The following is a 117,286-nucleotide window of genomic DNA, read 5'->3' as shown; positions in this document are numbered from 1 at the left end:
GTGTTTGAGAATTTAGTTTTTCTAATTAAAGAATTAATTTGTTAATCTAAAGACACCTGATTTGATTTGCCTCATTCGGGGGTTAATAGATGGTTCAATTTGGCTGTGGTTTTCTTTAATTTGGAAAGTTTAAAGTGATATGTTAGGTGATCTGTGGAGGGATGCGACTGAATTGACAGTGCATTTCTCCCACCACAATCAGAATCATATACTTTGATTGGGGGCTTTGTCTTGAGTGGTCAGTTGTAACAACTGGCTATTAAACAGCTGTATAAACAGACAGGCTTAAGTGCTGCAAGCAAGATAAACACAGAGCACTGTCAAACACCTGCTCCTCCCAATCCAGCAGCTAGTCCAAATAACAGAGAGTTTCTGAAAGGGGAAACAGCACAGAGTCACAGAATAAGTCTTAAAGCAAGTTTTAAAGAAAAAGTACAGCAGAAAGATGGGTACCAAATCTCCCAGCATGAACTGAAAGGCCATGGATATCCTATCCGAGTTCCAACTTTTCAAACAAAGAATGCAGTTATTGTTCACAAACCAAGTGATTGCAGAACCAGAAAAACAGGCTGTAAAAATCCTAAAAGCAGTCAGAAATGAGGGGTTCCACAGAATCAATACCTCTGGATTATCTGAAGAGGACCAGGAAGATCCCACAAAGACATGGAAAGTGCTTGAAGATCAGTTCCAATTAAGAGTGAATTTTGGAATTCATCGCCTGGAATTAATGTCCTACAGGGAACAGCCACAGGAATCTAGAAATCAGTTCATAAGTAGATACCATAGGAAGGACAACGAATGCAATTTTTCAGAAACTGAACTGTCAGTGTGACTAATGGAGCTGGTGACTTTATCAACACTCATTGAAGGGTCTCAGAAAGACCTCTTGGGGAAAAAGAAAGGTCACAGCATTGATGCAGTGCTCGAAGATGGCAGGAAATACAAAGACATTGTAGCTGGACAACAACATCTGCAAGCACCAGGTACAGCCAACAGTATCGGCACGATAACCAGGTTGAAAAAAGCAAACAAGCTGTGTGGTAAGTGTGGTTTGTCCCACTAACCGGGAAGTTGTCCTGCATTTCAAGATCTGTGCAAGGTGTACACAGAAGGCTAGGCCCACCTATGCAAGAAAAATGGCTCCAAAGACGCAGCCAGAAGTCACAGTAGAACACAAACAAACAGACGACAAGCACAGCAACAGGGCAACAGAGGCAAGGAAAGTGCCAGAAACCTGCATAAACGCAAGCCGATACACAAAGTACACAATGGAACAGATCTGAGACAAGACTTGGAGAGAAGCAATTCTCAGTCAAATGATGAACAAACATTCCACATTGTGAACCTGACACATCACATTGATGAAGTCAAACAACAGGAAGCTTTCACCACTATTAACATCATGTGCCCAAAGAAAGTTGGCAAACACACACTCAGGGTTAAGATTGACACTGGAGCTAGTGCAAATATCCTACCAGTCCAAATCCTCAAGGATATGTACCGGAGTCGTTGGAAATCAATGATACAAGCGACAAATGCAAAGTTATCTGCAAACAATGGGTCACCCATCCCATGCAATGGCACACTAACAACACAATGCAGGTATGGCAAGTCGGCATGGAAACCACAAATATTCTGCCTGGTAGACACACGTGGACCAGCAGTGGCAGGACTACCAGCATGTAAGGACCTCACCATCATTACTATCCACGAGGTCACCAAGGTACCAATTACAGCAGAAGAGACCGATGGTATCAGCATTGAGTCACAGTTCCTCCAGGATCTCAGTGGTTCTGGCTTGTAAAATATCAGCACCTTCTCAGAGACGCCACACCAAGGTTCTGTAAATAGTTTGTTCTGTACTGTATATTATACTTTAGCTGTAATAAAATTGCTTGAGGTCTTCAACCAACATGTCTCCATGCATCTCATTTATGTTGCATCAGACAACATTAAGAACACATTACACAATCCTGTGAGTTTCAGGGCAAGCCAGAAACACAAGCAACTTGGGGGTCACACAAGCAATCTGAGGTAATGGGCAATGTGGGGTAACGCAAGCAACATGCTTGACTTCCAGCTCCTTCTCCTCAAAATGACGATAGCCCCATTAGAGAAAGCTAATGGGAATTTGAAGTTAACTATTTAGCGGTGGGGTGGTTTCTGCACAAATCCAGCACAGCAATTTCCTGCTGCTCTGATGGTGACTGGTAACAGTTTGACCAGAAGAATTTACAAAGCTGTACTCCAGAATACCAGGTGGTGAAGGATAGAACTGGATCCAATCATTCCACACTTTTATTAGCATTTATTTGCAGAGATACACATTACAAGAATGCAACCCCTAAACCAACAGCCACAGTTTCAGTCTGTTCCTATTTATAGGAGCACGAGTGAATCCCTCGCTACTACCCGCATACAATGAAACACAATTAATATACAATTAGCAAAAATATACAATGAACATTACTCACACTGTGCGAGTAGTTTTTCCCCTCTCCCTGCTAGGGAGAGGGATGTGCACTGCCTAGTGTAGTGAAGGATTGAACCCCACTGAATATACACACTACCACAGTATGGACAGGTTATAGAGGCTTCCTTTTGGGTCACTATATGCAATCATCAGGAGATGTATGCAATTAATCAGGACTGGAGGTGAGTTGGTCCATTGGAGTTCAGCTTTCCCCTTTTCCAAGGAAATTTGTCTCTTTTTACAAATAATGTGTGGTGCTGGTGACAACAAAATGCTTCAGCAAAATCACTGACCTATTTAAAATCAACACTGCAAGGTTTCATACCATTGAGATGGTTGCCTAGGTAATCAAGCTGTACTGTGGGGTGGAAAAGATGATTGTGGATGGATGGCCATGTGTTGGGGGCTTGAGATGTCACTGAAACAGGAAATGCTTTTCTACAATGAAAATAGAACGGAACCATGGTGCAACGACCTTGAAAAGGGCTTATTATCCTTCCTGAAAAATAATAAATCTGCGACAACAGACAGATGTGTTCTTATCAGAGTCTCAGTAGATTCACGACTGAAGCAGCAACTTTACTCTGGCAATGCTTGCCCTGCTGAGATCTCCTTTCATACCTTTCTGTGATTTTTCTGGCTGTCAGGTGAATTGAGAATTCTTAAAATGGCAAGTATGCTTTGTGTCTTAGCAGTGCTGTTGGTGATACTGCTTTGTCATGCTACCTCTCACCCCTGCTTCTCTCTGGAAATGGATTTACCCAGCTGATGACCGGCTGGGAGGGAGGCAACAGGCTGCACATTACAATCTGAATTTAGCAGCTTGTACTGCTGCCCTTGTCATAGCATCTCCCTCAATTTTGGCAATAGGAGGGAGGACCAAAGGGTACAACTTGGCGCGCCAGGGACCTTTTTAATCAGCAAAGAATTTTTTCAGTCATTTTGCTTTTCCCCAGGGAAGACTGACTCGCTTCAAGCTTTGAAACATCACGGAATTTATTTTGTTTTAAAATTTGAAGTTGCATTTGGGAACAAAAAGGATGTGCTTGCTGTTTTTTGCAAAGCTGGAAGCTTCCAGCACAGAAAGGCATTTGGGTTGACAAAGCGAAGGACACAGAGAGATATTCTGGTACCCAGCCTGTGCACAATGCTATAGCAGCTACTAGCAGAGGCACAGAGAGAGAGAGAGAGCTGGTCGTGCTAAACGGTAAGCACTGAGGAACTATAAAATGAATGTTACACTCTGCGGCTTTTTGTCATTCTTTTCTTTGCAAGACAACTGCCCTTCCTGTTCAGAAGGTGCATATTCCTCTGTTTCTTAACATGTCGGAGGGCGATTCCTGTGACAGCAGGGACTGTCAAAAGGGGAATGAGATTAGATTCAGTATGTAAGGGAGGAAAAAAAAAGTCATCCTTCAATAGCCAGATAAATGAACCGAATTGTAAAGTTATTCATGTCTTTCTCCAGCATATGTACATTTTGGTGTTCAGGCTGGCTATTACCTCTCATTGTTACACTGCTGTCTATTTCTGTTCAGTAATATTTCACACCAGCATGCAGTTTTGTGAATGAAATATAGAATGTCCTGGGGGTTGCACCCTCCACCAACACTTGACTATATAGAACAGTGATAATAGAAATTAATTTTGGAAGTATTTAGATTTAATTGAAAATGAAACATTTTTCAAATTGTATTTTGATGAGAGCTTCTGGAGCTTCAAGGTGAGATTATGCACAGTTTTGTGACAAGACCAAAACTGTGTAAAATATTCAGAACATTTGAGATTGAGGCTCAAGCACAATAGCATGAGTCAAATATTTTCCTTTTGGAAGCTTGTTTTGTTTTTATAGACAGCATTCATTCTGCGTATCATCACTGCTGACGATTTTGTCGATTTTTATTGTAAGTTCTTTTCCGTTTGGGGGTGGGGGGGGGGTGGGGGGTGGTCACAGGCCTGCTTCTCATCAAAGTCCTGTGATTTGTGATCGAAAGTACAAGCCCTTTGGGTGAGAATAAGACTGGGATGCTCCCACAGCCAAATAGCCGATGACACTTTAGGCTGATACAGGAAGAAAGCGAGGCACTGGGAGGGTACTGGCCACTCTGGGCCCACACATCTTGAGGAGAGGTTTACATGGAGTGCGTGCAACATGACCCCGCAGTGAATCATCCTGCCAGGGACAGCTGCTCAGACATTTCTCCCGAAGGAACGGGGAAAGATTTGGAGGGGGCAGGTGTCACTGATATTTTCCACATGCCTCCCATTCAGGGGCTATGGACTGGCACTGGGAAAGGCCAGGACCCAATGCTTGACCTTTGACGTTTTGCTGCGGACCCTACTTCTGCAGGGAGGATTGAGGAAATAAAGAGAAAGTAGCATTTTAGAGAGCAGCTTTCACTAGCCCAGCACATCCCATAACATCTCAGAAGTACAGACACTGTTAATTTGTAGCAAACATAACAAATTTGTGCATTGCAAATGAGTTGAATGACCAGATGATCGTTTTGGTGGTGTTAGTTGAGGGATAAATCTTGACAAGAAGAACTCCTCTGTTTCTTCTCTGAAATAGTACTGTGGGATCTTTTTGACCCATAGCAGACAGGATCCCGGGTTTAACATCTTATTCAGTTTAACACATCTACCTCAGCCTGGATTATGGGCTGGAACCCACCACTGTCTGCTCAAAGCTAAGCATGCCCCTACCACTGAGGCAAGCTGACACACAATGAAAGCAGGTTTTAAGTGACCAATTGAGATAAAGCGATGCTTCAGAGAAAACATTTCAACCTTGATATGAAGACCTTAAAAAAAACTGAGATGAGGAGAAATTTTCTTTGCTCAGAGGGTTGTGAATCTTTGGAGTTCTCTACCTCAGAGGGTTGTGGATGCTCCAGCGTTAAGTATATTTAAGGCTGGGATAGACAAGTTTTTGGTCTGTCAGGGAATCAAGGGATATGGGAAGTGGATGGGAACGTGGAACTAAGGCAGAAGATCAACCATGATCGTATTGAATGGCAGGGAAGACTGGAGGAGATGAATGGTTTACTCCTGCTCCTATTCCTTACGTTCTTATTTGCTGTTGATATCAAGAACCCAGAATGTTCAAAAAGCTTGTTTTAGCAAAGCTCAGATTTTGTACTTTATGTAATACAAACTCCTAGTTATAAGGTCGATATGGGAGGAAATGACAAGGCTGTAATCTAATTGAGACTTTCAGATGGTTTGTATACGGAATAGGAGTGTTTACAGGGATCTATTGTAATCGAGGGCTCAGGACGACTCGCTGGGCTGTCATTGTAAGAGCTTTATCAATGAGCATTCTGCTGTTGGAGCTGTGATACTCTGTTTGCATTGAGTACGTCACAGCTCTGTTTCCATCAACTCTTAAAACTGATGCGAACTGTCTAGCAACTGATGCCAACCACAAACCTATCACCAGCTTCCTAACCTCCTAACATAGTGCCATTTGTAAACTTTACTATGTATGTCCTGTACCCATTTATTCACCACACTTGCCATGACAATATCAGGAATTGTAAGCTTATTCATTCCCTAGGCTTGGACAGATAGTTTAATGGCACCAAAATACAGCTCCAACAGCTCTGCTGCACTTTATGTTTGAGCTTGATGCTCATGGATGAGCACAGTGTTGGGGAATGGATTTGTCTTTATGCATTCAGTGTTGGCGTCAGTTTTTCCCATGATGGGGATATCACTGGTTAGATGTAATTTCATGCTGATTCTGTGCTGTTTCAGGTTAGCTTCTCTGAGAGTTCTCGCGCTGTTCAGTGTTGGCATATTCTTTCGCAAAACTAATGATATTTGTGGCTTTACTGTGGGCATTTACCAAATGAAAGCTGAATGATGGTTACTTACTGTTACAGCCTCTTTATCCACCAGGAACTCAATTCAAACACATGGCATAAAAAAGCACTGGAGAGAGCAGGCTTTCCATCCCATCATAGCCCGATCACAGAGGCAAAGGGCAGCTTTTGACCTCACTGCATTACTCAGCCACTTTACTGCGCACTTTTGCAAACACAACACATTACTGCAGATGGCTGACACTGCGCTGGACTTTTAATTCTATCTGTTGAGCATTGAGTAGCAACACATAATGTAGAGAGGACCGACACTGTGATTTACAGTTGTTGATGATATTTGTTTTATTTTAGGTGTCAGCCGTGGCTATGTTGATAGCACCCTTACTCCTGGGTCAGAAGATTGTGGGTTTAAGTCCCACTCTGGGACCTGAGTACTAAAATCCAGGCTGACGCTCTAGTGCAGTACTGAGGGAGTGTTGCACTGTCATGGGTGCCGTTTTTCGGATGAGATGTTAAACTGAGGCCCCATCTGTCCGCTCACGTGGACGTTAGAAGATCCTATATTCACAGGAGAGCGACCCCAGTTCCTGGCCGATAATTTTCCCTCAACTAACATCACAAAATACAGATTATCTGATCATTATCATGGTGCAGTTTGTGGGATCTTGCTGTACACAAATTGGCTGCCTACATTACAAAAGTGATTACACTTCAAAAGAACTTCACTGGCTGTAAGGCGCTTTGAGACATTCAGTGGTTGTGAAAGGCGCTATTGAAATGCAAGATTTAGTTTTCGTCATTTTTCAAAGTTTTGAAAGTGCTTCATCAGTTTACTGCTGGACGTTTAAGATTGTCATCTGAATCAGGGTTTCAGAGGTGCTTTCAATTATTCCATTACACAAAAGGTAAAATGAAGTAATACTGAACATACCAAAAACTCAGACACAGAAGGCAGCATCATCCCTGATCAGGCAGTTTCAGTAATCTTCGACACACTGGGTGAATGTCTCCCCAGGAGCGGTGGCCCAACCCCAGCTGGAAGGAGAGATGTCCACCCGACTGGAGGCATCAATGAAATTAGATCAATAATGACAGAATCATCGAATAATACACTAAAAAAGGAGGCCATTCAGCCCATCATGCCTGAGCCAGCTCTTTGAAAGATCTACCCAATTCGTTCCACTCTCTTGCTCTTTTCCCATTCCCCTGAAAAATTTTCCTGTTCAAGTATTTATCCAATTCCCTTTGAGGCAGCGCATTCCAGATCACAACAACTCTCTGTGTAAAAAAATTCTCCTCTTTTCCCCAGCTTCCTTTGCCAATCATCTTAAATCCGTGTCCTCTGGTTACTGTCCCTTCTACCACTGGAAACAGATTCCTCTTATTTACTCTATGAAAACCTTTCATGACTTGGAACGTCTATCAAATCTCCTGTTAACCTTCCCTGCTGTAAGGACAACAATCCAGCTTTTCTAGTCTCTCTACATAACTGCAATCCCTTATCCCTGATACCTTGCTTGTAAATCTCCTCAACACCCTCTCCAAGGCCTTGACATTCTTCCTGAAGTGTGATGCCTAGAATGGGAACATAATTCTCTTGCTGAAGCCTAACCAGTGATTTAGAAAGGTTTAGCATAACTCCCTTGCTTTTGTAATCTATGCCTCTATTAATAAATCCAAGGACCCCGTCTGCCTGTTTAACAGCCTTTTCATCTTGTCCTGCCACCTTCAAAAGATTTGTACACATAGATCCCAAGATCTCTTTATTCCTGTATCCTCTTTAAAATTGTACCATGTCATTCATACTGCCAATTCTCATACTTCCTAACAAAATGTAGCACTTCACACTTCTCTGCGTTAAATTTCATCTGCCGTGTGTCTGCCTATTTCACCAGTATGTCAATATCCTGCTGAAGTCTGTTACTATCCTCCTCATTGCTTACTACATTTACATGTTTCATGTCAGCTGCAAACTTTGAAATGATGCCCTATTTATCCAAGTCCACGTCATTAATATATATCAAAAAGAGCAGTTAACTACCTTTATGGAACTGAGACCTGCTGAGCAGATTTTTCTGTACAGCCTTTCTGAATCAGACCAGCACTTAGTGTAACTGATGGAATCTCAATTTGTGTCAAAGGATCTTTAATCTGTTTGACCAAAGTTATCACATTTCCTACAACAGATCTTCTTTAAGCAGCTTCTGCTGACGGAGTGTTACCTGCTGATTCAAGCACGCAGTGAAGTTAACTTTATAAACCTCAGCCTCTTACAGAACCAGCTACTCAGTGACTGTCCAACGGTTTAAATGCTGTTATTTTTGTGTTATTGCTAAATTAGAATGTATAAATTAGACAAACAACAGTTACCAAGAACGCCCAAACTTTCTACAGTGGAATTTCAAGAAATGTTAATCAGTTTGAGGTCGAGACTCAATGTCACAATGTTCATTATAAAATTTTAATGAAAGACAATGACACAAATTCAGCAGCCACCTCATTCATTTACTCAACCGAATGAGATCATCTACATTTGCAAATTGCGTCATTCATAATGTCAAGAATTAAATAAATTCCTTATATGTGGTTGCTTATATTGATTTTTGATACTGTTCCTAATACAATCTTAGTATAGCTCAGTATTAGTAAGAGGCTGCATGTATCTACAGCATGAGATTGTGTGTACACAGCAAGAGGCTGTGTGTATCTATAGTTAGAGGCTGTGTGTATCTGCATCAAGAGATGGTGTATATACAGTAACAGTCATGTGTATAAAGCAAGAGGCTGTGCATATACAGCATCAGACATTGTGTATATAGCAAGAGTCTGTGTGTATACAGCAAGACACTTTGTGTTTTTAGCAAGAGGTGTGTGTGTATACAGCAATAGACTTTATGTAAATACAGCAAGAGACTGTGCATAGAGCAAGAGACTGTGTGCATACAGCAAGATGAGTGTATCTACAGCAAATTTCTCTGTTTATAGCAAGAGACTATGTTTATTTACAGCAAGAGTCTGTATCTACACAAAGAGACTATGTGTATCTATATCAAGATGTGTGTGTATACCACAAGAGGCTGTATGGATACAGCATGAAACTGTGTGAATCTACAGCAGAAGAATGTGTGTATACTGGAAGCAAGAGGCTGTATGTGTACCGCAAGAGGATGCGAATCTACAGAAAGTGAGTGCCTGGATACAGCAAAAGGCTGTACATTAACAACAAGAGACTGTGTGCATTCAGCATGAGACAGTGTGTGCCTACAGCAAGAAGACGTGTATTTACGGCAAGTGTTTATAGCAAGAGACTGTGTATACAGCAAAAGTCTGTCTGTATTTACAGCAAGAGGCTGTCTGTATACATCAAAAGACTGTCTGTCTATAGCAGGCTGCTGTGTTCATCTACAGCAAAAGGCTGTGTGTATGCAACAAGAGACTGTGTACACACCAAGAGACTGTGTGTATCTAAAGCAAGAGGCTGTGTGTATCTCCAGTAAGAGGCTGTGTGTACACAGCAAGAGACTGTGTATTTACAGAAAGAGACTGTGTGTATACAGCAAGAGACTGTGTATTTACAGCAAGAGACTGTGTATTTACAGCAAGAGACTGTGTGTATACACCTAGAGGCTGTGTGTATCTAAAGCAAGAGGATGTGTGTATCTACAGTAAGAGACTGTGTATCTGCACCAAGAGACTGTGTGTCTACACCAAGAGACTGTGTGTATACACCTAGAGGCTGTGAGAATAGAACAAAGAACAAAGAACAGTACAGCACAGGAACAGGCCATTCGGCCCTCCAAACCTGCGCCGATCTTGATGACGGCCTAAAGTAAAACCTTCTGCACTTCCGGAGACCGTATCCCTCTATTCCCATCCTATTCGTGTATTTGTCAAAATGCCTCTTAAACGTCGCTATCGTACCTGCTTCCACCACCTCCCCCGGCAGCAAGTTCCAGGCACTCACCACCCTCTGTGTAAAGAACTTGCCTCGCACATCCCCTCTAAACTTTGCCCCTCTCACCTTAAACCTATGTCTCCTAGTAACTGATTCTTGCACCCTGGGAAAAAGCTTCTGACTATCCACTCTGTCCATGCTGCTCATAACTTTGTCAACCTCTATCATGTCGCCCCTCCACCTCCGTCGTTCCAGTGAAAACAATCCGAGTTTATCCAACCTCTCCTCATAGCTAATGCCCTCCAGACCAGGCAACATCCTGATAAACCTCTTCTGTACCCTCTCCAAAGCCTCCACGTCCTTCTGGTAGTGTGGCGATCAGAATTGCACGCAATATTCTAAGTGTGGCCTAACTAAAGTTCTGTACAGCTGCAGCATGACTTGCCAATTTTTATACTCTATGCCCTGACCGATGAAGGCAAGCATGCCGTATGCCTTCTTGACTACCTTATCCACCTGCGTTGCCACTTTCAGTGACCTGTGGACCTGTACGCCCAGATCTCTCTGCCTGTCAATACTCCTAAGGGTTCTGCCATTTACTGTATACTTCCCACCTGTATTAGACTTTCCAAAATGCATTACCTCACATTTGTCCGGATTAAACTCCATCTGCCATTTCTCCGCCCAAGTCTCCAACCGATCTATATCCTGCTGTATCCTCTGACAATCCTCATCACTATCCGCAACTCTACCAACCTTTGTGTTGTCTGCAAACTTACAAATCAGACCAGCTCCATTTTCCTCCAAATCATTTATATATACTTCAAACAGCAAAGGTCTCAGCACTGATCCCTGCGGAACACCACTAGTCACATCCCTCCATTCAGAAAAGCACCCTTCCACTGCTACCCTCTGTCTTCTATGACCGAGCCAGTTCTGTATCCATCTTGCCAGCTCACCTCTGATCCCGTGTGACTTCACCTTTTGTACCAGTCTGCCATGAGGGAACTTGTCAAAGGCTTTACTGAAGTCCATATAGATAACATCCACTGCCCTTCCTTCATCAATCATCTTTGTCACTTCCTCAAATAACTCAATCAAATTAGTAAGACACGACCTCCCCTTCACAAAACCATGCTGCCTCTCGCTAATAAGTCCATTTGTTTCCAAATGGGAGTAAATCCTGTCCCGGAGAATCCTCTCTAATAATTTCCCTACCACTGACGTAAGGCTCACCGGCCTATTATTTCCTGGATTATCCTTGCTACCCTTCTTAAACAAAGGAACAACATTGGCTATTCTCTAGTCCTCTGGGACCTCACCTGTAGCCAATGAGGATGCAAAGATTTCTGTCAAGGCCCAAGCAATTTCTTCCCTTGCCTCCCTCAGTATTCTGAGGTAGATCCCATCAGGCCCTGGGGATTTATCTACTTTAATGCTTTGCAAGACACCCAACACCACCTCATTTTTGAGAATGAGATGACTGAGACTATCTACACTCCCTTCCCTAGGCTCATCATCCACCAAGTCATTCTCTTTGGTGAATACTGATGCAAAGTACTCATTTAGTACCTCGCCCATTTCCTCTGGCTCCACACATAGATTCCCTTCTCTGTCCTTGAGTGGGCCAACCCTTTCCCAAGTTACCCTCTTGCTCTTTATATATGTATAAAAAGCCTTGGGATTTTCCTTAATCCTGTTTGCCAATAACTTTTCATGACCCCTTTTAGCCCTCCTGACTCCTTGCTTAAGTTCCTTCCTACTGTCTTTTATCTTCCTCAAGGGATTCGTCTGTTCCTAGCTTTCCAGCCCTTACGAATGCTTCCTTTTTCTTTTTAACTAGGCTCACAATATCCCACGTTATCCAAGGTTCCCGAAACTTGCCAAACTTATCCTTCTTCCTCATAAGAATGTGCTGGTCCTGGATTCTACTCAACTGACGTTTGAAAGACTCCCACATGTCAGATGTTGATTTACCCTCAAACAGCCGCCTCCAATCTAATTCTTCAGTTTCTGCCTAATATTGTTATAATTAGCCTTCCCCCAATTTAGCACCTTCACCCGAGGACTACTCTTATCCTTATCCAAAAGTACCTTAAAACTTTCAGAATTATGGTCACTGTTCCCGAAATGCTAAATCCTGCTAAATCGAAAGCAAGAGGCTGTTTGTGGGTAGCAGTAGATTGTGTGTCGACAGCAAGAGACTGTGTGTCTACAGCAAGAGGTTCTGTGGCAGCTACAGCAAGAAGATGTGTGTCTCTACAGCAAGAGACTGTGTGTATCTACATCAAGAGGCTGTGTGTATACAGCAAGAAGCTGTGTGATTACACCTAGAGACTGTGTGCATCTACAGCTGGAGACTGCGTGTATACTGGAAGAGGCTATCTGTACACAGCAAGAGACTGTGCATATACGCCAAGAGGCTGTGTGTATTTATATCAAGAGACTGTGCTTCCCCAGCAAGTGGCTGTGAGCATACAGCAAGAGACTGTGTGCACCTTCAGTAAGATGTGTGTATTTACAGCAAGAGGATGTATGTCTCTATAACAATAAGCTCTGTGTTTATAGCAAGAGACTGTGTGTAAACAGCAAGAGGCTGTCTGTATTCACCTAGAGACTGTGTCTATCTATATCAAGAGATGTTGTGTATAAAGCAAGAGTCAATGTGTATACAGCAAGAGGCTCTATGTATACAGCAAAGGGCTGTCTGTATCTGCAGCAAGAGACTGTGTGTATACCTGGAGTGGCTGTTTTATTCTACAGCAAAAGACTGTGTGTAAACAGCAAGAGACTGTATGTATCTACATCAAGGGACTGTGTGTATACAGCAAGAGAATATGTGTATACACCGAGAGGCTGCGTGAATCTATATCAAGAGTCTGCGTATACAGCAAGAGGCTCTGTGTATACAGCGAAAGGCTGTGTATCTACAGCAGTGGACTGTATGAGTACAGCAAGAGGCTGTGTGTATGTAGCCAGAGGCTGTGTGTATATTACAATAGATTGTATGTATCTGCAGCAGGAGACTGTGTGTATACTGCAAGGGGCTGTGTATATACTGCAATAGATTGTATGTATCTACAGCAGGAGACTGTGTGTATACAGCAAGAGGCTGTGTGTATACAGTGAGAGACAGTGTGTATACAGCGAGAGGCTGTGTGCTTACAGTGAGAGTCTGTGTGTCTCTACAGTGAGAGGCTGTGTGTATATAGTGAGAGACAGTGTGTATACAGCGAGATACAGTGTGTATACAGCGAGAGTCTGCATATCTCTACAGCGAGAGGCTGTGTGTATACAGTGAGAGCCTGTGTGTCTCAACAGTGAGAGGCTGTGTGTATACAATGAGAGTCTGCATGTCTCTACAGCAAAAAGTGTATACAGAGAGACAGTGTGTATACGAGAGTCTGCATGTCTCGACAGCGAGAGGCTGTGTGTATACAGTGAGAGTCTGTGTGTCTCTACAGTGAGAGGCTGTGTGTATACAGTGAGAGACAGTGTGTATACAACAAGAATCCGCATGTCTCTACAGCGAGAGGCTGTGTGTATACAGCGAGAGTCTGTGTGTCTCTACAGCGAGAGGCTGTGTGTATACAGTCAGAGACAGTGTGTATACAGCGTGAGTCTGTGTGTCTCTACAGTGAGAGGCTGTGTGTATACAGTGAGAGACAGTGTGTATACAGCGAGAGTCTGCATGTCTCTGCAGTGAGAGGCTGTGTGTATACAGCGAGAGTCTGTGTGTCTCTAGAGCGAGAGGCTGTGTGTATACAGTGAGAGACTGTGTATACAGCGAGAGACAGTGTGTATACAGCGAGAGTCTGTGTGTCTCTAGAGCGAGAGGCTGTGTGTATACAGTGAGAGACTGTGTATACAGCGAGAGTCTGTGTGTCTCTACAGCGAGAGGTTGTGTGTATACAGTGAGAGACAGTGTGTATACAGTGAGAGTCTGTGTGTCTCTAGAGCGAGAGGCTGTGTGTATACAGTGAGAGACTGTGTATACAGCAAGAGTCTGTGTGTCTCTACAGCGAGAATCTGTGTGTATACTGCAAGAAACGGTTTATACAGGAAGAGGTTGTGTGTACACAGCAAGGTACTGTGTGTATCTACAGCAAGAGGCTGTTTGCATACAGCAAGAGGCTATTTGTATGCAGCAGGAGGTTCTGTGTACTACAACAAGAGAATGCGTGCATACAGCAAGACACTATGTGTATACAGCAAGAGGCTAAGTATATATAGAGCAAGAGACTATATGTATCTACTGAAAAGACAGTTTGTGTGTGTGTGTATTTATACAGCAAGAGGCTGTGGATATACAGCAAGAGACTGTTTGTGTACAGCAGGAGGAGGCACGGGGCGGTGGAGACTGTGAGGTAGAGCAGGATGGGGAGTGGAGGGGCACGGGAGGGGGAGGGAGACTGGCTTCATCAGTGCCCCAAATGCTGATGTGGGTGTGAATGCTTCCTCTGACATGGGTTCATTGCTGCAAATACTCAGCAGGTCAAGAAGCATCTGTGGAGAGAGAAGTAGAGTTAACGTTTCAGGTCAGTGACTTTTCATCAGTTCTGACTTAAAACGTTAACTCTGCTTCTCTCTCCATGATGCTGCCAGACCTGCTGAATATTTCCAGCACTTTCTGTTTTTATTTCAGATTTCCAGCATCTGCAGTGTTTTGCTTTTATTATTATGGGTGCATTGCTCTTTTATTAAATGGAGAAATGTTTGATTGCTTGACACTAACATTCTCCATTTTCAATAATTCACTCACATTTCTGAGTTAATATTTCCACACTCGGCTGGTGGACATTTGTAAAAACCCTTGTGCATTACTGTCTTGTCAAGTTATATGTATTTGAGGGCTTGGCCTTGTGGCTTGTCCTTGAAACACTTTCTCAAGTGTCCTTTATGCACACTGCTCCACATTTGACATGTAAGGAAGGCCCATTTATTTTGCAGTTATTCTTCACAAACTCTGAGAGTGGTTAGAGTATGGAACTGACTACCACAGGCTGTGGTTAAGGCAAATGGCATGGATGCACATAAGGGGAAGCTAGTTAAGTACACAAGGGAGAAAGGAAAAGACTATGTCGATAGGGCAAACTGAAGATGGGTCGGGGGTGGGGGGGGGGGAGGTCCTGCGGAGCATTAAAACATGCACGGTGTTAGGCCTAATGACCTGTTTCTCTGCTGTACCATCTATGCCATACCATATAACATGTTAAGTTAACATTAAGTTAACATGGTGGTGCAGTGGTTAGCACCGCAGCCTCACAGCTCCAGTGTCCTGGGTTCGATTCTGGGTACTGTCTGTGTGGAATTTGCAAGTTCTCCCTGTGTCTGCGTGGGTTTCCGCCGGGTGCTCCGGTTTCCTCCCACAGCCAAAGACTTGCAGGTTGATAGGTAAATTGGTCATTGAAATTGCCTCTAGTGTAGGTAGGGGAATTGAGGGAAGGTGGTAGAAATATGGGATTAATGTAGGATTAGTATAAATGGGTGGTTGATGGTCGGCACAGAGTTGGTGGGCCAAAGGGCCTGTTTCAGTGGTGTATTTCTAAATTTAAAAAAACATTAAATGCAGTACTTGTTTGCAATTCTGTGACTTCTATCTGTTGAGAGTGTCCATCAGCATCTCCATCTAGTATAAGGGTTTGAAAGGGTTAATGTCTGGGACAATGTAACACCTTCCGCTGTGATGATGTTAGGGAATGACATGAAAGAGAGACTTGGAGAGGAGAAGCAGCATGGCTTCAGTGGTGCTAGACATACTTCTGTAAAGCTGTGTATAGTTCTTTAATATGTTATTGTTAAAACTTACCAAAGACTAGTAATCTCTCCTAGCGAGACTGATCAAACACACAACACTACGGAGAGACAAGATCCAATCCAATCAGAGGTCCTGACCGTCCAAACGCACCAACATCAGCAAACGCTCACTGTTGATTCTAACAGGAGGCTTTGTGAATCAGGCAGACACAGGCACCATCCACATCCGTCCCTTACAGCAAGCAGACTGATATCATCCAACAACAACTTACATTCATATAATGCCTTTAATGTAAGTTCCAAGGAGCATTACAAAGCAAAATTAGACCATGAGGTAAGTAAAGCAAAATTAGGGCAGGTGACCAAAGAGGTAGGTTTTAAAGAAGCATCTTAAAGGGGTAGAGAGGCAGAGAGGTGTAGAGAGGGAATTCCAGAGCTTAGGGCCCAGGCAGCTGAAGGTACAGCTGCCAATGGTGGAGCAATTAAAATTGGGGACACTCGAGATGCCAAAATTTGAGGAGGGGCGAGATCGTGGAGGGAATGTGAGGTTGGAGGAGGTTACAGAGCGAGGGAGGGGGGTGAGGCCAGAGAGGGATTTGAAAGCAAGGATGAGAAATGTAAAAATCAAGGCGCTGCCAGCCAAAGTTGGTCAGCAAGCACAGGAGTGATGAGTGGACAGGACTTGGTGTGAGTTTAGACACAGGCAGAGATCTCCAATCATTGAGCTCTTTGAAAGAGCTCTCTAATTAGCCCTGAATATCTCCTTATGTGACTTCGTGTCAATTTATTTTTGGTAAAACTCTTGTGAAGCACCTTGGGACATTTTACTCTGTTAAAGGCACTATATAAATGCAATTTGTTGCTGTTGTGATTCCTTTACCCACTGAACTTGGCTCCGAATAGAGCAATGACTTTGGAGGCACTCCTGAATGGGGCTGAGGATGGGTCCCACACGCTCTCTCGCTCCTTCAGGCACTTTACATTTGCAATAGTGGTGAAGGTCTGAATTCCTGAGGTCACAAGCAGCTGAATTAAAAATCATCCGGCCTCGGCAGGCAGGCACGCTTGGATGAAAGCGAGACGGTGTGCTGTGAGTTGTGAAGTGTGTGGGGTTTGCGGGCTGCACAGCTGCCCTGTTGCCAGAGGTTTTGACTGCTGTCGCTTTCTGCTGCTTGTGAAGTGTGCAGGGTTTTATCCACTGCAGCCAGCTGGATAAAGTATTTGAGGAGCAAGCAGACATTTTCTAGTGATTGCTGCTCCCTTGGGAAGCAGCTGCTTGCCAGCGAGATACATGTGCAGATGCAGACCTGTGAGACCGCAGTTGCCATGGTGATGGGAGCAGCAGGCCCAGGGTGGAGGCAGGCTTGTTTTTCTCAGATAAGGCCTCCAACTCGGGTGGGGATTCACCACACGAGTCACCAACAGAAATAATTATCTTAGAAACCTTTTTCTGTGAAGTGGCGTCTGTAACACACGCATCTCCTCAGTGGCAGTTGTCAACGCATCCCATTGGAGCTCTGAGCCTGGAATTAAGAGGTAATAATTTGTGCCACTGTGGAAAGTGAATAATAAATCAACAGAAGAAAACTGCTATAAACTGTAAGTATATGTAAGATGTTTATTTCTGGTTTATTTATAGGGTATAAAACTATTTAAAAGGGCAAGATTACCTCACTGCCATAGCCAGATTACCTCTTGAGCCAGAGGCCTAATTGAGTGGGCCTCAGAATGGTCATAGAATTATACAGCACAGAAGGCAGCCATTAGGCCCATCGTGCTTGTGCTGTTTTTTTGAAAGAATTATCCAATCAGTCCCTTTCCCCTCTTCTTTTTCCATAGCCCTACAAATGTTTCCCTCTCAAGTATTTATTGACTGTGGCCATAAAACCAAAGGGGATATAGTGAACAACTTTTTCTCCTGTGCACTTTCTGGACTGATGTTCCTGACTTTGATATCTTTTTCTTTGAAAAAGGTTTTTTCTTTTAGATCTTGTGATATTATGCTCCGTTTGCAAGCTGGGTGTGGAGCACAAGTTCAGTGGCACGACTGCAGGCACAGGCAATTCATCTGGGAAGGCCCTCACACAGAAAAGCAACATGCGATTATGCCCAGTCCCCTTCTGCTCAGCAGACGCCTAATATCTACTCAGGACTGACTGCCCCTCGTCGTAAAGCAACCCATTTGCAACTCACGTTAAGAAAGATATTGGTGCTCTCTGATCTGACCCACTGAATGTTGGACTCTCAACATCCTGCACTGTTGCCCAACTGCCATAAAAACACAGCGGGGTCACTGATGTCATTCAGAAAAGGGAATCAGTCACCCCTGACCCAATCCGAGCTTACATGTGACTCCAGTCCCTCACTGCCCAATTAACTCTTAATTCCCTGTAAAGCATGACCTAGCAAATCACCCAGTTGTGAAAGAACCCTATAAAATTACATCCCACCTTGTCACGGTAACTGTGGAAAGAATGGCCTAATTCAGTGCCGTAACATTCGATAATTTTAATCAGGAATGGGTAATAAATGAAACCTTTCCTGTGTCACCCGCAACCTGAGAGCAAATAACAAATCCCAGTTGTGAATGAGCTCCAACATTCCCGTTTCCATTTCGGGGAATTTTCTTCTTGAGGGTAGCTGAAGCAATGGGTAGTAAGATCTGTTTGGGAGCCCTTATTGCTGTCTCTGTAAGAGCTGCACTCTTAGACTGCAATAGGAGATGGGAGGAATAGCAACTCTTCATTTTCAGTCATTCGTGGACTAAACTGTGAAGGAGTTACTCGAAAGCCAACAAATTTGGAAGTAACGCCTCTCTCCAATTAACCAAAATATTTGCATTTATAAAGCTCCCTTTAACGTACCAAAACTTGACAAAAGAGCAATAGTGATCATGAGCAGCGATGGAAAGAGTTAGGATTGGTGACTGAAGTATGGTCAAAGATGCAAGGCTTGAAGAGGGACTAGAAGTGAGGGGCAGCAAGAGGGAGGGGTTTAGGGGAGAGTGTTCCAGAGTGTGGGGCCAAGTTTGCTGAGGTCTTGCCAGCCAGGAGAGAGCAAAGTGAGGCGAGGGTGGACAGGAGGCCAGAGTTAGGAGAGAGAGCACATAAGACAGGATAGGCTTGCAGGAGGGTTAGTATTGATGGAGCGCTGCACTGTCAGAGAGTCATTGTGAGGGAGCACTATACTGATGGAGGGTCAGTACTGAGGGTATGCTGCATTGTCAGAGAGTCATTGTGAGGGAGCACTATACTGATGGAGGGTCAGTACTGAGGGAGTGCTGCATTGTCAGAGAGTCATTGTGAGGGAGCACTATACTGATGGAGGGTCAGTACTGAGGGTAAGCTGCATTGTCAGAGAGTCATTGTGAGGGAGCACTATACTGATGGAGGGTCAGTACTGAGGGAGTGCTGCATTGTCAGAGAGTCATTGTGAGGGAGCACTATACTGATGGAGGGTCAGTACTGAGGGAGTGCTGCACTGTCAGAGAGTCATTGTGAGGGAGCACTATACTGATGGAGGGTCAGTACTGAGGGAGTGCTGCATTGTCAGAGAGTCATTGTGAGGGAGCACTATACTGATGGAGGGTCAGTACTGAGGGAGTGCTGCATTGTCAGAGAGTCATTGTGAGGGAGCACTATACCGATGGAGGGTCAGTACTGAGGGAGTGCTGCATTGTCAGAGAGTCATTGTGAGGGAGCACTGTACTGATGGAGGGTCAGTACTGAGGGAGTGCTGCATTGTCAGAGAGTCATTGTGAGGGAGCACTATACTGATGGAGGGTCAGTACTGAGGGAGTGCTGCACTGTCAGAGAGTCATTGTGAGGGAGCACTATACTGATGGAGGGTCAGTACTGAGGGAGTGCTGCATTGTCAGAGAGTCATTGTGAGGGAGCACTATACTGATGGAGGGTCAGTACTGAGGGAGTGCTGCATTGTCAGAGAGTCATTGTGAGGGAGCACTATACTGATGGAGGGTCAGTACTGAGGGAGTGCTGCATTGTCAGAGAGTCATTGTGAGGGAGCACTATACTGATGGAGGGTCAGTACTGAGGGAGTGCTGCATTGTCAGAGAGTCATTGTGAGGGAGCACTATACTGATGGAGGGTTAGTACTGAGGGAGTGCTGCATTGTCAGAGAGTCATTGTGAGGGAGCACTATACTGATGGAGGGTCAGTACTGAGGGAATGCTGCATTGTCAGAGAGTCATTGTGAGGGAGCACTATACTGATGGAGGGTTAGTACTGAGGGAGTGCTGCATTGTCAGAGAGTCATTGTGAGGGAGCACTATACTGATGGAGGGTCAGTACTGAGGGAGTGCTGCACTGTCAGAGAGTCATTGTGAGGGAGCACTTTACTGATGGAGGGTCAGTACTGAGGGAGTGCTGCATTGTCAGAGAGTCATTGTGAGGGAGCACTATACTGATGGAGGGTCAGTACTGGGGGAGTGCTGCATTGTCAGAGAGTCATTGTGAGGGAGCACTATACTGATGGAGGGTCAGTACTGAGGGAGTGCTGCACTGTCAGAGAGTCATTGTGAGGGAGCACTATACTGATGGAGGGTCAGTACTGAGGGAGTGCTGCATTGTCAGAGAGTCATTGTGAGGGAGCACTTTACTGATGGAGGGTCAGTACTGGGGGAGTGCTGCATTGTCAGAGAGTCACTGTGAGGGAGCACTATACCGATGGAGGGTCAGTACTGAGGGAGTGCTGCACTGTCAGAGAGTCATTGTGAGGGAGCACTATCCTGATGGAGGGTCAGTACTGAGGGAGTGCTGCATTGTCAGAGAGTCATTGTGAGGGAGCACTATACTGATGGAGGGTCAGTACTGGGGGAGTGCTGCATTGTCAGAGAGTCATTGTGAGGGAGCACTATACTGATGGAGGGTCAGTACTGGGGGAGTGCTGCATTGTCAGAGAGTCATTGTGAGGGAGCACTATACTGATGGAGGGTCAGTACTGAGGGAGTGCTGCATTGTCAGAGAGTCATTGTGAGGGAGCACTATACTGATGGAGGGTCAGTACTGGTGGAGTGCTGCATTGTCAGAGTGTCATTGTGAGGGAGCACTAGACTGATGGAGGGTCAGTACTGAGGGAATGCTGCATTGTCAGAGAGTCATTGTGAGGGAGCACTATACTGATGGAGGGTCAGTACTGAGGGAGTGCTGCATTGTCAGAGAGTCATTGTGAGGGAGCACTATACTGATGGAGGGTCAGTACTGGTGGAGTGCTGCATTGTCAGAGTGTCATTGTGAGGGAGCACTAGACTGATGGAGGGTCAGTACTGAGGGAATGCTGCACTGTCAGAGAGTCATTGTGAGGGAGCACTATACTGATGGAGGGTCAGTACTGAGGGAGTGCTGCACTGTCAGAGAGTCATTGTGAGGGAGCACTATACTGATGGAGGGTCAGTACTGGTGGAGTGCTGCATTGTCAGAGTGTCATTGTGAGGGAGCACTAGACTGATGGAGGGTCAGTACTGAGGGAGTGCTGCATTGTCAGAGAGTCATTGTGAGGGAGCACTAGACTGATGGAGGGTCAGTACTGAGGGAATGCTGCACTGTCAGAGAGTCATTGTGAGGGAGCACTATACTGATGGAGGGTCAGTACTGAGGGAGTGCTGCACTGTCAGAGAGTCATTGTGAGGGAGCACTATACTGATGGAGGGTCAGTACTGAGGGAGTGCTGAATTGTCAGAGAGTCATTGTGAGGGAGCACCAGACTGATGGAGGGTCAGTACTGAGGGAGTGCTGCATTGTCAGAGAGTCATTGTGAGGGAGCACTATACTGATGGAGGGTCAGTACTGAGGGAGTGCTGCATTGTCAGAGAGTCATTGTGAGGGAGCACTAGACTGATGGAGGGTCAGTACTGAGGGAGTGCTGCATTGTCAGAGAGTCATTGTGAGGGAGCACTATACTGATGGAGGGTCAGTACTCAGGGAGTGCTGCATTGTCAGAGAGTCATTGTGAGGGAGCACTATACTGATGGAGGGTCAGTACTGAGGGAGTGCTGCATTGTCAGAGAGTCATTGTGAGGGAGCACTATACTGATGGAGGGTCAGTACTGAGGGAGTGCTGCACTGTCAGAGAGTCATTGTGAGGGAGCACTATACTGATGGAGGGTCAGTACTGAGGGAGTGCTGCACTGTCAGAGAGTCATTGTGAGGGAGCACTATACTGATGGAGGGTCAGTACTGAGGGAGTGCTGCACTGTCAGAGAGTCATTGTGAGGGAGCACTATACCGATGGAGGGTTAGTACTGAGGGAGTGCTGCACTGTCAGAGAGTCATTGTGAGGGAGCACTATACTGATGGAGGGTCAGTACTGAGGGAGTGCTGCACTGTCAGAGAGTCATTGTGAGGGAGCACTATACCGATGGAGGGTCAGTACTGGGGGAGTGCTGCATTGTCAGAGAGTCATTGTGAGGGAGCACTAGACTGATGGAGGGTCAGTACTGAGGGAGTGCTGCATTGTCAGAGAGTCATTGTGAGGGAGCACTATACTGATGGAGGGTCAGTACTGAGGGAGTGCTGCATTGTCAGAGAGTCATTGTGAGGGAGCACTATACTGATGGAGGGTCAGTACTGAGGGAGTGCTGCATTGTCAGAGAGTCATTGTGAGGGAGCACTATACCGATGGAGGGTCAGTACTGAGGGAGTGCTGCATTGTCAGAGAGTCATTGTGAGGGAGCACTTTACTGATGGAGGGTCAGTACTGAGGGAGTGCTGCATTGTCAGAGAGTCATTGTGAGGGAGCACTTTACTGATGGAGGGTCAGTACTGAGGGAGTGCTGCATTGTCAGAGAGTCATTGTGAGGGAGCACTATACTGATGGAGGGTCAGTACTGAGGGAGTGCTGCATTGTCAGAGAGTCATTGTGAGGGAGCACTTTACTGATGGAGGGTCAGTACTGAGGGAGTGCTGCATTGTCAGAGAGTCATTGTGAGGGAGCACTTTACTGATGGAGGGTCAGTACTGAGGGAGTGCTGCATTGTCAGAGAGTCATTGTGAGGGAGCACTATACTGATGGAGGGTCAGTACTGGGGGAGTGCTGCATTGTCAGAGAGTCATTGTGAGGGAGCACTATACTGATGGAGGGTCAGTACTGGGGGAGTGCTGCATTGTCAGAGAGTCATTGTGAGGGAGCACTAGACTGATGGAGGGTCAGTACTGAGGGAGTGCTGCATTGTCAGAGAGTCATTGTGAGGGAGCACTATACCGATGGAGGGTCAGTACTGAGGGAGTGCTGCATTGTCAGAGAGTCATTGTGAGGGAGCACTATACTGATGGAGGGTCAGTACTGAGGGAGTGCTGCACTGTCAGAGAGTCATTGTGAGGGAGCACTTTACTGATGGAGGGTCAGTACTGAGGGAGTGCTGCACTGTCAGAGAGTCATTGTGAGGGAGCACTTTACTGATGGAGGGTCAGTACTGAGGGAGTGCTGCACTGTCAGAGAGTCATTGTGAGGGAGCACTATACTGATGGAGGGTCAGTACTGAGGGAGTGCTGCATTGTCAGAGAGTCATTGTGAGGGAGCACTTTACTGATGGAGGGTCAGTACTGAGGGAGTGCTGCATTGTCAGAGAGTCATTGTGAGGGAGCACTTTACTGATGGAGGGTCAGTACTGAGGGAGTGCTGCATTGTCAGAGAGTCATTGTGAGGGAGCACTATACTGATGGAGGGTCAGTACTGGGGGAGTGCTGCATTGTCAGAGAGTCATTGTGAGGGAGCACTATACTGATGGAGGGTCAGTACTGGGGGAGTGCTGCATTGTCAGAGAGTCATTGTGAGGGAGCACTAGACTGATGGAGGGTCAGTACTGAGGGAGTGCTGCATTGTCAGAGAGTCATTGTGAGGGAGCACTATACTGATGGAGGGTCAGTACTGAGGGAGTGCTGCACTGTCAGAGAGTCATTGTGAGGGAGCACTATACTGATGGAGGGTCAGTACTGAGGGAGTGCTGCATTGTCAGAGAGTCATTGTGAGGGAGCACTTTACTGATGGAGGGTCAGTACTGAGGGAGTGCTGCATTGTCAGAGAGTCATTGTGAGGGAGCACTATACTGATGGAGGGTCAGTACTGAGGGAGTGCTGCATTGTCAGAGAGTCATTGTGAGGGAGCACTATACTGATGGAGGGTCAGTACTGAGGGAGTGCTGCACTGTCAGAGAGTCATTGTGAGGGAGCACTATACTGATGGAGGGTCAGTACTGAGGGAGTGCTGCATTGTCAGAGAGTCATTGTGAGGGAGCACTTTACTGATGGAGGGTCAGTACTGAGGGAGTGCTGCATTGTCAGAGAGTCATTGTGAGGGAGCACTATACTGATGGAGGGTCAGTACTGAGGGAGTGCTGCATTGTCAGAGAGTCATTGTGAGGGAGCACTATACTGATGGAGGGTCAGTACTGAGGGAGTGCTGCATTGTCAGAGAGTCATTGTGAGGGAGCACTATACCGATGGAGGGTCAGTACTGAGGGAGTGCTGCATTGTCAGAGAGTCATTGTGAGGGAGCACTTTACTGATGGAGGGTCAGTACTGGGGGAGTGCTGCATTGTCAGAGAGTCATTGTGAGGGAGCACTATACTGATGGAGGGTCAGTACTGAGGGAGTGCTGCATTGTCAGAGAGTCATTGTGAGGGAGCACTATACTGATGGAGGGTCAGTACTGAGGGAGTGCTGCATTGTCAGAGAGTCATTGTGAGGGAGCACTTTACTGATGGAGGGTCAGTACTGAGGGAGTGCTGCATTGTCAGAGAGTCATTGTGAGGGAGCACTTTACTGATGGAGGGTCAGTACTGAGGGAGTGCTGCATTGTCAGAGAGTCATTGTGAGGGAGCACTTTACTGATGGAGGGTCAGTACTGAGGGAGTGCTGCATTGTCAGAGAGTCATTGTGAGGGAGCACTTTACTGATGGAGGGTCAGTACTGAGGGAGTGCTGCATTGTCAGAGAGTCATTGTGAGGGAGCACTTTACCGATGGAGGGTCAGTACTGAGGGAGTGCTGCATTGTCAGAGAGTCATTGTGAGGGAGCACTATACTGATGGAGGGTCAGTACTGAGGGAGTGCTGCATTGTCAGAGAGTCATTGTGAGGGAGCACTATACTGATGGAGGGTCAGTACTGAGGGAGTGCTGCATTGTCAGAGAGTCATTGTGAGGGAGCACTTTACTGATGGAGGGTCAGTACTGAGGGAGTGCTGCATTGTCAGAGAGTCATTGTGAGGGAGCACTATACTGATGGAGGGTCAGTACTGAGGGAGTGCTGCATTGTCAGAGAGTCATTGTGAGGGAGCACTATACTGATGGAGGGTCAGTACTGAGGGAGTGCTGCATTGTCAGAGAGTCATTGTGAGGGAGCACTATACTGATGGAGGGTCAGTACTGAGGGAGTGCTGCATTGTCAGAGAGTCATTGTGAGGGAGCACTATACTGATGGAGGGTCAGTACTGAGGGAGTGCTGCATTGTCAGAGAGTCATTGTGAGGGAGCACTATACTGATGGAGGGTCAGTACTGAGGGAGTGCTGCATTGTCAGAGAGTCATTGTGAGGGAGCACTATACTGATGGAGGGTCAGTACTGAGGGAGTGCTGCACTGTCAGAGAGTCATTGTGAGGGAGCACTTTACTGATGGAGGGTCAGTAGTGAGGGAGTGCTGCATTGTCAGAGAGTCATTGTGAGGGAGCACTATACTGATGGAGGGTCAGTACTGGGGGAGTGCTGCACTGTCAGAGAGTCATTGTGAGGGAGCACTATACTGATGGAGGGTCAGTACTGGGGGAGTGCTGCACTGTCAGAGAGTCATTGTGAGGGAGCACTTTACTGATGGAGGGTCAGTAGTGAGGGAGTGCTGCATTGTCAGAGAGTCATTGTGAGGGAGCACTATACTGATGGATGGTCAGTACTGAGGGAGTGCTGCATTGTCAGAGAGTCATTGTGAGGGAGCACTATACTGATGGAGGGTCAGTACTGGGGGAGTGCTGCACTGTCAGAGAGTCATTGTGAGGGAGCACTATACCGATGGAGGGTCAGTACTGAGGGAGTGCTGCACTGTCAGAGAGTCATTGTGAGGGAGCACTATACCGATGGAGGGTCAGTACTGAGGGAGTGCTGCATTGTCAGAGAGTCATTGTGAGGGAGCACTGTACTGATGGAGGGTCAGTAATGAGGGAGTGCTGCATTGTCAGAGAGTCATTGTGAGGGAGCACTATACTGATGGAGGGTCAGTACTGAGGGAGTGCTGCATTGTCAGAGAGTCATTGTGAGGGAGCACTATACTGATGGAGGGTCAGTACTGAGGGAGTGCTGCATTGTCAGAGAGTCATTGTGAGGGAGCACTATACTGATGGAGGGTCAGTACTGAGGGAGTGCTGCACTGTCAGAGAGTCATTGTGAGGGAGCACTATACTGATGGAGGGTCAGTACTGAGGGAGTGCTGCACTGTCAGAGAGTCACTGTGAGGGAGCACTAGACTGATGGAGGGTCAGTACTGAGGGAGTGCTGCATTGTCAGAGAGTCATTGTGAGGGAGCACTATACTGATGGAGGGTCAGTACTGAGGGAGTGCTGCATTGTCAGAGAGTCATTGTGAGGGAGCACTGTACTGATGGAGGGTCAGTACTGAGGGAGTGCTGCATTGTCAGAGAGTCATTGTGAGGGAGCACTTTACCGATGGAGGGTCAGTACTGAGGGAGTGCTGCATTGTCAGAGAGTCATTGTGAGGGAGCACTATACTGATGGAGGGTCAGTACTGAGGGAGTGCTGCATTGTCAGAGAGTCATTGTGAGGGAGCACTTTACTGATGGAGGGTCAGTACTGAGGGAGTGCTGCATTGTCAGAGAGTCATTGTGAGGGAGCACTGTACTGATGGAGGGTCAGTACTGAGGGAGTGCTGCATTGTCAGAGAGTCATTGTGAGGGAGCACTTTACCGATGGAGGGTCAGTACTGAGGGAGTGCTGCATTGTCAGAGAGTCATTGTGAGGGAGCACTATACTGATGGAGGGTCAGTACTGAGGGAGTGCTGCATTGTCAGAGAGTCATTGTGAGGGAGCACTTTACTGATGGAGGGTCAGTACTGAGGGAGTGCTGCACTGTCAGAGAGTCATTGTGAGGGAGCACTATACTGATGGAGGGTCAGTACTGAGGGAGTGCTGCACTGTCAGAGAGTCATTGTGAGGGAGCACTATACTGATGGAGGGTCAGTACTGAGGGAGTGCTGCATTGTCAGAGAGTCATTGTGAGGGAGCACTATACTGATGGAGGGTCAGTACTGAGGGAGTGCTGCACTGTCAGAGAGTCATTGTGAGGGAGCACTATACTGATGGAGGGTCAGTACTGAGGGAGTGCTGCATTGTCAGAGAGTCATTGTGAGGGAGCACTATACCGATGGAGGGTCAGTACTGAGGGAGTGCTGCATTGTCAGAGAGTCATTGTGAGGGAGCACGATACTGATGGAGGGTCAGTACTGAGGGAGTGCTGCATTGTCAGAGAGTCATTGTGAGGGAGCACTATACTGATGGAGGGTCAGTACTGGGGGAGTGCTGCATTGTCAGAGAGTCATTGTGAGGGAGCACTATACTGATGGAGGGTCAGTACTGAGGGAGTGCTGCATTGTCAGAGAGTCATTGTGAGGGAGCACTATACTGATGGAGGGTCAGTACTGGGGGAGTGCTGCATTGTCAGAGAGTCATTGTGAGGGAGCACTTTACTGATGGAGGGTCAGTACTGAGGGAGTGCTGCATTGTCAGAGAGTCATTGTGAGGGAGCACTATACTGATGGAGGGTCAGTACTGAGGGAGTGCTGCATTGTCAGAGAGTCATTGTGAGGGAGCACTATACTGATGGAGGGTCAGTACTGAGGGAGTGCTGCATTGTCAGAGAGTCATTGTGAGGGAGCACTATACTGATGGAGGGTCAGTACTGAGGGAGTGCTGCATTGTCAGAGAGTCATTGTGAGGGAGCACGAGACCGATGGAGGGTCAGTACTGAGGGAGTGCTGCATTGTCAGAGAGTCATTGTGAGGGAGCACTGTACTGATGGAGGGTCAGTACTGAGGGAGTGCTGCATTGTCAGAGAGTCATTGTGAGGGAGCACTATACCGATGGAGGGTCAGTACTGAGGGAGTGCTGCATTGTCAGAGAGTCATTGTGAGGGAGCACTATACCGATGGAGGGTCAGTACTGAGGGAGTGCTGCATTGTCAGAGAGTCATTGTGAGGGAGCACTATACTGATGGAGGGTCAGTATTGAGGGAGTGCTGCACTGTCAGAGAGTCATTGTGAGGGAGCACTATACTGATGGAGGGTCAGTACTGGGGGAGTGCTGCACTGTCAGAGAGTCATTGTGAGGGAGCACTTTACTGATGGAGGGTCAGTACTGAGGGAGTGCTGCATTGTCAGAGAGTCATTGTGAGGGAGCACTATACCGATGGAGGGTCAGTACTGAGGGAGTGCTGCACTGTCAGAGAGTCATTGTGAGGGAGCACTATACTGATGGAGGGTCAGTACTGAGGGAGTGCTGCACTGTCAGAGAGTCATTGTGAGGGAGCACTATACTGATGGAGGGTCAGTACTGAGGGAGTGCTGCATTGTCAGAGAGTCATTGTGAGGGAGCACTATACTGATGGAGGGTCAGTACTGGGGGAGTGCTGCACTGTCAGAGAGTCATTGTGAGGGAGCACTATACTGATGGAGGGTCAGTACTGAGGGAGTGCTGCATTGTCAGAGAGTCATTGTGAGGGAGCACTATACTGATGGAGGGTCAGTACTGAGGGAGTGCTGCATTGTCAGAGAGTCATTGTGAGGGAGCACTATACTGATGGAGGGTCAGTACTGAGGGAGTGCTGCACTGTCAGAGAGTCATTGTGAGGGAGCACGAGACCGATGGAGGGTCAGTACTGAGGGAGTGCTGCATTGTCAGAGAGTCATTGTGAGGGAGCACTGTACTGATGGAGGGTCAGTACTGAGGGAGTGCTGCACTGTCAGAGAGTCATTGTGAGGGAGCACTAGACTGATGGAGGGTCAGTACTGAGGGAGTGCTGCATTGTCAGAGAGTCATTGTGAGGGAGCACTATACTGATGGAGGGTCAGTACTGAGGGTATGCTGCATTGTCAGAGAGTCATTGTGAGGGAGCACTATACTGATGGAGGGTCAGTACTGAGGGAGTGCTGCACTGTCAGAGAGTCACTGTGAGGGAGCACTAGACTGATGGAGGGTCAGTACTGAGGGAGTGCTGCATTGTCAGAGAGTCATTGTGAGGGAGCACTATACTGATGGAGGGTCAGTACTGAGGGAGTGCTGCATTGTCAGAGAGTCATTGTGAGGGAGCACTATACTGATGGAGGGTCAGTAATGAGGGAGTGCTGCATTGTCAGAGAGTCATTGTGAGGGAGCACTATACTGATGGAGGGTCAGTACTGAGGGAGTGCTGCATTGTCAGAGAGTCATTGTGAGGGAGCACTATACTGATGGAGGGTCAGTACTGAGGGAGTGCTGCATTGTCAGAGAGTCATTGTGAGGGAGCACTATACTGATGGAGGGTCAGTACTGAGGGAGTGCTGCATTGTCAGAGAGTCATTGTGAGGGAGCACTTTACTGATGGAGGGTCAGTACTGAGGGAGTGCTGCATTGTCAGAGAGTCATTGTGAGGGAGCACTATACTGATGGAGGGTCAGTAATGAGGGAGTGCTGCATTGTCAGAGAGTCATTGTGAGGGAGCACTATACTGATGGAGGGTCAGTACTGAGGGAGTGCTGCATTGTCAGAGAGTCATTGTGAGGGAGCACTACACTGATGGAGGGTCAGTACTGAGGGAGTGCTGCATTGTCAGAGAGTCATTGTGAGGGAGCACTATACTGATGGAGGGTCAGTACTGAGGGAGTGCTGCATTGTCAGAGAGTCATTGTGAGGGAGCACTTTACTGATGGAGGGTCAGTACTCAGGGAGTGCTGCACTGTCAGAGAGTCATTGTGAGGGAGCACTTTACTGATGGAGGGTCAGTACTGAGGGAGTGCTGCATTGTCAGAGAGTCATTGTGAGGGAGCACTATACTGATGGAGGGTCAGTACTGAGGGAGTGCTGCATTGTCAGAGAGTCATTGTGAGGGAGCACTTTACTGATGGAGGGTCAGTACTGAGGGAGTGCTGCATTGTCAGAGAGTCATTGTGAGGGAGCACTATACTGATGGAGGGTCAGTACTGAGGGAGTGCTGCATTGTCAGAGAGTCATTGTGAGGGAGCACTTTACCGATGGAGGGTCAGTACTGAGGGAGTGCTGCAGTGTCAGAGAGTCATTGTGAGGGAGCACTATACTGATGGAGGGTCAGTACTGAGGGAGTGCTGCACTGTCAGAGAGTCATTGTGAGGGAGCACTATACTGATGGAGGGTCAGTACTGAGGGAGTGCTGCACTGTCAGAGAGTCATTGTGAGGGAGCACTATACCGATGGAGGGTCAGTACTGAGGGAGTGCTGCATTGTCAGAGAGTCATTGTGAGGGAGCACTATACCGATGGAGGGTAAGTACTGAGGGAGTGCTGCATTGTCAGAGAGTCATTGTGAGGGAGCACTATACTGATGGAGGGTCCGTACTGAGGGAGTGCTGCACTGTCAGAGAGTCATTGTGAGGGAGCACTATACCGATGGAGGGTCAGTACTGAGGGAGTGCTGCACTGTCAGAGAGTCATTGTGAGGGAGCACTTTACTGATGGAGGGTCAGTACTGAGGGAGTGCTGCATTGTCAGAGAGACATTGTGAGGGAGCACTATACTGATGGAGGGTCAGTCCTGAGGGAGTGCTGCACTGTCAGAGAGTCACTGTGAGGGAGCACTAGACTGATGGAGGGTCAGTACTGAGGGAGTGCTGCATTGTCAGAGAGTCATTGTGAGGGAGCACTATACTGATGGAGGGTCAGTACTGAGGGAGTGCTGCACTGTCAGAGAGTCATTGTGAGGGAGCACTATACTGATGGAGGGTCAGTACTGGGGGAGTGCTGCATTGTCAGAGTGTCATTGTGAGGGAGCACTATACCGATGGAGGGTCAGTACTGACGGAGTGCTGCATTGTCAGAGAGTCATTGTGAGGGAGCACGATACTGATGGAGGGTCAGTACTGAGGGAGTGCTGCATTGTCAGAGAGTCATTGTGAGGGAGCACTTTACTGATGGAGGGTCAGAACTGAGGGAGTGCTGCATTGTCAGAGTGTCATTGTGAGGGAGCACGAGACCGATGGAGGGTCAGTACTGAGGGAGTGCTGCATTGTCAGAGAGTCATTGTGAGGGAGCACTGTACAGATGGAGGGTCAGTACTGAGGGAGTGCTGCATTGTCAGAGAGTCATTGTGAGGGAGCACTATACCGATGGAGGGTCAGTACTGAGGGAGTGCTGCATTGTCAGAGAGTCATTGTGAGGGAGCACTATACTGATGGATGGTCAGTACTGAGGGAGTGCTGCATTGTCAGAGAGTCATTGTGAGGGAGCACTATACTGATGGAGGGTCAGTATTGAGGGAGTGCTGCACTGTCAGAGAGTCATTGTGAGGGAGCACTATACTGATGGAGGGTCCGTACTGAGGGAGTGCTGCACTGTCAGAGAGTCATTGTGAGGGAGCACTATACCGATGGAGGGTCAGTACTGAGGGAGTGCTGCACTGTCAGAGAGTCATTGTGAGGGAGCACTTTACTGATGGAGGGTCAGTACTGAGGGAGTGCTGCATTGTCAGAGAGACATTGTGAGGGAGCACTATACTGATGGAGGGTCAGTCCTGAGGGAGTGCTGCACTGTCAGAGAGTCACTGTGAGGGAGCACTAGACTGATGGAGGGTCAGTACTGAGGGAGTGCTGCATTGTCAGAGAGTCATTGTGAGGGAGCACTATACTGATGGAGGGTCAGTACTGAGGGAGTGCTGCACTGTCAGAGAGTCATTGTGAGGGAGCACTAGACTGATGGAGGGTCAGTACTGAGGGAGTGCTGCATTGTCAGAGAGTCATTGTGAGGGAGCACTATACTGATGGAGGGTCAGTCCTGAGGGAGTGCTGCACTGTCAGAGAGTCACTGTGAGGGAGCACTAGACTGATGGAGGGTCAGTACTGAGGGAGTGCTGCATTGTCAGAGAGTCATTGTGAGGGAGCACTATACTGATGGAGGGTCAGTACTGGGGGAGTGCTGCATTGTCAGAGTGTCATTGTGAGGGAGCACTATACCGATGGAGGGTCAGTACTGACGGAGTGCTGCATTGTCAGAGAGTCATTGTGAGGGAGCACGATACTGATGGAGGGTCAGTACTGAGGGAGTGCTGCATTGTCAGAGAGTCATTGTGAGGGAGCACTTTACTGATGGAGGGTCAGAACTGAGGGAGTGCTGCATTGTCAGAGTGTCATTGTGAGGGAGCACGAGACCGATGGAGGGTCAGTACTGAGGGAGTGCTGCATTGTCAGAGAGTCATTGTGAGGGAGCACTGTACAGATGGAGGGTCAGTACTGAGGGAGTGCTGCATTGTCAGAGAGTCATTGTGAGGGAGCACTATACCGATGGAGGGTCAGTACTGAGGGAGTGCTGCATTGTCAGAGAGTCATTGTGAGGGAGCACTATACTGATGGAGGGTCAGTATTGAGGGAGTGCTGCACTGTCAGAGAGTCATTGTGAGGGAGCACTATACCGATGGATGGTCAGTACTGAGGGAGTGCTGCATTGTCAGAGAGTCATTGTGAGGGAGCACTATACTGATGGAGGGTCAGTATTGAGGGAGTGCTGCACTGTCAGAGAGTCATTGTGAGGGAGCACTATACCGATGGAGGGTCAGTACTGAGGGAGTGCTGCATTGTCAGAGAGTCATTGTGAGGGAGCACTATACTGATGGAGGGTCAGTACTGAGGGAGTGCTGCATTGTCAGAGAGTTATTGTGAGGGAGCACTATACTGATGGAGGGTCAGTACTGAGGGAGTGCTGCACTGTCAGAGAGTCATTGTGAGGGAGCACTATACTGATGGAGGGTCAGTACTGGGGGAGTGCTGAATTGTCAGAGAGTCATTGTGAGGGAGCACTATACTGATGGAGGGTCAGTACTGAGGGAGTGCTGCAGTGTCAGAGAGTCATTGTGAGGGAGCACTATACTGATGGAGGGTCAGTACTGAGGGAGTGCTGCACTGTCAGAGAGTCATTGTGAGGGAGCACTATACTGATGGAGGGTCAGTACTGGGGGAGTGCTGAATTGTCAGAGAGTCATTGTGAGGGAGCACTATACTGATGGAGGGTCAGTACTGAGGGAGTGCTGCACTGTCAGAGAGTCATTGTGAGGGAGCACTATACTGATGGAGGGTCAGTACTGAGGGAGTGCTGCATTGTCAGAGAGTCATTGTGAGGGAGCACTATACTGATGGAGGGTCAGTACTGGGGGAGTGCTGCACTGTCAGAGAGTCATTGTGAGGGAGCACTATACCGATGGAGGGTCAGTACTGAGGGAGTGCTGCACTGTCAGAGAGTCATTGTGAGGGAGCACTTTACTGATGGAGGGTCAGTACTGAGGGAGTGCTGCATTGTCAGAGAGTCATTGTGAGGGAGCACTATACTGATGGAGGGTCAGTACTGAGGGAGTGCTGCATTGTCAGAGAGTCATTGTGAGGGAGCACTATACTGATGGAGGGTCAGTACTGGGGGAGTGCTGCATTGTCAGAGAGTCATTGTGAGGGAGCACGATACTGATGGAGGGTCCGTACTGAGGGAGTGCTGCACTGTCAGAGAGTCATTGTGAGGGAGCACTGTACTGATGGAGGGTCAGTACTGAGGGAGTGCTGCATTGTCAGAGAGTCATTGTGAGGGAGCACTATACTGATGGAGGGTCAGTACTGAGGGAGTGCTGCACTGTCAGAGAGTCATTGTGAGGGAGCACTATACTGATGGAGGGTCAGTACTGAGGGAGTGCTGCATTGTCAGAGAGTCATTGTGAGGGAGCACTATACTGATGGAGGGACCGTACTGAGGGAGTGCTGCACTGTCAGAGAGTCATTGTGAGGGAGCACTGTACTGATGGAGGGTCAGTACTGAGGGAGTGCTGCATTGTCAGAGAGTCATTGTGAGGGAGCACTATACTGATGGAGGGTCAGTACTGAGGGAGTGCTGCATTGTCAGAGAGTCATTGTGAGGGAGCACTATACTGATGGAGGGTCAGTACTGAGGGAGTGCTGCACTGTCAGAGAGTCACTGTGAGGGAGCACTAGACTGATGGAGGGTCAGTACTGAGGGAGTGCTGCATTGTCAGAGAGTCATTGTGAGGGAGCACTATACTGATGGAGGGTCAGTACTGAGGGAGTGCTGCACTGTCAGAGAGTCATTGTGAGGGAGCACTATACTGATGGAGGGTCAGTACTGGGGGAGTGCTGCATTGTCAGAGTGTCATTGTGAGGGAGCACTATACCGATGGAGGGTCAGTACTGAGGGAGTGCTGCATTGTCAGAGAGTCATTGTGAGGGAGCACGATACTGATGGAGGGTTAGTACTGAGGGAGTGCTGCATTGTCAGAGAGTCATTGTGAGGGAGCACGAGACCGATGGAGGGTCAGTACTGAGGGAGCGCTGCATTGTCAGAGAGTCATTGTGAGGGAGCACTGTACTGATGGAGGGTCAGTACTGAGGGAGTGCTGCATTGTCAGAGAGTCATTGTGAGGGAGCACTATACCGATGGAGGGTCAGTACTGAGGGAGTGCTGCATTGTCAGAGAGTCATTGTGAGGGAGCACTATACCGATGGAGGGTCAGTACTGAGGGAGTGCTGCATTGTCAGAGAGTCATTGTGAGGGAGCACTATACTGATGGATGGTCAGTACTGAGGGAGTGCTGCATTGTCAGAGAGTCATTGTGAGGGAGCACTATACTGATGGAGGGTCAGTATTGAGGGAGTGCTGCACTGTCAGAGAGTCATTGTGAGGGAGCACTATACTGATGGAGGGTCAGTACTGGGGGAGTGCTGCATTGTCAGAGAGTCATTGTGAGGGAGCACTATACTGATGGAGGGTCAGTACTGGGGGAGTGCTGCATTGTCAGAGAGTCATTGTGAGGGAGCACTATACTGATGGAGGGTCAGTATTGAGGGAGTGCTGCACTGTCAGAGAGTCATTGTGAGGGAGCACTATACTGATGGAGGGTCAGTACTGGGGGAGTGCTGCATTGTCAGAGAGTCATTGTGAGGGAGCACTATACTGATGGAGGGTCAGTACTGGGGGAGTGCTGCACTGTCAGAGAGTCATTGTGAGGGAGCACTTTACTGATGGAGGGTCAGTACTGAGGGAGTGCTGCACTGTCAGAGAGTCATTGTGAGGGAGCACTATACTGATGGAGGGTCAGTACTGAGGGAGTGCTGCATTGTCAGAGAGTCACTGTGAGGGAGCACTAGACTGATGGAGGGTCAGTACTGAGGGAGTGCTGCATTGTCAGAGAGTCATTGTGAGGGAGCACTATACTGATGGAGGGTCAGTACTGAGGGAGTGCTGCATTGTCAGAGAGTTATTGTGAGGGAGCACTATACTGATGGACGGTCAGTACTGAGGGAGTGCTGCATTGTCAGAGAGTTATTGTGAGGGAGCACTTTACTGATGGAGGGTCAGTACTGAGGGAGTGCTGCACTGTCAGAGAGTCATTGTGAGGGAGCACTATACTGATGGAGGGTCAGTACTGAGGGAGTGCTGCATTGTCAGAGAGTCATTGTGAGGGAGCACTATACTGATGGAGGGTCAGTACTGAGGGAGTGCTGCATTGTCAGAGAGTTATTGTGAGGGAGCACTATACTGATGGAGGGTCAGTACTCAGGGAGTGCTGCATTGTCAGAGAGTCATTGTGAGGGAGCACTATACTGATGGAGGGTCAGTACTGAGGGAGTGCTGCACTGTCAGAGAGTCATTGTGAGGGAGCACTATACTGATGGAGGGTCAGTACTGGGGGAGTGCTGCACTGTCAGAGAGTCATTGTGAGGGAGCACTATACTGATGGAGGGTCAGTACTGGGGGAGTGCTGCACTGTCAGAGAGTCATTGTGAGGGAGCACTTTACTGATGGAGGGTCAGTAGTGAGGGAGTGCTGCACTGTAAGAGAGTCATTGTGAGGGAGCACTATACTGATGGAGGGTCAGTACTGAGGGAGTGCTGCATTGTCAGAGAGTTATTGTGAGGGAGCACTATACTGATGGAGGGTCAGTACTGAGGGAGTGCTGCACTGTCAGAGAGTCATTGTGAGGGAGCACTATACTGATGGAGGGTCAGTACTGGGGGAGTGCTGAATTGTCAGAGAGTCATTGTGAGGGAGCACTATACTGATGGAGGGTCAGTACTGAGGGAGTGCTGCAGTGTCAGAGAGTCATTGTGAGGGAGCACTATACTGATGGAGGGTCAGTACTGAGGGAGTGCTGCATTGTCAGAGAGTCATTGTGAGGGAGCACTATACTGATGGAGCGTCAGTACTGAGGGAGTGCTGCACTGTCAGAGAGTCATTGTGAGGGAGCACTATACTGATGGAGGGTCAGTACTGGGGGAGTGCTGAATTGTCAGAGAGTCATTGTGAGGGAGCACTATACTGATGGAGGGTCAGTACTGAGGGAGTGCTGCACTGTCAGAGAGTCATTGTGAGGGAGCACTATACTGATGGAGGGTCAGTACTGAGGGAGTGCTGCATTGTCAGAGAGTCATTGTGAGGGAGCACTATACTGATGGAGGGTCAGTACTGGGGGAGTGCTGCACTGTCAGAGAGTCATTGTGAGGGAGCACTATACCGATGGAGGGTCAGTACTGAGGGAGTGCTGCACTGTCAGAGAGTCATTGTGAGGGAGCACTTTACTGATGGAGGGTCAGTACTGAGGGAGTGCTGCATTGTCAGAGAGTCATTGTGAGGGAGCACGATACTGATGGAGGGTCCGTACTGAGGGAGTGCTGCACTGTCAGAGAGTCATTGTGAGGGAGCACTGTACTGATGGAGGGTCAGTACTGAGGGAGTGCTGCATTGTCAGAGAGTCATTGTGAGGGAGCACTATACTGATGGAGGGTCAGTACTGAGGGAGTGCTGCACTGTCAGAGAGTCATTGTGAGGGAGCACTATACTGATGGAGGGTCAGTACTGAGGGAGTGCTGCATTGTCAGAGAGTCATTGTGAGGGAGCACTATACTGATGGAGGGACCGTACTGAGGGAGTGCTGCACTGTCAGAGAGTCATTGTGAGGGAGCACTGTACTGATGGAGGGTCAGTACTGAGGGAGTGCTGCATTGTCAGAGAGTCATTGTGAGGGAGCACTATACTGATGGAGGGTCAGTACTGAGGGAGTGCTGCATTGTCAGAGAGTCATTGTGAGGGAGCACTATACTGATGGAGGGTCAGTACTGAGGGAGTGCTGCACTGTCAGAGAGTCACTGTGAGGCAGCACTAGACTGATGGAGGGTCAGTACTGAGGGAGTGCTGCATTGTCAGAGAGTCATTGTGAGGGAGCACTATACTGATGGAGGGTCAGTACTGAGGGAGTGCTGCACTGTCAGAGAGTCATTGTGAGGGAGCACTATACTGATGGAGGGTCAGTACTGGGGGAGTGCTGCATTGTCAGAGTGTCATTGTGAGGGAGCACTATACCGATGGAGGGTCAGTACTGAGGGAGTGCTGCATTGTCAGAGAGTCATTGTGAGGGATCACGATACTGATGGAGGGTTAGTACTGAGGGAGTGCTGCATTGTCAGAGAGTCATTGTGAGGGAGCACGAGACCGATGGAGGGTCAGTACTGAGGGAGCGCTGCATTGTCAGAGAGTCATTGTGAGGGAGCACTGTACTGATGGAGGGTCAGTACTGAGGGAGTGCTGCATTGTCAGAGAGTCATTGTGAGGGAGCACTATACCGATGGAGGGTCAGTACTGAGGGAGTGCTGCATTGTCAGAGAGTCATTGTGAGGGAGCACTATACTGATGGAGGGTCAGTACTGAGGGAGTGCTGCATTGTCAGAGAGTCATTGTGAGGGAGCACTATACTGATGGATGGTCAGTACTGAGGGAGTGCTGCATTGTCAGAGAGTCATTGTGAGGGAGCACTATACTGATGGAGGGTCAGTACTGGGGGAGTGCTGCACTGTCAGAGAGTCATTGTGAGGGAGCACTTTACTGATGGAGGGTCAGTACTGAGGGAGTGCTGCACTGTCAGAGAGTCATTGTGAGGGAGCACTATACTGATGGAGGGTCAGTACTGAGGGAGTGCTGCATTGTCAGAGAGTCACTGTGAGGGAGCACTAGACTGATGGAGGGTCAGTACTGAGGGAGTGCTGCATTGTCAGAGAGTCATTGTGAGGGAGCACTATACTGATGGAGGGTCAGTACTGAGGAAGTGCTGCATTGTCAGAGAGTTATTGTGAGGGAGCACTTTACTGATGGAGGGTCAGTACTGAGGGAGTGCTGCATTGTCAGAGAGTCATTGTGAGGGAGCACTATACTGATGGACGGTCAGTACTGAGGGAGTGCTGCATTGTCAGAGAGTTATTGTGAGGGAGCACTTTACTGATGGAGGGTCAGTACTGAGGGAGTGCTGCACTGTCAGAGAGTCATTGTGAGGGAGCACTATACTGATGGAGGGTCAGTACTGAGGGAGTGCTGCATTGTCAGATAGTCATTGTGAGGGAGCACTATACTGATGGAGGGTCAGTACTGAGGGAGTGCTGCATTGTCAGAGAGTCATTGTGAGGGAGCACTATACTGATGGAGGGTCAGTACTGAGGGAGTGCTGCACTGTCAGAGAGTCATTGTGAGGGAGCACTATACCGATGGAGGGTCAGTACTGAGGGAGTGCTGCATTGTCAGAGAGTCATTGTGAGGGAGCACTTTACTGATGGAGGGTCAGTACTGAGGGAGTGCTGCATTGTCAGAGAGTCATTGTGAGGGAGCACTATACTGATGGAGGGTCAGTACTGAGGGAGTGCTGCACTGTCAGAGAGTCATTGTGAGGGAGCACTATACTGATGGAGGGTCAGTACTGAGGGAGTGCTGCACTGTCAGAGAGTCATTGTGAGGGAGCACTATACCGATGGAGGGTCAGTACTGAGGGAGTGCTGCACTGTCAGAGAGTCATTGTGAGGGAGCACTTTACCGATGGAGGGTCAGTACTGAGGGAGTGCTGCATTGTCAGAGAGTCATTGTGAGGGAGCACTATACCGATGGAGGGTCAGTACTGAGGGAGTGCTGCACTGTCAGAGAGTCATTGTGAGGGAGCACTTTACTGATGGAGGGTCAGTACTGAGGGAGTGCTGCATTGTCAGAGAGTCATTGTGAGGGAGCACTATACTGATGGAGGATCAGTACTGAGGGAGTGCTGCACTGTCAGAGAGTCATTGTGAGGGAGCACTATACCGATGGAGGGTCAGTACTCAGGGAGTGCTGCACTGTCAGAGAGTCATTGTGAGGGAGCACTATACTGATGGAGGGTCAGTACTGAGGGAGTGCTGCATTGTCAGAGAGTCATTGTGAGGGAGCACTATACTGATGGAGGGTCAGTACTGAGGGAGTGCTGCATTGTCAGAGAGTCATTGTGAGGGAGCACTATACTGATGGAGGGTCAGTACTGAGGGAGTGCTGCACTGTCAGAGAGTCATTGTGAGGGAGCACTAGACTGATGGAGGGTCAGTACTGAGGGAGTGCTGCATTGTCAGAGAGTCATTGTGAGGGAGCACTATACTGATGGAGGGTCAGTACTGAGGGAGTGCTGCATTGTCAGAGAGTCATTGTGAGGGAGCACTATACTGATGGAGGGTCAGTACTGAGGGAGTGCTGCATTGTCAGAGAGTCATTGTGAGGGAGCACTATACTGATGGAGGGTCAGTACTGAGGGAGTGCTGCATTGTCAGAGAGTCATTGTGAGGGAGCACTATACTGATGGAGGGTCAGTACTGAGGGAGTGCTGCACTGTCAGAGAGTCATTGTGAGGGAGCACTAGACTGATGGAGGGTCAGTACTGAGGGAGTGCTGCATTGTCAGAGAGTCATTGTGAGGGAGCACTATACTGATGGAGGGTCAGTACTGGGGGAGTGCTGCATTGTCAGAGAGTCATTGTGAGGGAGCACTATACTGATGGAGGGTCAGTACTGAGGGAGTGCTGCATTGTCAGAGAGTCATTGTGAGGGAGCACGATACTGATGGAGGGTTAGTACTGAGGGAGTGCTGCATTGTCAGAGAGTCATTGTGAGGGAGCACGAGACCGATGGAGGGTCAGTACTGAGGGAGTGCTGCATTGTCAGAGAGTCATTGTGAGGGAGCACTGTACTGATGGAGGGTCAGTACTGAGGGAGTGCTGCATTGTCAGAGAGTCATTGTGAGGGAGCACTATACCGATGGAGGGTCAGTACTGAGGGAGTGCTGCATTGTCAGAGAGTCATTGTGAGGGAGCACTATACCGATGGAGGGTCAGTACTGAGGGAGTGCTGCATTGTCAGAGAGTCATTGTGAGGGAGCACTGTACTGATGGAGGGTCAGTACTGAGGGAGTGCTGCACTGTCAGAGAGTCATTCTGAGGGAGCACTATACCGATGGAGGGTCAGTACTGAGGGAGTGCTGCATTGTCAGAGAGTCATTGTGAGGGAGCACTATACCGATGGAGGGTCAGTACTGAGGGAGTGCTGCAGTGTCAGAGAGTCATTGTGAGGGAGCACTATACTGATGGATGGTCAGTACTGAGGGAGTGCTGCATTGTCAGAGAGTCATTGTGAGGGAGCACTATACTGATGGAGGGTCAGTACTGAGGGAGTGCTGCATTGTCAGAGAGTCATTGTGAGGGAGCACTATACTGATGGAGGGTCAGTACTGGGGGAGTGCTGCACTGTCAGAGAGTCATTGTGAGGGAGCACTTTACTGATGGAGGGCCAGTACTGAGGGAGTGCTGCACTGTCAGAGAGTCATTGTGAGGGAGCACTATACTGATGGAGGGTCAGTACTGAGGGAGTGCTGCATTGTCAGAGAGTTATTGTGAGGGAGCACTATACTGATGGAGGGTCAGTACTCAGGGAGTGCTGCACTGTCAGAGAGTCATTGTGAGGGAGCACTTTACTGATGGAGGGTCAGTACTGAGGGAGTGCTGCACTGTCAGAGAGTCATTGTGAGGGAGCACTATACTGATGGAGGGTCAGTACTGGGGGAGTGCTGCACTGTCAGAGAGTCATTGTGAGGGAGCACTATACTGATGGAGGGTCAGTACTGAGGGAGTGCTGCATTGTCAGAGAGTTATTGTGAGGGAGCACTATACTGATGGAGGGTCAGTACTGAGGGAGTGCTGCATTGTCAGAGAGTCATTGTGAGGGAGCACTTTACTGATGGAGGGTCAGTACTGGGGGAGTGCTGCATTGTCAGAGAGTCATTGTGAGGGAGCACTATACTGATGGAGGGTCAGTACTGAGGGAGTGCTGCATTGTCAGAGAGTCATTGTGAGGGAGCACTTTACTGATGGAGGGTCAGTACTGAGGGAGTGCTGCACTGTCAGAGAGTCATTGTGAGGGAGCACTATACTGATGGAGGGTCAGTACTGAGGGAGTGCTGCATTGTCAGAGAGTCATTGTGAGGGAGCACTATACTGATGGAGGGTCAGTACTGGGGGAGTGCTGCATTGTCAGAGAGTCATTGTGAGGGAGCACTATACTGATGGAGGGTCAGTACTGAGGGAGTGCTGCATTGTCAGAGAGTTATTGTGAGGGAGCACTATACTGATGGAGGGTCAGTACTGGGGGAGTGCTGAATTGTCAGAGAGTCATTGTGAGGGAGCACTATACTGATGGAGGGTCAGTACTGAGGGAGTGCTGCATTGTCAGAGAGTTATTGTGAGGGAGCACTATACTGATGGAGGGTCAGTACTGGGGGAGTGCTGCATTGTCAGAGAGTCATTGTGAGGGAGCACTATACTGATGGAGGGTCAGTACTGAGGGAGTGCTGCATTGTCAGAGTGTCATTGTGAGGGAGCACTATACTGATGGAGGGTCAGTACTGGGGGAGTGCTGAATTGTCAGAGAGTCATTGTGAGGGAGCACTATACTGATGGAGGGTCAGTACTGAGGGAGTGCTGCATTGTCAGAGAGTCATTGTGAGGGAGCACTATACTGATGGAGGGTCAGTACTGGGGGAGTGCTGAATTGTCAGAGAGTCATTGTGAGGGAGCACTATACTGATGGAGGGTCAGTACTGAGGGAGTGCTGCATTGTCAGAGAGTTATTGTGAGGTAGCACTTTACTGATGGAGGGTCAGTAGTGAGGGAGTGCTGCATTGTCAGAGAGTCATTGTGAGGGAGCACTATACTGATGGATGGTCAGTACTGAGGGAGTGCTGCATTGTCAGAGAGTCATTGTGAGGGAGCACTATACTGATGGAGGGTCAGTACTGAGGGAGTGCTGCACTGTCAGAGAGTCATTGTGAGGGAGCACTATACCGATGGAGGGTCAGTACTGAGGGAGTGCTGCATTGTCAGAGAGTCATTGTGAGGGAGCACTATACTGATGGAGGGTCAGTACTGAGGGAGTGCTGCATTGTCAGAGAGTCATTGTGAGGGAGCACTATACTGATGGAGGGTCAGTACTGGGGGAGTGCTGCACTGTCAGAGAGTCATTGTGAGGGAGCACTTTACTGATGGAGGGCCAGTACTGAGGGAGTGCTGCACTGTCAGAGAGTCATTGTGAGGGAGCACTATACTGATGGAGGGTCAGTACTGAGGGAGTGCTGCATTGTCAGAGAGTTATTGTGAGGGAGCACTATACCGATGGAGGGTCAGTACTGAGGGAGTGCTGCAGTGTCAGAGAGTCATTGTGAGGGAGCACTATACTGATGGAGGGTCAGTACTGAGGGAGTGCTGCATTGTCAGAGAGTCATTGTGAGGGAGCACTTTACTGATGGAGGGCCAGTACTGAGGGAGTGCTGCACTGTCAGAGAGTCATTGTGAGGGAGCACTATACTGATGGAGGGTCAGTACTGAGGGAGTGCTGCATTGTCAGAGAGTTATTGTGAGGGAGCACTATACTGATGGAGGGTCAGTACTCAGGGAGTGCTGCACTGTCAGAGAGTCATTGTGAGGGAGCACTTTACTGATGGAGGGTCAGTACTGAGGGAGTGCTGCATTGTCAGAGAGTCATTGTGAGGGAGCACTATACTGATGGAGGGTCAGTACTGAGGGAGTGCTGCATTGTCAGAGAGTCATTGTGAGGGAGCACTATACCGATGGAGGGTCAGTACTGAGGGAGTGCTGCATTGTCAGAGAGTCATTGTGAGGGAGCACTATACTGATGGAGGGTCAGTACTGAGGGAGTGCTGCATTGTCAGAGAGTCATTGTGAGGGAGCATTGTACTGATGGAGGGTCAGTACTGAGGGAGTGCTGCCTTGTCAGAGAGTCATTGTGAGGGAGCACTATACCGATGGAGGGTCAGTACTGAGGGAGTGCTGCATTGTCAGAGAGTCATTGTGAGGGAGCACTATACTGATGGAGGGTCAGTATTGAGGGAGTGCTGCATTGTCAGAGAGTCATTGTGAGGGAGCACTATACCGATGGAGGGTCAGTACTGAGGAGGTGCTGCATTGTCAGAGAGTCATTGTGAGGTAGCACTATACTCTTGGAGGGTCAGTACTGAGGGAGTGCTGCATTGTCAGAGAGTCATTGTGAGGGAGCACTATACTGATGGAGGGTCAGTACTGAGGGAGTGCTGCATTGTCAGAGAGTTATTGTGAGGGAGCACTATACTGATGGAGGGTCAGTACTGAGGGAGTGCTGCACTGTCAGAGAGTCATTGTGAGGGAGCACTATACTGATGGAGGGTCAGTACTGAGGGAGTGCTGCACTGTCAGAGAGTCATTGTGAGGGAGCACTATACCGATGGAGGGTCAGTACTCAGGGAGTGCTGCATTGTCAGAGAGTCATTGTGAGGGAGCACTTTACTGATGGAGGGTCAGTACTGAGGGAGTGCTGCATTGTCAGAGAGTCATTGTGAGGGAGCACTATACTGATGGAGGGTCAGTACTGAGGGAGTGCTGCATTGTCAGAGAGTCACTGTGAGGGAGCACTATACTGATGGAGGGTCAGTACTGAGGGTATGCTGCATTGTCAGAGAGTCATTGTGAGGGAGCACTATACTGATGGAGGGTCAGTACTGAGGGAGTGCTGCATTGTCAGAGAGTCATTGTGAGGGAGCACTATACTGATGGAGGGTCAGTACTGAGGGAGTGCTGCACTGTCCGAGAGTCATTGTGAGGGAGCACTATACTGATGGAGGGTCAGTACTGAGGGAGTGCTGCACTGTCAGAGAGTCATTGTGAGGGAGCACTATACTGATGGAGGGTCAGTACTGAGGGAGTGCTGCATTGTCAGAGAGTCATTGTGAGGGAGCACTATACTGATGGAGGGTCAGTACTGGGGGAGTGCTGCACTGTCAGAGAGTCATTGTGAGGGAGCACTTTACTGATGGAGGGTCAGTACTGAGGGAATGCTGCATTGTCAGAGAGTCATTGTGAGGGAGCACTATACTGATGGAGGGTCAGTACTGAGGGAGTGCTGCATTGTCAGAGAGTCATTGTGAGGGAGCACTATACTGATGGAGGGTCAGTACTGAGGGAGTGCTGCATTGTCAGAGAGTCATTGTGAGGGAGCACTATACTGATGGAGGGTCAGTATTGAGGAGGTGCTGCATTGTCAGAGAGTCATTGTGAGGGAGCACTATACTGATGGAGGGTCAGTACTGAGGGAGTGCTGCACTGTCAGAGAGTCATTGTGAGGGAGCACTTTACTGATGGAGGGTCAGTACTGAGGGAGTGCTGCATTGTCAGAGAGTCATTGTGAGGGAGCACTGTACTGATGGAGGGTCAGTACTGAGGGAGTGCTGCACTGTCAGAGAGTCATTGTGAGGGAGCACTATACCGATGGAGGGTCAGTACTGAGGGAGTGCTGCACTGTCAGAGAGTCATTGTGAGGGAGCACTTTACTGATGGAGGGTCAGTACTGAGGGAGTGCTGCATTGTCAGAGAGTCATTGTGAGGGAGCACTATACTGATGGAGGGTCAGTACTGAGGGAGTGCTGCATTGTCAGAGAGTCATTGTGAGGGAGCACTATACTGATGGAGGGTCAGTACTGAGGGAGTGCTGCACTGTCAGAGAGTCACTGTGAGGGAGCACTAGACTGATGGAGGGTCAGTACTGAGGGAGTGCTGCATTGTCAGAGAGTCATTGTGAGGGAGCACTATACTGATGGAGGGTCAGTACTGAGGGAGTGCTGCACTGTCAGAGAGTCACTGTGAGGGAGCACTAGACTGATGGAGGGTCAGTACTGAGGGAGTGCTGCATTGTCAGAGAGTCATTGTGAGGGAGCACTATACTGATGGAGGGTCAGTACTGAGGGAGTGCTGCACTGTCAGAGAGTCATTGTGAGGGAGCACTATACTGATGGAGGGTCAGTACTGGGGGAGTGCTGCATTGTCAGAGAGTCATTGTGAGGGAGCACTATACTGATGGAGGGTCCGTACTGAGGGAGTGCTGCATTGTCAGAGAGTCATTGTGAGGGAGCACTATACTGATGGAGGGTCAGTAATGAGGGAGTGCTGCATTGTCAGAGAGTCATTGTGAGGGAGCACTATACTGATGGAGGGTCAGTACTGAGGGAGTGCTGCATTGTCAGAGAGTCATTGTGAGGGAGCACTATACTGATGGAGGGTCAGTACTGAGGGAGTGCTGCATTGTCAGAGAGTCATTGTGAGGGAGCACTTTACCGATGGAGGGTCAGTACTGAGGGAGTGCTGCATTGTCAGAGAGTCATTGTGAGGGAGCACTATACCGATGGAGGGTCAGTACTGAGGGAGTGCTGCATTGTCAGAGAGTCATTGTGAGGGAGCACTATACTGATGGAGGGTCAGTACTGAGGGAGTGCTGCATTGTCAGAGAGTCATTGTGAGGGAGCACTATACTGATGGAGGGTCAGTACTGAGGGAGTGCTGCATTGTCAGAGTGTCATTGTGAGGGAGCACTATACCGATGGAGGGTCAGTACTGAGGGAGTGCTGCATTGTCAGAGAGTCATTGTGAGGGAGCACTTTACTGATGGAGGGTCAGTACTGAGGGAGTGCTGCATTGTCAGAGAGTCATTGTGAGGGAGCACGATACTGATGGAGGGTTAGTACTGAGGGAGTGCTGCATTGTCAGAGAGTCATTGTGAGGGAGCACGAGACCGATGGAGGGTCAGTACTGAGGGAGTGCTGCACTGTCAGAGAGTCATTGTGAGGGAGCACTGTACTGATGGAGGGTCAGTACTGAGGGAGTGCTGCATTGTCAGAGAGTCATTGTGAGGGAGCACTATACCGATGGAGGGTCAGTACTGAGGGAGTGCTGCATTGTCAGAGAGTCATTGTGAGGGAGCACTATACCGATGGAGGGTCAGTACTGGGGGAGTGCTGCATTGTCAGAGAGTCATTGTGAGGGAGCACTATACTGATGGAGGGTCAGTACTGAGGGAGTGCTGCATTGTCAGAGAGTCATTGTGAGGGAGCACTATACTGATGGAGGGTCAGTACTGAGGGAGTGCTGCATTGTCAGAGAGTCATTGTGAGGGAGCACTATACTGATGGAGGGTCAGTACTGAGGGAGTGCTGCATTGTCAGAGAGTCATTGTGAGGGAGCACTATACTGATGGAGGGTCAGTACTGAGGGAGTGCTGCATTGTCAGAGAGTCATTGTGAGGGAGCACTTTACTGATGGAGGGTCAGTACTGAGGGAGTGCTGCACTGTCAGAGAGTCATTGTGAGGGAGCACTATACTGATGGAGGGTCAGTACTCAGGGAGTGCTGCACTGTCAGAGAGTCATTGTGAGGGAGCACTTTACTGATGGAGGGTCAGTACTGAGGGAATGCTGCATTGTCAGAGAGTCATTGTGAGGGAGCACTATACTCTTGGAGGGTCAGTACTGAGGGTGTGCTGTACTGTCAGAGAGTCATTGTGAGGGAGCACTTTACTGATGGAGGGTCAGTACTGAGGGAATGCTGCATTGTCAGAGAGTCATTGTGAGGGAGCACTATACTGATGGAGGGTCAGTACTGAGGGAGTGCTGCATTGTCAGACAGTCATTGTGAGGGAGCACTATACCGATGGAGGGTCAGTACTGAGGGAGTGCTGCACTGTCAGAGAGTCATTGTGAGGGAGCACTATACTGATGGAGGGTCAGTAATGAGGGAGTGCTGCATTGTCAGAGAGTCATTGTGAGGGAGCACTATACCGATGGAGGGTCAGTACTGAGGGAGTGCTGCATTGTCAGAGAGTCATTGTGAGGGAGCACTATACCGATGGAGGGTCAGTACTGAGGGAGTGCTGCATTGTCAGAGAGTCATTGTGAGGGAGCACTAGGGCGGCACAGTGGCGCAGTGGTTAGCACCGCAGCCTCACAGCTCCAGCGGCTCGGGTTCAATTCTGGGTACTGCCTGTGTGGAGTTTGCAAGTTCTCCCTGTGTCTGCGTGGGTTTCCTCCGGGTGCTCCGGTTTCCTCCCACATGCCAAAGACTTGCAGGTTGATAGGTTAATTGGCTATTATAAATTGCCTCTAGTATAGGTAGGTGGTAGGGAAATATATAGGGACAGGTGGGGATGTGATAGGAATATGGGATTAGTGTAGGATTAGTATAAATGGGTGGTTGATGGTCGGCACAGACTCGGTGGGCCGAAGGGCCTGTTTCAGTTCTGTATCTCTAAACTAAACTAAAACCGATGGAGGGTCAGTACTGAGGGAGTGCTGCACTGTCAGAGAGTCACTGTGAGGGAGCACTTTACTGATGGAGGGTCAGTACTGAGGGAGTGCTGCATTGTCAGAGAGTCATTGTGAGGGAGCACTATACTGATGGAGGGTCAGTACTGAGGGAGTGCTGCATTGTCAGAGAGTCATTGTGAGGGAGCACTTTACTGATGGAGGGTCAGTACTGAGGGAGTGCTGCATTGTCAGAGAGTCATTGTGAGGGAGCACTATACCGATGGAGGGTCAGTACTGAGGGAGTGCTGCATTGTCAGAGAGTCATTGTGAGGGAGCACTTTACCGATGGAGGGTCAGTACTGAGGGAGTGCTGCATTGTCAGAGAGTCATTGTGAGGGAGCACTATACCGATGGAGGGTCAGTACTGAGGGAGTGCTGCATTGTCAGAGAGTCATTGTGAGGGAGCACTATACTGATGGAGGGTCAGTACTGAGGGAGTGCTGCATTGTCAGAGAGTCATTGTGAGGGAGCACTATACTGATGGAGGGTCAGTACTGAGGGAGTGCTGCATTGTCAGAGTGTCATTGTGAGGGAGCACTATACCGATGGAGGGTCAGTACTGAGGGAGTGCTGCATTGTCAGAGAGTCATTGTGAGGGAGCACTTTACTGATGGAGGGTCAGTACTGAGGGAGTGCTGCATTGTCAGAGAGTCATTGTGAGGGAGCACGATACTGATGGAGGGTTAGTACTGAGGGAGTGCTGCATTGTCAGAGAGTCATTGTGAGGGAGCACGAGACCGATGGAGGGTCAGTACTGAGGGAGTGCTGCACTGTCAGAGAGTCATTGTGAGGGAGCACTGTACTGATGGAGGGTCAGTACTGAGGGAGTGCTGCATTGTCAGAGAGTCATTGTGAGGGAGCACTATACCGATGGAGGGTCAGTACTGAGGGAGTGCTGCATTGTCAGAGAGTCATTGTGAGGGAGCACTATACCGATGGAGGGTCAGTACTGGGGGAGTGCTGCATTGTCAGAGAGTCATTGTGAGGGAGCACTATACTGATGGAGGGTCAGTACTGAGGGAGTGCTGCATTGTCAGAGAGTCATTGTGAGGGAGCACTATACTGATGGAGGGTCAGTACTGAGGGAGTGCTGCATTGTCAGAGAGTCATTGTGAGGGAGCACTATACTGATGGAGGGTCAGTACTGAGGGAGTGCTGCATTGTCAGAGAGTCATTGTGAGGGAGCACTATACTGATGGAGGGTCAGTACTGAGGGAGTGCTGCATTGTCAGAGAGTCATTGTGAGGGAGCACTTTACTGATGGAGGGTCAGTACTGAGGGAGTGCTGCACTGTCAGAGAGTCATTGTGAGGGAGCACTATACTGATGGAGGGTCAGTACTCAGGGAGTGCTGCACTGTCAGAGAGTCATTGTGAGGGAGCACTTTACTGATGGAGGGTCAGTACTGAGGGAATGCTGCATTGTCAGAGAGTCATTGTGAGGGAGCACTATACTCTTGGAGGGTCAGTACTGAGGGTGTGCTGTACTGTCAGAGAGTCATTGTGAGGGAGCACTTTACTGATGGAGGGTCAGTACTGAGGGAATGCTGCATTGTCAGAGAGTCATTGTGAGGGAGCACTATACTGATGGAGGGTCAGTACTGAGGGAGTGCTGCATTGTCAGACAGTCATTGTGAGGGAGCACTATACCGATGGAGGGTCAGTACTGAGGGAGTGCTGCACTGTCAGAGAGTCATTGTGAGGGAGCACTATACTGATGGAGGGTCAGTAATGAGGGAGTGCTGCATTGTCAGAGAGTCATTGTGAGGGAGCACTATACCGATGGAGGGTCAGTACTGAGGGAGTGCTGCATTGTCAGAGAGTCATTGTGAGGGAGCACTATACCGATGGAGGGTCAGTACTGAGGGAGTGCTGCATTGTCAGAGAGTCATTGTGAGGGAGCACTAGGGCGGCACAGTGGCGCAGTGGTTAGCACCGCAGCCTCACAGCTCCAGCGGCTCGGGTTCAATTCTGGGTACTGCCTGTGTGGAGTTTGCAAGTTCTCCCTGTGTCTGCGTGGGTTTCCTCCGGGTGCTCCGGTTTCCTCCCACATGCCAAAGACTTGCAGGTTGATAGGTTAATTGGCTATTATAAATTGCCTCTAGTATAGGTAGGTGGTAGGGAAATATATAGGGACAGGTGGGGATGTGATAGGAATATGGGATTAGTGTAGGATTAGTATAAATGGGTGGTTGATGGTCGGCACAGACTCGGTGGGCCGAAGGGCCTGTTTCAGTTCTGTATCTCTAAACTAAACTAAAACCGATGGAGGGTCAGTACTGAGGGAGTGCTGCACTGTCAGAGAGTCACTGTGAGGGAGCACTTTACTGATGGAGGGTCAGTACTGAGGGAGTGCTGCATTGTCAGAGAGTCATTGTGAGGGAGCACTATACTGATGGAGGGTCAGTACTGAGGGAGTGCTGCATTGTCAGAGAGTCATTGTGAGGGAGCACTTTACTGATGGAGGGTCAGTACTGAGGGAGTGCTGCATTGTCAGAGAGTCATTGTGAGGGAGCACTATACTGATGGAGGGTCAGTACTCAGGGAGTGCTGCACTGTCAGAGAGTCATTGTGAGGGAGCACTATACCGATGGAGGGTCAGTACTGAGGGAGTGCTGCATTGTCAGAGAGTCATTGTGAGGGAGCACTATACTCTTGGAGGGTCAGTACTGGGGGAGTGCTGCACTGTCAGAGAGTCATTGTGAGGGAGCACTATACTGATGGAGGGTCAGTACTCAGGGAGTGCTGCACTGTCAGAGAGTCATTGTGAGGGAGCACTATACTCTTGGAGGGTCAGTACTGAGGGAATGCTGCATTGTCAGAGAGTCATTGTGAGGGAGCACTATACCGATGGAGGGTCAGTACTGAGGAGGTGCTGCATTGTCAGAGAGTCATTGTGAGGGAGCACTTTACTGATGGAGGGTCAGTACTGAGGGAATGCTGCATTGTCAGAGAGTCATTGTGAGGGAGCACTATACCGATGGAGGGTCAGTACTGAGGAGGTGCTGCATTGTCAGAGAGTCATTGTGAGGGAGCACTATACTCTTGGAGGGTCAGTACTGAGGGTGTGCTGTACTGTCTTTCGGGTGAGACATTAAACTGAGGCCCCGTCTGTCCTCTCAGGTGGATGGAAAAGAGGCCACGGCCACTATTCAATAAAGAGATGGAGAGTTCACCTGGTGTCCTGGGGCCAATATTTACCCTTCAATCAAGAATGCTAAATAAAGAAACAGCTGATTCGGTCATTATGCTTTGCTGTTTGAGATCACTCCTCCTCTGAGCTGCTCTTTCAGTTAAGTATTTGTTTAAAGGTGTCTCTCTTTGGGCTCGGATACACTGCAGCAGGCTGAGTGCCCAATCTCAGAGCAGTTCAAAGGGGGGAGGCGTCCTGAAACAGGCATTCATCCCCATTTTAACCTTTGGCAAGGGCCTGTTTCAGAAACGGGCCATGGAAGCTGATATTTCAGCCTAACCAATAATGCATGCGCACAGCGACTGCGATACTGGGCGCTTGGACTTCCATTTTACACCTGGCCGTTCCAGGCTGCCCTCTTTGAACCATTGGCAGTGTCAGAGCAGCTCATTTCCATTGGTTCACGTTGAGAGTTAATGAGAAAATGCTTCAGCAGAATGTACTCCATGTGTCAGCAAAACACTCTCAGTCAGGGAGGGGGACTAACAATGGACAGCAAAATTCTGTGCCAGAGTCCAGCAGTTCAACACAATGCAACCTGCCTGCAACACACAATTGGGTCCCATTGCTGACATTCTCTTAAGCCTGTTGATAATTAAAAGATCTAGCAAAGCAATAATGGAGAGGGATGGGCTGTGTTTATTTGTCCCATGAATCACACAGCATGCATCAATGTAAAGGCAGCTCATTTGTGCATTTTCAGACAAGATAGTGAAAACTATAAAGGCCATTCCCGCGGCTCACTGTACATTGACAACTGAGAGCTGCCTTCAACTCTGATCTCTTTTCTCCCCGTGTACGTGTTGTTTTGCCCTCTCCTGCGTGCAATGTTTCCGCTATTTTTTGGTACTGTCCCATTTATTCATCATGGCTTGCCTGAGTGCGAAACCAGGCCTCTGGAACTGGCCCATGTCACTCTCCAACCAGCTGCGAGTAGGTGTTGGAAGTCACTCAACTTCTGAGCTTCTCTCCCACCCTCCAGACTGGGAAGTGACATTCCTCTGTTTGATGTCTCACACTAACTTCATGGCCGAGACAAGTAACTCACTGTGCAGAGCCTTCTTGGGGATGATACGAATGGAAGTCCATTCTTCCTATGAAGGTTTAATGCAATGTCAAACCAGGTCCACATTTTTAGTCTTTCTTGGAGAATTCTCATTGTTAAAAGGTGAGCAGAATCAGACCCAGATTTCGCAATGTACATGTCATGGAGAGCCCAGTTTTATATCAAAAAAAGAGGCCATTCAGCCAAACAAGCCTGTTCCAGCTCTTTGCCAGAACAATCCATAGAGTCATAGAGTTATACAGCACAGAAACAGGCCCTTCAGCCCATCGTGTCCGTGCCGGCCGTCAAGCACCTATCTATTCTAATCCCATTTTCCAGCACTTGGTCCGTAGCCTTGTATGGTGGTAGAGGCAGGAACCCTCACAGCATTTAAGTAGTATTTAGATGAGCACTTGAAATGCTGTGAGGGTTCCTGCCTCTGCCACCCCTTCAGGCAGTGCGTTCCAGATTCCAACCACCCTCTGATGAAAATTTTTTTCCTCAAATCCCCTCTAAACCTCCTGCCCCTTACCTTAAATCTATGCCCCTGGTTATTGACCCCTTTGCTAAGGGAAAAAGTGTCTTCCAATCTATCCTATCAATGCCCCTCATAATTTTATATTCCTCAATCATGTTCCCCCTCAGCCTTCTCTGCTCCAAGGAAAGCAACCCTACCTTTCCATTCTCTCTTCATAGCTGAAATGCTCCAGCCCAGGCAACATCCTGGTGAATCTCCTCTGCACTCTCTCCAGTGCAATCACATCCTTCCGCTAGTGTGGTGACCAGAACTGTACACAATACTCCAGCTGTGGTCTAACTAGTGTTTTATACAGCTCCATCATAACCTCCCTGCTCTTATATTCTATACCTCAGTTGATAAAGGCAAGTATTCCATATGCCTTCCTAACCACCTTATCTACCTGTGCTGCTGCCTTCAGTGATCTATGGACAAATACACCAAGGTCCCTCTGACCCTCTGTACTTCCTCGGGTTCGACCATCCATTGTATATTCCCTTGCCTTGTTAGTTCTCCAAAATGCATCATCTCACACTTCTCAGGATTAACTTTCATTTGATACTGCTCTGCCCATCTTATCCAGAATTAATCACACTGTCCCATTGTTCCTGTAGCCCCCTGACTCTCCTCATTCTCTAGATGCCCTCATCATCACTGACTGTAGGTCCTGAGCCCATTCATCAGTCTATCAGCTTTAATTCCACAAATTTCATTACGTTTAACACCATTCCCTCAAAAAACAGCATCAAGTCCTGACTAAGGTGCTGTATTTGCAAGTCCGATTTGATCACCATTTCATTGGCTCTGAGGCCCGCAGCTCAGTTGAAAAGAACATATTTGTGTCGAGCCTGTATCACCAAACAGAGTAGCCAAGCTGCACACAGCATTGTTGCACAATTGATAAATGGATTGAATGAGCAGCTAATCTGTTTGGTTGAAGTCGGAGACAACTTCAGATAACATAGTGAGATCGTCCACATCCACTGCCTCAGTTTAACATTTAAGCTGAAAGACAGCACCTCTGACAGCGCAGCATTCCCTCATACTGACTCCTCCAACAGTGCAGCACTCCCACAGGACTGACCCTCCGACAGTGCAGCACTCTGTCAGTACTGACCCTCCGACAGTGCAGCACTCCGTCAGTACTGACCCCTCCAACATTGCAGCACTCCCTCAGTACTGACCATCCGACAGTGCAGCACGCCCTCAGTACTGACTCCTCTGACAGTGCAGCACTCCTTCAGTACTGACCCTCCAACAATGCAGCGCCCCCTCAGTACTGACTCCTCTGACAGTGCAGCACTCCTTCAGTACTGACCCTCCAACATTGCAGCACTCCCTCAGTACTGACCCCTCCAACAATGCAGCGCCCCCTCAGTACTGACTCCTCTGACAGTGCAGCACTCCTTCAGTACTGACCCTCCGACAGTGCAGCACTCCCTCAGTACTGACTCTCCGACAGTGCAGCGCTCCCTCAGTACTGACCCTCCGACAGTGCAGCACTCCGTCAGTACTGACCCCTCCAACATTGCAGCACTCCCTCAGTACTGACCCTCCGACAGTGCAGCACGCCCTCAGTACTGACCCTCCGACAGAGCAGCACTCCCTCAGTACTGACTACTCCGACAGTGCAGCACTCCCTCAGTACTGACCCTCCGACAGTGCAGCACTCCCGCAGGACTGACCCTCCAACAGTGCAGCACTCCCTCAGTACTGACTCCTCCGACAGTGCAGCACTCCCTCAGTACTGACCCTCCGAGAATGCAGCACTCCCTGAGTACTGACCCTCCGACAGTGCAGCACTCCCTCAGGACTGACCCTCCGAAAATGCAGCACTCCCTCAGTACTGACCCTCCGACAGTGCAGCACTCCCTCAGGACTGACCCTCCGAGAATGCAGCACTCCCTCAGGATTGACCCCTCTGACAGTGCAGCACTCCCTCAGTACTGACCCTCCGACAGTGCAGCACTCCCTCAGTACTGACCCTCTGACAGTGCAGCGCTCCCTCAGTACTGAATCCTCCGACAGTGAAGCACTCCCTCAGTACTGACCCTCCGACAGTGCAGCACTCCCTCTGTACTGACCTTCTGACAGTGCAGCACTCCCTCAGTACTGACCCTCTGACAGTGCGGCGCTCCCTCAGCACTGACCCTCCGACAGTGCAGCACTCCCTCAGTACTGACTCCTCCGACAGTGCAGCACTCCCTCAGTACTGACCCCTCCGACAGTGCAGCACTCCCTCAGTACTGAACCCTCAGACCGTGCAGCACTCTCTCAGTACTGATCCTCCAACAGTGCAGCACTACCTCAGTACTGACCCCTCAAAAATTGTAACACATCCTCTGGACTGACCCCTCCAACAGTGCAGCGCTCCCTCAGGACTGACCCCTCCGACAGTGCAGCGCTCCCTCAGTACAGACCCTCTGACACTGCAGCGCTCTCTCAGTACTGCCCATCCGACAGTGCAGCACTCCCTCAGTACTGAACCCTCAGACAGTGCAGCACTCTCTCAGTACTGATCCTCCAACAGTGCAGCGCTCCCTCAGTACTGACTTGTCCCACAGTGCAGCGTTCCCTCAGTACAGACCCTCCAACAGTGCAGCACACCCTCAGTACTGACCCTCTGACAGTGCAGCACTCCCTCAGTACTGACCCTCTGACAGTGCAGCGCTCCCTCAGTAGTGACTCGTCCCACAGTTCAGTGCTCCCTCAGTACTGACCCTCCTACATTGTAGCGCATCCTCAGGACTGACCCTCCGATAGTGCAGCACTCCCTCAGTGCTGACCCTCCGACAGTGCAGCACTCCCTTAGTACTGACCCTCCGACAGTGCAGCACTCCCTCAGTACTGACCCTCCGACAGTGCAGCGCTCCCTCAGTACAGACCCTCTGACAGTGCAGCACACCCTCAGTACTGACCCTCTGACAGTGCAGCGCTCTCTCAGTACTGAGCCTCCGACAGTGCAGCGCTCCCTCAGTACAGACCCTCTGACAGTGCAGCGCACTCTCAGTACTGCCCCTCCGACAGTGCAGCACTCCCTCAGGACTGACCCCTCTGACAGTGCAGCGCTCCCTCAGTACTGACTTGTCCCACAGTGCAGCGCTCCCTCAGTACTGACCCTCCAACAGTGCAGCACTCCCTCAGGACTGACCCCTCTGACAGTGCAGCGCTCCCTCAGTACTGACTTGTCCCACATTGCAGCGCTCCCTCAGTACTGACCCTCCAACAGTGCAGCACTCCCTCAGTACTGACCCTCTGACAGTGCAGCACTCCCTCAGGACTGACTGCTCTGACAGTGCAGCACTCCCTCAGTACTGACACTCTGACAGTGCAGCACTCTCTCAGTACTGCCCCTCCGACAGTGCAGCACTCCCTCAGGACTGACCCCTCTGACAGTGCAGCGCTCCCTCAGTACTGACCCTCCAACAGTGCAGCACACCCTCAGTACTGACCCTCTGACAGTGCAGTGCTCCCTCAGTACTGACCCTCCAACAGTGCAGCACACCCTCAGTACTGACCCTCTGACAGTGCAGCACTCCCTCAGGACTGACTGCTCTGACAGTGCAGCGCTCCCTCAGTAGTGACTCGTCCCACAGTTCAGCGCTCCCTGAGTACTGACCCTCCTACATTGTAGCGCATCCTCAGGACTGACCCTCCGATAGTGCAGCACTCCCTCAGGATTGACCCCTCTGACAGTGCAGCACTCCCTCAGTACTGACCCTCCGACAGTGCAGCACTCCCTCAGTACTGACCCTCTGACAGTGCAGCGCTCCCTCAGTACTGAATCCTCCGACAGTGAAGCACTCCCTCAGTACTGACCCTCCGACAGTGCAGCACTCCCTCTGTACTGACCTTCTGACAGTGCAGCACTCCCTCAGTACTGACCCTCTGACAGTGCGGCGCTCCCTCAGCACTGACCCTCCGACAGTGCAGCACTCCCTCAGTACTGACTCCTCCGACAGTGCAGCACTCCCTCAGTACTGACCCCTCCGACAGTGCAGCACTCCCTCAGTACTGAACCCTCAGACCGTGCAGCACTCTCTCAGTACTGATCCTCCAACAGTGCAGCACTACCTCAGTACTGACCCCTCAAAAATTGTAACACATCCTCTGGACTGACCCCTCCAACAGTGCAGCGCTCCCTCAGGACTGACCCCTCCGACAGTGCAGCGCTCCCTCAGTACAGACCCTCTGACACTGCAGCGCTCTCTCAGTACTGCCCATCCGACAGTGCAGCACTCCCTCAGTACTGAACCCTCAGACAGTGCAGCACTCTCTCAGTACTGATCCTCCAACAGTGCAGCGCTCCCTCAGTACTGACTTGTCCCACAGTGCAGCGTTCCCTCAGTACAGACCCTCCAACAGTGCAGCACACCCTCAGTACTGACCCTCTGACAGTGCAGCACTCCCTCAGTACTGACCCTCTGACAGTGCAGCGCTCCCTCAGTAGTGACTCGTCCCACAGTTCAGTGCTCCCTCAGTACTGACCCTCCTACATTGTAGCGCATCCTCAGGACTGACCCTCCGATAGTGCAGCACTCCCTCAGTGCTGACCCTCCGACAGTGCAGCACTCCCTTAGTACTGACCCTCCGACAGTGCAGCACTCCCTCAGTACTGACCCTCCGACAGTGCAGCGCTCCCTCAGTACAGACCCTCTGACAGTGCAGCACACCCTCAGTACTGACCCTCTGACAGTGCAGCGCTCTCTCAGTACTGACCCTCCGACAGTGCACCGCTCCCTCAGTACAGACCCTCTGACAGTGCAGCGCACTCTCAGTACTGCCCCTCCGACAGTGCAGCACTCCCTCAGGACTGACCCCTCTGACAGTGCAGCGCTCCCTCAGTACTGACTTGTCCCACAGTGCAGCGCTCCCTCAGTACTGACCCTCCAACAGTGCAGCACTCCCTCAGGACTGACCCCTCTGACAGTGCAGCGCTCCCTCAGTACTGACCCCTCCGACAGTGCAGCACTCCCTCAGTACTGAACCCTCAGACCGTGCAGCACTCTCTCAGTACTGATCCTCCAACAGTGCAGCACTACCTCAGTACTGACCCCTCAAAAATTGTAACACATCCTCTGGACTGACCCCTCCAACAGTGCAGCGCTCCCTCAGGACTGACCCCTCCGACAGTGCAGCGCTCCCTCAGTACAGACCCTCTGACACTGCAGCGCTCTCTCAGTACTGCCCATCCGACAGTGCAGCACTCCCTCAGTACTGAACCCTCAGACAGTGCAGCACTCTCTCAGTACTGATCCTCCAACAGTGCAGCGCTCCCTCAGTACTGACTTGTCCCACAGTGCAGCGTTCCCTCAGTACAGACCCTCCAACAGTGCAGCACACCCTCAGTACTGACCCTCTGACAGTGCAGCACTCCCTCAGTACTGACCCTCTGACAGTGCAGCGCTCCCTCAGTAGTGACTCGTCCCACAGTTCAGTGCTCCCTCAGTACTGACCCTCCTACATTGTAGCGCATCCTCAGGACTGACCCTCCGATAGTGCAGCACTCCCTCAGTGCTGACCCTCCGACAGTGCAGCACTCCCTTAGTACTGACCCTCCGACAGTGCAGCACTCCCTCAGTACTGACCCTCCGACAGTGCAGCGCTCCCTCAGTACAGACCCTCTGACAGTGCAGCACACCCTCAGTACTGACCCTCTGACAGTGCAGCGCTCTCTCAGTACTGACCCTCCGACAGTGCACCGCTCCCTCAGTACAGACCCTCTGACAGTGCAGCGCACTCTCAGTACTGCCCCTCCGACAGTGCAGCACTCCCTCAGGACTGACCCCTCTGACAGTGCAGCGCTCCCTCAGTACTGACTTGTCCCACAGTGCAGCGCTCCCTCAGTACTGACCCTCCAACAGTGCAGCACTCCCTCAGGACTGACCCCTCTGACAGTGCAGCGCTCCCTCAGTACTGACTTGTCCCACATTGCAGCGCTCCCTCAGTACTGACCCTCCAACAGTGCAGCACTCCCTCAGTACTGACCCTCTGACAGTGCAGCACTCCCTCAGGACTGACTGCTCTGACAGTGCAGCACTCCCTCAGTACTGACACTCTGACAGTGCAGCACTCTCTCAGTACTGCCCCTCCGACAGTGCAGCACTCCCTCAGGACTGACCCCTCTGACAGTGCAGCGCTCCCTCAGTACTGACCCTCCAACAGTGCAGCACACCCTCAGTACTGACCCTCTGACAGTGCAGTGCTCCCTCAGTACTGACCCTCCAACAGTGCAGCACACCCTCAGTACTGACCCTCTGACAGTGCAGCACTCCCTCAGGACTGACTGCTCTGACAGTGCAGCGCTCCCTCAGTAGTGACTCGTCCCACAGTTCAGCGCTCCCTGAGTACTGACCCTCCTACATTGTAGCGCATCCTCAGGACTGACCCTCCGATAGTGCAGCACTCCCTCAGGATTGACCCCTCTGACAGTGCAGCACTCCCTCAGTACTGACCCTCCGACAGTGCAGCACTCCCTCAGTACTGACCCTCTGACAGTGCAGCGCTCCCTCAGTACTGAATCCTCCGACAGTGAAGCACTCCCTCAGTACTGACCCTCCGACAGTGCAGCACTCCCTCTGTACTGACCTTCTGACAGTGCAGCACTCCCTCAGTACTGACCCTCTGACAGTGCGGCGCTCCCTCAGCACTGACCCTCCGACAGTGCAGCACTCCCTCAGTACTGACTCCTCCGACAGTGCAGCACTCCCTCAGTACTGACCCCTCCGACAGTGCAGCACTCCCTCAGTACTGAACCCTCAGACCGTGCAGCACTCTCTCAGTACTGATCCTCCAACAGTGCAGCACTACCTCAGTACTGACCCCTCAAAAATTGTAACACATCCTCTGGACTGACCCCTCCAACAGTGCAGCGCTCCCTCAGGACTGACCCCTCCGACAGTGCAGCGCTCCCTCAGTACAGACCCTCTGACACTGCAGCGCTCTCTCAGTACTGCCCATCCGACAGTGCAGCACTCCCTCAGTACTGAACCCTCAGACAGTGCAGCACTCTCTCAGTACTGATCCTCCAACAGTGCAGCGCTCCCTCAGTACTGACTTGTCCCACAGTGCAGCGTTCCCTCAGTACAGACCCTCCAACAGTGCAGCACACCCTCAGTACTGACCCTCTGACAGTGCAGCACTCCCTCAGTACTGACCCTCTGACAGTGCAGCGCTCCCTCAGTAGTGACTCGTCCCACAGTTCAGCGCTCCCTCAGTACTGACCCTCCTACATTGTAGCGCATCCTCAGGACTGACCCTCCGATAGTGCAGCACTCCCTCAGTGCTGACCCTCCGACAGTGCAGCACTCCCTCAGTACTGACCCTCTGACAGTGCAGCACTCCCTCAGTACTGACCCTCCGACAGTGCAGCACTCCCTCAGGACTGACCCTCCGATAGTGCAGCACTCCCTCAGTGCTGACCCTCCGACAGTGCAGCACTCCCTCAGTACTGACCCTGACAGCGCAGTGCTCCCTCAGTACTGACCCTCCGACAGTGCAGCACTCCCTCAGGACTGACCCTCCGACAGTGCAGCACTCCCTCAGTACTGACCTTCCGACAGTGCAGCACTCCCTCAGGACTGACCCTCCGACAGTGCAGCACTCCCTCAGTACTGACCCTCCGACAGTGCAGCACTCCCTCAGTACTGACCCTCCGACAGTGCAGCACTCCCTCAGTACTGACCCTACGACAGTGCAGCACTCCCGCAGGACTGACCCTCCAACAGTGCAGCACTCCCTCAGGACTGACCCTCCGACAGTGCAGCACTCCCTCAGTACTGACCCTCCGACAGTGCAGCACTCCCTCAGTACTGACCCACCGACAGTGCAGCACTCCATCAGTACTGACTCCACCGACAGTGCAGCACTCCCTCAGTACTGACCCTCCGACAGTGCAGCACTCCCGCAGGACTGACCCTCTGACAGTGCAGCACTCCTTCAGTACTGACCCCTCCGACAGTGCAGCGCTCCCTCAGTAGTGACTCCTCCAACAGTGCAGCACTCCCTCAGGACTGACCCTCCGACAGTGCAGCACTCCCTCAGTACTGACCCTCCGACAGTGCAGCACTCCCTCAGTACTGATCCCTCCAACAATGCAACACTCCCTCAGTACTGACCTTCCAACAGTGCAGCGCTCCCTCAGAACTGACCGTCCGACAGTGCAGCGCTCCCTCAGTACTGACCCTCCGACAGTGCAACACTCCCTCAGTACTGACCCCTCCAACATTGCAGCATTCCCTCGTAACTGACCCCTCCATCAATGCAGCGCTCTCTCAGAACTGTCCCTCCGACAGTGCAGCGCTCACTCAGTACTGAGCCCACCAACATTGCAGCATTCCCTCGGTACTGACACCTCCATCAATACAGCACTCCCTCAGTACTGACCCTCCAACAGTGCAGCACTCCCTCAGTACTGACCCCTCCGACAGTGCAGCACTCCCTCAGTACTGACTCCTCCGACAGTGCAGCGCTCCCTCAGGACTGACCCTCCAACAGTGCAGCGCTCCCTCAGTACTGACCCTCTGACAGTGCAGCACTCCCTCAGTATTGACCCTCCGACAGTGCGGCACTCCCCCAGTACTGACTCCTCCTACAGTGCAGCACTCCCTCAGTACTGACCCTCCGACAGTGCAGCATTCCCTCGGTACTGACCCCTCCATCAATGCAGCGCTCCCTCAGAACTGACCCTCCGACAGTACAGCGCTCACTCGGTACTGAGCCCTCCAACATTGCAGCATTCCCTCAGTACTGACCCCTCCATCAATGCAGCACTCCCTCAGTACTGACCCTCCGACAGTGCAGCACTCCCTCAGTACTGACTCCTCCATCAGTGCAGATCTCCCTCAGAACTGACCCCTCCAACAATGCAGCACTCCCGCAGGACTGACCCTCCGACAGTGCAGCACTCCCTCAGTACTGACCCCTCCAACAATGCAGCGCATCCTCAGGACTGACCCTCCGAGAGTGCAGCGCTCCCTCAATACTGACCCTCCAACAGTGCAGCACTCCCTCAGTACTGACCCCTCCAACATTGCAGCGCATCCTCAGGACTGACCCTCCGACAGTGCAGCGCTCCCTCAGTACTGACCCTCCAACAGTGCAGCACTCCCGCAGGACTGACCCTCCGACAGTGCAGCACTCCCTCAGTACTGACTCCTCCGACAGTACAGCATTCCGTCAGTCCTGACCCTCCAACATTGCAGCGCTCCCTCAGGACTGACCCTCCGACAGTGCAGCGCTCCCTCAGTACTGACTCCTCCAACATTGCAGCGCTCCCTCAGGACTGACCCTCCGACAGTGCAGCGCTCCCTCAGAACTAACGCTCCAAAAATGCAGCACTCCCTCAGTACTGACCCTCCAACAATGCAGTGCTCCCTCAGTACTGACCCTCCAACAATGCAGTGCTCCCTCAGGACTGACATCCGACAGCTCAGTGCTCCCTCAGTATTGTTCCTCCGACAGTGCAGCGCTCTCTCAGTACTGACCCTCTGACAGTTCAGCGCTCGCTCAGGACTGACCCTCTGACAGTGCAGCGCTCCCTCAGTATTGTCCCTCCGACAGTGCAGTGTTCTCTCAGTACTGACCATCTGACAGTTCAGCGCTCGCTCAGGACTGTCCCTCTGACATCAGCACTCCCTCAGGACTAACCCTCTGACAGTGCAGCGCTCCCTCAGGACTGGCATTCCGACAGCTCAATGCTCCCTCAGAATTGTCCCCCCGACAATGCTGCACTCCCTCAGTACTGACCCTCCAATAGTGCTGTGCTTCTTCAGTTGTGACCCTAAAAATAGCTACTGACAGGAAATGACCTGTCGATTTCATGTGAGTCCCACATGGTAATGAGTTTCTAAACTGGGGACAGAAGCACAGAGGAACTAAAGCCTTGATTTCATGCACAGAGCAGAAAGAATTGCGCAGCTTGCAAGCCTTTCAGAATGCACTCATGTTCACCTTAAACTGCTAGAATACTGTTCGGAAATTGATCCTGCAAGACTCACAATGCTAATGTTTGACTTCTTTAATGAGGTGAATTGTGCACACTGTTGGCCAGCAGTAATCTTCACAGTAATATCCACTGTCTTAGTTCCTTTTACACAAAATCATTCCAAGGTGATCACAGTGGACAAGGGCAATGGACAGAGAGTCCTTGGGGACAGGCTTAGGTTGGATGGGGAGCAGTTCATAAGAATACTTGATACATTTATAAAAATGTCATCACTTGCCCAAAATGAAACTTGGATCGAAACCATCTTGAAAGACACTCTGATATCCTCATGGTGCCAGAGGGTCGAGCTCCTGTACACACACATGTTGGGAAGTTCAGCAAAGTGCAGATACTTCATTTACTCAGACCCCATGTGGAGCACTGCTTTCACTGTACCACAAGGATAGATTGGTCTTGGAGGGAGTGCAGTGCAGATTTCCCCAGAATGATACTGGGCCTTAGAGGGTTAAATTATGAGGACAGGTTGTACTGACTTGGCTTGTGTTAAAATAATAAAAAGATTTGGATAGGGTAGGTACAGAGAAAATGTCAAGAAGACAAATCAAAGATTTCATTTTCCAATCTCTTACTGCAGGCTTGTCAGCAGATCAGTTCGAGTGACTGCAGCTGAGAACATGCAAAAGGTAGGATTACTATCGGAGATTTTCTATCTGCACATTGTGACCGTGGGTTGTGTGATATCTTGGATGGTGAAGTCACTGGGAAGGTTCCACCAACTGCTGCCTTTGTCTTCAGTCGAATGTTGTGATCTGTTCGAAAGCAGCAGCCAGGGACCAGACAAGCCGGATTCTCCCTGTCTGTGAGAGGACTGTCGGCTTATTTATTTATTTAGAGATACAACACTGAAACAGGCCCTTCGGCCCACCGAGTCTGTGCCGACCAACAACCACCCATTTATACTAATCCTATATTCCTACCACATCCCCACCTTCCCTCAATTCCCCTACCACCTGCCTACACGAGGGGCAATTTACAATGGGCAATTTGCCAACAAACCTGCAAGTCTTTGGCTGTGGGAGGAAACCGGAGCATCCGGAGGAAACCCACGCGGACACAGGGAGAACTTGCAAACTCCGTACAGGCAGTACCCAGAACTGAACCCAGGTCGCTGGAGCTGTGAGGCTGCGGTGCTAACCACTGCGCCACTGTGCCGCCCAAAAGGGATGGCTTTCAATGACTTCTGCGTGACACATTCCCGGAGACCCCGTGTAAATACTGACACACTCCCGGGAATCCCTTGTAAATACTGACACACTCCCGGGGATGCCCTATAAATACTGACACACACCCGGGAATCCCTTGTAAATACTGACACACTCCTGGGGACGCCCTGTAAATACTGACACACTCCCGGGGACTCCCTATAAATACTGACACACTCCCGGGGACCCCCTGTAAATACTGACACACTCCTGGGGACCCCCTGTAAATACTGACACACTCCCGGAGAACCCCAGTAAATACTGACACACTCCCGGAGACCCCCTGTAAATACCGACACACTCCAGGAGACCCCCTGTAAATTCCGACACACTCCTGGGACCCCCTGTAAATACTGACACACTCCCGGAGACCCCCTGTAAACACAGACACACTCCAGGAGACCCCCTGTAAATACCAACACACTCCTGGGACCCCCTGTAAATACTGACACACTCCCGGAGACCCCCTGTAAATACTGACACACTCCCGGGGACCCCCTGTAAATACTGACACACTCCCGGAGAACACCAGTAAATATTGACACACTCCAGGAGACCCCCTGTAAATACCGACACACTCCTGGGACCCCCTGTAAATACTGACACACTCCCGGGGAACCCCAGTAAATACTGACACACTCCCGGAGACCCCCTGTAAATACCGACACACTCCAGGAGACCCCTTGTAAATACCGACACACTCCAGGAGACCCCTTGTAAATACCGACACACTCCAGGAGACCCCTTGTAAATACCGACACACTCCTGGGACCCCCTGTAAATACTGACACACTCCCGGAGACCCCCTGTAAACACAGACACACTCCAGGAGACCCCCTGTAAATACCAACACACTCCTGGGACCCCCTGTAAATACTGACACACTCCCGGAGACCCCCTGTAAATACTGACACACTCCCGGAGAACACCAGTAAATATTGACACACTCCAGGAGACCCCTGTAAATACCGACACACTCCTGGGACCCCCAGAAATACTGACACACTCCCGGAGACCCCGTGTAAATACTGACACACTCCCGGGGACCCCCTGTAAATACTGACACACTCCCGGGGACCCCCTGTAAATACTGACACACTCCCGGAGAACACCAGTAAATATTGACACACTCCAGGAGACCCCCTGTAAATACTGACACACTCCCGGAGACCCCCTGTAAATACAGACACACTGCAGGAGACCCCCTGTTAATACCAACACACTCCTGGGACCCTCTGTAAATACTGACACACTCCCGGAGAACCCCAGTAAATACTGACACACTCCAGGAGAAACCCTGTAAATACCGACACACTCCAGGAGACCCCCTGTAAATACTGACACACTCCCGGAGACCCCCTGTAAATACAGACACACTCCAGGAGACCCCCTGTTAATACCAACACACTCCTGGGACCCTCTGTAAATACTGACACACTCCCGGAGAACCCCAGTAAATACTGACACACTCCAGGAGAAACCCTGTAAATACCGACACACTCCAGGAGACCCCCTGTAAATACTGACACACTCCCGGAGACCCCCTGTAAATACTGACACACTCCAGGAGACCCCCTGTAAATACCGACACACTCCCGGAGACCCACTGTAAATACTGACACACTCCCGGAGAACCCCTGTAAATACCGACACACTCCCGGAGACCCCCTGTAAATACTGACACACTCCCGGAGAACCCCTGTAAATACCGACACACTCCCGGAGACCCCCTGTAAATACTGACACACTCCCGGAGACCCACTGTAAATACTGACACACTGCAGGAGACCCCCTGTAAATACCGACACACTCCTGGGACACCCTGTAAATACTGACACACTCCCGGAGACCCCCTGTAAATACTGACACACTCCCGGAGACCCCCTGTAAATACTGACACACTCCAGGATACCCCCTGTAAATACCGACACACTCCCGGAGACCCACTGTAAATACTGACACACTGCAGGAGACCCCCTGTAAATACCGACACACTCCTGGGACACCCTGTAAATACCGACACACTCCCGGGGACCCCCTGTAAATACTGACACACTCCAGGAGACCCCCAGTAAATACCGACACACTCCCGGGGACCCCCTGTAAATACTGACACACTCCCGGGGACCCCCTGTAACTACTGACACCCTCCCGGAGAACACCTGTAAATACTGACACACTCCCAGAGAATCCCAGTAAATACCGACAGACCTCCGGGAATCCCTGCAAATACTGACGCAATCCCGGGGACCCCCTGTAAATACTGACACACTCCTGAGGACCCCCTGTAAATACTGACACAATCCTGGAGACTCCCTATAAATACTGACACACTCCCAAGGAACCCCTGTAAATACTGACACATTCCCGGGGACCCCCTGTAATTACTGACACACTCCTGAGGACCCCCTGTAAATACTGACACAATCTCGGAGACTCCCTATAAATACTGACACACTCCTGAGGACCCCCTGTAAATACTGACACAATCCCAGAGACTCCCTATAAATACTGACACACTCCTGAGGACCCCCTGTAAATACCGACACAATCCCGGAGACTCCCTATAAATACTGACACACTCCTGAGGACCCCCTGTAAATACTGACACAATCTCAGAGACTCCCTATAAATACTGACACACACCTGAGGACCCCCTGTAAATACTGACACAATCCCGGAGACTCCCTATAAATACTGACACACTCCCAAGGAACCCCTGTAAATACTGACACATTCCCGGAGACTCCCTATAAATACTGACACACTCCTGAGGACCCCCTGTAAATACTGACACAATCCCAGAGTCTCCCTATAAATACTGACACACTCCTGAGGACCCCCTGCAAATACTGACACAATCCCGGAGACTCCCTATAAATACTGACACACTCCTGAGGACCCCCTGTAAATACTGACACAATCCCAGGGACCCCCTGTAAATACTGACACAATCCCGAGGACCCCCTGTAAATACTGACACACTCCTGAGGACCCCCTGTAAATACTGACACACTCCTGGGAATCCCCTGTGAATACTGACACACTCCCGAGGACCCCCTATAAATACTGACACACTCCCGGAGACCCCCTGTAAATACTGACACAATCCCGAGGACCCCCTGTAAATACTGACACACTCCTGGGTATCCCCTGTAAATACTGACACACTCCTGAGGACCCCCTGTAAATACTGACACACTGCTGAGGACCCCCTGTAATTACTGACACACTCATGAGGACCCCCTGTAAATACTGACACAATCCCGGAGACTCCCTATAAATACTGACACACTCCCAACGAACCCCTGTCAATACTGACACATTCGCGGGGACCCCCTGTAATTACTGACACACTCCTGAGGACCCCCTGTAAATACTGACACAATCCCGGAGACTCCCTATAAATACTGACACACTCCTGAGGACCCCCTGTCAATACTGACACACTCCCGGAGACCCCCTGTAAATACTGACACACTCCCGGCGACCCCCTGTAAATACTGACACACTCCCAAGGAACCCCTGTAAATACTGACACATTCCCGGGGACCCCCTGTAAATACTGACACATTCCCGGAGGCTCCCTATAAATACTGACACACTCCTGAGGACCCCCTGTAAATACTGACACAATCCCAGAGACTCCCTATAAATACTGACACACTCCTGAGGACCCCCTGTAAATACTGACACAATCCCGGAGACTCCCTATAAATACGGACACACTCCTGAGGACCCCCTGTAAATACTGACACAATCCCAGAGACTCCCTATAAATACTGACACACTCCTGGGTATCCCCTGTAAATACTGACATACTCCCGGGGACGCCCTGTCAATTCTGACACACTCCCGGGGACGCCCTTTAAATTCTGACACACTCCCGGGGACCCCTTGTTCATACTGACACACTCCCGAGGACCCCCTGTAAATACTGACACACTCCCGAGGACCCCCTGTAAATACTGACGCAATCCCGGAGACTGCCTATAAATACTGACACACTCCCAAGGAACCCCTATAAATACTGACACACACCTGAGGACCCCCTGTAAATACTGACACAATCCCGGAGACTCCCTATAAATACTGACACACTCCCAAGGAACCCCTGTAAATACTGACACATTCCCGGAGACTCCCTATAAATACTGACACACTCCTGAGGACCCCCTGTAAATACTGACACAATCCCAGAGTCTCCCTATAAATACTGACACACTCCTGAGGACCCCCTGCAAATACTGACACAATCCCGGAGACTCCCTATAAATACTGACACACTCCTGAGGACCCCCTGTAAATACTGACACAATCCCAGGGACCCCCTGTAAATACTGACACAATCCCGAGGACCCCCTGTAAATACTGACACACTCCTGAGGACCCCCTGTAAATACTGACACACTCCTGGGAATCCCCTGTGAATACTGACACACTCCCGAGGACCCCCTATAAATACTGACACACTCCCGGAGACCCCCTGTAAATACTGACACAATCCCGAGGACCCCCTGTAAATACTGACACACTCCTGGGTATCCCCTGTAAATACTGACACACTCCTGAGGACCCCCTGTAAATACTGACACACTGCTGAGGACCCCCTGTAATTACTGACACACTCATGAGGACCCCCTGTAAATACTGACACAATCCCGGAGACTCCCTATAAATACTGACACACTCCCAACGAACCCCTGTCAATACTGACACATTCGCGGGGACCCCCTGTAATTACTGACACACTCCTGAGGACCCCCTGTAAATACTGACACAATCCCGGAGACTCCCTATAAATACTGACACACTCCTGAGGACCCCCTGTCAATACTGACACACTCCCGGAGACCCCCTGTAAATACTGACACACTCCCGGCGACCCCCTGTAAATACTGACACACTCCCAAGGAACCCCTGTAAATACTGACACATTCCCGGGGACCCCCTGTAAATACTGACACATTCCCGGAGGCTCCCTATAAATACTGACACACTCCTGAGGACCCCCTGTAAATACTGACACAATCCCAGAGACTCCCTATAAATACTGACACACTCCTGAGGACCCCCTGTAAATACTGACACAATCCCGGAGACTCCCTATAAATACGGACACACTCCTGAGGACCCCCTGTAAATACTGACACAATCCCAGAGACTCCCTATAAATACTGACACACTCCTGGGTATCCCCTGTAAATACTGACATACTCCCGGGGACGCCCTGTCAATTCTGACACACTCCCGGGGACGCCCTTTAAATTCTGACACACTCCCGGGGACCCCTTGTTCATACTGACACACTCCCGAGGACCCCCTGTAAATACTGACACACTCCCGAGGACCCCCTGTAAATACTGACGCAATCCCGGAGACTGCCTATAAATACTGACACACTCCCAAGGAACCCCTGTAAATACTGACACATTCCCGGGGACCCCCTGTAAGTACTGACACAATCCCGAGGACCCCCTGTAAATACTGACACACTCCCGAGGACCCCCTGTAAATACTGACACAATCCCGATGACCCCCTGTAAATACTGACACACTCCTGAGGACCCCCTGTAAATACTGACACACTCCTGGGAATCCCCTATAAATACTGACACACTCCCAAGGACCCCCTATAAATACTGACACACTCCCGGAGACCCCCTGTAAATACTGACACAATCCCGAGGACCCCCTATAAATACTGACACACTCCCGGGTACGCCCTGTAAATTCTCACACACTCCCGGGGACCCCTTGTTCATACTGACACACGCCCGGGGACCCCCTGTAAATACTGACACACTCCCGGGAATCCCCTGTAAATTCTGACACACTGACGGGGACGCCCTGTAAATTCTGACACACTCCCGGGGATGCCCTGTAAATTCTGACACACTCCCGGGGACCCCTTGTTCATACTGACACACTCCCGGGGACCCCCTGTAAATACTGACACACTCCTGGGAATCCCCTGTAAATACTGACATACTCCCGGGGACCCCCTGTAAATTCTGACACACTCCCGGGGACGCCCTGTAAATTCTGACACACTCCCGGGGACCCCTTGTTCATACTGACACACTCCCGAGGACCCCCTGTAAATACTGACACACTCCCGAGGACCCCCTGTAAATACTGACACAATCCCGGAGACTGCCTATAAATACTGACACACTCCCAAGGAACCCCTGTAAATACTGACACATTCCCGGGGACCCCCTGTAAGTACTGACACAATCCCGAGGACCCCCTGTAAATACTGACACACTCCCGAGGACCCCCTGTAAATACTGACACAATCCCGAGGACCCCCTGTAAATACTGACACACTCCTGACGACCCCCTGTAAATACTGACACACTCCTGGGAATCCCCTATAAATACTGACACACTCCCAAGGACCCCCTATAAATACTGACACACTCCCGGAGACCCCCTGTAAATACTGACACAATCCCGAGGACCCCCTGTAAATACTGACACACTCCTGGGTATCCCTTGTAAATACTGACACACTCCTGGGGACCCCCTGTAGATACTGACACACTCCTGGGGACCCCTGTAAATACTGACACACTCCTGGGGACCCCCTGTAAATACTGACATACTCCCGGGGACGCCCTGTAAATTCTGACACACTCCCGGGGACGCCCTGTAAATTCTGACACACTCTCGGGGACCCCTTGTTCATACTGACACACTCCCGGGGACCCCCTGTAAATACTGACACAATCCCGGGGACTCCCTGTAAATACTGACACACTCCTGGGAATCCCCTGTAAATACTGACACACTCCTGTGGACCTCCTGTAAATACTGACATACTCCCGGGGACCCCCTGTAAATAGTGACACACTCCTGGGAATCCCTTGTAAATGCTCGCATACTCCTGGGACCCCCTGTAAATACTGACACACTCTCGGTGACCCCCAGTAAATACTGACACACGCCCAACAATCCACTGAGAATGTTAAAAATCTTAGGCACCCAGGCCAATTTGACAAATAAAATATGTCTAGATTATGGAAGTCATGAGTAAGGGTGGCTGCTGATAATCTGATTGATAATTGTTGATGTTTAACACCAAGCTTTTGCTTGCTCCAGGTCTTTGGCTGACTGTTTGTCCCTCTCTTTCTGTCAGTATCAGTTTAACTGATCGATCAACAGTGAACAGTCCATTGCTCAGTAGGGGCAGGGACAAAAGCAGATTATCAAGAGGTGGTACAGGCGTTGCGTGACTTCGTCCTTGACCCCCATCTGACCTCGGATGCACACAGTGGGAAGCTGTAGTCCATTAAGGAAATGTCCCGGAAATCTTTATTGAGATCACAGTGATCCTACTTCTGGAGATTGTTTTGTTGCAGATACTGGTTTAGTATGCATGCAGTGCAGAACTGGAGAACAGGACAAATATATGAAGTCTGCTGATTCATTAGAAAATATCTATTTCTTTCGTTCATTCACAGGATGTGTGTGTTGCTGGCAGGGCCAACATTTATTGCCCATCAATAACTGCCCTTAAGGTATGGTGACAAGACACCTCTTTTACAACTGAATAGTTTGCTTGGCTATTTTAGAGGGCAGTTAAGAGTCAGCCACATTGCTGTGGGTCTGTAGTCACATATAGGCCAGACCGGTCAGGATGGCAGATTTCCTTCCCTGAAGTACATTCATGAACTAGTAGGATTTTTATGGCAATCCTGTCGTTTCATGGTCACCATTGCTAATACTAGCTTTTTATTCCAGATTTATTTAATTCACCGAATTTAAACTCCCCAGCTGCCTGGGTGGGATTTGAACTCACATCTCCAGATCATTAGTCCAGGTCTCTGGATTACTAGTCTTGTAACGAGTAACCACTGGGCTGCCATTCCCCTCAATATTGTTGCTTGCCTTTGAAAATTAAATTCAGACAACATAACAAAGTGGAAACTGTTCAACAGATTTTAAGCTGCATCTAACCTGCATTCATACACAAAACTATTTTCCTCTTCCTCCTGTTCAAGTCCCAGCAGTCTCAGACATCGCCAGGAAGTGTCTGCTCTAACCGTCCATTGAGTGCCCCTGGATCTCCAGGCTCAACTATATGTGTAAGTACCTAGCATTCCCAGGTGACTGGCCAATTTACCTGGCTGTGTGTAGATGTTTGATCATTGCCTCGCTCTGTGTCATTACCTCGCTGTGTACAGATTTTGTATCATTACCTCGCTGTGTACAGATGTTGGGTCATTGCCTCGCTCTGTGCAGATGTAGGGGCATTGCCTTGATGTGTACAGATGTTGGGTCATTGCCTCGATGTGTACAGATGTTGGGTCATTGCCTCGATGTAGACAAATGTTGGGTCATTGCCTCGATGTGTACAGATGTTGAGTCATTGCCTCGATGTATACAGATGTTTAACTTGTTTGATTCTGTCAGAGGAGACTGACACACTACTAGCTGACAACTCATTTCTTTCACCAGTCAGACTGATTTCTGTGATTATTTAGTATACCATTATCAGTTTGCAAATAAACTGTTTCCGAATCTGTTCTGAAAACTCCTGAAAACCAAAGTGACATTACCACTGACTGTGGCGACCCAACATCTGCACACAAGCAAGACATTGGCCAACATCTGCACACAAGGAGGTAATAATCCAACATCTGTACACCACTAGGCAATGACCCACTCAAACCAAAGGACTGCCATTGAGAATTCCAACCTCATGTGGTGTTAACACATCAGCCAAGTGCCAGCCAAAGGTTGGTTGGCCTCGATTTTAACCCCATGTGGGTTTCAGACCTGTGTGATTTTAATACCAAGAATCTCACCTACACTCTGTCGGTCAGCTGCTCCTCCGTAATGGGCTGAAGTGGCAACTGACCCATGGGCAAGAGCGGAGGTTCAGATGGCTATCACTGATGGGAGGCTCTCCAGTTGCGGGGAGAGAGTTTCATGGGATGGCAGGGGGTGGTGCAGTCCAGAGCACAAGAGAATACAACTTTCGTTGTGGGGTAACTGCCACTACCCTTCTCCTCCCCCACCCCTCTCACTCCCCTCCATCCCAACGCCTATTCCAATATGTTGACCGTAAGATGTACCCATCAGAGATTCTAGCACGACCTCCAGTGTAGACAGGAGGGAGAAGCTGCTAAGTGCAGATGTGTTGGTGACACAGATTCGTTTCAGTACCAGCTCCTTGTAGATACCCGACGCGATTCTAAACAAAGGCTGGAGTGGATAAGTGGAGCCAGCTGCTGTAATTCTCTCCTCTGCCTACAGGCTAAGATGGATAACCAGGTGCTGGCCTACAAAGAGCTTGCTGCAATCCCTAAAGACAAGGCAATATTAGAGATTGAGCGGCCAGACCTAATGATCTACGAACCACATTACAGCTACTTCTGTGCAGAAAGACCAGAGCCACAGGGATCCACTGAGGTACACTACTTTACAGTCTTGGTTGAAGAAAAGAGTTTTATTAATAATGCCCCTGCTCTGCTGGAAGTGCTGAAAATTGAAGGATGTGAAAGCTGCTGTACTTCAGCCAAGTGACCATTCTTCCTGTGAACCTCTGGAGTCAGAGTCAGCTGCTGTTGGCATTGGCTGATTCTAGTTCTGTCCCCTCCCAACATCTGCACATTGTTTATACATTATTTCCCTGCAGAAAGTCCCTTTCAGTCACCACAGGATCCGACTCCAGCTCACACTCTACTGGATTGCCTACCTAGCTTAGCATTGCCACTTGCTGCTCTACAGTGATTACATAAAGAGATCCCAATTTAACTCCTGATTGGCTATCCAGTTCAGCATTGCCCCTGGGCTAGGGAAGGAACAGATGAAGCTGGTCTGCATCTAATGTCGCAGTTTGAACATTGTGCATTCCTGTCAGCACACAGCGTCTGGGCAAAAGGGCAGCTACTGTGGAGAGAGGCTCGGAGGGGTGACAGTGCCCCCTGGAACTGCCGGCAGGGTGAGCCAGTGTGTCAAACAGGAGGCAACAGCCACAGAAACTGCAGATGGAGAGAAATGCGGTAAATTTGATTTTTCGTGTGAAGTTCCAGTACAATAATAGGGAGAGCTATATGGGTCGCTGTGGATACGATTCTTGTCAATAGTGACAAGTGCCCAGTGTATTTTGTGTGAATTTTCTCCGATTACCAATTTAATGCAGCCAATGAACTCAATCTGCTAAAATAACGCACAGGACTTTCACACAAACAACTTCTCTTTTGTACACAGAAATTAACTAAGTTAACATGTTGTGACATGGTGAATTTATTCAGGAAGAGTATGCAATTGATCTCGTACTAGCCCATTGCAGTCTGATCCAGTGTTGGATCTTCAGTGGACGAAACAAACCTACCTGGGCCTATTTTTTGACATTTTACAAATGGTTGTCCAAAGTAAGATATCCTTTGTGAACATTAAGCACCAGTTCGAAACAGAGCTCAGCAGTGTACAGTAGATTTGGGAGTCATGGATTTGCACGGGTATTTAAAATGTGTTTCCATTGTTAAAACAATATTTTAATCACTTCAATCAATGTCATTTCCTTCTGCAGCGCTCCCAGTCACCACGTCCAATGTCTCCTCTCATCTATCCTGAGGTAAGTTAGAAAATAGAGCGATTGATTATGATAGAATGAGCTCACTTGTTCTAAGCATTATTGGGTCCTGCTCTCCTCATCTGCCAAAGCTTCTCTCTATTCCAGAAATATCCTGGAATACAAAGATAACCCCTACAAATTAGCAGCCATCTTTCCTGGAACTCCATGTTTGAATCCTCTGCAGCCTTTGACTTGGTTGACCACACCATCCTCCTCCAACGTCTCTCCTCTGTTGCCCAGCTGGCTGGGACTGCACTCGCCCAGTTCCATTCTTATCTCTCTAGATGTATCCAGAGAATCTTCTGCACCGTTATCTCTGGTGTCTATCCTTGGCCCCCCTCCTACTTCTCATCGACATGCTGCCCCTTGGCGGAATCATCTGAAACACATCAGTTCACCTCACTCGACCCCTCCACTGTCTTTAATTTGTCACATTGCTTGTCCAACACTCAGTACTGGATGAGCAGAAATTTTCTCCGACTAAATATTAGGAAGATCGATGCCATTGTCTCCTGGGAGTAGATTGGTCTCCCACCTCCATTAAAACGGGGAGTCGGCTGGTTGGGTTCAGGTTTGAGACATTTAACATTTTAACTACCTACGAGACCCAAATCCAATGGTTTTTTTGGGATTAAACTTTCCCCCACTGTCCCTGACCGAACTAGCTCACTGGTGTAGAATTACAACATCAGCCCTCCAGTTGCTGATCTCCCCTTTCACTGGTCTGTGTGTCCAATATTAGGCTTCTGCGGTTCAATCCAGATTGAACGATTGCATTCCCGGTTGGGGAATCCTCAGTCTGGCTCTGCTTGGCTGCCACATGGAAATATTCCTGGATTTGCTCCTGCTAGGTCCAGCAGTGCAGTGGATCCCTGTGTCCGGTGGAACAGAGAATTCCCGGCTGTCCATCCAGTTCCATTTCCCTCTTAGAAGGTTGCCAGCAAACAAAGAGCAGCATCAGGTGAGGGCTGTGCACTCTAACTCTGAAACTACTTCTCCTTTCAGTATGTGATGTGCAAAGAGAGTCGGGAATGGACAGATGAAAAATCTCCGGGATTCTCGATGGGATCAGCCTGCAGTCGCCGTGGCTACCAGTCTACTGGGAGCCTCCCACACCACTTCCACAGACCAGGTAGGGACACAGCATTTTTCCAGAAATATTCCCTGAATACTCACACTAATCATAGTGTCAGTATTAGCTCTGTATCAAGCAGCTGGTTTATATATCAGATTTTTATATATGAAAAGATCAAAAAGGATTTTATTCGCAAATAGAGAAATAACGACCAACTGGACATCATAAAAAACAAGTAACTTGAAACTACACCACCCCCTCTCTCTCAATTGCTCTCTACCAGTCACCCTCTGTCCGTCCTCTCTTTCTCTGCCTCTATGTATTCTTCTCTCTGTCTCTCTCTCGCTCTCGACCTCTATGTCCGTTTCTCTCTCTGTCTGTCTGTCTTTCTCTCTCCCTCTCTGATCTTTTTTTTCAGGTGAACCCATAAGGTTTCTTAAATGATCTCTGATGCACAACAGACAAGGCCTTTTACTTACAATGTTAAAGAGTAGATTTAAAAAATATAGGACTCCAGCTTGGAGCTTTATGTAACCAGTGGCTCATTGGGAGGCTCAAGGAGTGAGTGTGTGGAATACGACATTGAGCCCTTCAAATCTTTCATATTTCTAGCTAAGCCTCTTGAATAACACAAAGCAATATACAGGATCATGATAAAGAAAGAACGACTTGCATTTATATAGCACCTTTCACACTCACAGGAGGTTCCAAAGCACCAATAAAGTACTTCTGAAGTGTAGTCACTGTTGTAATGAAGGAAACGCAGCAGCCAATTTGTGCACAGCAAGCTCCCAAACAGCAATGCAATCGCTGACCAGATAATTTGTTTTAGTGATGTTGATTGAGGAGTAAATATTGGCTGGGACACCAGGGAGAGCTCCTCTGTTCTTCTTCGAATAGTGTCATAGGGTCTTTTACATCTACCTGAGAGAGCAGACAGGGCCTCAGTTTAATGTCACATCTGAAAGATGGCACCTCTGACAATGCAGCACTCCCTCAGTACTGGACTGGGAGTGTCAGCCTGGATGATGTTCTCAAGTCTTTGGCGTAGGACCCGCTGTAACTTCAGTAAATAATGGATGGTAATAACCCTGCATAAACAATGTAACAGCAGATTTGATCATTTCAACATTATCGTTTTGTTTTATTCCTATAGATATCGGCACCAATATGTACAGGAAACGTCCCATCTACATGCAGAATGGTAAAGTCTGGTTTGTTTCTTCCTATTTCAGAGTAACCTCTTGTATTCCCCTTTGTATTATGGCCGAGTGCTATTCCCCCATCTAAGGAGCTCCTCAACATCAAAAATCTGCAACATGGCAATGCTGCCTTCAGTAGTCTCCGACCTTGCCACCACTGAGAGTTCCAATCCACCGATCTGCACCTTCTACCTATCCATTGCTGGTTTACTGTAGACCACCTTCACCCTGGACCATCATTGGGGGCAAAGCCTTCAAACATCTCTCTCCACACTCTGGAACTCGTTCCCTGAAGTTCCTCAGCTTACTTCCCACCTTCAAAGTTATCCATTTTAGGAAGAAAATATAAAAACAAAATATTGTTTGAAATGGTGAGGAACTATTAAATGTTGAAGTTCAAAAGGATTTGGGTGTCCTTTTACAAGAAACAAAGTTAGCCAGCTGGTACATCAAGCAATTAGGAAGTGATAATTGTAATTGAGTACAAGAGTAAAAAAAAAGTCTTGCTGCAATTCCAAAGAGCGTTTGAGACCACGGAGTATTATGCACAGTTAAGTCTCCAAATCTAAGGAAGAATATACTTGCCTTAGAACGGGGTGCATTGAAGGTTCACTAAATTGATTGCTGGGATCAAAGGGTTGTCCTGTCAAGAGAGATTGAGTAGAATTGGCCTGTGCTTTCTGGAGTTTAGAAGCATGAGAGGTGATCGATCTCATTGAAACATATAAGATTGAGAGGGGCTTGACAGGGTAGATGTTGAGGCTGTTTCCTCTGGCTAGAGAATCTAGTACAAGGGGCCACAGTCTCAAGTTAAAGGGTCAACCATGTTGGACTGAGGAGAGGAAAAATTTCTTCACTCAGAGGCTTGTGAATCTTTAGAATTGTCTACCCGGAGGGTTGTGGGTGCTCAGTCAATGAGCATTTTCAGGCAGAATCAATAGATTTTTGGACTCTAAGGGAATAGATGTAGATAAGCCATGAACTAACTGAATGGTGAAGCAGGCTCGAGGGGCTGAATGGCCTACTTCTGCCCCTATGTCTGACGTTCTGCCAATTAGAGTACCTGTCCATTATCCCTACTCTCGGTCTCCTACAGCTCAGCCAATTTCCTAACCAGGTCAATAATTTGCCTTCGATTCCCAGGGCTTTAGTTTCAGCTAACAGTCTCTTATGAAGATCTTTATCAAATGCCTTTTAGAAGTGCACATAAATAACATCCATAGGCATTCCCCTGTCCACTACTTCAGTCACCTCTTCAAAAAACATTCAGTCAGGGTCATTAGGCATGATCTACCCTTTTACAAATTCATGCTAGCTCTCTCTGATCAGGTGAAAATTTTCATTGTGTTCAGTCACTCTATCCTGAATTATAGACTCCCGCAATTTCCTGACAACAGATATTAGGCTAACTATAATTTCCTGGTTTCCCTCTCTCACTTTTCTTTAATAGCAGAGTAACATGTACAATTTTCCAATCTGAAGGAATGATTCCCAAATTGAGAACACTTTGGAAGATTACAGTTTTCAATATTACAATATTCTTACCTACTTCCTTTAAAACCCTGGGATGGAAACCATTTGGTTCTGGGGATTTGTCACTCTTTAGTGCTATTATTTTCTTCATTCCTGTTTTTTCTCTTACATTAACTTTTGTGAGGCCCATTGCTGATTCAATATTAGTTTCCTCAGGATGTCTGGCATGCAGACCTCTTCTACTGTAAATGCTGCCGCAAAGTCATTATTCAACATGTCCACTCTTATCTTATTTTTCATTGCCAATATCACCGTTACAAGTTTTCAAGGAGCCCACATTGCTCCTAAGCACCCCATTTCCCCCCACTATAATTGTAAAAGTTTATTGTGTTGACTTTGATATCATGGTCCCTTTTTATAGCTCTTGCTATCTGTTTTGCCACCCTTTGTTCCTCTGGCTCTGCATGCACCAGTAACATCTGCACATGGCTCACCCCCCTCATCCCACCATCCTTAACGTCCTTTCTCATCTTCATTCCCATATTCTCACGTCTCCCCTACTCATCTGTACTGATCCTTTCCCTTAACGTCTCGCAACCTCACTGCAACTAGCTCGTTCTACCAGCTCAGCTAAATTCAGGAGCTCACTATCCATGACTTGTTTTATCTTCTTGTTCCAGAACCATCGACTTTGCTTCCGCAGAGTAAATACATCGAGGATCTTATCATTGAATCATCCAAGTTTCCAGCAGCTCAGCCTCCGGACCCCAATGTTCCAGCCAAGATAGAGACTGAATATTGGCCTTGTCCTCCCTCACTTGCAGTTGTGGGTAAGGCAGACAATCCTTTTGCATTTCAAACCCTGATTTGGCTTCACCACTATTGGTGAGAGAGGCTGAACGTCAGATTGCTCCTTCTGATAGAAAGGCCGGGGTCAGAGCCCTCTGTTTCCATGGATACTGTCGGACTCCAGTATTGATGGTTGATCCACGTTCCCTCTCTCCCTCACTGACATACACTTAGCTCCAACTCCAAGCAGGACATGAAGGAATAAATGTCTGCAAGATCTGAACCCAGAACTTTCTCTTGGGGCCATCCTCTTCCAAGCGGGCCGTTAATTAATATAAATTTGAAAGAGGGAGCCTTGCCTCCATTGCTTTTCCAAAAAAAAAAACAATTAATTAAACAGAATTGTGAAGAATTTGAACAGAATTGCTTGTCTGTTTCTGGCTCCTGTTTAAATACTTTTTGGAAGGGCGAACATTGATGATTTGGCTGCAAAAGTTAACGTGGGAGAGAGTGTTATCTCTGGCATTTGCAGAAAAGGAGTCTTCCTGTGAAAGTGGCATCTGGTGTTTGTTATTCAATGCCTTATACCTTTGTCTGCTTCACTCCACTCCTGGTCTAAAGGTGCTGAGTTTTGTTGGGATATATTTCCGCAGACAATGCAGCCCTTCAATACTTAATTAGAAATCGTCGTTTTTCACCTCTACACTCAGGAAGGAATGGTGAGCAACTTTAGAGAGCATCATGGTCAAGTGCGATCATGCCCTCCACCAGAATTCGTCACATGTGCACCTTTCCACCCAAGTTAGCTCAATAAATCAGGAATGAAATGTTGACTGAATCCCCACCAAGGGGAGGTCAGCCCCTGCCTGATACCAGATCGAATTCCAGGGCCCCAAGTATTCGATGGAAAACATACAATGGCCATGTCCCATAGTGTCCAGCAGTGAAGCCGGGATAATTATCGGCAGTGCTGTAGGAGTTTGCACACACTATTTGATGCATGTCCCATTTCCAGACTCCACCAAGACATGAACACTGCACTGAAAATCTCCATGCCAGCTGTCTTTTGGTTAATGGTGGTTTGATGGCATTCCTTACAGAGAAAGAATGGAGAAGAAGAGTCACTTCAAAAGAAGATGACGAGGACGATGAGGAGGAAGATGACGAGACTGACGAAATGAGACAACTGCGTGAGATTCAGAGAAAGGAACTGAATAAGGTGGGAAAATGCTAGGCTCTGTGTTGCATTACTGGCTTCAGGGTCCAAGTTACAGGCCATGTCCAGCAGTGTGGGGGTGGAGTTTGTGTATGCACCCAAGAGTAATTCATTGCAGATGAAGACCTTGGGGACACCTGAGGGATGTGGGCAGATGCCAGTTCTAAACAGGATGACTAACCCATTACTTAGAGCAGTATTTTTGGAAATCGGAGGGCTTTGGAAGTTTCAGTGAGTGTCTCTGTCTCCTGGTTAAGATGGCAGGCTCCAGGTGGCAGCCAGAGGTGAGGAGGCAAGGACAAAGTGGCAGCTAGAGCTGGGCACAAGCCCAGGTGCCCTGGGCTGTACTCAGTCCGGAATACGGAGCTGCCTGGCGAAGCTGTATCCTTGAAGGTTGAGGAGGGATTGTGGCGAGCTGCCATATAGATAAGAGGCAATAAATCAGTGCCCCAGTCTGTTACCCAAGTTGGGAACCTTTCCTGAAGCACATGGTTCACACGGGACACTTTGTGGTCTTGATACTGGGGCCACAATGACTTGTGAATGTGACTCTCACCATGGAGAAAGTCTTTTTCCCTGTGGGTGCCAGTCAGACTGTGTGTACAAGTTTAGAATATGAACTGGGGTAAGGGGACACCAATAAATTGGGACATCTGACCTGTGAATTTTGTGGATAAATCTGAAAGTCTCTATTTTCACCAATTCTGTTCAGAGAAGGATAGTTCTGCAAAGATCAAACTCTTTCAGAAAAATCTCAGGGGAGGGGATCAAACTCAGGGTGGCTGGAATCTGGAACACACTGCCTGAAGGGGTGGGAGAGGCAGGAACACTCACGACATTCAAGAAGTATTTAGATGAGCACTTGAAACGCCATAACAAACAAGGCTACAGGCCAAGTGCGGGGAAATGGGATTAGTTAGGACAGGTGCTTGATGGTTAGTGCAGGCGCGTTGGGACGAAGGGACTGTTTCTGTGCTGGAAAAGTCTATGACTCTATGACTCTTCCAATTTTATGATAAAGAATGCTGTTCATTAAAAGAGAGAAGGGCTTCAGATCTCCCTTTTGCTGTGGAAAGGGAGAAAATCATTTTGGCCCCAAATAGTTTTGTATTGTGTTGTTGAAATGTGAATGCTCTATATGCTGGGTACAGCACTCCCTTCTAAGAAAATTCCTATGTCAACTTGTCAAGCTATAATTACACCCTCTCCACAGTAAAGGTGCCTCAGTATTGGAATACAAGTGTAGACCCGAGTGACTGACTGTTACATAGGAACAGAAGGAGACTATTCAGCCCCTTGAACTTGTTCTGCCACCATTCAGTTAGATCAGGTCTGATCTGCATCTTAACTCCATCTGCCTGCCTTGGTTCCATAACCCTTAATATCCTGGAACAAAAATTGATTAATCTGAGCTTCAAAATTTTCAATTGAAGCCAAGCCTCAACAGCTTTTTGGAGAGAGAGTTCCAAATTTCCACTCCCCTTTGTGCAAGGAAGTGCTTCCTGACGTCATCCCTGAACGGCCTAACTCTAAATTTGAGGTTCTGCCCCGTTGTTCCGGACTCCCCTCCACCAAAGGAAATGGTTTCTCTCCATCTACCCTATCAAATCCTTTCATCATCCGAAACACCTTCACCCCTGAAGCCTACTCTAGGCCACCTGGCCTCATAAATTAACCCTTTTAGCCCCGGTATCATTCTAGTGAGTTTGTGCTGCACTCCTTCCAAGGCCAATATCTCCTTTTGCAGTGTAATGCCCAGACTTGAACATGATTACTGCAGAACATCCTGGGGCTACCATAGACCACAAACTGAACTGCAGCAGCAATATGAATACTGCGGCAACAAGAGCAGGACAGAGACTGGGAATTCTGCAGCAGGTAACTCACCTCCTATCTCCCCAAAGCCTGTCCACCATCTACAAGGCACAAGTCAGGAGTGTGATGGAATACTCTCCACTTGCCTGGATGGGTGCAGCTCCAACAACACTCAGGAAGCTCGACACCATCCAGGACAAAGCAGCCCGCTTGATTGGCACCCCACCCACAACCTTAACATTCACTCCCTCCACCACTGATGCACAATGGCAGCAGTGTGTACCATCTACAAGATGCACTGCAGCAACTCACCAAGGCTCCTTCGACAGAACCTTCCAAACCCACGACCTCTACCAACTAGAAGGACAAGGGCAGTAGGTGCATGGGAACACCACCACCTGCAAGTTCCCCTCCAAGCCACACACCATCCTGATTTGGAACTATATCGCCGTTCCTTCACTGTCACTGGGTCAAAATCCTGGAACTCCCTTCCTAACAGCACTGTGGGTGCACCTACCCCACATGGACTGCAGCGGTTCAAGAAGGAGGCTCACCACCACCTTCTCAAGGGCAATTAGGGAAGGGAAATAAATGCTGGCCTAGCCTACATCCCATGAAACGAATAAATTTTTTTAAAAAGCAGAGCTCTGTACGACTGTAACATAACTTCCTCCTTTTTGTATTCCAGCCCTCCTGAACTAAAGGCCATTATCCTTTTAAATTATCTTTTGTATCTATTCAGCTCTGTGTCTCTGGGAAATCCCTCACTTCAGGTTTGCGTCTTCCCAGCAGCACGTGAAACTGTCAGACACAGGCTGACTGGGAATGGTCAGAGATGGAGCCTGGGCTCCTGTCCAATCTCCCAGCTGGAGCAGGGGTTTGTAGATATTCCATGCTCATTCACTCCTTGCTTCTGGGAGGTGTTGGAGAGTTGGGTGCCATAGCCTGGAAAATAGCTTACGATGTGAAGTGTCTGGAGAGCTGAGATTTAACTGACTTCACAGTGATGGGAAGGAAACAGAGATCGTGAAAATTATAGATGAAAGTCTATACAGGGTATTGGAGATGACCAGCAACCATTTTGGGATATGATAAAAGCAGCATTTCTGGGTACAGCAGGTTACACAAAAGCACAAATAGCAGCGGTAAACTCAAGTTCATATTCATTGAATCGATCATGACATCACCCCGGCACGGCCTAACTCTAAGTTTAAGGTTCTGCCCCCTTGTTCAGCCGTGACTCAGTTGGTCGCACTTGCATCACAAGATTTTAAGTTCAAATTCCCCACCAGGACTTGAATACAAAAATCTAGCCTGACGCTCAAGTGCAGTACTGAGAGCATGTTACACTGTTGGAGGTGCATTCTTTCGGATGAGATGAGGCCCTTCTGCCATCTCAGGTGGACATAAAAGATCCTGTGGTACTATTTCGAAGAAAAGCAGCAGAAGTTATTCCCAGTCAATATTCGTCCCTCAATCAACAGATGACCTGGTCATCATCACATTGCTATTCGTGGCAGCTTGCTGCGCACAAATTGGCCTGCCACATTTCCGACAACAGTGACTATACAGTGACAAAAATACTTCACTGGCTGTAAAGAGCTTTCAGATGTTCTGTGGTCATGAAAGGCGCTATATAAATGCAAGTCTTTCTACATATAAACACAGTCTGATTTAAATCCTTTTCAGTGGAGTTGTTGCTTTGTTTGTTGTGCTCTAGATCCAGTCCGGTCTGGGAAAGTTAATTTTGAAGGAAGAGTTGGAAAAATCGAAACCACGAGGGAGGAAATCTCGTTCACTGCCAGACAGAACTACCAGGAGTTTCTGTAAGAGTCATTAACAGAAAACTAAGCATCATTCTGGTTTCAGAGGTTGTGGCTTCCTGCCATATATAATAGTTTGAAGTCCTTTCAGAACTTGGAGACAATAATATACTGAGTGTAGTCCAAGGACCCACCCCCCTTGCAGCCAAAGTCACTGCGGATGTGCACAGGTAAACGGGTGCCACAGTTGGGAATTCTGCTGCTTGCAGAGGCCTCAGACCTCCCATTTAATGGCAACATTTTTCCTAGGATACAGGACCCAACTGGGAAAGGGAATAGTCAGAAGAAGCAAGAATGATGGAAATGCAGTGGAGCTCAGTCAGTATCTGGGAGGGAATGACAGCAGATTAGGAACAGCTCTGTCTGGACAATCCGATGATTCTGTTTCAGTTGGTACTTTTTAAAAAAAACTTTAGCTTCCCCTAAAATCCTGGCTTGGAACAAGAGCACAAGGCAGCTGTTGATTGGAATCTTAAAGGCTGTGCTTGTCACAGAACATTACCTTTCAGATCTTCCTAGAGATTAAACAGTAAAGAAATATTTTGTACTTGGTATTCCTTTGAAATTTCCCCTGTATAATGTGATCCTACAGCAGAGAGCGCTACTTTCAACAGGGCAGAGGCAAAGGGACACCAACAGTCTTGATGTAGCTTCTCCGCACACCAGCTAGTGAATGTCTGGATCAAACTTTCCAGAAAGGCTGTGATTGTGTCAGCAGATTCCGCAGAGATTCAATTTCAAAGGGTAAGGGGTGATTTGATTGAAGTTTTCAGGATATTAAGAGGAACAGATAGGATAGATAGAGAGAAACTATTTCTGCTGATTGGGGAGTCTAGGACTCGGGGGGCATAGTCTAAAAATTAAAGACAGACCTTTCAGGAGTGAAATTGGGAAACACTTCTACTCACAAAGGGTGGTAGAAGTTTGGAACTCTCTTCCACACATGAAATTGATACTAAATCAATTGTTAATTTTAAATGGAAGATTGATATATTTTTATTAACCAAAGGTATTAAGGGATATGGGGCAGGTATATGGGTTAGGTCACAGAACAGCCATGGTCTCACTGAATGACGGAACAGGCTTGAGGGGCTGAATGGCTGTGAAAGCGCTCGGAGAGAACCCGCTCAGGGGAGGAGAGATACATGCGCGCGGTCTCCATTCCGCTCGGATCATTTCTGTGTGACACAGTCCCACATCGAACCTGAGATTCAAACTCAGTCTACATTCAGTGCCAGTGAGATAGTCAAACCCTCTCTCAGGCTGTAGCTCCTTGTCACTAGTGCTGAACAAGTATCTGAAATGAGCTGGTTGTCCCAGAGTGAGGCCAAGGGAAGACATTGTAAGAAAAGCAATGTGATTTATTTGATCGTCCATCGATCTGTTCAAATTTCTACTGCAAGACAATACCGCTTCTTCCAGAAAAAGAGTGAGGGAAATATTTTCAATTCTGGTCAAAACCCCCACAAATTCCTGGACGTGGGACAAAATCTTTCAATCTGGGCTGCTTCGATCTGATCAGCACGGCTGTAGAGTATAACTTTGCATTTTGCCAAATGTGACGAGGCCCAGTTCTAACCGTAAGCTCAGTCACTCTGTCCTCCTGCCTTCCCTGTTACAATTCACCGATCTCTCTCTTCTTCATCTGACACAAAACATCAGCCATGTTACACCAATAAACAGATCAAACTGGCAGTTAATGCACATCAGTCAAACCAGAATCATCTAAGCTTCACACTGACGCAAACCTGTGGTGTCACTGGGTGTGCTGCCGGATGAGTTGGGGAGAAGGTATGGAGAGGTGGAACGGTCGGGATAAAGGGGCAGTGTCCAGAGGGAAGAGGAAGTCCGGAGAGAAGGGGCAGAGTTGGAAGAGAGAGAGGGGTTTCAGAAGGTTGGGGAGTCTAGAGAGAGGGCAGTCTGGAGAGGGCCAGCTTTTATTCCACATGTGATGCCTGGCTGTGTCTGTACTACACAAAGTGCAAAAAAAGGTGAATCCTCCTCTGTCTCAAAATGAAGTTTAAACCACGCCTCAATTCTATTAATTTTTTTTTACAGTACTGAGGACAACAATGATGTCAGCTGTTAAACACTCTCAGTGACCCCTGGAATGTGATGAGCCAGTTGTGTAAATGTGTTTCGGAGAGTTCTATACACTGACACTGATGTCTGTCAGCTCCATGGAAATCATAGTACCCCACAACCTAACTGAAGATCGAACAGCCAAAATATCCTTCACCTGGGAGACACACACTTGCCCTATCCTTCCCTGTATTCCCAATCCCATCAATACTCATCCTGTCCCTGATCCACATTCCCAATCCCATCAATATTCACTCCCTCCCTGCTCCACATTCCCAATTCCATCAACACTCACTCCCTCCCTGCCCCACAATCCCAATCCCATCAACACTCACTCCCTGCCTGCTTCACATTCCCAATCCCATCAATATTCACTCCCTCCCTGCTCCACAATCCCAATCCCATCAACACTCACTCCCTCCCTGCTCCACAATCCCAATCCCAACAACACTCACTCCCTCCCTGCCCCACAATCCCAATCCCATCAACACTCACTCCCTCCCTGCCCCACAATCCCAATCCCATCAACACTCACTCCCTGCCTGCTTCACATTCCCAATCCCATCAATATTCACTCCCTCCCTGCCCCACAATCCCAATCCCATCAACACTCACTCCCTCCCTGCCCCACAATCCCAATCCCATCAACACTCACTCCCTGCCTGCTTCACATTCCCAATCCCATCAATATTCACTACCTCCCTGCTCCACATTCCCAATCTCATCAATATTCACTCCCTCCCTGCTCCACATTCCCAATCCCATCAACACTCACTCCCTCCCTGCTCCACATTCCCAATCCCATCAACACTCACTCCCCCCCTGCTCCACATTCCCAATCCCATCAATATTCACTCCCTCCTTGCTCCACATTCCCAATCACATCAACACTCACACTCTCCCTGCTCCACATTCCTAATCCCATTGCCATTTCAACACTCCCGCCTGCTCTCATGCTCACATCTCTGTCCTGGGATTGCTGCAGTGTTCCAGTGAACATCAACACAAGCTCGAGGAACAGCATCTCATCTACCGATTAGGCACACTACAGCCTGCCAGACTGAACATTGAGTTCAATAATTTCAGAGCATGACAGCCCCCCATTTTACTTTTATTTTTAGTTATTTTTTCTTCCTTTTTTTTACATTCTTAACATTTTTTACAATCTTTTTTTTGCATTTATTTCATTTCATCTTAGTTTGTTCAGTTTGCTTACCCACTGTTTTTTTTCAGGTTTGCACTTGCTGCTGTTCAATATTCAGTGCATTAACACCTAATCTGTACTAATGCTTTGTCTTTCAACACACCATTAACACATTGTTTGCCTTTGCTCCATGACCTTTTGGTCAGCTATGTGGCCTGGTCCAATCTAGACCTCCTTTGTTATCTCTTGCCCCACCCCCACCTCACTTGCTTATAACCTGTGACTTTTCTAATATTTGTCAGTTCCGAAGAAGGGTCACTGACCCGAAACGTTAACTCTGTTTCTCTTTTCACAGATGCTGCCAGACCTGCTGAGTGGTTCCAGCATTTCTTGTTTTTATTTCAGATTTCCAGCATCCGCAGTATTTTGCTTTTATATTAATATTCACTCCCTCCCTGCTCTACATTCCCAATCCTATCAACACTCACTCTCTCCCCTCTCTGTATTCCCAATCCCATCAATACTCACTCCTTCCCTGCCCCACATTCCCAATCCCATCAATACTCGCCCCCTCTCTGCTCCACATTCCCAATACCATCAAGGTATAAGCAAAATACTGCGGATGCTGGAAATCTGAACTAAAACCAAAAAGTGCTGGAAATACTCAGCAGGTTAGGCAGCATCTGTGCAGACAGAAAGAGAGTTAATATTTTAGGTCTGTGACCTTTGGTCACTCTGTTCCTACTCTGCATTCCTGATCCCATCAGTACTCAATTTTAGGAATGTATCTTGTTACTTCCCATTGTACCTCCCAGGGCGAGGGATTCCCTTCTCAGGACCTGCCTCTCCAGACAACCCTCTCTGGACTCTGGATGACAGGGTTCTCCATCGACGAAGGCCAGGTTTAATCTTCACTGTTTCTGAAATGAGCTGGACACAAGATCACGAGATGGACACTGACCAGGTGGCCATTCAGTCTGTCTCACCTGGATAAACATGCCTGCCATCGAACTGGGCCCAGAGCAATGTTACCGTCTGGCTTGGGGAATTAAACCAGCTCTTCCTGATTCCTGGGCTAAATTGTACTTCTGTTTTAATCCATGCCTCTTTATTCCAGTATCCTGACATTCCTTGGAGTAGACCCCTAGATTAACCTTCTACTGTTACTAGTTTACCTTGTACCAAGCCCGAGCCTCTCTCCATACTGTATCTTGGTGGCTAAGACTCAACATAGCACTTGGGGTTTTCTATAACATTACCATCTGATCGAGGAGGATCATCATGCATCCATGTACTCATATTACTCACTGCACTTCAGCCATTTACACAACATCCCAAGTGAAACACAATGCGTGCGACCTTCCACTTGCCTATATTAAATTTCACAATTCTCATGCTTCAGCCCTGTTCTCCTCTTTGGAATATTTGCAAATGCAGCAATTTAATCAACACTGAATCAGCCTGAGTATCGACTTATAAATAGTTTCATTGTAAATCACAGTGTGAAGGAGTGTTAAAAAAACCCAGTACTAACTGTGAAAGAATTCTCCAGTATTAGTCCGTTCGGCCCCGAGGCGGGCGAACGGGTAAATTTGCACCGCTCACTGGCGCAGTTTGCTGGCTCCATCCCATTCCCGGGCCACCTTCCTCATTAAAGGCCTATTGTTGGAGGCGGACTGGAATTTTCCATTGTCTGAGAAAAATTACAGCTGGGTGACTCTTCTTTACACACCATTTGGCCATGATGGCTGGGTCTCGACGTCCGCAAGAAAAATCCTGCCCTTTATTTCATTGCTGAAGGCTTCTTCAGGAACAGAGAATTCACATGAGGGTTTAGGGGATCATAGAAAACCAAATAGTTAAACTGATATTCATTGGATTTACATATTGGTTATTTGAGAGCCTGAACACACAAAATACCTGCCTGTCATTTTCACTGATAGTTGTATGAATTTAAAAAAATTCAACTGAGATAATTGTGATACACTTGTTTCCCACAGCTCCACAACAATCAACCTGTAAATCACCTTCACTTCCCACCCATGGGAGAAATAGCCTGTCCAGGGTAAGTACCCATTTCCTGTCTTGTAATGAATAATATTTCATTGCGGGTGGATGTCAACTAGTAACACAAGCAGGGTAGAGTTAGCAATTGCAATGCGAAGGTTAGCATCAGCTGAAGTGTGTTCAAGGGCAGTAACACAAGCAGTTGAGATGACATTGGAAATGTATCAATATCAGCTAAATCCCAGATACCTCAGAGCACCGAAACACACGCTGACATTGTGTAGATTTGGCCAACTTCAAGAGAGAAGTTCGTGCCAGTGTAGAGAAGACAAAGGAAGTGGCAGTAAAGGGGATTTTTTTTATATGTGTTATATTTTATATTTTTTTAATATCTATATATATATAGATTTATCAAATTATAAAGACATGCCACTGCTTTCAAATATTTTACTGAGTTTCAAACAGATGTTAAACTAGGGGAGACAAACAGGCTGAGTAATACAAGATGTGTTTTCCCTTGTGAGTAGGTGTTGAGGGCATTGAGTTAAGTGGCCAGTATTTAAGCTCCAGGCCTTGAACTATCTATTTCAGTATTGCAGCAGAAATGGAAAAGCAGGTCAGGAGACTGTAGAAAGTGTCAAGGGTTACACACAGACATAAACACAATTCAGTGCAGTACTAGGGCCAGTAACGCCAGTGCTTCCGGTGCCAGTGATGTCAGTGCCAACTTTCCAAAGTCAGATTTGCACAGGAGTAGTAGTAAACAGAGTGCATTGCAAACACAGTGTAAAAGTTGGGAATTTGGTGCAAGTATGAATTTAGTGCATGGGATGGGGGAAGGGAGTGGCGGGGAGAAAAAGAGCTGCTGCTTTTTGCCTCCAATACCCGTAGTGGTTTGTATTACAGATAAATATTTACTTTAACCTGCCCAGTACCTAGTTAAAAGTCTAAAACTTTAAGATAAGTCGATTAAATTCATAGATTAATTATGTATAAATACATAATTCAGTAAATAAAACAAGATTATAAGGAGTTGTCAGTGCAGATGGTGTGCTGCAGCTTGTGGGATCTCAGCCAACCATATCTGCAGTGAGTGTCTGTCTTGGGGTGGCACAGCCTCACAGCTCCAGCGACCCGGGTTCAGTTCTGGGTACTGCCTGTGCAGAGTTTGCAAGTTCTCCCTGTGTCTGCGTGGGTTTCCGCCGGGTGCTCCGGTTTCCTCCCACAGCCAAAGACTTGCGGGTTGATAGGTAAATTGGCCATTGTAAATTGCCCCTAGTGTAGGAGAATTGAGGGAAGGTGGGGATGTGGTAGAGGATATGGGACTAGTATAAATGGGTGGCTGATGGTCAGCACAGATTCGGTGGGCTGAAGGGCCTGTTTCAGTGCTGTATCTCTCCATGAGTGTATCTCGAGGAACCTCAGCTCCGAGCTATTGAGCTGGAGTCCGAGCTGCAGACATTGCAGGACATCAGGAAGGAGGAGTTACCTGGACACTTTGATTCAGGAGACAGTCGTACAGGTGTGGTTAGTGGTCAGGAACAAGAGGGAGTGACAGAGTCAGGCAGGTAAGGGGACCTCAGGTGCAGTGCTGGAGGAGCCTCAGCCTTTGCTCTTACCTGACAGGTACAAGGTTCTTGCTACGTGTGTGGATGAGGGCAAAGGCGGCAGGGTAGATGAGCAAACTGACCATGATACATGAGGCCATTCAAGTGGGGGGAGGAGGGGTGTGAAAAGGAAGGTGGCAGTGATAGAGGATAGTATGGACAGGGGGACAGATCCAGTTCTCTGCAGCTGCTACCAGGAGTTGCGAAGGTTGCGTTACCTGCCCAGTGCCAGGGTTAAGGACACCTCCTTGTGGCTGGAAAAGAACTTGGAGTGGGAGGCGGAGGATCCAGTTGCCATGATGCACGTAGGAACAAACGACCGAGGTAGAAGGAATTAGGCTCCATGTAGCTGGAACCTGTCAGAAATCCAAGGGAATCTCCAGTGCCATCTACAGGCATAAAAAACATAAAACATTTCACCAGTAAGGTGTAGCTCTCAGGGTTAATGAAAATGAAAGTGTTAAGGAACATGGCCTGATTCAAGAAAGTTGTTTAATTGGTCACACTGGCGTGTTTCAAATCCCACTGTAAAATAAATAATTGCAGGGCTTGGAGTGGTGGAGGTTTCAGACTCCTGCAGCTGATTGTCTCTTTGAGTGTGTTCGAACAATTATCGATTAATTTGGAAGAAAGGTTTTGAAATGGTCTGCAGACCATTGAAAGCATTTGTTTATTCTTTGAAGAATGCTGATTGAAGTGTTTCTTTGCTCTTAGCTGCAGTCTGCTGACTTTGCCACACCTCACAGACAGGACAAAAGGAGCAGTGCAGGTAAAGGGGCTGTCACCAACATACTGTACTCCAATGGGACATTATCAGAGCCTGGCTCCTGCACATTACAACAAAGCTGAACGCACTGTACGGCCAGTCAGTCAGTGTCTGACACAGAAAGGCCTGCAGCGAAGCTTCACACCTCTCCCCAGGCTTGGCGAGACAATGTGCCCATAGCCCAGCATGGACAGCGGCAGGACATATACTGAGTCTCTCCTATCCCGCTTGCTGGCCATTAGAGAATTGAGGCTTCCGAAAGGAGACAGGGAATATTGGAGCATCAGTCATCTCTGTGGAAATTCAGGGAGAGAGAAGGAAAAAAATGACAAAGCAATAGAGAAAAGTTTTGTAACCATGGCAACCATCTCATTGAAGTATTGTACAATGAGAGAAGAGCAAGGAAGTGAATTATTATCCAAATATTCTGAGCTCTTTGTTTAATTTCAATTTTACATCAGTAGGAAAGTTTCAGTACATGACCAATAACTAATTACAAACAGGATTTATCTTAACAGAAACCTTGTGAAGAAGGCAGGGTGTCCTAGTTACTGAAGTTAGGGATATTGCTCGAATCACAATTAGTCTCAAGCCCAGCGATCTCACCAGGTTAAATATCCATTGCTCAGTGGAAGCTCCCTCACCTGAGTCAAAAGATTGTGGATTTGAGCCCCACGCCAGAGATGTGAGCACAAAATCCAGGCTAACACTCCCAGTGCAGCATTGAAGGAGAGCTGCACTATCAGAGCAATAGCACTGAGGGGTGCTGTACTGCTGGAGGAGCAGTGCTGAGGGAGTGCTGCACTATCGGAGGGGTCAACAATTAGAATACATTAGACTGATGCCCAGCTGCCTGATCCAGTCTTTAAGGTGGATGTTAAAGTTCCCATGGAGCTATCTGAAGTACAACAGGGAGTTGTCCTAGGGTCTTGCACAACATTCCTCCCTGAATCCACCAAAAGCTGTCATAGGGTCAATTACGGCACAGAAGGAGGCCATTCTGCCCATCAAGTCCATGCCGGCTCTCCAATGGAGCTATTCAGTCTGTCATTCTTGACCCCCGTAGCCCTGCAAGTCTATTTCATTCAAGTGGCCATCCAATTTCTCTTGACATCATTTATTGTCTCCGCTTCCACCACACTTGTGGGCAGCATGTTTCAGATCATTATCACTCGCTGAGTAAAAACCTTCTTACTCATATTCCCCCCTGCATCTCCTGCCCAAAACTTTTAATCTGTGTCCCCTAGTCCTTGTACCATTTGTTAATGGGAACAGTTTTTCCTTGTCTGACTGATCTAAGCCTGTCATAATCTTATACACTTCCTTTAAATCTCCTCTTAATCTCCCTTTTTTGTGGAATTGTGTGAAGCGCTTTATTCTACAGCAAAGAAACTATTTTTAAAAAAATATGAAAATGTTTGCTCAGATTGTGGAATCACTGTTTCTTATCATTTCTTCCTTTGACTCTGCAGGTATCCAGGTAAGTGTACCTTCTGGAATGTGGGTTTCAAACAAGAGGTGAGAATTCCTATCTAATACCCGAATGTAAAAGCAAAGAAATGTGATGATTTAGTGCAGTATAGGAAGTCGTTTTTGCTGTTAAATTGCATTGTGTTCAGTTTAACACTATGGCTGGTGGAACCTGTTTACAGTCTATTTCCTCGTGTGTACTGTTCTGTGATGGGGTTAAACAAGGGCTGAACACAGAACTGAAAGCAAAGAGGTAAAAGCACCAGACTTTTCAGGTTTGCCAGAATCCCTTTTGAAAATTTTTAAAATCACGCCCGCACCCAGTCCCGACCCCACCGGTATTTGAAAATTCGGCCCACTGTGTCCCTTCTTTACATTTTGCGCAGCTGCACAATTTTTCTTCCTTTGTAACCTTCAGACATATATGTCCTCGACTTTCTTGCCTTGGTTATACCAAGCTTGCTTCATCTGTTACTACGTCTTCCATTGCTGCTGTCTTCCCCCAGAAACTTTTCCTACAGTTCTTCATTCCTCAAACACTGTCCCCTATCGCATCTTAGAGTTGGCCTGCTCTCTAGGACTGACCCATTGCTAAGCTTTGCAGTCAAAGGAAAGGAGACTGAATTTTGTAGAGAAATTTGTCTTGCATGCTCAGTACATGCCATTTCATACTTGCAGAGGTAAATCTAATTTGGTCTCATTAACACCTTGAAATCCATATGTTTCAGAGAGACAAAAATCCCTACAAAGGCTATTTTCCATCGAAATTGCTGGACAACAGAAGACCAAGGTTCATTAGTTCACCATCCTGGTAGTCACAGTACAACAATAATGGCTAATCTCAGTCTCTATCAGTTAGTCTGCAACAGTCCCAGACATGAGGTGAGGAAAGTGACAGAGAGCTTTGGGAACCATAGGTCCAAAGTCACCTGTTGCTTCCAAGAACGCTACGCTCACCAGATAATGTGCCAAATAACTCCTATTAATGTTCCACAGTATTACGTTCAATGATCCCTTGACACTCTCTGCTGAGAAGCTAACATGTCCCCTCCTCTGAATGCTCAGATTTTGCTTCTCTTGCACGGTTTGGCGGCTTTGATTCGCAGTCAGAAATTTTGCGACACTATTGTCGCATTGCCTGTTTTGACCTGCTACTCCAGTTGGCTGGAGCGTGCATGCCCTGGTGAAATAATGGAACCATAACCCATGATGTGGATGTGTGTTGACTCTAACTTTTACAGAATGGTGACAGTCAGACAGGGAGGATGGACAGAGGCACGTCCTTACCCGCCATGTTGGAGCAGAAGGTCAGCATTCATTGAGAAGAACCTTTTTTGTTGTTACTATTTATTCACGGGATGTGGGGGTCACTGGCAAGGCCAGCACTCATTGGCCATCCCTAATTGCCCTTGAGAAGGCAGCAGTTTGATACAATTGAGTGGCTTGCTAGGCCATTTCAGACTCAACCACATTGTTGTGTTTCTGGAATCGCATGTAGGCCAGACCGGGTAATTTTGGCAGATTTCCTTCCCTTAAGGACATTAGTGAACGAGATGGGGTTTTACAACAATCCAGTAGTTTCCTGGTCACTACCACTCATTACTAGCTTTTATTCCAGAATCATTAAATTAATTGAATTTAAATTCCCCAGTTACCATGGTGGAATTTGAACTTGTTCTCTGCACATTAGTCTAGGCCTCTGGATTATTAAATTCAATAACACTAGACCACCATACTCCTTAAACCTTGGGTTTAGGGTCCTGGGTCATGCTCAGCTCAGTCTGAAACGAAGGTCCTTCTCTCCTGGATTCAGGAGGTAAAGGCAGTGAGCAACAAGTTTGACTCCTGTGTCTGCTGTGTCATCCGGTCACATGCAGGCCAGCAGCTGGGGTTGCTCGATTGCCAGGCCAGCACTGGGTTTGGTGTGGGGTGGGGGGGGCCTGAAATCAGGCAGTTTCCACTTCTAACCACTGCACAGTGACCTCAATGGAGGTGCGAGTGTGTGGCTATCAAGGCCAGGATCAGGCTAGGCCACAATGTACGGTGTGATGGAATAGGGGTCGGAGAATTTAAAACAAATCTATTTTCACCTTTGTTAAATGTATCTCCTACACAGATTTACCCGTACGAAATGCTGAAGGGAACCAACAGCAGAAGTATCAATCTGCCTCAGGGAGTGGACAGATCCCAGCTGGAGGTAAAGCTGAGAATTAAAGAACGAGTCTCATATGAGAGATGATAAACAGAATATGGCACAGAGAACGAAAGGGGCAGCGGTAGCATGGATACAAAATTGGTTAAGGGGTAGAAAACAGAGTAGTGTGAATAGTTGTTTTTCAGACTGGAGGGAAGTATACAGTGGTGTTCCCCAGGGGTCAGTATTAGGACACTGCTCGTTTTGATACATTAATAACCTGCGTTTGGGAATACAGGACATAATTTCAATGTTTGCAGATGACACAAAACTCAGAAATGTAGTAAACAGGGAGGCGGATAGTAACAGACTTCAGGAGGACAGTGACAGATTGGCAGACACATGGCAGATCGAATTTAATGCACAGAAGAGTGAAGGGCTCCATTTTTGGTAGCAAGAATGAGGAGAGGCAATATGAACTGATCGGTACAATTTTGAAGGGAGTGCAGGAACAGAAGGAGGCACGATTCAGGGAGGGTGCAAAATTCGGGGAAAGAAGGGATGCTGGGTTGTTGATACCTCTGCAATAGCTCCGAAGGAATAATAGAATCAGCTTTGAGCTCGACCATCGAGCATCCATAAAAGGAAAGAAAAGTTTCCAGAGAGAGGGAATTTTCCAAGACAAATATCCTGAGAGGACAAAAAAACCATTTGCTTGAGGATAAAATCAGTTGGGTTCGTGACTGGGGTGGGTTTGATCTCTCCTGAACAGTTACTCCCTCATAATTAGAATATTCCCCTTCTTTCCGACAGAGGCATCTATCCCTTAAGCAATTCCAAGAGGTTTTTGGAATGACAATAAAGGAGTTTGATAAGCTACCCCAGTGGAGGAGGACTGAACTGAAGAAGAAGGCTTGCCTATTTTAATTGCATCAACTTGGAATGGAGAACCCTTCAAGAAGTTTCTGTTTAGAGACTTACATTGGCTGACTTGCTCTGTGCTGGATGTTGTTGCTCCTACAATGTATCACTCACACAACAACTTTAAAACTTTTTCTGTGTTTTTTTTCTCTTCTATTTTATGAGATCTGTTCTTAATATCCTGGAGTGGAAGTCAGATGATCTCATGATGATGTTTTGATTTGGATTGGCTGTGCTGACTGCTCCCTCTTAACCACAAACCAGAAATGCTATCACTTAACTGCTACAATGACATTTATAAGGATGTCTCCATATTTGCCTAATCAGCTATTTATTTCCTAGGCAGTGCTGTCGAGTTGCTGAGCAGTCTCATGTGTGATCAGCCCTCAGTAGAAAAATCTGCAATAGACTGCAGCCGTTACCCATGTCCTACCTGGTGGGACAAGCTTGAGGGGCTGAATGGCCTGTTCATATGTAGCACCAATGCTTAACAACGGACCAGCCGCTGGATTGCATTTGTTTTCATGTTTAGTCACCCTGCTCGCTCAACCTATAAACCAAAAACAAAGCAGTTTCTTTCCAATGCCTTTGGCCTCCTTTATCAAAGAGCTCAAGAAAACTGAACTGGAAAGAGCAGATTTTTGTTTCGATGTTGCCAGATGTCGGATGCGAAATCCGGAAAATCCCGCGCTTTCAAATTTCGTGCATCCTCCATCACTGACAAATCCACTCTGACATTCACAGACTAATTCCAAGGACCAAAGATTGTGCAATCTGGATACTGGAGAGGGAGGCGTAAATTCACCAAAATGCCAGAAATAATCTATATTTTAAAAATGCCTGTTTATTCTCTCTACTGCATTATTCTCATTCTTGGGTTGGGGAGTTGGGGGGGGTGGGGTGGGGATGGGGGGGTGTGGGGTGAACTGCCATCAGCTGTTGTTCTGTCTCTGACTGGGCACCGAGAGCCAACAGTTTACACCTCTGCTTTCTCTCCCCATCGGATCCATGGGGACTTGAGGGTCTGTTGTGCTTCTGTAACTCAAAGCTGCAACAAAGTGCAAACAAGCTTGGCTCCAGTCACACCGACATTGACCGTTGCAGTATTATGCTCTGCACTGCTTCTGCAGTTCACACGGTCGGTACACAATGTGACACCTTGCCAAGTCAAAAGACATGGTGCATGGAATGTGTACACACAGTCTGATTCGTCTCCCAGAACCTGCAGTGGTTTCCCAGCTTTAGCTCAAGAACAGTAACAAATTCTCAGGATGATGATGAATGAACTCCCAAGATGCTCATCAGATAGTTAGGGGACATATATTTGCATCACAGATATTAGGTACAAACCCCAAAGCCAACAAGGGAAACGCCCCTCCCCCACTCCCCGAAACTGCTTTGTAATCATCCCCTGAGTATCTGTTATATTTCTTGTGCGTGAAATAAATATAGAATGTTTTATAACTTGATTTCTTTTCTTAATAAAATGATTGCCTCCTCAGTGGGCAAGAGGATTATGCAGGTGAGCAGTAGGGCAGTCAGCAACGTAAATTGTAGATACTGATCGGTGGGAATATTCTGACCCACACCCTCACATCAGCACGTCCCAATTACACAAGGGGATTCGGTCTGAGTTTGTGTTGTGAGGACTGGGAGGGACAGTGGGGAGGACTTTAGTGTGGTGACAAAAACAAAGTTAGCACAAGGTTGATTTAAAGGAGCAATAAGATTAGTGACATTGAAATTAGTGGCCTGAAGAATAAGCATCAAATTTGCTTTGGAAATGTACTGTTAAAGCGCATTATTTTGGCTTTTATTAATCACAATTTTATTTTGTTTCCATTCCCGGTAGTTTTGTACAGAGAAACAAAACAAGGCACTCCGTAAATGCTTAGTTATAAACCCATCCCATAGCAAACTGCAGCTCACCTCGGGCATCAGGAGCTCACCTGGGGCATCAGCAGTTCACCTGAAACATGGACAGGGGTCCGTGAAATGTGTGTGGTGTGTGGATTAAACTAAAGGCGCCTCAAAGGGTTTGTACAGTTCTGTGTATATCTACGTTGTCTGTTGCACCATGGTCTCAGTACCCACGGACTGCTGTGGTAATGTTGCAACATTGGGCAGTAATTGAATAAACCTGTAATTCAGGATTTCAATAGCCTTCTCAATAGAACTTCTGTCCTTGTTGCACATATGGTTTTAATTTATAGAGCGCAGAAACTCTCAAACAGGATTAGAAAGTGTTGGAAATAATCAGTGGCTCAGACTGCATCTAATCAGAGTAAAGCAAAAGTTTGGAGTGGGATTTTATGTTGGCTGTCCAGTGAAAGTGCCTTCCCTCTCACTCTCTCTCTCGCTCTCTTTCTCTCTCTCTCACTCCCTTGCTCTCTCTCACTTTTTCTCTTGCTCTCTCTCCCTCACTCACGCTCACTCTCATTTCCCCTCTCCCTCCCACATCTGCTGAGTTTCCAGCACATTGAATTTTTATTTTTGATCTGTTTTTTATTAAACACATTTTTTTTTGTCCCCACTTCAAACTCTGAAGATTAACCAATGACAAGAACATGAATCACAGGTGTCAACATGTTGGAGTGTGGTAAAGTACCACAGTGCAAGATGCGGTGCAGGGATACCGGGCATCAGGCAAGAGGGGGCAGGTTTTAAAGACGCCAGGCGAGAGGGGCACAGAGAGTTACAGGGCGAGAAGTTTTGATCACCTGTCCGAATTTCTCCTCTGGCAGTTATCGTACTTTCTAAAGTTTAAAAACTATCCTGCTGTTTGGATTTAGTTTTGAATTTTGTGGGTTCAGAGCCTCAGTATTGTCCCATGGGTTTGGATTATTAATGGACATAATCATCAGTCTCTCTGCATGGGCCGTAGGGGAAGGGGAGGAACAAGTATAGTGCCTTTCATGGGAAGGGTGGTATCATGCAGGCCCCCACCTGCCAAGAATGAGGCATATTAATTTTGTCATATGAACATTGCTTTTAAACTGTTGCTGGGAAGAAGAGAAGGCATGTTACAAGGGCTGCCAGACCCTTAGCTGACAGTGCTTGTGAAGACAAAGGACCATTCCCTGACACATTCAACCCACAATGGATTTTGATCAACAGACATTGAAGATGTAAGGAAGAGCATTCCAGAGACTGCTAAGGTTGGACAACCCACAAAAGCCAGGGTTGGTTAAACCAGCTGGTCACATGACTAACTGGTTGGCCCAGGGTTTTTTGAACTAGCCACAGAGTTTTTGAACTCAGAAAGACTCCTGGAGTGAGAAGACCTCTCCTGTCTGCTCCCATCTCTTTCTCACAAGCCTCTGAGCCCACTGAGGACACATGAACTTCAAGAGAGAAAAGTCTCCTGCATTGAACAAGGTTTAAGAAGAATACTGGGCCCCAACGAAAAGCAAGACCTACCTACAATCAAGGACTTTACAGCGAGCTCAAAGAGCAGTAACCAAAACCATCTTCAGATATTGCCTCAAACTTTTCCACTTTATTTCTTCTGCTCTTTTCTGTCTCTATCTGCATGAGTGTATTGCGTATGCATGCTAGTGTGGGCGCGTCGCGTATCCGTAGGCGTGAACCGAATTAGAGTTTAAGTTTAATAAAGTTCAACCTTTTTTCTTTAAAACTAAGAAAACCTGTTTGGCTAGTTTTTTTGCCTTATAATTGGAAGTTAATGAACAAGGATTCACTAAGGGGAGCTAAAAAAACAGTGTGTTTAAAATTAAACCCTGTTACAGTAAGACTAGGTGAAGGCTGATAGGGAACCCTAGACCCCCTTCTCACTGCGTTGTAACAGTGGTTTGTACAAACTGTGCATGAGGGAGGCACAGGATATAATCCTCCCTCAACAATGCAATTATTCAGTGCCTTTAATACAGTAATATACTTTCCAAGGTGCTTCACAGAGCTTGATACTGAGGCACAGAAGGATGGTGACCACAAGCTTGGTCAAGGAGGTAGGTCATAAGGAGCATCTTAAAGGAGGAAAGAGGGGCAGAGAGATTGAAGGAGGGAATTCCAGAACTTAGGGCCCCCCGCAGCTGAAGGCACAGCCGCCAATGGAGGGGCGATGAAAATCGGGGAGACTCAAGAGGCCACAATTGGAGGTGCACAGAGCTCTGAGGATTGTAGAGCTGGAGGAGGTTACAGTGTTAGGGGAGGGGCGCGACCCCTTAGGCGAGTCTAGGGATTGAAAACAACGATGAGAATTAAAAATTCGAGGTGTGGCCAATGTAGGTCAGCTAGCAATGGGAGGGGAGTGAGGGGTGGTTTGTTTTTGTGACAACCAAACTGACCTTGATAATCTATCAACCTTGAACAGTAATTTAAGCTGAATCACACTGTGTTTCATAGCTGCAGCATGCCTCATAATGATGAACCTGCAATGCTAAATCCTGAGAACTGTGAGTCAATGAATATATTGCTTTGAGACTGGTCAGGTGATCAGATTACAGTCTCCAAGTGTGGCAAAGTCTGCTTTAAGGCGTTCTTTGAAATGTTTAATTTCAACTTTATTGGCTTTACCTTTTAACGAGTATTTATTAAATGAAGCCGACAGATGATTTAGATTTCACATGAAGGGGTAATTCTTGTTTGCTGCTACTTGAAAGTTAGCATTAAAAAGCTGCCTTTGCTCGCTGTCCTTCACGATGTGAAACGTTGGTACTCACACAGGGAGCTGCTTCACTCTCAAGCCTTTCTAATGCCAAGCACAGTTGGAGACCTGCAAAGTAAAGCTGGCAGTCTCACTCCACAATGACTTGCAGAGCAAGAGTGAGGGTGCGGGGCAGTGGATTAGTTTGGGATTGATACAAAGCTATGGAGAGAGCGTGAGACAGTGGGATTAGTTTGGGATAAGAACAAAGAGAACAAAGAACAGTACAGCACAGGAACAGGCCATTCAGCCCTCCAAGCCTGCGTCGATCATGATGCCTGACTAAACTAAAACCTTCTGCACTTCCGGGGTCTGCATCCCTCTATTCCCATCCGATTCATGGATTTGTCAAGATGCCTCCTAAACGTCACTATCGTACCTGCTTCCACCACCTCCCCCGGCAGCAAGTTCCACCCTCTGTGTAAAAAACTTGCCTCGCACATCCCCTCGAAACTTTTCCCCTCGAACCTTAGACCGATGTCCCCTAGTAACTGACTCTTCCACCCTGGGAAAAAGCTTCTGACTATCCACTCTGTCCATGCCACTCATAACTTTGTAAACCTCTATCATGTCGCCCCTCCGGCTCTGTCGTTCCAGTGAAAACAATCCGAGTTTATCCAACCTCTCCTCATAGCTAATGCCCTCCAGACCAGGCAACATCCTGGTAAACCTCTTCAGAATTGTACGCAATATTCTAAGTGTGGCCTAACTAAGGTTCTGTACAGCTGCAGCATGACTTGCCCATTTTTATACTCTATGCCCCGACCGATGAAGGCAAGCATGTCGTATGCCTTCTTGACTACCTTATCCACATGTGTTGCCACTTTCAGTGACCTGTGGACCTGTACGCCCAGATCACTCGGCCTGTCAATACTCCAAAGAGTTCTGCCATTTACTGTATACCTCCCACCTGCAGAAGACATTCCAAAATGCATTACCTCACATTTGTCCGGATTAAACTCCATCTGCCATTTCTCCGCCCAAGTCTCCAACCGATCTATATACTGCTGTATCCTCTGACAATCCTCATCACTATCTGCAACTCCACCAACCTTTGTGTCGTCCGCTCCGGAGCTATGGGAAAGAGCGTGCCATTGGGATTAGTTTGGGATTGATACAGAGCTATGGGGAGAGTGTGGGTCAGTGGGATTAGTTTGTGATTGATACAGTGCTATGGAGAGAGTGTGGGGCAGTGGGACTAGTTTGTGATTGATACAGAGCTATGGAGAGAGTGTGGGGCAGTGGGATTAGTTTGTGATTGATACAGTGCTATGGAGAGAGTGTGGGGCAGTGGGACTAGTTTGTGATTGATACAGAGCTATGGGGAGAGTGCCGTGCACTGAGATTAGTTTGTGATTGATACAGAGCTATGGAGAGAGTGTGGGGCAGTGGGACTAGTTTGTGATTGATACAGAGCTATGGAGAGAGTGTGGGTCAGTGGGATTAGTTTGTGATTGATACAGTGCTATGGAGAGAGTGTGGGGCAGTGGGACTAGTTTGTGATTGATACAGAGCTATGGGGAGAGTGCCGTGCACTGAGATTAGTTTGTGATTGATACAGAGCTATGGAGAGAGTGTGGGGCAGTGGGACTAGTTTGTGATTGATACAGAGCTATGGGGAGAGTGCCGTGCACTGAGATTAGTTTGTGATTGATACAGAGCTATGGAGAGAGTGCCGTGCACTGAGATTAGTTTGTGATTGATACAGAGCTATGGAGAGAGTGTGGGTCAGTGGGATTAGTTTGTGATTGATACAGTGCTATGGAGAGAGTGTGGGGCAGTGGGACTAGTTTGTGATTGATACAGAGCTATGGGGAGAGTGCCGTGCACTGAGATTAGTTTGTGATTGATACAGAGCTATGGAGAGAGTGTGGGTCAGTGGGATTAGTTTGTGATTGATACAGTGCTATGGAGAGAGTGTGGGGCAGTGGGACTAGTTTGTGATTGATACAGAGCTATGGGGAGAGTGCCGTGCACTGAGATTAGTTTGTGATTGATACAGAGCTATGGAGAGAGTGTGGGTCAGTGGGATTAGTTTGTGATTGATACAGTGCTATGGAGAGAGTGTGGGGCAGTGGGACTAGTTTGTGATTGATACAGAGCTATGGGGAGAGTGCCGTGCACTGAGATTAGTTTGTGATTGATACAGAGCTATGGAGAGAGTGTGGGGCAGTGGGACTAGTTTGTGATTGATACAGAGCTATGGAGAAAGTGGGGGGCAGTGGGATTAGTTTGTGATTGATACAGAGCTATGGAGAGAGTGTGGGGCAGTGGGATTAGTTTGTGATTAATACAGAGCTATGGGGAGAGTGTGGGGCAGTGGGATTAGTTTGTGATTGATACAGTGCTATGGAGAGAGTGTGGGGCAGTGGGATTAGTTTGTGATTGATACAGAGCTATGGAGAGAGTGTGGGGCAGTGGGACTAGTTTGTGATTGATACAGAGCTATGGAGAGAGTATGGGGCAGTGGGATTAGTTTGGGATTGATACAGAGCTATGGGGAGAGTGTGGGGCAGTGGGATTAGTTTGTGATTGATACAGAGCTATGGAGAGAGTGTGGGGCAGTGGGACTAGTTTGTGATTGATACAGAGCTATGGAGAAAGTGGGGGGCAGTGGGATTAGTTTGTGATTGATACAGTGCTATGGAGAGAGTGTGGGGCAGTGGGATTAGTTTGTGATTAATACAGAGCTATGGAGAGAGTGTGGGGCAGTGGGATTAGTTTGTGATTGATCCAGAGCTATGGAGAGAGTGTGGGGCAGTGGGATTAGTTTGTGATTGATACAGAGCTATGGAGAGAGTGTGGGTCAGTGGGATTAGTTTGTGATTGATACAGAGCTATGGAGAGAGTGTGGGGCAGTGGGATTAGTTTGTGATTGATACAGAGCTATGGAGAGAGTGTGGGGCAGTGGGATTAGTTTGTGATTGATACAGAGCAATGGGGAGAGTGTGGGGCAGTGGGATTAGTTTGTGATTGATACAGAGCTATGGAGAGAGTGTGGGGCAGTGGGATTAGTTTGTGATTGATACAGAGCTATGGGGAGAGTGTGGGGCAGTGGGATTAGTTTGTGATTGATACAGAGCTATGGAGAGAGTGTGGGGCAGTGGGATTAGTTTGTGATTGATACAGAGCTATGGAGAGAGTGTGGGGCAGTGGGATTAGTTTGTGATTGATACAGAGCTATGGAGAGAGTGTGGGGCAGTGGGATTAGTTTGTGATTGATCCAGAGCTATGGAGAGAGTGTGGGGCAGTGGGATTAGTTTGTGATTGATGCAGAGCTATGGGCAGAGTGTGGGGCAGTGGGATTAGTTTGTGATTGATACAGAGCTATGGAGAGAGTATGAGGCAGTGGGATTAGTTTGTGATTGATACAGAGCTATGGAGAGAGTGTGGGGCAGTGGGATTAGTTTGTGATTGATGCAGAGCTATGGAGAGAGTGTGGGGCAGTGGGATTAGTTTGTGATTGATACAGAGCTATGGAGAGAGTGTGGGGCAGTGGGATTAGTTTGTGATTGATACAGAGCTATGGAGAGAGTGTGGGGCAGTGGGATTAGTTTGTGATTGATACAGAGCTATGGAGAGAGTATGAGGCAGTGGGATTAGTTTGTTATTGATGCAGAGCTATGGGGAGAAGGTGGGACAGTGGGATTAGTTTGTGATTGATACAGAGCTATGGAGAGAGTGTGGGGCAGTGGGATTAGTTTGTGATTGATACAGAGCTATGGAGAGAGTGTGGGTCAGTGGGATTAGTTTGGGATTGATACAGAGCTATGGGGAGAGTGCCGTGCACTGAGATTAGTTTGTGATTGATACAGAGCTATGGAGAGAGTGTGGGGCAGTGGGATTAGTTTGTGATTAATACAGAGCTATGGGGAGAGTGTGGGGCAGTGGGATTAGTTTGTGATTGATACAGAGCTATGGAGAGAGTGTGGGGCAGTGGGATTAGTTTGTGATTAATACAGAGCTATGGGGAGAGTGTGGGGCAGTGGGATTAGTTTGTGATTGATACAGTGCTATGGAGAGAGTGTGGGGCAGTGGGATTAGTTTGTGATTGATACAGAGCTATGGAGAGAGTGTGGGGCAGTGGGACTAGTTTGTGATTGATACAGAGCTATGGAGAGAGTATGGGGCAGTGGGATTAGTTTGGGATTGATACAGAGCTATGGGGAGAGTGTGGGGCAGTGGGATTAGTTTGTGATTGATACAGAGCTATGGAGAGAGTGTGGGGCAGTGGGACTAGTTTGTGATTGATACAGAGCTATGGAGAAAGTGGGGGGCAGTGGGATTAGTTTGTGATTGATACAGTGCTATGGAGAGAGTGTGGGGCAGTGGGATTAGTTTGTGATTAATACAGAGCTATGGAGAGAGTGTGGGGCAGTGGGATTAGTTTGTGATTGATCCAGAGCTATGGAGAGAGTGTGGGGCAGTGGGATTAGTTTGTGATTGATACAGAGCTATGGAGAGAGTGTGGGTCAGTGGGATTAGTTTGTGATTGATACAGAGCTATGGAGAGAGTGTGGGGCAGTGGGATTAGTTTGTGATTGATACAGAGCTATGGAGAGAGTGTGGGGCAGTGGGATTAGTTTGTGATTGATACAGAGCTATGGGGAGAGTGTGGGGCAGTGGGATTAGTTTGTGATTGATACAGAGCTATGGAGAGAGTGTGGGGCAGTGGGATTAGTTTGTGATTGATACAGAGCTATGGGGAGAGTGTGGGGCAGTGGGATTAGTTTGTGATTGATACAGAGCTATGGAGAGAGTGTGGGGCAGTGGGATTAGTTTGTGATTGATACAGAGCTATGGAGAGAGTGTGGGGCAGTGGGATTAGTTTGTGATTGATACAGAGCTATGGAGAGAGTGTGGGGCAGTGGGATTAGTTTGTGATTGATCCAGAGCTATGGAGAGAGTGTGGGGCAGTGGGATTAGTTTGTGATTGATGCAGAGCTATGGGCAGAGTGTGGGGCAGTGGGATTAGTTTGTGATTGATACAGAGCTATGGAGAGAGTATGAGGCAGTGGGATTAGTTTGTGATTGATACAGAGCTATGGAGAGAGTGTGGGGCAGTGGGATTAGTTTGTGATTGATGCAGAGCTATGGAGAGAGTGTGGGGCAGTGGGATTAGTTTGTGATTGATACAGAGCTATGGAGAGAGTGTGGGGCAGTGGGATTAGTTTGTGATTGATACAGAGCTATGGAGAGAGTGTGGGGCAGTGGGATTAGTTTGTGATTGATACAGAGCTATGGAGAGAGTATGAGGCAGTGGGATTAGTTTGTTATTGATGCAGAGCTATGGGGAGAAGGTGGGACAGTGGGATTAGTTTGTGATTGATACAGAGCTATGGAGAGAGTGTGGGGCAGTGGGATTAGTTTGTGATTGATACAGAGCTATGGAGAGAGTGTGGGTCAGTGGGATTAGTTTGGGATTGATACAGAGCTATGGGGAGAGTGCCGTGCACTGAGATTAGTTTGTGATTGATACAGAGCTATGGAGAGAGTGTGGGGCAGTGGGACTAGTTTGTGATTGATACAGAGCTATGGAGAAAGTGGGGGGCAGTGGGATTAGTTTGTGATTGATACAGTGCTATGGAGAGAGTGTGGGGCAGTGGGATTAGTTTGTGATTGATACAGAGCTATGGAGAGAGTGTGGGGCAGTGGGACTAGTTTGTGATTGATACAGAGCTATGGAGAGAGTATGGGGCAGTGGGATTAGTTTGGGATTGATACAGAGCTATGGGGAGAGTGTGGGGCAGTGGGATTAGTTTGTGATTGATACAGAGCTATGGAGAGAGTGTGGGGCAGTGGGACTAGTTTGTGATTGATACAGAGCTATGGAGAAAGTGGGGGGCAGTGGGATTAGTTTGTGATTGATACAGTGCTATGGAGAGAGTGTGGGGCAGTGGGATTAGTTTGTGATTAATACAGAGCTATGGAGAGAGTGTGGGGCAGTGGGATTAGTTTGTGATTGATCCAGAGCTATGGAGAGAGTGTGGGGCAGTGGGATTAGTTTGTGATTGATACAGAGCTATGGAGAGAGTGTGGGTCAGTGGGATTAGTTTGTGATTGATACAGAGCTATGGAGAGAGTGTGGGGCAGTGGGATTAGTTTGTGATTGATACAGAGCTATGGAGAGAGTGTGGGGCAGTGGGATTAGTTTGTGATTGATACAGAGCTATGGGGAGAGTGTGGGGCAGTGGGATTAGTTTGTGATTGATACAGAGCTATGGAGAGAGTGTGGGGCAGTGGGATTAGTTTGTGATTGATACAGAGCTATGGGGAGAGTGTGGGGCAGTGGGATTAGTTTGTGATTGATACAGAGCTATGGAGAGAGTGTGGGGCAGTGGGATTAGTTTGTGATTGATACAGAGCTATGGAGAGAGTGTGGGGCAGTGGGATTAGTTTGTGATTGATACAGAGCTATGGAGAGAGTGTGGGGCAGTGGGATTAGTTTGTGATTGATCCAGAGCTATGGAGAGAGTGTGGGGCAGTGGGATTAGTTTGTGATTGATGCAGAGCTATGGGCAGAGTGTGGGGCAGTGGGATTAGTTTGTGATTGATACAGAGCTATGGAGAGAGTATGAGGCAGTGGGATTAGTTTGTGATTGATACAGAGCTATGGAGAGAGTGTGGGGCAGTGGGATTAGTTTGTGATTGATGCAGAGCTATGGAGAGAGTGTGGGGCAGTGGGATTAGTTTGTGATTGATACAGAGCTATGGAGAGAGTGTGGGGCAGTGGGATTAGTTTGTGATTGATACAGAGCTATGGAGAGAGTATGAGGCAGTGGGATTAGTTTGTTATTGATGCAGAGCTATGGGGAGAAGGTGGGACAGTGGGATTAGTTTGTGATTGATACAGAGCTATGGAGAGAGTGTGGGGCAGTGGGATTAGTTTGTGATTGATACAGAGCTATGGAGAGAGTGTGGGTCAGTGGGATTAGTTTGTGATTGATACAGAGCTATGGAGAGAGTGTGGGGCAGTGGGATTAGTTTGTGATTGATACAGAGCTATGGAGAGAGTGTGGGGCAGTGGGATTAGTTTGTGATTGATACAGAGCTATGGAGAGAGTGTGGGGCAGTGGGATTAGTTTGTGAATGATACAGAGCTATGGGGAGAGTGTGGGGCAGTGGGATTAGTTTGTGATTGATACAGAGCTATGGAGAGAGTGTGGGGCAGTGGGATTAGTTTGTGATTGATACAGAGCTATGGGGAGAGTGTGGGGCAGTGGGATTAGTTTGTGATTGATACAGAGCTATGGAGAGAGTGTGGGGCAGTGGGATTAGTTTGTGATTGATACAGAGCTATGGAGAGAGTGTGGGGCAGTGGGATTAGTTTGTGATTGATACAGAGCTATGGAGAGAGTGTGGGGCAGTGGGATTAGTTTGTGATTGATCCAGAGCTATGGAGAGAGTGTGGGGCAGTGGGATTAGTTTGTGATTGATGCAGAGCTATGGGCAGAGTGTGGGGCAGTGGGATTAGTTTGTGATTGATACAGAGCTATGGAGAGAGTATGAGGCAGTGGGATTAGTTTGTGATTGATACAGAGCTATGGAGAGAGTGTGGGGCAGTGGGATTAGTTTGTGATTGATGCAGAGCTATGGAGAGAGTGTGGGGCAGTGGGATTAGTTTGTGATTGATACAGAGCTATGGAGAGAGTGTGGGGCAGTGGGATTAGTTTGTGATTGATACAGAGCTATGGAGAGAGTATGAGGCAGTGGGACTAGTTTGTGATTGATACAGAGCTATGGAGAGAGTGTGGGGCAGTGGGATTAGTTTGTGATTGATACAGAGCTATGGAGAGAGTGTGGGGCAGTGGGATTAGTTTGTGATTGATCCAGAGCTATGGAGAGAGTGTGGGGCAGTGGGATTAGTTTGTGATTGATGCAGAGCTATGGGCAGAGTGTGGGGCAGTGGGATTAGTTTGTGATTGATACAGAGCTATGGAGAGAGTATGAGGCAGTGGGATTAGTTTGTGATTGATACAGAGCTATGGAGAGAGTGTGGGGCAGTGGGATTAGTTTGTGATTGATGCAGAGCTATGGAGAGAGTGTGGGGCAGTGGGATTAGTTTGTGATTGATACAGAGCTATGGAGAGAGTGTGGGGCAGTGGGATTAGTTTGTGATTGATACAGAGCTATGGGGAGAGTGTGGGGCAGTGGGATTAGTTTGTGATTGATACAGAGCTATGGGGAGAGTGTGGGGCAGTGGGATTAGTTTGTTATTGATGCAGAGCTATGGGGAGAAGGTGGGACAGTGGGATTAGTTTGTGATTGATACAGAGCTATGGAGAGAGTGTGGGGCAGTGGGATTAGTTTGTGATTGATACAGAGCTATGGAGAGAGTGTGGGTCAGTGGGATTAGTTTGTGATTGATACAGAGCTATGGAGAGAGTGTGGGGCAGTGGGATTAGTTTGTGATTGATACAGAGCTATGGAGAGAGTGTGGGGCAGTGGGATTAGTTTGTGATTGATACAGAGCTATGGAGAGAGTGTGGGGCAGTGGGATTAGTTTGTGATTGATACAGAGCTATGGAGAGAGTGTGGGGCAGTGGGATTAGTTTGTGATTGATACAGAGCTATGGAGAGAGAGTGGGGCAGTGGGATTAGTTTGTGATTGATACAGAGCTATGGAGAGAGTGTGGGACAGTGGGATTAGTTTGTGATTGATACAGAGCTATGGAGAGAGTGTGGGGCAGTGGGATTAGTTTGTGATTGATACAGAGCTATGGAGAGAGTGTGGGGCAGTGGGATTAGTTTGTGATTGATACAGAGCTATGGGGAGAGTGTAGGGCAGTGGGATTAGTTTGTGATTGATACAGAGCTATGGAGAGAGTGTGGGGCAGTGGGATTAGTTTGTGATTGATACAGAGCTATGGAGAGAGTGTGGGGCAGTGGGATTAGTTTGTGATTGATACAGAGCTATGGAGAGAGAGTGGGGCAGTGGGATTAGTTTGTGATTGATACAGAGCTATGGAGAGAGTGTGGGGCAGTGGGATTAGTTTGTGATTGATACAGAGCTATGGAGAGAGTGTGGGTCAGTGGGATTAGTTTGTGATTGATACAGAGCTATGGGGAGAGTGTGGGGCAGTGGGATTAGTTTGTGATTGATACAGAGCTATGGGGAGAGTGTGGGGCAGTGGGATTAGTTTGTGATTGATACAGAGCTATGGGGAGAGTGTGGGGCAGTGGGATTAGTTTGTGATTGATACAGAGCTATGGGGAGAGTGTGGGGCAGTGGGATTAGTTTGTGATTGATACAGTGCTATGGAGAGAGTGTGGGTCAGTGGGATTAGTTTGTGATTGATACAGAGCTATGGAGAGAGAGTGGGGCAGTGGGATTAGTTTGTGATTAATACAGAGCTATGGGGAGAGTGTGGGGCAGTGGGATTAGTTTGTGATTGATACAGAGCTATGGAGAGAGTGTGGGGCAGTGGGATTAGTTTGTGATTAATACAGAGCTATGGAGAGAGTGTGGGGCAGTGGGATTAGTTTGTGATTGATACAGAGCTATGGAGAGAGTGTGAGGCAGTGGCATTAGTTTGTGATTGATACAGAGCTATGGGGAGAGTGTGGGGCAGTGGGATTAGTTTGTGATTGATACAGAGCTATGGAGAGAGTGTGGGGCAGTGGGACTAGTTTGTGATTGATACAGAGCTATGGAGAGAGTGTGGGGCAGTGGGATTAGTTTGTGATTGATACAGAGCTATGGAGAGAGTGTGGGGCAGTGGGACTAGTTTGTGATTGATACAGAGCTATGGGGAGAGTGTGGGGCAGTGGGATTAGTTTGTGATTGATACAGAGCTATGGAGAGAGTGTGGGGCAGTGGGACTAGTTTGTGATTGATACAGAGCTATGGGGAGAGTGTGGGGCAGTGGGATTAGTTTGTGATTGATACAGAGCTATGGAGAGAGTGTGGGGCAGTGGGATTAGTTTGTGATTAATACAGAGCTATGGGGAGAGTGTGGGCAGTGGGATTAGTTTGTGATTGATACAGAGCTATGGAGAGAGTGTGGGGCAGTGGGACTAGTTTGTGATTGATACAGAGCTATGGAGAGAGTGTGGGGCAGTGGGATTAGTTTGTGATTGATACAGAGCTATGGAGAGAGTGTGGGGCAGTGGGATTAGTTTGTGATTGATACAGAGCTATGGAGAGAGTGTGGGGCAGTGGGATTAGTTTGTGATTGATACAGAGCTATGGAGAGAGTGTGGGGCAGTGGGATTAGTTTGTGATTGATACAGAGCTATGGAGAGAGTGTGAGGCAGTGGGATTAGTTTGTGATTGATACAGAGCTATGGAGAGAGTGTGGGGCAGTGGGATTAGTTTGTGATTGATACAGAGCTATGGAGAGAGTGTGGGGCAGTGGGATTAGTTTGTGATTGATACAGAGCTATGGGGAGAGTGTGGGGCAGTGGGATTAGTTTGTGATTAATACAGAGCTATGGGGGGAGTGTGGCGCAGTGGGATTAGTTTGTGATTGATACAGAGCTATGGAGAGAGTGTGGGTCAGTGGGATTAGTTTGTGATTGATACAGAGCTATGGGGAGAGTGTGGGGCAGTGGGATTAGTTTGTGATTGATACAGAGCTATGGGGAGAGTGTGGGGCAGTGGGATTAGTTTGTGATTGATACAGAGCTATGGGGAGAGTGTGGGGCAGTGGGATTAGTTTGTGATTGATACAGAGCTATGGGGAGAGTGTGGGGCAGTGGGATTAGTTTGTGATTGATACAGTGCTATGGAGAGAGTGTGGGTCAGTGGGATTAGTTTGTGATTGATACAGAGCTATGGAGAGAGAGTGGGGCAGTGGGATTAGTTTGTGATTAATACAGAGCTATGGGGAGAGTGTGGGGCAGTGGGATTAGTTTGTGATTGATACAGAGCTATGGAGAGAGTGTGGGGCAGTGGGATTAGTTTGTGATTAATACAGAGCTATGGAGAGAGTGTGGGGCAGTGGGATTAGTTTGTGATTGATACAGAGCTATGGAGAGAGTGTGAGGCAGTGGGATTAGTTTGTGATTGATACAGAGCTATGGGGAGAGTGTGGGGCAGTGGGATTAGTTTGTGATTGATACAGAGCTGTGGAGAGAGTGTGGGGCAGTGGGACTAGTTTGTGATTGATACAGAGCTATGGAGAGAGTGTGGGGCAGTGGGATTAGTTTGTGATTGATACAGAGCTATGGAGAGAGTGTGGGGCAGTGGGACTAGTTTGTGATTGATACAGAGCTATGGGGAGAGTGTGGGGCAGTGGGATTAGTTTGTGATTGATACAGAGCTATGGAGAGAGTGTGGGGCAGTGGGACTAGTTTGTGATTGATACAGAGCTATGGGGAGAGTGTGGGGCAGTGGGATTAGTTTGTGATTGATACAGAGCTATGGAGAGAGTGTGGGGCAGTGGGATTAGTTTGTGATTAATACAGAGCTATGGGGAGAGTGTGGGGCAGTGGGATTAGTTTGTGATTGATACAGAGCTATGGAGAGAGTGTGGGGCAGTGGGACTAGTTTGTGATTGATACAGAGCTATGGAGAGAGTGTGGGGCAGTGGGATTAGTTTGTGATTGATACAGAGCTATGGAGAGAGTGTGAGGCAGTGGGATTAGTTTGTGATTGATACAGAGCTATGGAGAGAGTGTGGGGCAGTGGGATTAGTTTGTGATTGATACAGAGCTATGGAGAGAGTGTGGGGCAGTGGGATTAGTTTGTGATTGATACAGAGCTATGGAGAGAGTGTGAGGCAGTGGGATTAGTTTGTGATTGATACAGAGCTATGGAGAGACTGTGGGGCAGTGGGATTAGTTTGTGATTGATACAGAGCTATGGAGAGAGTGTGGGGCAGTGGGATTAGTTTGTGATTGATACAGAGCTATGGGGAGAGTGTGGGGCAGTGGGATTAGTTTGTGATTAATACAGAGCTATGGGGGGAGTGTGGGGCAGTGGGATTAGTTTGTGATTGATACAGAGCTATGGAGAGAGTGTGGGGCAGTGGGATTAGTTTGTGATTGATACAGAGCTATGGGGAGAGTGTGGGGCAGTGGGATTAGTTTGTGATTAATACAGAGCTATGGGGGGAGTGTGGGGCAGTGGGATTAGTTTGTGATTGATACAGAGCTATGGGGAGAGTGTGGGGCAGTGGGATTAGTTTGTGATTGATACAGAGCTATGGAGAGAGTGTGGGGCAGTGGGATTAGTTTGTGATTGATACAGAGCTATGGAGAGAGTGGTGGCCAGTGGGATTAGTTTGTGATTGATACAGAGCTATGGGGAGAGTGTGGGGCAGTGGGATTAGTTTGTGATTGATACAGAGCTATGGGCAGAGTGTGGGGCAGTGGGATTAGTTTGTGATTGATACAGAGCTATGGAGAGAGTGTGGGGCAGTGGGATTAGTTTGTGATTGATACAGAGCTATGGAGAGAGTGTGGGGCAGTGGGACTAGTTTGTGATTGATACAGAGCTATGGGGAGAGTGTGGGGCAGTGGGATTAGTTTGTGATTGATACAGAGCTATGGGGAGAGTGTGGGGCAGTGGGATTAGTTTGTGATTGATACAGAGCTATGGAGAGAGTGTGGGGCAGTGGGATTAGTTTGTGATTGATACAGAGCTATGGAGAGAGTGTGGGGCAGTGGGATTAGTTTGTGATTGATACAGAGCTATGGAGAGAGTGTGGGATAGTGGGATTAGTTTGTGATTGATACAGAGCTATGGGGAGAGTGTGGGGCAGTGGGATTAGTTTGTGATTGATACAGAGCTATGGAGAGAGTGTGGGGCAGTGGGATTAGTTTGTGATTGATACAGAGCTGTGGGGAGAGTGTGGGGCAGTGGGATTAGTTTGTGATTGATACAGAGCTATGGAGAGAGTGTGGGGCAGTGGGATTAGTTTGTGATTGATACAGAGCTATGGAGAGAGTGTGGGGCAGTGGGATTAGTTTGTGATTGATACAGAGCTATGGAGAGAGTGTGGGGCAGTGGGATTAGTTTGTGATTAATACAGAGCTATGGAGAGAGTATGGGGCAGTGGGATTAGTTTGTGATTGATCCAGAGCTATGGATAGAGTGTGGGGCAGTGGGATTAGTTTGTGATTGATCCAGAGCTATGGGTAGAGTGTGGGGCAGTGGGATTAGTTTGTGATTGATCCAGAGCTATGGGGAGAGTGTGGGGCAGTGGGATTAGTTTGTGATCGATACAGAGCTATGGAGAGAGTGTGGGGCAGTGGGATTAGTTTGTGATTGATACAGAGCTATGGAGAGAGTGCGGGGCAGTGGGATTAGTTTGTGATTGATACAGAGCTATGAAGAGAGTGTGGGGCAGTGGGATTAGTTTGTGATTGATACAGAGCTATGGAGAGAGTGTGGGGCAGTGGGATTAGTTTGTGATTAATACAGAGCTATGGGGAGAGAGCGGGTCAGTGGGATTAGTTTGTGATTGATACAGAGCTATGGGGAGAAGGTGGGACAGTGGGATTAGTTTGTGATTGATACAGAGCTATGGGGAGAGAGCGGGGCAGTGGGATTAGTTTGGGATTGATACAGAGCGGTGGGGAGAGTGTGGGGCAGTGGGATTAGTTTGTGATTAATACAGAGCTATGGGGAGAGAGTGGGGCAGTGGGATTAGTTTGTGATTGATACAGAGCTATGGGGGGAGTGTGGGGCAGTGGGATTAGTTTGTGATTGATACAGAGCTATGGAGAGAGTGTGGGGCAGTGGGATTAGTTTGTGATTGATACAGAGCTATGGGGGGAGTGTGGGGCAGTGGGATTAGTTTGTGATTGATACAGAGCTGTGGGGAGAGTGTGGGGCAGTGGGATTAGTTTGTGATTAATACAGAGCTATGGGGAGAGTGTGGGGCAGTGGGATTAGTTTGTGATTGATACAGAGCTATGGAGAGAGTGTGGGGCAGTGGGATTAGTTTGTGGTTGATTCAGAGCTATGGAGAGAGTGTGGGGCAGTGGGATTAGTTTGTGATTAATACAGAGCTATGGGGAGAGAGCGGGTCAGTGGGATTAGTTTGTGATTGATACAGAGCTATGGGGAGAAGGTGGGACAGTGGGATTAGTTTGTGATTGATACAGAGCTATGGGGAGAGAGCGGGGCAGTGGGATTAGTTTGGGATTGATACAGAGCGGTGGGGAGAGTGTGGGGCAGTGGGATTAGTTTGTGATTGATACAGAGCTATGGGGAGAGTGTGGGGCAGTGGGATTAGTTTGTGATTGATACAGAGCTATGGGGAGAAGGTGGGGCAGTGGGATTAGTTTGTGATTGATCCAGAGCTATGGGGAGAGTGTGGGGCAGTGGGATTAGTTTGTGATTGATACAGAGCGGTGGGGGGAGTGTGGGGCAGTGGGATTAGTTTGTGATTGATACAGAGGTATGGAGAGAGTGTGGGGCAGTGGGATTAGTTTGTGATTGATACAGAGCTATGGGCAGAGTGTGGGCAGTGGGATTAGTTTGTGATTGATACAGAGCTATGGGGAGAGTGTGGGGCAGTGGGATTAGTTTGTGATTGATACAGAGCTATGGAGAGAGTGTGGGTCAGTGGGATTAGTTTGTGATTGATACAGAGCGGTGGGGGGAGTGTGGGGCAGTGGGATTAGTTTGTGATTGATACAGAGGTATGGGGGGAGTGTGGGGCAGTGGGATTAGTTTGTGATTGATACAGAGCGGTGGGGGGAGTGTGGGGCAGTGGGATTAGTTTGTGATTGATACAGAGCTATGGAGAGAGTGTGGGACAGTGGGATTAGTTTGTGATTGATACAGAGGTATGGAGAGAGTGTGGGGCAGTGGGATTAGTTTGTGATTGATACAGAGCTATGGGGAGAGTGTGGGGCAGTGGGATTAGTTTGTGATTAATACAGAGCTATGGGGGGAGTGTGGGGCAGTGGGATTAGTTTGTGATTGATACAGAGCGGTGGGGGGAGTGTGGGGCAGTGGGATTAGTTTGTGATTGATACAGAGGTATGGAGAGAGTGTGGGGCAGTGGGATTAGTTTGTGATTGATACAGAGCTATGGGGAGAGTGTGGGGCAGTGGGATTAGTTTGTGATTAATACAGAGCTATGGGGGGAGTGTGGGGCAGTGGGATTAGTTTGTGATTGATACAGAGCGGTGGGGGGAGTGTGGGGCAGTGGGATTAGTTTGTGATTGATACAGAGGTATGGAGAGAGTGTGGGGCAGTGGGATTAGTTTGTGATTGATACAGAGCTATGGGGAGAGTGTGGGGCAGTGGGATTAGTTTGTGATTGATACAGAGCTATGGGGAGAGTGTGGGGCAGTGGGATTAGTTTGTGATTGATACAGAGCTATGGAGAGAGTGTGGGTCAGTGGGATTAGTTTGTGATTGATACAGAGCGGTGGGGGGAGTGTGGGGCAGTGGGATTAGTTTGTGATTGATACAGAGGTATGGAGAGAGTGTGGGGCAGTGGGATTAGTTTGTGATTGATACAGAGCTATGGAGAGAGTGTGGGGCAGTGGGATTAGTTTGTGATTGATACAGAGCTATGGAGAGAGTGTGGGTCAGTGGGATTAGTTTGTGATTGATACAGAGCTATGGAGAGAGTATGGGGCAGTGGGATTAGTTTGTGATTGATACAGAGCTATGGAGAGAGTGTGGGGCAGTGGGATTAGTTTGTGATTGATACAGAGCTATGGAGAGAGTGTGGGGCAGTGGGATTTGTTTGTGATTGATACAGAGCTTTGGGGAGAGTGTGGGGCAGTGGGATTAGTTTGTGATTGATACAGAGCTGTGGGGAGAGTGTGGGGCAGTGGGATTAGTTTGGCATATGGAGCAATGGGGAGAGTGCGGGGCAGTGGAATTAGTTTAAGATTGATACAGAGCTATGGAGAGAGTGTGGGGCAGTGGGATTAGTTTGTGATTGATACAGAGCTATGGGGAGAGGGTGGGGCAGTGGGATTAGTTTGTGATTGATACAGAGCTATGGAGAGAGTGTGGGACAGTGGGATTAGTTTGGGTTGTTAGCCAGTACGGACCACGATGGGCTGAATCGCCTCCTGTGTTGTAATCTGAGTTTTTCTGCTGTACACAATAGAGTCTGATGGAGAATCTCAAAATCATTGATTGAATAGAGTGGAATTGCGATTTGGTGAAAACTATCTTGGATCAGCAGAAAAATATCTATTTCCCATTAACGCCAATTTGAGTTCTTATTGAACCACATGAAGTGCAGCAGTAACATGTCAAAGACAGCATTTGAGAATCTTAATGAGAGTGAAGAGATGAGGGAGATAGGACACATCTCAGACTTCACATTTATCCAGATTGTACTTTTGATTTACGCTAGTCAGCTCTAATTGAATAAATAGTTTGGAAACTGATGAAGAAACTGCTCTGAAGTTCTTCCTAGTACTGTTCAGAGTGTAATGAAGATTGAATTTGGAAATTCCCATAATGAGATTCAGCATTAAAAGGGGAGGCAGAAGTGAGATATCCTGCTGGAGTTAAACTTGTGTCCAACAATTATTATACATAGAGCAGGGCTATTGGGGGAATCGGCAAACCAATTCCTGATCTGCTCTGTCCTGCTCAAAGAGAATTGAGGAGCAATAACTAGACTATGTACCTCATTTCAGCCAGTTAATTACAATCGTACTATCAGCTCCATGAATTGCACGTTCCTTCCCCTGCTTCATTTCTTCAAATTGTTCTCTCCTGATCTCCTTCCATCGCACTTGCACATCAGTTCCCTGCTGGCAGGTTTAGGTGTGGATGCGCTGGTCACTGGGTAATAGGTGGAAGTGATTAGGTAATATGTCTGTAAGGGGAGGCAGTGAGTGCAGGCTGTTAGCTGAGCCCAGTTACTCACTACAATCAACTCCAGTATGGAAACCCTCTCTGGTCAGACAAGCTGCCAGCTTAGTCTCACAG

At 48.3% G+C, this 117,286-nt stretch overlaps 1 protein-coding gene across 1 annotated transcript; it reads left to right on the top strand.

Annotated features, from left to right (window-relative positions):
* Positions 1–3,321: 3,321 nt before the first annotated feature.
* dmtn (dematin actin binding protein) lies at positions 3,322–96,644 on the top strand. The gene is made up of 19 exons (XM_068022953.1): positions 3,322–3,680; positions 17,411–17,551; positions 63,014–63,062; positions 71,111–71,167; positions 71,651–71,734; positions 72,909–73,064; positions 73,516–73,596; positions 74,188–74,232; positions 75,238–75,364; positions 76,464–76,511; positions 78,663–78,812; positions 79,872–79,990; positions 83,523–83,628; positions 88,852–88,916; positions 91,180–91,234; positions 93,120–93,127; positions 93,943–94,008; positions 94,818–94,898; positions 95,649–96,644. The coding sequence occupies exons 3-19, from the start codon at positions 63,054–63,056 to the stop codon at positions 95,760–95,762; spliced, it is 1,371 nt and encodes a 456-aa protein (XP_067879054.1). The 5' UTR covers positions 3,322–3,680; positions 17,411–17,551; positions 63,014–63,053; the 3' UTR covers positions 95,763–96,644.
* The last annotated feature ends 20,642 nt before the right edge of the window (positions 96,645–117,286 follow it).

The sequence above is a fragment of the Heterodontus francisci genome, chromosome 47 (assembly GCF_036365525.1).
Source record: "Heterodontus francisci isolate sHetFra1 chromosome 47, sHetFra1.hap1, whole genome shotgun sequence".
In the NCBI taxonomy this organism is placed as follows: domain Eukaryota; kingdom Metazoa; phylum Chordata; class Chondrichthyes; order Heterodontiformes; family Heterodontidae; genus Heterodontus; species Heterodontus francisci.
Note: the sequence above shows the minus strand (reverse complement) of the source record. Positions and strands in the feature narration are given on the sequence as shown.

Coding starts and splice junctions, on each gene's coding strand:
- dmtn (XM_068022953.1), top strand. Junction 73,597..74,187: donor CCCCTGGAACTGCCGGCAGG/GTGAGCCAGTGT, acceptor TTCCTTCTGCAG/CGCTCCCAGTCACCACGTCC. Junction 74,233..75,237: donor CTCCTCTCATCTATCCTGAG/GTAAGTTAGAAA, acceptor TTCTCCTTTCAG/TATGTGATGTGCAAAGAGAG.